This window comes from Panthera pardus, unplaced genomic scaffold (genome assembly GCF_024362965.1).
Source record: "Panthera pardus isolate Hobbes unplaced genomic scaffold, ASM2436296v1 HiC_scaffold_12, whole genome shotgun sequence".
Lineage (NCBI taxonomy): Eukaryota > Metazoa > Chordata > Mammalia > Carnivora > Felidae > Panthera > Panthera pardus.
In genome coordinates this window covers 7999744-8109728 of record NW_026526677.1, presented here as the reverse complement: position 1 = coordinate 8109728, position 109985 = coordinate 7999744, and the positions used below count along the sequence as shown (strand labels likewise).

The following is a 109985-nucleotide window of genomic DNA, read 5'->3' as shown; positions in this document are numbered from 1 at the left end:
CACGATGATCCTGTGTCTCTTATGCCGGTTACCCTTGCTGCATTAGGATTTCGGGAAACCCCGTTTCCCTGTCATCCTGCCCAATCTGGCATTCAGGGCCAGGGAAGGACCTGGCCTGGGACTGAGGAGCCGCCACCTCCCTATCAGGTGTGGAAGTGGCCAGATAGTTGGGCCGCCCCCACATAGTCTGCCTGGTGGCCCTGGGGGCTCCTTCTCTGGCTGCCCCTAATACCGCAGTCACTGCTTTCCGCTGCCACAGTCTTGGCCTATCTGTCATCTGCCCTATGGCTGGGACTCCTTTATCAGAGGGTCTCCCGTCCACGTACCTGGTCATCACACCTCCTCGTAGTTCCTGGGGGCCTAGTACTGCTCCTGTCTGGAAACTTCACTTGGGATTATCCTGGGCATCCGATCTTCAGGGCCTCCAGAGAGGGCATCTGAGACTCCCGGTCAGCTCGAAGCTGAACAGTCCCTTTTTGTTGAAAGGAAACTAACATTTGTAGGGCACTCTATTGTGTGTGCCAGCCTCTGTTTTGAGCATTTACAAATACCTCTTTAATGCTCAGAACAGCACTCCGAGGTGGTAATTAATCATCCCTTTTCCGTAAGTAGGGACTGGGAGGCTCTTGAGAACGTAGTAACCCGCTGCGCCCTCTCCTGGTAGGGGGTGGTCAGCCTTAGAGCCCAGGCTCAAAACCACCCACTGTGAGGGCTGAGGACCCCAGGCTAGAGGATTTGGGGAGAGAGAGATCGGGGTTTGCAAAGAAGTGGGTGAGAACCGAGAGGGGAGCAGTTCCAAGACCTGCCTGAGCCCTGGCTGTTCAGGCTGCGAGGGGCGGGGGAGGAAGGGGGGAGTCCTGGCACTAGCCACGGAGGTGAGGACCAAGGGATGAGGAGGGACAGGAGGTGCCCCGGCATGACTTTCCAGAACCGCGTCCCAGTCCTCCCTCAGCCAATTCCAGGTTGTTTCAGTGGATCGCCCACCCCTTTGTCCCGCGGGGCCGCCTCCCTCAGGAGCGCTGAGCCCAAGGGCCAGGCTGTCCCCAGGGGGCGGGGAGTTGAGGACCATAATGGGGCTGGGAGACGCTGGGAGGTTTGCGTGGTGCCTGTCCGGAGAGGTGAGCCGGCAGATGTCCAGGCTGGGGCCGTGCCGCTGGCCACACTGGATGGCCGGCGGGGCAGTACCGGGACTCCGGTCTGAGACTCCAGGTCGGACCCAGCGGCGGCCCCTCTCGGTCTCCTCGGCCCGTCACCTGCCGAGATCCGCCGGAATCGGGGGGCTGGGCGGCCGCAGGTAAGGTGCTGCAGGGCCCGGCGCCGGCGGCAAGGGCGCGGCACGGAGGGAGGCGCGGCGCCGGAGGGGTTAAACTTGGAAGGAGGGGGGCTTCTGGCGGCGGGGGGGGGGGGGGGGTCCCAGCCCCGGCGGCCGCCCGCTCCGCCCCTGCCGCCGCCGCCGCCTCCGCGGCCCAGCCGGCACCGGCGAGGCCGCGCGGGAGCCCGGGCCGCAGCCGCAGCCGCAGCCGCAGCCGCAGCGGGGCCGACAGTGAGTGCGGGGCTGGCGCGGGAGGGGGTGCGGGACGGGAGCGGGGGCGCGGACGGGACTCCCCGGCAGGGGTGCGCAGGGTGGGGGGAGGGCCGGGCCGGGCGGGGCGCGCACCTCCCGCGCGTGGGCGCCTCCGGGAGTCGTGCGGCCGCGCGTGCTGCCGCCCGCACGCTCCCAGGCGTCAGCGTGGAAGACTCGGGAGGCGGTGGGAGCGAACCGCGGGGGTGCAGCGTGTCTGGGTGGCGAGCGCTGCGCGGTGGCCCGACGGCCTGGGTGTGTGCACGGGAGTGTGTGCACACGTGCGCGTGGACCTCTGGGGTGCCTCGGCCTGGCGCGCACGCCCCTGGGGGTCCGGGTGTGCCCGTGAGTCTGGGGAGCGTGCCGGTGGAGCGTGTGCGTGCGGCCCGCGCAGCCGGGCGGGCGGGAGCCGCAGGGAGGAGCGTGGGCGCGCGGGTCTTTGTGCCCGCGTGTGTGCGCGTGGGCGCCGCCGCCCGCTGTCCCGGGGGCTGACAGCTGTCCCGGAGGATGCTGCCCGGGTTCGGCCCTTATCGCTCCCGCCCTGTTCCTTCCCGGAACCGAGCACCCTCCCCCCGCCCCCCCACCCCTCCGCCCTGCCTCTCCTCTGCGCAGCGACCGGGACCCGCCCCTGGGTTCCTCGAAAGCCCGGCGGGGCGCTGGGAGACCCTGGAGGCTACCCGTCCGGCCCAGCGGGTCGCCGCGGAGCGGGGAGAGGCGGGAGGGGGGAGAGAAGCGCGAAGATGCTGCCGCAGCCGCAGCGGAGGAGCCGGGACCCGCCATCCCCGTCCCCGCCCTGCGCGGTCCGGCCTCTCCAGCCTTCTCTTCGCGCGCCTCCGCGCCCCCTCAGCCTCCTGCGCTGAAGCCGCTGCCTCACGCCCCCTCCAGGCCCCCGGTGTTTTCTCGCTCGTCCAGCCTCTCGCTCAGCAGGCTCAGTCTCTCTTTCCCCCTTCCGCTCTCCTTCCTTTCCCTTCCCGGTGCCCTCTTCTCTTCCCATGTCCTGGAGTCCCTGGACAGGGGCTGAGGGCCGGGCAATGGAGGTAAGGGGGAGGACAGCGGTGGGGGGACTGGGTGTGCCCCGGTCCCAAGTGTCCCGGCAGAGGGATGTGAAGATAGGACACCTATGGGCAGTAGGACTGGGGACTCCGAGGACCTTTGGGTGTGTGGGGGTTGGAAGAGGAGGGTGTGGGGGTGGCAGCCCAGGTTATTGATCCCGGCCTCCCTGGTTCTACCCACAGTGACCACAGCTCCCCAGGAGCCCCCTGCCCGGCCTCCCCAGGCGGGCAGTGGAGTCAACCGGGCCCCCGGGCGGGCCATGCGCAGCACCACCCTACTGGCGTTGCTGGCCCTGGTCCTACTCTACTTGGTATCCGGTGCCCTGGTGTTCCAGGCCCTGGAGCAGCCCCACGAGCAGCAGGCCCAGAGGGAGCTGGGGGAGGTCCGAGAGAAGTTCCTGAGGGCCCATCCATGTGTGAGCGACCAGGACCTGGGGCTCTTCATCAAGGTGCGTGGGTGGGCAGGAACCCCTTCAGCAGTCACCTGTGACCCCCCCCCCCTCCCCGCCCCCGGAAACTAGCTGCATGCCAGTGGGGCCCCGTGCTGAGTTGCTGCTTCCAGACTGGCACCCCCTGACGGCAGGGTGCCGCTGAGGGGGGCAGGCCAGAGGCTGGGATCCGGCTCTCTGGGTTTTCAGTATCGCGGCCATGGGGGCGTTGATTTGCCTGGCCGTGCCTGGCATTGGACTGAGCCCCTGGACTGTCTTCTTCGGTGTGACTGATGGTGGTTGAGTGAAGGAACGAGTGAAGGAAGAAATGAATAAATGGCTGGAGCCCGTGAGCTATGTCACATTTTCACAGGCCTACCTCACCGGCTCAGGGGTTGCCAGGGCACCTGGATACTTGTGAATTTTAGCCTCTAAGCAGCGAATAGTTTTTAAAAATAAATACGCCCTGCGCGGTATTTTTGTCTCCTAAACCTGGCCACGCCGCACTGGTTTCGCTTTGGAGTCACCGATGCCTTGGAGACACCCAAGAACACTGAACACGCCCCCTAACCCCTGGAAAAATGCACATGTAAACACGTCCGGGTGATTTCAGAGGGTTCTGGGATCCCCTAAGCTTGCCGCCAGGGATGCCAGGTTAGGCACCCCTTCACTGCCAGCGCTCGGGCTTATGATGAGAAGGCTGGAGGAAGGGGCAAGGCAGGGGTGGGGTCAGCTTTGGGTTCAGTGACTAACAGCGCTGGGCTTCAGCCTGCTGGGGGTACCGTCAGGCAAGCACCTTGGTCGCTTCCTCTGATTTCTGAGCGACGTCCTGTAAAACCTCCACGGTTTCACGTTAATAAATTAATGTTTATTACTTTGCTGAAGAGTCCCCCTCTTTCTCCGCCTGTTCTTTCGGAGGGAGGAGCCATCCTCAAGGAGGCCTCCGTGTTCCAGCTGATTCCCAAGGTGGCAGGACCAGGAGCCCAGATGAGGGGCAGGGTGGGGCCGGGACACAGGCGGCCTGACGTCCTCTCTGACACTTCCAGAATGCAGAGGAAGGCTCAGAGAGGCCTGGGCAGGAGAATGTGTCTGGCCAGACCACAGGGCAGAGGAAGGGAGGGAGGGAATCTGACCTATTTTTTCTCCACAGTGGAAATGCTTTTTCCCTGGATAAAAAAAGAAGAAAGGGAAGGGCAGAAATTAGAAGTGTGGGCGACAGCTGCTTTCCCTTCCACAATTAGGGAGGCAGCAATTATGCACCTACTGGCTGCTAGGTGCTGTGCTCTACACCATAGGGTGACCAGGGAAATGCATAGGGGGCGGAACAGGTGGAGATACAGGCTATACCGGAGAGGATGTCACTTTGGGATGAGGGGACAGATCCAGGGACAGGTTACTGTAGGATTCAATGGAAAGGGAACTTTCCTTGCTCCCTTCTCTGTTAAACACCTGTTGGGTGCCGGGCCCTGGGCTAGGTGCTGGGGTCTTTGAGGGGGAAGCCAGGGGCCTTGGGGAGGAGCTGGTAATTGACGGGAGGCAGGTGAGAGGCGTAGGATTTAGAGATGTGCGATTGGGTTGCCAGAGACCTACCGGCAGAGGAACAGCATGGGCAAAGGCGGGGAAGCTGGAAAGCTCAGAGTGTTTTGCAGAGCTTGGGTTTAGCAGATGCCTCGTCACTGGAAGCAAAAATTAGAACACACAGGATGACAAAGGATTTTTTTCCCCCTAAGTAGTGAATTTATTGGAAAAGTCTTGCAAAATAAAAATCAAATCACTTTAATCATACATTTCACTTCTTGGCTTCATTTAACAATTATTATGACAGGAAATGGGATCATCTCAAAATCTGGGGGTAAAGTCACGGCAGCTTGGGTTCCCAATGGGAGCCCCAGGAGAGAAGCCTGGAAAAAAAGGAGGTTGGGAACAGGGACTTGAATGCTGGGCTGGGAGTTTGGATGCTATGCTAAGACAGCAGGGAGCTACGGAGGATTTGGGGCAGTCGCCTTAAGAAGATGAATTTGGAATGGGTCTTGCTAATGAGGATTGCAGTCAGAGAGAAAGAATGTGCTTTATGATCTCCTCCATGGCCCTGTGCGGTGGCTCTGTGCTCCTTCGGTAAGAGCGCCTCCGTCACTTACGGCAGATACTCTCAAAACACGGACTCTGCCTTGGAGGGACGCACAAGGTGGCAGGAGGGACAGACACATGGCCACTTCATTAATCTAATCATATCTATGGAGGACCAACTAGGTAGCACAGGGTTTGGCTTGGACTTCAGCAGGGTGGGCGGGGGCTTGTGTGTCCACGAACCTTCAAATATTGGATGCAAAATCTGATGGCATCCGAACCCTCCTGGGGGAAGGGCCCCTGACTTCCATCAGATTTTCTAAGGCAAGGAACTCAAACTCAGCTTCCATAGCGGAGATGGGAATGGGGGGCTATGTGGAAAGCTGGACATCACTGGGCATGATCACCACCGGGGACTGAGTTAACAAAGACACGGGGCTTAATTTGTTGCGAGTGCCTTAACTCTTCACAACCCTCTGAGGTAGGTGCTATTACCACCATCCCCACTTGACAGGGGCAGAAACAGGCACAGAGTGTTAACTTGCCTGAGGTCAAGATTTCAACCCAGGCTGACTGCGCCCGGGTCTGTGCTCCTGACCGCTGTAAATTTGCAATCGTTTGCGTGAAATTAAGGGACAGAAGACTAAAATGCTTCTAAAACAAGGTGGAGGCCAAACAAAATTGGGCCGCCCAATCTGCAGTGTCTCCTCTTAGGGACTGGCCTCAGGAAGACCAGGGGGGAAGGGGAGAGCTGGGAGGGGTAGGGAGGAAACCACTCTGGAGACTGGAGGGCCAGGGGGTTGGCCAGGACAGTAGGGAAGGACTGAGGTTCCTCCTTCTGCGCCTTGTCCTGCAGGAGGTGGCTGATGCCCTGGGAGGGGGTGCGGACCCTGACACCAACTCAACCAGTAACAGCAACCACTCAGCCTGGGACCTGGGCAGCGCCTTCTTTTTCTCAGGCACCATCATCACCACCATCGGTGGGGGAGGGGACTGAGCATGTGGAGTGGGGGGGTGGGAGGGTGGGGGTGGGGGGCAAGGGGGCCGCTGGGCTTTCTCAAGGGGGAAAATGCAGAGGGAGGAAGGTGGGTGCCAGGCAGCCCCGACCTCCTGCACGCTCCCTCTGCCCCAGGCTATGGCAACGCGGCCCTGCGCACAGATGCCGGGCGGCTCTTCTGCATCTTTTACGCGCTGGTGGGGATCCCGTTGTTCGGGATCCTGCTGGCAGGGGTCGGGGACCGGCTGGGCTCCTCTCTGCGCCGCGGCATCGGTCACATCGAAGCCATCTTCCTGGTGAGCTGCTCCTCGCCCTGCGCGCCCTTGCGTTACGCTGGGGTTACCCTGCCCTACGTCCCCAGCGGGGCACCGGGAGCGCGCGGGCCTCTGAGATCGCGAGAGCCTCGCGCACAGGCTCGAGGAGGAGCCGGTGTGGGGCGCGACAGCGGAGGTTTTGGCGACTTCTTGGCTCTGGGCCGTTGCTCCTCCCTGCAGAAGTGGCACGTGCCACCCGAGCTGGTGCGAATACTATCCGCGGTGCTCTTCCTGTTGATTGGCTGCCTGCTCTTTGTCCTCACGCCCACGTTCGTGTTCTGCTACGTGGAGGGCTGGAGCAAGCTGGAGGCCATCTACTTCGTCGTAGTGACGCTCACCACGGTGGGCTTCGGGGACTATGTGGCCGGTGAGGCCACCTTTCTTGCGCTGCACTTCCCTAGCCACTTAATTGATGCCCGGGGGGGGGGGGGGGGAGGGGGGGGACTGCAGTCTCGCTTCTCCCTCCAAATTCCACCTGGTGTACGTGAGCGCACAGGCGCTCGCTCCCATCCCCTACCCGCGCTCACGGAATGTACCTTCACATTTGTGCACGTATGCAACCCCTCATGTGCCCTTACATTCTTGCAGGCCCGCACCCCACGCATGCTCACACATAGGTTAAGCGCACCCCTCACACGCGTCACATTTATATTATATATGTGCACTCCTCACACACGTTTACACTCCTGCACGCGAGCACACTCCCTTGCATAATCTTACCTGGCACACCTCCAAGCCACGTGCACTCGACGTGCCTGCATTCACACGCTCTAGCACATACCCATGGCCCTGGGGAGGGCGGATCCTCTCCCTGAGCTGGGAAGAGGGGCAGTGAGCCAGCAGCTCACAGGCTTAAGGCTTGCCCCACAATCAACATCTTTCTGGCCTCCCCGGTGGTATCCCAGGCGCCAGCCCCAACCAGAACTCTGCAGCCTACCAGCCGCTGGTGTGGTTCTGGATCCTGCTCGGCCTGGCCTACTTCGCCTCAGTACTCACCACCATCGGGAACTGGCTTCGAGTAGTGTCCCGGCGCACTCGGGCAGAGGTAGGCGCGCCCCTGGGTCTGCGCTGCGCTTGCGCCGTGGCGCTGAAGCGCGGTACCTAGCAGCGGGCTGACCCCGTTGGCCTCCCTTCCAGAGCGTGGGCTTCTCAAGGCAGGGACTGAGTGCGCCCGGCCCAGGGACAGAGGGTTAAATTTGGGCCGGTTTGCTGGTGACTCCACCTCTGCTCTCTTGGATAGGGTTGCCTGATTTAGAAACAAACCAAAACAAAACAAAAAGCAGGAAGCCCAGTTAAATGTAAATTTCACATACATAACAAATACTAGTTCAGTGTAGGCGTGTCCCAAATATTGCATGGGAGGGATATACACATATCAACATTTAATTTGTCGTTGTCAAATTCACATTTAACTGGGCGACCGGTATTGTGTCACCTTACTGGCTGAGCCGGCGGAGGAGCCGGATAAGAGACGCAAAGGTCTCTGGGGGGCACCGGAAGGATGGCTGAAATAAAGCTGGGGCATTTCTAGAAAAGCTCCTGGAGAAGAGGGCTCTTAGGTTCCGATGGAGGAGAGGAGAGTGTGTAGCTGGGTTGATGAGCCTTTTCTCTCGCTCGGGAGGGCTGAGGCAGGAGGACCAGGAGGAAAAGAGGGGCAGTGCCTGACTGACGACGGGTCAGGTTCCCGGGTTGCGGAGGCGGTAGAGGACCCGTGGTCGAGGACTCCCTTTACTCCTCGCGCAGATGGGCGGCCTCACGGCGCAGGCCGCCAGCTGGACCGGCACCGTGACGGCGCGGGTGACCCAGAGAGTCGGGCCCACGGCACCACCCACCGCTGGAGAAGGAGCGGCCACTCCTGCCTCCACCGCCGTGCCCAGCGCAGCCCGCCGGCGGGCCCCTGTCCCCTGCGCTCCCAGCGAAGGCCGAGCCGCCAACCCCGCCGTCCCCGCCCACCCCGTCCCACCGCCTCCGCGCTGGATTACCCCAGCGAGAACCTGGCCTTCATCGACGAGTCCTCTGATACCCAGAGCGAGCGTGGCTGCGCGCTGCCCCGCGCGCCACGGGGTCGCCGTCGCCCCCCTAAACCCTCCCCGGAAGCCCGTGCGGCCGCGGGGCCCAGGGCGTCCCCGGGAAAAAGGCGTGCCGGTGTAGGGGCAGGACCCCCGGCCTGGGCCTCTCAAAGGGCTTCGTTCTAGCTCTCCCCTGGCATGCTCTGCTTGTTTGACCAAAGAGGCCTCTTTCGACCGGACTGAGGCCCGGGAGGAAGCTACGGGTTGTTTGTCTGCCACCCCTCCCCCCCGCCCGGCTCCTGGCCCTCTCCTCACTTCATTCATTTGCAGACCCCCCAAGGCTTTCTGTCTCGCTGTCCCGGCTGGGCCCGTCCCTCACAACACCTCACGACTGTGCCTCAAAGCCTGCATCAATAAACGAAACAGTTTGCACCGCTGCGGGCGTGCGCGCTCCGGGAACGCGAGTGGGTGTGGGAGAGCTTGCGTCGGGCCGCCTCCGGGGCAAGCCAGGCCTCCTGCGACCCCCAGGCCGGGCCTCCTCCCCCCCCACCCCCCCCCACCCCCGCCACGCGTGCACCCGAAAGGGCCACCCTTGGGCCCGTGTCTCTGCCGGGAGGCTACCGAGGAGGGTCCGGATTAGGAAGGTGCCAAGGCGGGGCTGTGCGTCTCCAAGCTCAGTACAGACGTGGGGGGCGCGGGGGTGTGGGTGGGTGGGGAGGGGATAATGGCGTCTAGTGTGGGGGTTGTAGATTGAACTCTCCCTCGCGAGACCCGCAGCGCCATTCCATTCGGAACGCGACCCTGCCCCTCCCCGCTCCTGGAGCGTGACGCCCTCCTCCTTGCCCCGAGGCCTGTGGCGACTGGGTCCGTTGGGGGCAGAACCATGGAGGAAAAGCCTTTCAGAGTAAAGAACGCTTCCCGGGCCCCCCACACCCTGCGAGCCCCCAGACTGAGTCCAGCTTGGGTCCCCGGCTCTCCTCTCCCTCAGCCTTGGCCCCGGGGCAACTCCCAAAGAGCCCAAAGCGGAGCCTTGAGCCGACTCCACGGAGTCGTGGCCCTGGCAGGGCTCAGGATCCCCGTCCCCCAGCCTGCTCTTCCTCTCCTTCCCCACTCCCCGCTGCCCTTGGCTTCCCTCGTTGTATGTGGCCCACAGGCGTCTTTGGGCAGCGGTGGCTCAGACACGTCCAGACCAGACAACGACATCCGGAATCTGTGGACCAGGGCCACGCTGTCGCAGTCGAAGCTGAATGTGCCTCTGCCCAATGTCTGCGAGGACTCCGACCTGGAGGACGGCAGCGCACACAGCAAGACTCGCCGGTGGTACAACGAGAAGGCCCGCCGTGACTCGGACGGTGGTTGGGATCACGGAGAGTACAAGGACAGTTTCAAGCAGGAGGAGCTGGAGGATCACTCCTTGTTGGAGCTGCAGCTCCGTCAGGAAAGCTCCCTGGGAAGCCATTTAGAGGAGGGGGACATCGATTCCAAGACCGAGATTGGTCAGTGTGGCCTCACCAGGCTGTGGGTATCCACAGGGCAGGGGGCTGGCCAGGACCTGTATCTGCTGATGTAAAGTGGAGGGGAGGCGGGTGGGAAGCTATGGGACCCAAGTTTCCAGGATTCCCTTCCTGGGCGGGGCGCCCTCTCTCATCTTTCACGCTTTAAATCAATCATGCTTGGAGCGCCCCCTACTGGGAAGGCGTCATACAAGGTCCTGTGGCCCAGGCGCGCCCGGCCCGAGACAACCACCCCCCCCCCCCCCCCCCCCCCGCCAAAAGGCGCAGAGGCAGCGCGGTAGGACTCCTGCTTTTAATGGAATCATTGGGATAGTTGAGAGGAGGAAGTTATTTTCTTGTGTATGGATTTGCTCTCGTTGAGGACGTGCCTATCTTTCATTCACTCAGTCATTGGTTACAATTTTTAAATACCTCCTTCTTCCTGGGCACTGTTTGGGGATTGCCCCCAACCCCCCGCCGCCCCCCTTCCTTCCCCCTCCCCCCCCCCCCCCCACCTCCCGGCCCCTTCATCAGGGGATTGGAACTGATAACAATATAGTAACTGCCATTTATTGAGTGCCAGGCACTGGACTTCCTTTGCACGATCGCCTTAAACTTCACCACCTCTGTAGAGGGGCCATTCTTATTACCCCATTTTACAGACAAAGAACTTGAGAGTCAGAAAGTTTCAGTCACTGCTCCTAAGCCTCACACAATGCGGTAGTCAGAACTGGAACCTTGGTGAGGGGGCCAATAAAGCCCAGGGTGGCAAATTACTGTCCCATACTGTTTTCCAATAAGGTGGCACCTGGGCCTGGTCTCTGAAGGCCACTCCCCGCCGCCCCCCCCCCCCCCCCCAATCACATGCCTGCCCATACATTTCCTCCGCTCCGGGGCAGACCCAGCAGTCCGGAGATGACTGATCTCTCTTTTCTCTTCCAGAAATGTCTTCCTCAGAGTCATCGCTCAATATCTTGAAGCACACACCCCATCGAGCCTACTGGGCGGAGCAGCAGAACAGGGTTAGCAGCACCCAGGGAGATGAGGGGTTTTAGTGGAGTGGGGGATGGGCGAGTGGGGGTGGCAGAGGTGAAGGGGGGAGGGTGTTTCGTAGAGTGGTGGGGCAGGCACGTTAGCTGGGGGTCTTGGGGCTAGAGGGAGCAAGCAGGTGGGGCACTTCAGCTCTGGGCAGGGCCGGGGTCCCTTGGACATCTGAACCTCTTGCTGCCTCTCCAGCTGCCACTGCCTCTGATGGAACTCATGGAGAATGAAGCTCTGGAAATCCTCACCAAAGCCCTCCGGAGTAAGCCCCTCCCTCAGACCCCACAAGAGACCCTGGGGGATTTTGCAGGGCTCAGGCCTCTGGGAGTGGGAGTTCAGGATGTGTCTACCCTGTCAGATTCCCTTACCACCCACCGATGTTCCAGGAGCCCCACCATAAGTAAAAAGTCGGGGGACTGGCCACAGGGACACCCAGTGGGGAGAGCATGAGGCCTGGGCTCCAGCCTTGGGGCAGCTCCCTTTTAGCTGATGTGGCTTTTCTAAAGCTGTTTCCATCCCCCTGCCGAATGGGGATGACAATCTTTGTGGGGTCTTGGCCCCCTCCCTTGGTGCTGCGAGGAACCTCTGAACAATGGATTCCTTGGGTGAAAGTTCCCTTGTTTGCCCTGCTTACGAAAAAATGGAGGGGTTGCTGGGTAATCACTTAGAGTGGGTGGCCCAGCAGGGGTTCACAAAGCTGCAGGCTACCACCGTCCTAGTTCAGGCCTGCAACATCGCTAACTTTGCCCTCATCCACCCTCCACCTCAACACTCTGATCCTCCTCCACACCCCCCCATCTGTTTGGAGTGCAGGTGTATGACTTGACCTTTTGAAAGAAAACCGTCAGGGCCCAGCACCTTGGAGATTCAAAGTTTCCCAGATTAACACACACCCGAGCGCCAAGCGCTCCTGCCACCCCAAATCACCCGCGGTTGCTCAATTCTCACATGCGGCACGCACTGCTGGGGAGGCCATGCCCCCTGCTCGCTGCCCTAAGCGGAGCTCTGCCCTCCAGGCTACCGGTCAGCCATAGGCCGGGACCACTTCCTGACCAAGCAGCTGCAGCGATCTATCGAAGGGCTCAAGAGGCGCCGGAGCAAGAGGCTGAACCTCTTGGCGTACTGAGAGCACCGCCTCGGGCTCGAGGGACAGCCGGACTCCGGCCCCGGGCCCTTGTCCTGTCCCCAGACCCAAACCTGACCCCGTCCACGTGGAATTTGAGTCCTAGAGAAATAAAAGACTCTAGTGCACAATCGGTGAGTCAGTGCGTGGCTGCCCGCGTGAGGCGGACGCACGTGGCCCCGCCTTTCCCCGTGACCTTCACTCGGTCACCGCAGTGACCTTGAGCGTTCTTCTGTCCAGGCCCTATTGGCTCCGCCTTCCCGGGACTTGAAATCCAGGAGTTCTTGCATGTTTAATGTCTGCTTCTCCCACCCCGGGTCCAGCGGCTTTGTGGGGATATTGGATCTGCGGTCCAAGTGCCCCGATGGAGTAATCTTGGGGGAAGGGGGAGAAGGGAAAGGGGCAGCGCCTCTCTAGTATGGGCACGCTAGGCTCCGCCCTTCATGCATATGCAGTTACACTAACCTCTCTGTTCCTCCCGCCTCATTTACATATGTAAGTCTCCCTGCCCCGCAACTGCGGCCCCTGAGCCACCTCGCCCACTCCTCTCGCGCACAGCGCGCTCCGCCTCCTTCGTTACGTAAGAGCGCTCATGGTTCCAACCCCCTCGCCGAGTCTCCTCTGGCCCCTCCCCCTTGGCGGCCGCCTTCCCGAGTGCGCCAATCTGGCTCGGCGGCGGTGGGCGGGACCTTCGTGAAGGCCCGCCCTCTGGCTTCGCCGGCTCCGCCTCGACCGGTCCGGGCACGCAGGCGCTGCCTGCCCCACTTGTCTGATTAGCATAGGGCGCCGAGCCCCGCCCCCTGCTTTGCATGCGCACGGCCGGCCCCACCCCCGCTGTCAGCTGGAGGAAGCAGAGTAGGAAGCGGCCGCGATGTCCTTTTGTGTCCTACAAGCCGCCGGCGGCGCCGCCGAGTGAGGGGACGCGGCGCGGCGGGGCGGTGCGGCCCGAGGAGGCGGCGGAGGAGGGGCCGCTCGCGGCCCCAGGCTCACCCCGGCGCTCCGGGCCGCTCGGCCCCCATGCCTGCCCGCCCGCCCTGCCGGAGCCCCAGGTCCGGGGGCGGAGGGGAGCGCCGCTGGGGGGGTGGACGGGCGGGGCGCGGGGGCCATGTGCGAGCGCGGTTGGGAGGCGGGCGGGGGGGCGGGCTCCGGGCGGGTCCGGCTCCAGGACCAGCCCGGGTCACGGTTGGGACCGGGTCGAGAGCCAGACGGGGTTAGGGTCTGGGCGGGATCCGGCGTTCAGGTCTTAGTGCGTCGGCCCGGGACAGGGGCCGGTTCTGGCTCGGGCTGCAGGTCCTGGCCAGGGTCAGGCTTGGGCCTCGGGTCCAGTCCCAGGGCAGGGTTCAATCCGGCACCTGGAGCAAGTCGAAGTCCCAGGGGCGGGCCGGGGTGGAAGATAGGGAGGGTTCCCTGTTGGAGAAGGGGCTTTGAAGACCACGTGGGGGCGCTCAAAGGGGCCTTGGGCCACCCTCCTCTCTGGGTCAAAGGTCATCGCACCGGCGGGGGAGAACTTCCTCCTCCTTGGCGCTCCCCATTTACTTCCTGATAACCTGATAGAGGTCCCCCGCGGGCGGAGGGGGAGGGGAGGCGAAGCAACTTTAGGCAACTTCCCGTAGGTGTGCGCAGGTTGGGGGGGGGGGGGGCGGGGCGCCCCAGAGGTGGAAGATTCTGCGGCAGCGGGAATGGAAGAGTGAATGTGCTTCCCGGGGGTTGGGGGGGTGGGGTGGGGTGTAAGGAGGTGGAGCCGCGTCCGCGGGTGGGCAGGGGATTGGCATGCTTGGGCAGGAGGGGCGGTGTGTCAGGTGTGGAAAGGCTCTGAGTGTGTTCCCAGAAGTCTATGCCAGTGTGTGTCGGTGTGGGGGGGCATGGTGAGTGGGAGTGAGTTTGTGTGTGGGGGGTGATTGTGAGCCTTGAGTGTGACTTTGTTTATGGGGTGTGAACTTTGGGGGGAGTGCGTGAAGATTAATGGGAGCACGAGTGAGAGGTGGGGTCTGGGGAAGGCCATGGGTGAGGCATGGGAAGTGCCCCGCAGAGAGTGAGCATGTGTGAGCATGTGAAGACACCTAGAACCCAGGTGAGTGGGAGTGTGTGAACCCACACTTGTGAGCACATCAACTGCCCTTGTGTGCCTGGTTTGCGCTTCTGAATGGAGGACACCCAGGTGAGGGGGAGGTCATGGAGGTCCCCAACATCTGGTGAAAATTGAGAGGTACCTTGCTACTGGCTGGGGATTCCAGAAGGGGTTGAAGATTGCCTGGGGACTAAGATTACCCCGCTTCCGGGCTCTGAGTGGGAGTAAGGAGTTTCCAGGCCTCCTCCGGGATCCCAAGTAGGAGACCTTGCCATCAGTTACAGGCCCTGGAGGCTTTGGAGACTCTGTTCCCATAGCAACAGCTGGGGGGGGGGGCGTCTTCATGGGCAGCCCTTCCTTGGACTCTGCCCCCCTTCCCTCCCCCTCAGTGAGTCTGGAAACCTGGCTCTAGGCCTGGGGTTGGGCAACCCGGGTGGCACGGTGTCTCCACCCCCCATCCCAGTGTCTCCCTGTGACCTGACAGGTCTCTCCCTGCAGGTGACCAGCGCCATGTCCAGCCAGGTGGTGGGCATTGAGCCTCTCTACATCAAGGCAGAGCCAGCCAGCCCCGACAGCCCAAAGGGTTCCTCGGAGACCGAGACCGAGCCCCCAGTGGCCCTGGCCCCTGGCCCAGCTCCCACCCGCTGCCTCCCAGGCCACAAGGAAGAGGAGGATGGGGAGGGGGCTGGGCCTGGCGAGCAGGGTGGTGGGAAGCTGGTGCTCAGCTCCCTGCCCAAACGCCTCTGCCTGGTCTGTGGGGATGTGGCCTCCGGCTACCACTATGGTGTGGCGTCCTGTGAGGCCTGCAAAGCCTTCTTCAAGAGGACCATCCAGGGTGAGCCCCCACCACACTCCTATGCCCTTTGCCCTCTGGGCCTAGAGTCCCCCAACGGGTGGCAGTAGGCCCCCAGACAGCTGCGGTACAACTTGGGGTTCCCGGGTTCCTCCTACCTCCTGGGAATGCCATTTTGCTACAAAGTGAAAGCTACCAGGATGTGTTGATGGATTGGAGGTGGAACGTGAGAGAGGCCTCGGGAAGCCTTCTTAGGCTTCTGGGTACCGTAGGCCTAGCACCTTCCACAGTGGCTCTGAAGAATTTGAGGCAGACTCTGCCCGCTCCAAAATGTTCTTCTAGCTTCTGGCAGCTGCTCACCTCTCAGCAGCATAGAACATTCCCCTTTGGTGGATTTCCCCAAAGCAGCAGCAGCAGCAGCAGCACAAGGCAGGTTTTTATGGGTAACTGAGAGCAGCTACGTCATATTTCAGCACCTAACTTTAAAAAGACTTTTTAGGTAAAACAGGCCTGCTGCCAGTTCTTGCTGAATTCTTCTCACTCAGGGAAAACCTAGCAAAACATGAGTGAGCAAGACGGAGACATAATAAGCATTACTTGAGATGTGCTCGTTCCTTCTGTTTTTATGGAAATCACTGGTTACTTCAGGGCTTAGATACCGTGTACTTTTGGGGAGCATTTCTTGAGGGCTTACCCTAAGCCAGGCACTGTGCCCTCTATACGTCTGATCTGTTACTCCCCCGGCAGCCCATAAGGTGCCAGCACTGGGACCATGGCGGAGGCCCAGGAAGCTTTTTAAAACCTTGTTCGAGTCCCACAGGTAGAAAATGGCAGAACCGGGATTTGAACTTGGGTCGATTTAGGTCCGCCGCTGACTGCTGCCTCTGCTTATGACTTATAACTGAACTTCGGACCGATGGCTCCCAGTGGGTTGTGACGTTCCAGTGGGTTTTGATCTGGCCAAGACCCACTGCTCTAAAACCACTTGTGCTCTCTTCTGGTTCTGAAGGTCAGTGAACTAACAGGTTCTACCCACCCTGGAACCTTTCACTCTCCGTTGACTCGGTTGACAAATCTTTACTGAGCGCTAGCCGTAAATAGCAAGTTTTTTTTTTTGGTTTTTTGTTTTGATTTTTAATGTTTTTATGTTTGCGAGACAGAGAGACAGAAAGAGCGTGCGCGTGAGGCGGGGAGGGGCAGAGAGGGAGGGAGACACAGAATCCGAAGCAGGCTCCGCGCTCTCAGCCGTCAGCACAGAGCCCGACGCGGGGCTCGAACTCACGGACCTGAGCCAAAGTCAGATGCTTGACTGACTGAGCTACCCAGGCGCCCCAATGGCAATCACTTGTTGAGCATTTGGGCGCTGTGAACCATGCTGCCTGTGTTAACTGCGATATTCCCTTGAGTTCTCACCGGCCATCTTTGTAGAAAGTCCTGTTTTTATCCTAGTTTTATCGCTGGGAAAACTGAGGGGTTGAGGGCTTAGGTACGGGACTTGCCCGAGGTCACACGGTCGGTAAGTGGTAGGGTCGGGATGGGCCTCCAGAGCCCTTGTTCCTCACAGACCTGCGCTTGGCTGTCCCGGCCACTGTTTCAGGCGTGGGGACCTAGCTGGGACGGTGGCAGAACCGCTCCCGTCCTGAAGCCACTTTCATTGTAGCAGAGGGGAGCGAGAAAATGGTGAGCTGCACAGAAGTGTCGTAGTACGGCCGTTGCACGTGCCGCAGGGGGACGAGGAGGATGTGTGCCAAGGAACCTGGCCGGGCTGGGGGCTCTCCTGGAGGTCTTCCCCGAGGAGGTGTCTTGAGCTGTGCACGCAGGCCTGGATATGGGGCATAGGAGAAGGCACACCGTGGGAAGGAATGCGCGGGCCAAGGGCGCGTTGGCTGGCTGCGTCACTCAGGCCTCGTGGTAGCCCCGTGGGGCCGGGAGGGCCACCACGCGTTCATTCAGCCAGTTGTTAGGACCTGCACTACAGCCAGGCCCTGTTCTCGCGCTCGGCGGTCTTGGCCATCATGAAGCAGACGCCGGAGCGGGAAGACAGAGAACGAAGATGCCTACGTGCGTAGCTGGTGCGGAGAGCTGCTGAGAAGCCGTCAGGCAGGGACAAGCAGCCGAAGCCCGCAGAAGGGCACCTGACACTCTCACAGCAAGGGGGGGGGGAGGCTGTAGGCCTCATCGGCCTCGCTCGGGCTTTAACCCGGAAGGGAAATCACTGGAGGGTTTTGAGCAAGGTTGGGGCGGGATCTGACTTGAGTTTAAGGGGTTGCCTCTGGCACCCGTGTCCACACTCGCTGAAGGAGAAAAGGACAGAGGAGGCGACCAGCACGAGGTGCGGTGAGGTGATGGTAAACTGGGGTCGAGGATAAGAAGCGGGTGCCCGGGCAGAACGGGTCAGCGTCTGGAACCTACGAGGAGGTCAAGCTGGCCCCGGCTTTGTTGACCGGTTCGGTTTGGGTGTGAGAGGAGATGTTCTTCTGGATTTCTGCCCGAGGACCTGGACGGATGGAGCTGCAGGTGTTGGGACTGGTGGGTCCGGGGCTCCTTTTAGGACAGGTTAAGTTTGCAACGCCTTCTAGACGTACAAGATGTCGAGGAGGCAGTAGAATAGAAGTCTAGCATTCACGCGGGTCTGGAGATAGAAATTGGAAGGCCCACGACTGGTGAGCTCACTATGGGATCTGAGTCAGGGGGGACAGGGTCCAAGGGCAGCCCTGGGGTTCTCCAACGGAAGAGAAACCAGGAATGTGGCGTTCTAAATTTTTTTTTTTTTTTTTTTACGTTTATTCATTTTTGAGAGACAGAGAGAGCACAAGTGGGGAGGGGCAGAGAGAGAAGGAGACAGAATCCGAAGCAGGCTCCAGGCTCTGAGCTGTCAGCACAGAGCCCCGACGCGGGGCTCGAACTCACAAACCGTGAGATCATGACCTGAGCCGAAGTCGGACGCTCAACCGACTGAGCCACCCAGGCACCCCAGGAATGTGGCATTCTAGAGGCAAAAGACAAAAAGCGTTCATGTTTGTAGGAGCAGGACACGATCCGCAGCATTAGATGCTCCTCTAGGCCGAGTAAGATGAGGAGAGCAGCTGAGGGCAGGAGGGCCCAGAGATGCAGCTTGACAAGAGGCTCGGGGTGGAGATCAGCCTCCTGGCTACCCCGGTCCCAGGCTTCCCTTGCCCAGGGAAGGGGCCCAGGGGGGGCCGTTCCCCTCACTGCCCCGCTCCCGGCACCCCTGCTCTCTCTAGACCTGCGCTTGCCCGGGGCGGGGGGAGGGGGCGGGAGTCGGGGCTTTCCTGTCTTCTGGGCCCTGGGAGGCCGCCACTGGAGCTCTGCCTCTTTCTGGCAGGGAGCATCGAGTACAGCTGTCCGGCCTCCAACGAGTGCGAGATCACCAAGCGGAGACGCAAGGCTTGCCAGGCCTGTCGCTTCACCAAGTGCCTGCGGGTGGGCATGCTCAAGGAGGGTGAGCGCTGGGCAGGGGCCCGGGTGCCTGGGGCTGGGGTGGGCAAGGCCTGGGAAGTTCTGGTGGACTCAACTGGGCAGGGGGGCTCTGTAGAGCAAGTACCCCCCCCGCCCAGTCCCGTGGACACAGCGCTGTCCTGCAATTCAAGGAGTGCGTCTGGACCGTGTGCGGGGAGGGCGGCAGAAGTACAAGCGGCGGCCAGAGGTGGACCCACTGCCCTTCCCGGGCTCCTTCCCTGCGGGACCGCTGGCGGGAGCTGGAGGCCCTCGGAAAACCGGTGAGAGCTGGAGGTCCTTGGAGCTCTAGGGTTGGGGTGGGGCCAGGACACGAGAGGCCCGTTAGGTGTCGGTGCCCCCAGAGCAGTGGTTATCTTGGGCACCAGGACCCCAATTTTCCCTTCGTCTGTTCCCATTTCCCTGAAGACGTGTGTTTGAAAATACCTTTTTGTCACCAGTCCCTGGGTCGCACAGCTGGGCACAGGGACCGGTTTTTCTCACACTCCGAACTTGGCCGTGGACTTGGCTTTCCCCTGGGAAGTAGTGAGAGCCCTTCCTGGAGACAGGTGTCCCAAGAGTGGCTGGCCAGCGGCTCCTCAGAAGGCCATCGGGGAAGGAATTCTGGGAAGATGCTGGACCCCGAAGGGGCCTGCAAGGTGATGCATTCGAGTGCCTTTTCCAACTGTCACTGCAGCCCCAGTAAATGCACTGGTGTCCCATCTGCTGGTGGTTGAGCCTGAGAAGCTGTATGCCATGCCTGACCCAGCGGGTCCTGACGGACACCTCCCGGCCGTGGCTACCCTCTGTGACCTCTTTGACCGGGAGATCGTGGTCACCATCAGCTGGGCCAAGAGCATCCCAGGTAAAGGGGCCAGGTGATGTGGGGCTTCCCTGTGTAGGCCAGGCCACGCCTGGCTCTGACGAACTTGCTCAGCCAGGTCTGCTTCCCACTGTCCTCCAGGCTTCTCGTCACTGTCCCTGTCTGACCAGATGTCAGTGCTGCAGAGCGTATGGATGGAGGTCTTGGTGTTGGGCGTGGCCCAGCGCTCGCTGCCACTGCAGGATGAGCTGGCCTTCGCCGAGGACCTGGTCCTGGATGAAGAGGGAGCGCGAGCAGCCGGCTTGGGGGAACTCGGGGCTGCCCTGCTGCAGCTGGTGAGGCGACTACAGGCCCTGAGGCTGGAGCGTGAGGAGTATGTCCTGCTGAAAGCCCTGGCCCTTGCCAATTCAGGTGAGTCCGGGGCAGGCAGGGACAGGGGTCTCCCTAAGGCCTTCCAGCTTGCAGCTCTGATGGTGGCCCGGTCTCATCTTGCCGACCGGGAAAACTGGGGCTTAGGGAAGAAGGGTGATTTGTTCAAAGTCACGAAGAAGGCGAGGGCAGGCCCAGGAACCGCATGTAGGGTTTTGAGCTCTAGTGTCGTCCTCACATGGAAAGGTGAACGATTTAGTGGAGGGGAAGGCGGGGAGGACAAGAGGTGGCCATAGTTGCGGGGGGCGGGGCGGGGGGGGGGGGGGGGACGTGTGGGTCCTGGCTCATGGGCAGGGGCAGGGAGTTGGTGCCCCAGCCAGCCCCTCGAACCTGTGCCTGGCTTCTCAGGCCCCATCCAAGGGTGCCCAAGCAGGTGTCGGCTGTGCCCTTTCTGGAGCTGGCCCACGTCAGCCTCGTTCTCCTCCCTCCTTGCAGACTCTGTGCACATCGAGGATGCCGAGGCCGTGGAGCAGCTGCGAGAAGCTCTACACGAGGCCCTGCTGGAGTACGAAGCAGGCCGGGCGGGCCCCGGAGGGGGTGCCGAGCGGCGGCGGGCAGGCAGGCTGCTGCTCACATTACCACTCCTTCGCCAGACAGCGGGCAAAGTGCTGGCCCATTTCTACGGGGTGAAGCTGGAGGGCAAGGTGCCCATGCACAAGCTCTTCTTGGAGATGCTCGAGGCCATGATGGACTGAGGCAAGGGGTGGGCATGGGTGGGGGTGCTGGCAGGACCCGCCCAGTATGGGGTCAGCCCCAAGGGGGCAGAGCTGGGGTCTGGGCAGAGCCACAGCCTGCTGGCAGGGCCAGGGCAATACCATCAGCCCCTGGGAGCAGGCCCTACGCCCTCCCCTCCCCCCTCCCAGGGGGTCTTAGAAGCTGGGAACGTGTGTGTCCAGGCTCTGGGCACAGTGCTGTCCCTTGCAAGCCATAACGTGCCCCCAGAGTGTTAAGGGGGCCTTGCGGAAGCCATAGGGGGCTGCAGGGGACGTATGTGGGGGGGGGGCAGAAGCCTGATCTCAGGGAGGGAAGGGAGTGGAGGCCACAGTCTCCCAGTGGGTGATGCTTTTGCTGCTGCTTAATCCAACCCCCTCTCCAGAGCAGAGGGGTTTTTGGAGAGCAAAGGCCCCTGCCCCCTTCGCTCCTCTCCTCATCATTTGCATTGGGCATTACTGCCCCCCCTTGAAGCAATAACTCCAAGCAGGCTCCAGCCCCTGGACCCCTGGGGTGGCCAGGGTCCCCCCCCCCCCCCCCCCCATCAGCTCCCACCCGGCCTCCTCAGGGGGTAGGGGGAGCACTGCCTCTATGCCCTGCAGAGCAATAACACTATATTTATTTTTGGGTTTGGCCAGGGAGGTGCAGGGACATAGGGCAAGCCAGGGCCCAGAGCCCTTGGCTGTACAGAGACTCTATTTTAATGTATATTTGCTGCAAAGAGAAACCGCTTTTGGTTTTGAACCTTTAATGAGAAAAAAAAAAATATATCGAGCTCAAGAACACTGTTTTGCGTATCACTGGCTCAAGGGTTGGGGATACACATGATCTTGAACTAAGATATACACAATTACAGAATGAAAAACTAGCGACTCGCACGATTAAGTCTCAGTTTCCTCATCGCTCAGCAGCATGTTGGGGATCCCACGACTGATGGGAAACAGACGTCCAGACTCTGGGCACTGCAGGGTGCCCTCCAACACATCCACCTGCGGGAAAGCGGGACACAGAGCTGAGCACTTGAAGCATCGGCCTGACTGGCCGGGGAAACGGGCGATGGGCAGGTTCTCACCTCCAGCAGCACGTGGTGCATCTTCCTCAGAAACTTCTCGTCATGCTCATACCCTTCAATCGGCTCTTTGGGTACCTCGACCAGGTGCAACTGTGGGCAAAGGCCTAAATCACCTCTGGGCATGCCGATCCCTTGCCAGGCTACCTGGCCTGCGGTGACACCGACCCCGTCCACCCCCCCCCCCCCCCCGACTCAGGGCGAGCACGGGCGTGGGGAAGGGTCCTCACGGTATCCGCCGCCTCCAGAAGCGCCGCCCACTCCACCTTGGGTATCATACGCGCCACGAAGTCGGGGTTGAACTCCACGGGGTTGATGCGGACCTCGGTGGCCTGCGGGGCGGAGGGGTTTTGTGAGGCCGGGGCCGGATCCTGGTCCCCCAGGACACGGGCGCGAGACTGCCCCCGGCCGATACCTGGAGGCGCAGAGGGAAGCCACGGGGCCCCACCCCCCGCACATGCGAGCTCAGCAGGTTGTGGGTGAGCAGCTTCATGTCGCCAAAACGGAATCTCCCCAGGCCGGAACCGGAAAAAGCTAGAAACTCCGTGTCATCACTTCCGGGGCCGCTCCAGTCTCTGTCCTATTGGACGGCTTGGAGGAGCGGAAGTGACGGAATGCTGGAGCTTCTCGTGCTAGCCGGAGAGGTATTTGAAAAAGCTTGGTCGAATCACGCGCTGCTACCGGAAGCGTCTCGGCAGGTGATGGCTACGGCGCAGGCCCAGTGGTTTCCATTCGCTACAAATCATGCATAGTGTAAATCACATGTAAAGCCGCCGCAATGCAGGGGTCTTCGTTGAATGCAAAATAAGCCATGTTTTTCTCCCACGCGGGCGCCTGACACCCTCGTCTCCCGCCCCTCAATTCCGGTTAAGGAAAAGAAACACTGCAGGAATCCGTAAATGAGGCACATCAAAACAGCGACACCCCCACCCTTGTATGCAAATAAGTTGCGCGGCCGCCGGAAACTCCGCCCCTTGGCTGCTGCCCCCGTGGTCCAGCCCCAAATGTAAATAAGCCGAGCGTAGCGTCCCGGGAGCACCGCCCCTGCACGGGCCCCTACGCCTGCGCGGTGGAGGAGGCTCGCCGGGGGCGGGCGAAGCCGAGGCTCCGCCTTTCGCGGGGTCCCGCGGGGGCGCTTAGCGCCAGGCCCCGCCTCCTGCCGAGGCTCGGGCCTGGGGGCGGAGCGATTGTGGCCTCTGGTATGGGCATGCAGTTGGCTGGGCTGCGTCTTCTAGGTGGCAGGGCGGGCTCAGCTCTCGTCCGGGCGACTGCCATCGGGTCGGCTGCATCGGCGGCGGCGGCGGCGAGAGCAGGAGGGTATCGGCGACGAGGAGGGGAGTGGACGCTCGGAGGGGCCTGCGGTTTCAGAAGCGCCGCCCCAGCTATGGCCCCAATCAAGGTGACCGCTGGCCGTGCTCTGCCTGACCTCCCCTCCCGCCCGTCTTCCCAGTGTTCTCCGTCCCGGTGATCGGGAGGAGAATCACCCTCTTTCCTGCCCTCCGGACCGCTGCCCGCCGCGCTGGACTCTTCCGTAGTTCTCCCTCATCCCCCTCAGCGAGACCCCGTGCATGCCCCATATCCACCCGTCCCCCTTTCACTTCCACCCTGCGACACCTTGTGACGGGTCTCCACCATTTTCAGGCGATTGAAAACCATGGCCTCCTGCGCCTTCTGGAACCATCTCCTTTGTCCAGGGCCCCCTTTCAACCCCCATACATGTCCCTCCCCCCCCAACCCCTTACCCTCTTGTACGTTTTTGTTCTACTGCAGGGCATCGTTCTTCACCCATCGTTTGAAACAAGTGTTTTTTGTGAAAGCCAATATTGTGCCTCCCCCCATTCCACTTCTCCCGTGGCTAATTCCCACTCTTCTCCGAGTCTTTCACCCCTCATCTGGAACCATCCCCTGCTCCTTGCAACCACCCCCTCCTTCCCCTTCCACACTCTTCTGAGACCTCCTCCTCCTCCTGCTTACTCCTCCTCCCAATCCCTGACACGCCCTTCTTTTGCTTGCCTCCTCTGGCTCCACGAAGCCCTCACACACTCCCAGGCAGACCGATCCATCCCTTTTGAGAGATTCCTTTTTAAAAAACGTTCATTTATTTGTTTTTGAGAAAGAGAGAGTGGGGGAGAGACAGAGAGAGAGAGAGAGAGAGAGAGAGAGAGAGAGAGAGCGAGCGAATCCCTAAGCAGGCTGCACGCTTTTAGCACGGTGCCCGAATCGGGGCTCAAACTCACAAACCGTGAGATCGTGACCTGAGCAGAAATCATCAGTCCCACGCTTAACCAACTGAGCCACCCAGGTGCCCCGAGAGATTCCTTTTATTTTATACTTCCCTCCCAACCCCGTCTCCTCCTCTCCCCCCCTTTCCCCTCCCTACAGGCAACTTTCTCACCTTCCTTTGCCCTCCGTTTTCTCTTCCTGGGGGCTGGATGCTCAGACCTGGCCGGGGTCCTCTCCCTCCTGTTGCCACGGTCTCCTCCTCACCCCCAAATGGAGCCCTTGCCCTTCCTCCCCTGCCCATCTATCCCACTTCATTATGGTCAGAAAAGTGGGTTGTTGACTCAATCCCTTGCAACACCCAGAGAGGCCTTCTCTCCTTTTTTCTGTTGTCACCAACAGGCTGGTAAAAGGAATAGGGCCACCTTGAAACCTGGGAGTAACTGGTGGGTGGGGGTGGGGAGGGGAGGGTCACAGGGAGGGACCTCTGGAAGCTTGGACAGGTTGGGACATTCCAACTCTATCAACTCCAATCCACCAGGAGCAATTGCCAGGTCTGGTTTCTCGCCCTACCCTTGGCCTCCCTTATGCACCCCCTCATTTCCCTCCTCATCTAGTCAATCTCCCCTGGTAACTTACCAGGTAACCAACTAACTCCTTACCAAATCCTTCCGTCTAGGTAGGAGAGGCCATCCCTTCGGTGGAGGTTTTCGAAGGGGAACCTGGGAACAAGGTGAACCTGGCAGAGCTGTTCAAGGGCAAGAAGGGAGTGCTGTTTGGAGTCCCTGGGGCCTTTACCCCTGGCTGTTCCAAGGTGAGACCTGCCTTCTGGGACTCCGCAGTTGGAGTCTTGTGCCCACGTCTGTGTTGTTCGTCTGTGTTGTTCGTAGGTCTTCCGCGTAGTCCTAGGGCAGTATGCAACAAGAGTATGCAGGTGAGGGGCCCCTGGGTGGCTCAGCCGGTTAAGCGTCCGACTTGGGCTCAGGTCATGATCTCGCAGTTTGTGAGTTCAAGCCCCGCATCAGGCTCTGTGCTGACAGCTTGCTCCGAGCGTGGAGCCTGCTTCAGATTCTGTCTCCCTTTCTCTCTGTCCCTCTCCCATTCTCTCTCTCTCTCTCTCTGTCTCTCTCTCTCTCTCTCTCTCTTTCTCTCTCAAAAATAAACATTAAAAAATTTTTTTTTTAAAAAGTAGGCAGGTGAAGGACACCAGAGCCTTCAGAAAATCTGGGGAGGCTGTGAAACAGTAGTGGTGCCAGGAATGTGGGAGAAAAGGGTTTTGTAATCAAATCCAACATCTCTTATTGATTTTGCCGGCGAGGGGCTCTACGGAAGACCTTTGGGACCGGGGTAAATAAACTATAGTCCTGTCCACAGGAAGTTCCTGGTGGCCACAGACCACTTAAGTTTGGATCCGAGCTTCCTTGTGGCCAAGGCAAGAAGGAAGTGTGGCTTACACGCTTCTCATTGTTGGATCAAAGGTGTCAGAGAGGGAAGTGAGGGTGGCCTGGAGATCAAGGGGAGGTTGAAGAGCCGAGGCAAGTATCCCCGGGCTGACCCTTCGTTTCCCCCTCCTAGACCCACCTGCCAGGATTTGTGGAGCAGGCTGAGGCTCTGAAGGCCAAAGGGGTCCAGGTGATAGCCTGCCTGAGCGTTAATGATGTCTTTGTCACTGAAGAGTGGGGACGAGCTTACAACTCTGGAGGCAAGGTGAGGTGTGGGTGCTGTGGGGGGGGGGGGGAGGGGGGTCAGGGGCCAGGTATGGGATTTTTCTTTTGACCTTTACTTCCTCCTTAGGTTAGGCTCTTGGCTGACCCCACAGGGGCCTTTGGGAAGGTGAGTGTACCCCTGCAACCCCCACCCTAGAGGGTGATCCCTCTGCCAGGCTTTGGATACAGGAACTTGGAGGCTAATACGGGGAGCAGCTGGGTGTGTGTGGGGTGGGGTGGGGGTGCTTGCTCTGTTCTGGAAGTTTCTAGGTCTTGTCTCTGCCTTTCCTTTTAGGAGACAGGTTTGTTACTAGATGATTCTCTGGTGTCTCTCTTTGGAAACCGACGGCTCAAGAGGTAAAAGTGGGAGGGTCCCCCTGTGGGGTTCCCCTGCCGCCCCTCCAAGCTCCATTCCCAGCCTCCAGGCCCAGGCCGCTGCAGTTGGCCCGGTCTCTCCTTCTGGCAGGTTCTCCATGGTGGTAGAGGATGGCGTAGTGAAGTCCTTGAATGTGGAACCGGATGGTACAGGCCTCACCTGCAGCCTGGCCTCCAACATCATCTCGCAGCTCTGAGACCCTGGGCCCAGACATACTCTTTCTCCCCTTCCCAGTCTCACCTGCGCAGCCCCGGACAGAGGGCTCCGGTCCAAACCCAAGAGGGGCCAGTTCCCGGATGGGAACTTGGACCAAAGTTCTGCAATAAACATTTCTGGTTCACCTTTACTCCTTGGTTGTGTATTGCTGGTTGGTGAGGGCCAGGCCTGACGACAGTGACGGCTGTGAGACTATGGGCAGGGGCTGAAGGGGTGCTAATGGGGGACCCTGATGTAATTGAGGAGACAGTCGGGGAGAGCCTTTGAGTGAAGTGTTAGGAAGCAGAGAAAGGGCCAGTGGTCTGAAAAACAAGGGAAAGAACGGTCTGTGCAGAGGGAGTATATCTGGAAGGGCTCTAGGCGGACAGAGCTTGGCTCGCAGCCACGGTTTGATCTCTGGGTGTTGGCTGATCTCACTTAAAATGTTTATCTATTTACTTTTGAGAGAGGAGAGAAAGAATCCGAAGCAGGCTCCAGGCTCCGAGCTGTCAGCACAGAGCCCGACGCGGGGCTCGAACGCACAAACCGCGAGATCGCAACCTGAGCCAAGTCGGGCGCCTAACCGACTGAGCCGCCCAGGCGACCCTTGGCTGATCTCATTCAGACCCTAAACCTCCGGGTGGGAGCTTTGGCTCGAGGCACCCACACCACCTGGGCCAAGCTTTAGCCCCACCGTTCTCGTAGATTCTGTTGAACCCCTCCCAGGAGCACCCTCAGCCCAAAAGGGCTCTTGGCGCCTTGAAACCACCTGACGGGGGTACAAAGGGCACCGTCTCTGGGGGCAGTACTGATTGAGTCCAGGAAAGCTTCCCGGGAGGGGAGTCTAGGTGAGCTGTGTGGGGAAGAAGATGCCGGTGAGGCCTGACCAGTGCTGGGTGTCCTGTGAGGGGCTGGGGGTCAGGGAGGCCATTGCTATCTCCGGGCCCTGCCTTCGGGGCTTCTGCCTTTTGTCCCTGGGCAGCCTTGCACTTGGCAGCGGGCGGGATTACTAGGCCCCTGCTGTGTTTAGGAGCATAGTCCTGAGGAGGGCAGATACTTAGAACTGCGTCTTCAGATGTAGTCATCCAGTGCGGAGTAAGCTGTTACTGCCCTGTTCCGGCTCAGAGACTTGAAGCAAATGGGCCCAGCTCTTTCAGCCACTTCAGAGCAGCTCGGATTTGAGCCAGTCACTTGGCCGCAGGGCAGGCATGGGTGTGGGCCTTACTCACCGTGCGGGGCTGCCTTGCCCTGTGCCTTCCCTGCAGCGGCGCAACCCCCAGAGCTGGTCAGGGCAGGCCACCCTTCCTGAGAGGCTGGGGAGAAGGTCGGGGAGGGGGAGGAGGGTACGACCTGGAGGCAGTGGCATCGAGGCCTTCTGGCAGAGGGAAGGAACAGTGTGGCCACAGGTATGGAGGGTAGAACAGTCCAGCCACCAGCAGCGCAGAGAGCAGCTCAGCGAGACGGGGGCAGGGAGGGCAGGGGAACCTTCTAGACCTTGGGCAGTAAGCTGCTTACCTTTCACCCTGTGGCCACCTCAGGCCAGTGAAGGATTTCTGTGCGGCAGCGACAGGTGAGTGTCATACCTGGGCTCCCGCGTGGGGTTGGGGGGAGGGGGGGAGCAGAGCCGGATTGGGGCTGGTGAGGGGGCGGGGCGAGGCGGCGAGTGGTAGGTAATACAGGGAGGGATGCCGATGATGGATGATGGCGGCAGGGAGGTGGGGGCTGGGACGTGGAAACCTGTTGGACGATGGGAGGGAGGGCGAGTCCGGGGGGCCACCGGCTGGAGGTCTGAGGGGGCCGGGTAGTAGAGGTGATGTTGTGTGAAGGGGGCACTCAGCAGGGGGACCACCTCCCTACCAGAGATGGCCCACCCACTGACCTTTGTCCCTTCAAATCCCACAACTTGCCGCCCCTTGGGGGTCGTGGGCTGGGGCAGGGCAAGGGACCTCCCTCCCTCCGGTTTCCCAATCCCTCATAATCTCCCTCTACCAAGCTCCCGCTTACAGCCCTGTCCTCGATGACACGACAGCAGAAAGGGCCTTGCTTGTCTGGACACCGTCTCCCTGAGTCTTTTCGTTATACAGGTGAGAGTTTCCCCCAGGGTCACCTGTGTGCACCCCAGTGAGTGGTCTCGAGCCTCCTGAGAGCCGCAGGCGGAGACAGCACCCAAGTCAGCGGTGGGTTCTCGGAGCCTCTTGCAAATGGCTGGCCAACGGCTCCCCCACGGGCTGCGGACCCTATTTCTCTTCCCCGCAGCCCCTTGCCATCAGGGCAAGCTGAGTCTCTGTCGCTACCCCTCAGTGGCCTCTGAGGGGGCTTCCAGGGCCTTGGTGGCCCTTCGGTCCGCAGGGATGAGAGTCAGGTGTGAGTGGAGGTGGCCATACATCTCAGCTTGCTCGGGCGGCTGGTGTCCTGGGAGAGGCCCTGGATACCGGAGGGCCTGAGATTAACGACCACATTGTAAGAATCTGGTAGAGAGCCCCATCTCCAGGGCAGACCGACTGTGTTTCAGGCCTGTAGACAAGGGCAGGGCAGGCCAGGGCCAGCAGGTTCTGGAGGCCCGGGGCTGGACCTGGCAGGGCAGTGGGCATGAGCCGCCTGGGCTGTTGGTGGCCATAGGGCCCATGTTAAAACAAACCCTGAGACACTCGCCCAGCACATCTCCGGATAAAGCTCACCCACCTGTCCTGACCTTCCCAAGGGCACAGCAACTCCGACCCGGAAGGCCAAGGGTTTTGCTCGAGTTCTTTCTTATTTTTTTATTTTTAATGTTTATTTATTTATTTGGGGGCAGAGGGGCAGAGAGAGAGGGAGGGAGAGAATCCTAAGCAGGCTCCGCGTGGTCAGTGCAGAGCCCAACGTGGGGCTCGATCCCACAAACCGTGAGATCACGGCCTGAGCCAAACTGACTGAGCCACCCAGGCAGCCCCAGGCGTTCCTTTGATGAGCTGCTGAGAGCTTTGCCCTTTTCCTTAGAAAATGCATGTTTGCACATGCGTGTGCACATATGGACACCTGCATGTTTTTTAAGCGTGTTGAGGACGTCCCCTGAAGTCCTTCCAGAAATTTCAGGTGAGCCCCCACCTCCACCTGAGAGGCATTATACAGAGTAGGGTCAGACCTCCTCAGGCAGGCTATTTAGTTTCCCTGACCCCACTTCCCTTATCTTTAAAGTAGGACTAATCGTAGGGGTGCCTGGGGGGCTCAGTCAATTAAGTGTCTGACTTCAGCTCGGGTCATGATCTCGTGGTCCATGGGTTCGAGCCCCAGCTCAGAGCCTGGAGCCTGCTAAGGATTCTGGGTCTCCCTCGCTCTCTCTGCCCCTCCCCCACTCACATACTGTCTCTCTCTCTCTCTCTCTCTCTCTCAGAAATAAATAAACCTCAAAAAAAAAAAAAAAGTAGGAATAATCCAACCCACCTCATAGAGTTGTTGTGGGGAACAGATGAGAGTTATGTAAAGCACTGGGCACAGTGCCTGGCATGCAGTCAGAACCCAAAACATGGTTAAAAGAGAAAAAGAACACAAAAAGAATTCTTTCTCTCCACCATGCAAGCCTGCATGTGGGTAGAGAAAGGGCTGGGAGTTAAGAGAGAGGTCAAACCTCAGTCCTGTCATTTGTGATTCCCGTGACTATGCCTCTCCGGGCCTCAGTTTTCTCATCAGTATAATGGGCTAGTGACCCTCTTATTATCCATATTACGTAGGTCCTCAGAATTCTCCATACATTGTCTGACGCCTGAAGCCTCACAGGTTAAGGAGGTAAGGGGTTGGGAAAGCATCCCCAGCGGTTGTCTTGGCCAGGCCCTGGAGTCAGGCGTGAGCTTCTGAGAGAAAGAGAGGGTTGGAGGGGTGCGGCATTCCTGGCCCAGACCAGGTTTGGGCTGTAGTTACGCAGGTACCATGATCGGGAGGGTGTTGACCCCAAGGGGGAACCCACCTTACTGGTCATGGTTGAGTTTTGGCCACATGGATGTTGAGACAGTAGAGACAGAAAATTGTGTGTGTGTGTGTGTGTGTGTGTGTGTGTGTGTTTATACAGCTGCAAAAGTTTGGATAACATCTGCGTGAATGCACAGATTTTTGGTGTTAATCAACATGCATATCAATCTGCCATCTTTGAAAACATTTTTTTAAACATTTATTTATTTTTGAGAGACAGACAGAGACAGAGCATGATCAGGGGAGGGGCAGAGAGAGGGAGACACAGAACCCGAAGCAGGCTCCAGGCTCTGAGCCGTCAGCGCAGAGCCCGACGCGGGGCTCCAACTCATGGACCGTGAGATCATCATCTGACCTGAAATCAAGAGTTGGACGCTTAACTGACCGAGCCACCCAGGCGCCCCGTAAAACCCACTCTTTAAAAGGGCACAGTTGAGGGGCGCCTGGGTGGCTCGGTCAGTTAAGCGGCCGACTTCGGCTCAGGTCATGATCTCGCGGTCCGTGAGTTCGAGCCCTGCGTCGGGCTCTGTGCTGACGGCTCAGAGCCTGGAGCCTGTTTCGGATTCTGTGTCTCCCTCTCTCTGACCCTCCCCTGTTCATGCTCTGTCTCTCCCTGTCTCAAAAATAAATAAAACGTTAAAAAAAAAATTTTAAAGGGCAAAGTTGAGTGGTTGGTTAGTCTATTGACCAAGTCGTATAACCGTCACCACTAGAGTGACAGATCTTGAATCTCGGTGGCTTCTGAGTGATGCCCGTGTGCACACCCTTATTTGGTTATGACAGGCATGTTCGGCCTTCTGGAGGTGCTGCTCGCCCCCACATGGCCCTACGGTCACATCGGGTGTCTTGCTTGACCCCCACCCTCCGGCCGAGGGTCATCTCGGGGCCAGGTGCTGTGCTGGGCTCCAGGGACAGGGCGCCGAGGGCTCTGGGCACGGGCCCTGCCGGCACCACGTCGAGGTGGGACTCCAGGCACTGAGCTCCTGTCCTAATGGGGCTGGCCCTGCCACCAAAGCTCCGTGCTCGCCTCGATGCGTTTGGGGTATGACAAGGACTCTGCCCGCTGGCCCGCCCCGCCACGGGGTAAGGGAGGGGAAAACGGCTTCTAGCTGTGGCTAAAAGATGGATAGACAATGCGAACAGAGGCAGGAAGGGTCTTCTAGGTGGCGGGAACAGCCTCGTTAAAGCCCAAAGGTGCGGGAGAGGAACGAGGTCTGGGCTGAGCAGACCAGGTGAGGGCAGGGATGGGATTTCATCCAGAGGCCACAGCTTAGCTGGCTTCCCTCGGTGGACACGGGGGTGTCTCCGGTATTTGGCGAGGGGAGGCTTCCGACACTTTCTATTTTCGTTTCTTCTTGGGCTCCTTCCTCGGGGAGCGTTCCCAAATGCTAGAGTGTCGGGTCCAAGGGCTCCGGAAACTCTGAGGCCGTTTTGACAGCCATCGGTGACGTGGGCTTCTCTCCTCACCGTGTGCCAACCCGAGCTTTACCTCCTGGGTTTATTTTTGCCAGCTTGATGGATAGCTCATGGTATCTTGGAGCTGCCTTTAATGTGCGTGTCTTTAATTACGAGTGAGGCTGGCACCCGTGGGGCTTGGTGCTGCTCCCCCTGTGCCTGCTAACTGGGTGCCGGCCTCCCGCCTTGCTCCCCCAGCATCCCCAAGGCAGTGGGGGAGCGAGGGGAGGGGATGCAGCTTTTGGAGTCCTCCAAGAAATGCTGGCTTTACCCTTAACTGTACCGGCTCCTACCCCCTCCCGCTGATCTCTGAATCAGCTGATCTCTCCTACCCCCTTCCTGATCTCTGAAATAGGAATTCGTTTGTTCAGAAGCATTCATGCGGCCGCCTTCTGCAGTTTGGCTCCTCCTCTTCCTGGCTGTGTGACCTTAGGCAAGTGACTTAACCTCTCTGTGTGTCAGTTTCTTCCTCACAAGAGGGGGGGTGATAATAACAGCCCCGGTATTTTACACACCTACGGAGGAGGGGACTGAGCGGTGAATCCACGTGAAGGACAGAGCACGGGGGAAGTGGTCGGTGCCCGTCGGGGCGCTCACGCGGGCACTGTGCACAAACAGAGAGGATGTAGAGTGGGATAGGCTATTAGGGAAAAGGACCGGGGTCTTTAGAAAAGGAAAATCTCTTCCGAGAAACAGTCCATCAAAGCAAGACCAGCAGGGTGAGAAGGAGCCAGACAGGGGGAGAGGGAGGGAGGGTGTGTGTGTGTGGCGGGGGGGGAGGGGGGGGGGGTTCGGGTTGCAGAAACAGCACATTCGAAGGTGTCCAGGGTGGGAGACTGAGGAAGCGGAGAGGGCCCTGCGCCAGAGGAGGTGGGGAGAAGCAAGGGATCAGGCTGTGGACAGCTGGGGCCACTCAGCAGGGCCTCGGAGGTCCTGGTGAGAGGGTGGAACTTGATTCACGGCACAGGGAGAAGCCATGGGAGGGTTTTAAGCAGGAAAAGGTCATGAGGCAGTAGTTCCAAGAGACTCCTTGGGCGCTGGGTGGAGACAGGCTGGAGGAGGACCGGAGCTCGCGTCTGCCTGGGTAAGAGTCTCAGGATGAGGCCGGGTGAGTGCTCCCCCCCCACCCCCAGGAGTGTGGGAGCACCCTGGGGAGAGCAAGCCAAGTGTCAGGTGGTCGCGGCTGGACTGTGGCATGCTCTCTTTGGCTGCTGGGGCCCAGGTGCTGCAGGTGGCTCCCCGAGTCCCCAGGGACCTGGCCCGGCACTTGGGTGCATGGCCCTGGGTCCCACCCTCCCTGGCTCTGGCTTCCCGCTGCCTCCTCCCTCCTTGGCGGCTGGTTCCGGCCGCCCCGCTGGGCATTTCTGCAATTGCCCAACTCTGGCTCAGCTACTTCCACCCCCAAGTGGCAGAGAGGAAAACCATCCCTTCTTAGAGACTTGGGGGAGGGGGAGGGAGTCCCTCAGATCCAACACCAGAGGGCCAGGTGCCCAGAAGGCCCTGGAGGCTGTGTTTTGTCTTTAATTCTTGAGCCCTGAATCTTCTGCTGAGGGAACTGGGCTCCCGGAGGGCCTCGGAGGCACCAGGTGGGGCTCTGGGCCTGCTGCAGGCAGGGGGCAAAAGTGGCTCTCTGACTCAGCCCTGGTGGGTCCCAGGCTCCGGCTGGACCTGGCCACCACTTGCCTGGCCTCCCTGGACTCTGCTTCCTCGAACGCCAGAGCCCTCCTGCCTCTGGCCTCTGGGGTTGGACCAGGGCTATCCAGAGAATTCAAAACCAGAAGGGAACTGGGAGATGGGAGATGCGATCCCTCCCACTCCTATCCTGTGCTGAGCCCTGGCGTGGGTGGGGGGGCGGGATTGCAGGTGACTACGTTGTCCATTTGTCTGTCTGTCATTCTCTGCTTCTCGGGCTGACTCCCATGGATCCCCATGCCGGCAGTCGTGGGTATTGGACTTGCTTAAAAACTTCCAGAAAAAGATATCTGAGAAGGGGAGCCGTTGTAGCACCGCAGATGTTTAGAATATCTGTCAACAAGACAGAGTTTATTTTTTTTAATTTTTTTTTTTTAACATTTATTCATTTTTGAGACAGAGAGAGACAGAGCATGAACGGGGGAGGGTCAGAGAGAGGGAGACACAGAATCTGAAACAGGCTCCAGGCTCTGAGCTATCGGCACAGAGCCCGACGCGGGGCTCGAACTCACGGACCGCGAGATCGTGACCTGAGCCGAAGTTGGCCGCTTAACTGACTGAGCCACTCAGGTGCCCCAATAAGACAGAGTTTAAATGATGATGGGATAGCAAGGCAGCAGAATACCGCGTCGCCATTAAAAAGGCCAAGGCCAGTGGCTCTGAAGAGAAATGGAGCAGATTGTAAAACATTTTGCGAAGCACGGAGGTGCACAGCCCTGCGTGTGTGGTTGTATCCACCTGTTACAGACAGACGTGAGCAGCCACATCTCAGAAATGACATAGAACATGCTAACGGGGGGGTCAGAGGGTAGGGGTTGGCAGTGATGAGGGCGAGATTTGGTTTCTTTTCTGTACCTTTACGCAGTCTTGGCGTTTTTGATCGCGGGTCTGAAAAAACTTTATTTTATTATTTTTATTTATTTATTTTTTTTCCATCTATTTATTTTTAAAGTTTTCTGTGTGGACACATTTTCTTTCCCCCCCTTTTTTTTTTTAAATTTTTGTTTTTTAAATTTATTTATATTTTAATTTATGTCCAGTTAGCACATAGGGCAACGATGATTTCGGGAGTAGATTCCTTAATGCCCCTGACCCATTTAGCCCCTCCCCCCCTCCCACAACCCCTCCAGAACCCTCCGTTTGGTCTCCATATTTAAGAGTCTCCTATGTTTTGTCCCCCTCCCTGTTTTTATACTATTTTTGCTTCCCTCCCCTCATGTTCATCTGCTTTGTCTCTTAAAGTCATCATATGAGTGAAGTCATATATTTGTTTTTCTCTGACTAATTTCACTTAGCGTAATACCCTCCAGTTCCATCCACGTAGTTGCAAATGGCAAGATATTCTTTTTGATTGCCGAGTAATCCTCCATTGTATCTATATCCCATATCTTCTTTACCCATGCATCCATCAGTGGACGTTTGGGCTCTTTCCATACTTTGGCTATTGTCGATTAGTGCTGCTATAAACATGGGACGCATGTGTCCCTTCGAAACAGCACACCCAGTATCCCTTGGATAAATGCCTAGTCGTGCAATTGCTGGGTCGTAGGGTAGTTCTATTTTTAATTTTTTGAGGAACCTCCATACTGTTTTCCAGAGTGGCTGCACCAGTTTACATTCCTTATTATTTTTATTTTTTAACGTTTATCTATTTTTGAGAGAGAGAGAGAGACAGAGCACGAGTGGGGGAGGGGCAGAGAGAGAGAGGGAGACACAGAATCCGAGGCAGGCTCCAGGCTCTGGGCTGTCAGCACAGAACCCGACGCGGGGCTCGAACTCGTGAACCTCGAGATCACGACCTGAGCCGAAGTTGGACGCTTAATCGACAGACCCACCCAAGTGCCCCTGAAAAAAATTTTACAGGAGAAATCCAGCCGAAGGGAAGGGACCCCTGCTGGACTCTGGTGAACATCCCTCAACAGCTAACTGAGCCTTGAGATCCCAGGATCTCTTTGTCATCTGATGAGGAAGCCCGTCCCCAGCTCCCACTCTCCCCAAAGCCTCCCTCTGCCTGACTCAGCCGAACCAAGTCAGAGAAACAGATTGAGATGCAGCCAGGCGTGTGTGGAGTGACAGATGTGAAAGCAATCGTTGACACGGTCCCTGCCTCCGAGGCTTGAGGAAGGGTGTGACTGGGAGATGTTGAGCAAGCCAGGGGCCCTCCGCCACCAGGGGATGAGGCCTAGTCACCCTAGTCTGGGTGCTTGGCTTACCCAGAGCAGGTGCTCCCGGAGGACTTCCCAGGCTGGAATCTTTAGGGAATGCAAACAGGCGTAAGATTCGCAGGGGGTCAAATCTGGACGAACCCTTGATATTATTAATACTAAACATAACAACCACACCAGGGACCATTTAATGAACGCTCCGGCTGGGCACCAGTTCATGGAATCCTCGTAACAACTCTCGGGGAGGATTATCTGCATTTCCCAACGCGTCTCAGGAGTGTCAAGCAAAGGGATGTGCTCCTCTGTTAACAACCCTGCACGGCTTCCCGTTGCCTGATGAGACCTGGGTCGCCTTGACCGTGAGCCCCTTGCTCCTTACACGCTGGCCCCACGGCCTTCTTTTGGTTGGTTCTACCACTCGATAGCTGTGTGGCTTTGGGCAAGTTATTAACCTCTCTGAATCTCAGTTTCCTCCTCTGTACATTGGAGATAACCCTTGGTCCTCATTTTTTTTTTAATGTTTATTTATTTTTGACAGAGAGAGAGAGAGACAGAGCATGAGCGGGCGAGGGGCAGAGAGAGAGGGAGACACAGAATCCGAAGCAGGCTCCGGGCTCCGAGCTGTCAGCACAGAGTCCGACACAGGGCTCGAACCCACAGACTGCGAGATCATGACCCGAGCCGGAAGTCGGACGCTCAACCGACTGAGCCACCCAGGCGCCCCGCCTTGGTCCTCATTTTTTTTTTTTTAATTTTTTTTTTTTTAACATTTATTTATTTTTGAGACAGAGACAGAGCATGAACGGGGGAGAGTCAGACAGAGAGGGAGACACAGAATCTGAAACAGGCTCCAGGCTCTGAGCAGTCAGCACAGAGCCCGACGCGGGGCTCGAACTCACATACCGCGAGATCGTGACCTGAGCCGAAGTCGGACGCTTAACCGACTGAGCCACCCAGGCGCCCCAAGTCCTCATTTTACATACGAGTTCAATACAGAGTAGTCAACGAGCGTAAAGTACTCGTACCCATGACTGGCTCGTGGCAAACCTGTGTTTGTCAAGGTTGTTTTTATCGCCCCATCTTTCATCAACTCTAAGATGTCATCAATTGTGAAAGATGCCACCGAGGGAAAAAAGAATGCTGCCAGTTTACTACGTCCCGAGTCTCTTTCATCACGAGAGCCTTTATTTTATGCTTCCCGAAGGAGCTCTTTTTGACTTAGACATAGGCTCTCATCATAAGTCTGAGGCACACACGTAAAACGGAAAATAGAAACAAGATAAATTGTTTATGGTTTGGAAAACTCCTTCACATTTAGAGTCCAATCAATAGAGGCGTGATGCCTGTATGTTTCGCTGCCACCTCCTCCAGGGAGCCATCGAGAATGCTGGCGAGAGAGCGGCAGCCCCCTCCACGATCCGTACGACAACCAGAAAAACCAACAGCCGTAGGAGGCGGCTCTCAGCCCAGCTCTGCAATGACTTCTGCTTTGGGAGTGTTAGTGACAAGCCTAATTCGCCTCCCTGGGGGCTCCCACCGTTTGAATCCTGGGGTTCCAGGAGTGCTCAGCTCCTGCCTCCGGGGATTTCTTCCAAGCTGCTGACTCCCTTTCTGCAGGGTGTGATGCTTCTGAAGTGTGGGCACAGGCAGGCAGTGACAGCTACGTGAGGACTGCCGCCAGCCAGAAAGCCACTCTACAAGGTAACCTGACTTCCGAGACTTAAACGTGAGCAATCAAGTGTCTTGGAATCAATGACACATGAATAATTCCTGAACTTGGCGCTGGCCGGGCTTCTAGCTGCCGCAGAGCCCTTGCACATTCTGTCTCTGCTCTCTCCCCGCCTCCCCACTTTGTCTACTTGACCCAGCCCCCCACCCCCACCCCATCTCAGCTTCCTCGAGGAGCCCCCTCTGGGATGCCTTCCCTGGCCCTCCCAGGAAATCCGTCTCTTTGCTGTCTACGCACATAGGATGGCTGCAATGCTACATTTTGAGCGCGTGTGTGATTTTGGGGGGGCGGCCGCCTCCCCAGTGTACTGGGAGGCCCACGGGTGCGGGGACTATGTGGCTTTTGCACCATGGCAGCACCGGGCACTGTCCGGCTCCGAACCGGTGAATGACAGAATGAATCTGGAGGGTCCGTAGTGAGCAGTGAGGGAGCTGGGGTGTCCTCCCGGGCAAATGTCTGTCTGAGACATTTGCTGCTGGCCTCGGCTGTACGCGTCTTCCCCCAGTCCCCCAGAGGCCGGAGTCCAAGCCATTTCTTTTACAGCCGGGAAACTGAGGCCCGTCGGGTCGCAGAGCCACCGCCCAGGGTCCTGGCTCAGTGCAGGGTGCACAGAGAATGGGGGAGGGTGGGGTCAGAGGAGGGGTTCTCACTTCTGGCTGGGGTGCAGAGGAGACTTACTGGGGCGGTAGCATCTGCCACCGGCTTCCCAGAGGCCCTGGGAGATGCAAGGCAGAGGTCCCCTTCTCTGGTTTCAAGTTTCCAGAGAGGCGGAGGGCTCACCGGCCATTGTTCCTTGGGCCGGGAGAGCTGGTGGCCTTACCCCTGCGCGGCCCTGACCCCACCTTCCCCTGCTAACCCCTGGGCTGGCCCTGCGGAGATGCTGGGAGGATGTGGGGTGGTGAGGTGGGGGCCGAGGCAGGACAGTGGGGGCGCACAGGCCTGCGTGCACCCGGAAGGAGGAAGCTGCACAGGGTGTCTGTGGCCGGGCCGGGATCCCCGACCGGGGGACTTCCTCTTCCTCTTGGGGCAGGTGTAGCTGCCACAGCGGGACCAACACCCTGACCCTGTCATGGATGGGGGCAAGGGGCCCAGACTCAGAGACTTCCTGAGTGGGAGCCTGGCCACCTGGGTGAGGGGGCAGGTGGGAGGGGTGTGGGGAGGGGAAGTGAGAGCGGGGGAGGGGCCAGTGCCGGGTTTGGGGGAGGGTCCGGTAGAGTCGGGGCCGGAGGGCAGGGGTGGGCTCAAATGTGGGGCTGGAGAAGTCCAGGTAGGCTTCGGGAAGGAAAAGGGGTCCGGAGGCCTTCAGGGCAAAGGAGAGGAGGAGGCTGCACGGGCTCAGGGGGCAGGTCAGAGGGGCTGGGGAGTCACTCTGCTGGTAGGGGAGTTCCTAACCGGGCCGGCCGACCCGTCTCCACTCCCCCACAGGCGCTGGGACTGGCCGGCCTAGTGGGAGAGGCGGAGGAGCCGGAGGAGGAAGAGGAGGAGGAAGGAGAGGGGCCCCTTGGCCCGGAGAAGAGGTTCCTGCATCTCATCGATGGGGCCCTGCTGCTCCGCGTGCTGGGCATCGTGTAAGAAGCAGCCCGCCAGCCCGGGGGTCTGAGGTGGCCCCTCCCTCCACAGGCTGCTGGGAGGAGCTTGAGGGCTGGTGGGTGGAGCTTGCTTGGGGCAGGTGGGTCCCTGATTGCCCCTCCCACCCGGCTCCCTGTGCCCAGAATTCCCAGTTCCCGAGGAGGACTTCAGAGGGTCAGCGGCCCTGATGGCCCCGCAGCCTGGCGAGTGCGGAACCTGAACCACCTGTGGGGCCGCCTGAGGGACTTCTACCAGGTGAGGGGCTGGGGAGGGGAGGCTGAGCCTCAGACCCGTGGGAAGGCCCGTCTCCCACCTCCTGTCCCCTCTGCCCCCAGGAGGAGCTGCAGCTGCTGGTCCTGTCGCCACCCCCAGACCTCCAGACGTTGGCTTTTGACCCCTTCTCAGGTGCTCTCTCCCACCACCCCTTCCTGCCTCTACCCCCTCCCTCCACCCCTAACTTTTTGTGGCTTGTGCCCAGCAGAGGAGGCAGTGGAGGAGTTGGAAGGCATCCTTCGGCTGTTGCTGGGGGCGTCAGTGCAGGTGAGCGGGGGAGGGGAGGGGATGGGAGGGTTCAGCTTTGGCGGCAGAGGTGGGAGAGACACCTGGTGCCAGCATTTCCACTCTGTCTGCCTGCAGTGCCAGCACCGGGAACTCTTCATCCGACACATCCAGGGCCTCAGCCTCGAGGTCCAGAGTGACTTGGCTGCTGCTATCCAGGAGGTACTAGGGCTGATCCACAGCCTGGGACTGGCCCTGCCACCGGGGGGCACTCTGCCCCTCCACTTCCTCGGCTGAACTGCTCTCTCTACCTGGTCCAGGTGACCCAGCCTGGGGCAGGCGTGGTGCTGGCACTGGCTGGGCGAGAGCCTGGGGAGCTGGAGCCTCAGGAGCTGGAGATGCTGTTCCGGAGCCTGATGGGGACCTTGTTAAGGCTGGCGCGGGAGCGCGACGTGGGGGCCCAGGTAGGGGGCATGGCACCGCCCAGGTGGAGGGCTGGGAGGACCCTGGGGACCCAGATGTGGGAGGAACTGGGGGTTGGGGCCAGATGCGGGGTTCGCATGGGGGGTCTTGGACCAGCAGAGCTGCAAGAGCCAGACTGGGGGGCGGGGGGTGGGGGTGGGGAGGGCGCATGGGGTGGGTTATTTCTGGCTCCCGACCCTTGACTTTGCACAGCGCCTGGCCGAACTGTTGCTGGAGAGACAGCCGGCCCCCTTGCTGCCGGAGGCTCCTGCTAGGACTCCTCCAGAGGGTCCCTCACACCACCTGGCCCTGCAGCTGGCCAACACCAAGGCCCAGCTGCGGCGCCTGCGGCAGGAGCTGTGAGTGCCCCAGGCTGGGAGGCGGACCTGGAGGGAGAGGGGCAGGTTAGGCGCGGATGCAGATGGGTGGGATCAGGCCTGGGGGTTCCGGGTTCCCCCGCCCCTCCAGCGTCCCTTCTCTCCTCTCCAGGGAGGAGAAGGCCGAGCTGCTGCTAGACTCCCAGGCGGAGGTGCAGGGCTTGGAGGCCGAAATCCGAAGGCTCCGCCAGGAGGTGCGCTCAGATGCTCCCCGCCGCTGCCGCATTCCCCAGCCCTCTCCCCACACCCCCTCTGCCCCGCTGCCTGCCGCCAGCCGGGGTCCTCCCCCTCCCTGATCCCTCTGGCCCGCGGCTGGCCGTCCCCAGCTCCGCACCGTCTGGCTCAGGCCCAGGCGCTGTCGGGACAGGCCAAGCGGGCCGAGCTGTACCGCGAGGAGGTAGAGGCGCTGCGGGAGCGCGCCGGCCGCCTGCCCCGCCTGCAGGAGGAGCTGCGACGCTGCCGCGAGCGGCTGCAGGCGGCCGAGGCCTGCAAAAGCCAGCTGGAGGTGAGGCGGGAGGCGGGGCCCGCAGGGGACGGGGTGGGCCGGGGGGGGGGGGCGGGGAGCGAATTGGGGGCTGGCCTGGAGAAGGGAGGGCTTGGTCTTGGGGACCGAGCAGTCACCGCCAGGAGAAACGGGTGAGGTGGTGTCTGGGGCAAAGCCCTCTGGAGGATGGGACAGAGGGAAGGGAGAGGTGGGGACGGTAGGCAGGGGTAGGTCCTGGAGAGGATGAGTGTAGGGGAAGAGCTGCCTGGAGTGAGCCCCTCGCTGTGGATCCTAGAAGGACGCCACCTTGGGAGGAGGGTCTGGGAGGGAAGGGGCGTGGCCTACACAGAAGGGGCGGGGCCAGGTGCTTGGGAAGTGGTCCCTGGAAAGACCTTGGAGAGGGAGGGGCAGATGGAAGGGAGAGGTGAGGCCTGAAGTGCTTGGGGGCAGCCTCACACCACAGGTCGTCTCTGCTCCCCCACCAGGAGGAACGGGTGCTCTCGGGGGCTCTGGAAGCCTCGAAGGCGCTCCTGGAGGAGCAGCTGGAGGCCGCTCAAGAGCGTTGCGCTCGGCTGCATGAGGCCCAGCGTGAGAACCTGTTGCTGCGGACTCGTTTGGGCGAGGCCCACGCGGTGAGACTGCCCCGGGGACCCCCAGTCACTCTGTCATCTGTGACCCCTGGTAACCCCAATGGCCCCCCAGCGTTCTCCAGTGCTCCCTGTGACCCCCTACTCCTTTTTTCCCCTGGTGATCTAGCCCACACTCTTGGCCCGGCCATGGTGAGGAGGGCTTGTCTGACCCCGTCCTTCCCCCAGGAGCTGGACTCTGTGCGGCATCAGGTGGACCAGCTGACCGAGGAGAATGTGGAGCTGGAGCTCGAGCTTCAGCGGAGCCTGGAGCCACCCCTGGGCTCTCCTGGGGAGGGTGAGTAGGGCCCCAGAAGAGGGGCTGGGGACCGCGGGGGTAGGGGGGCTGCCTGTGGTTTCCTGCAACTCTGGTGGGGCTGGCTGCTGACTTCATCCTTTCCCCAAGGTGTTGGGGGGGGGTGTAGGGGTGGATGTGAAGAGCCGGGGATCCCAGCAGAGGGTACAGAGGGGCCCTGACCGCATCGCCCATGTCCCAGCACCCCCGCCCGGAGCAGCTCCTTCACTTCATGATGAAGTGAGAGAGGCAGAGGCCCGGCGGCTGCGGACCCTGGAGAAGGAGAACCAGGAGCTTCGGGGCTTGCTACAGGTGCTACAGGGGCAGCCTGGAGGCCAGGTGAGTCCCCTCCCCCAACCGGCCAACAGGTCCTTCCTTGCCTCCTCCTCTGGGCTTGACCGGTCCTCTCATGTGCCCTCAGCACCCCCTGCTGGAAGAGCAGAGCGAGGACTCCTTGGTTCCAGAGCCGGATGTGGCTCCCCAGACTTGCCTGACCTCAGACCGTGGCCCCCAGGGTTTGGCTGGCCAGGTGGGGGATGGAGGCACCCAGGCCTTGGACCTGGCTTCCCCCGTGTCAGACTCGGCCCTTGCGAGATCACCTGTGCGTCCCCAGGCATCTGACTCAGGCCCACAGGTGATAGAGAGGCCCCTCCAGACGGCTGCCATGACCCCTCGGACCTCAGACTTGACCCTCCAGGAATCAGGTTCTGCTGTAGCAGCACAGGAGTCCCTGGAGAAGGCTGGCCATGGAGCCCTTCTCCAGACTCCCACCTCCGCGGTCCCATCTCAAGATCCAGAGACTGAAATTCAGGCTGAGCCGTCGGGAGGAGACACTGGAGAGTCAGGGCCCGAAGCCCAGGTGCGGAGACAGGAGGGCCCTGCGAGCAAGCCTGCAGCCTCGGAGCTTAGCCTCTGTGCTCAAATGGAGGGGCAGGAGACCCCAGGCCAAGGGCTGGACCTACTCAAGGGGCAGACAGAGGGCAGGGAACATGCACAGAAGCTGGAGGGGTTGGTTGGGGACCCAGCGCAGCAAAATCCACAGCAGAAGTCGGAAGGGGCTTCGGAGGCCCAGACCTGGGAGGGGCCGATCCCAGGGGAGATCCCGGCTGGTGGTGTCCCGGAGCAGGAGGCCCTGAGGGAGGAGGTGGCCCAGCTGAAGAGGGAGGCCGAGGCACTGGGAGCGGAGCTAGAGGCCCAGGCCCGGCGGCTGGAGGCCCGAGCCACGGAGGCCGCCCGGCTCTCCGAGGAGCTGGCTCAGGCGCGGAAGGCAGAGGCCGAGGCCCAGCGGGAAGTGGAGGCCCGGGCCAGGGAGCAGGCTCGGCTGCGGGAGGCAGTGGAGGCAGCCGGCCGGGAGCTGGAGGCTGCGGCGCGTGAACGGGAGGCGCTGGCAGAGGCCCTGGCGACATCGGGCCGAGAGCGGAGGCAGTGGGAGCGCGAGGGGCCCAGACTGAGGGCCCGGGCCGAGGCCGCCGAGGAGCGGCTTCAAGTGCTGGAGAGCGAGGGCCGTCAACGCCTGCAGGAGGCCGAGAGGGAGAGGCAGGCCCTCAAGGAGGTATGTTGGGGCTCGCGGCCTGGGATGGGAAACGGGGGCCTGAGTCACTTGCTGGGGTTTGGGTGATCAATCCCATCGGTAGCCACCGAGCGCCCCAGCACCTGGCCGGGGCTGGAGACCGAAAGGTAAAAGTCCACCTCTGCCTTCCAAAGGTGCCCTTGACCTGGGTCACAGGACGGATGTCCCCTCCCTCTGGAGGGGTGGGCTGTAGCAGGGGATGAGAGTGTGGGTACGGAGCCTGACCGCCTGGGTGCAAATCCCGGCTCTCTGACTGTGGCAGCTGAGTCCCCTCTACCCTATTCCTCCTCCGTCAAACGGGGGGGGGGGGCGGGCGGCTCTGCATAGCTGTCTCAGTGGGTCTTTTGAAGATCAAGGGAGATCACGGTGTGCCGAGCCTAGTTCCTGCTTGACAGAGGCTCAAGACATGGTCATTATCAAGAGCAAAGTGGGCAGGAGTCCGTGGGAGAGGGTGCCTGGGTGGGGGCAGGGAGGCTTTGGAGAAGGTTCTGAGGAGTGGTCAAGGTTCCACCAGGTGGGAAGGACATTTCATGTAGAGGGAACAGCATGTGCAGAGACCTGAAGGCATTAATGACGCTGAGGGGCCTGGGAGGTGGGGGAGCAGGGCCAGAGAGGCGTGCTGGGCCAGCCTTGTGGGCGTCAGTACTCTGGCCCCGGGCAGGGAAAGCCACCCAAGCGTGTGGACAAGCCTTTGTGAGGTTGGGTTTGGGGAGGGTCCCCTTGGTGTGTCCCTTTGGTGTTCCCTCGGGCCCTCAGGAGGTGGTGCCGGTGGTCCTGGTGGCAGGTGAGGCCGGCTGGGGCTGGGACGGGGCATGGAGGAGAGAGAAAACCTGGAAACGCCTTCCTTTGTGTGCTCAAGCGTGTTGAGGGGACCTTGCCGCCAGGTGCTGTACCAGGCAGCCAGTGTGCCCGTGCTCGTTGGGGGGGAGGGGCTTTCATAGTCTAGGGTGGTGATGGGACTGTGCAGGGAGCTGTGGGAGTCCAGGAAGCACACTGGACTTAGGCCGCGGCATGTCCCGGAAGGCTTCCTGGAGGAGGAGAGAGAATGGCAGTGAGCCAGGAGGAGGCGCAGGCGTGACCGTGTAGGGGTGGGGTGTGAGGTGCGAAGTGGAAGGAACCTAGGCAGAGAATTCACTAAGCCGGGTCCCTGCTGGGCAGGGCCTCTGTCTTCCTTTCAAGCTAAGGAACGAGTTGCGAGTTGCGGCTGTGCTTGTGAAGGAGATGACCTCCATGACCTTTACAAGAGGCCCATGACCTTGAAACCCGGTGGAGGGTTGAGGGCGAGCCGAGTAGTCGGGTACTCGTGTTGAGAGGCCCCTGGGGGGAAGCGGGGGAGGCTAGGAGGCAATTGAGAAGGGTGTTCGGGGCCAGCGGGGGGCCCGTGCCACGGGGGAGGGTGGGCTGCGGACGAGGAATCGAATCTTCCAGCCGAGCACAGTGTCCGGGTTCATCCCTGTTGTACAGAGGATGCTGGGATTCAGGGAGAAGGAGTGATTTGCTGGGAGACCCCTCTGAAGGAGAAGAGTGGGGAACACACTGTGGGGTGCGCCCAGGGCTAGGCGTTGCGCAGGGCAGGCCCGGGGGAATGTGAGAACGGGGGCGTGGGTGAGAAGGCAAGGCCGAGAAGCTGTCTGCGGGGTCCACTCTGCAGGACGTGACTGAGAGATGCTCTCAGGCCGACCTGGCTTAGAGCCCAGATCCCCCGCCTACCAGCTGTGTGGTTAGGGGCGAGTTACTTGCCCCGACTCTCGGCTTCCTCACCTATAAGACGGAGTAAAAATGTCACGCCTTACAGGATCCTGTTAGATAATGAACGTAGAGGGCTGGGGGCAGCTCTGGAGTGAATGTAGGCAGGTGGGCAGTGCAGGGGAGGGGAGGGCTGGCGGGGCTAGAAGGGCCTGAGGACACAGGGGAATGTTGTGAGATTTCCCGGGCAGAGAGGTTCCTGGTGCTAACTGGGTGTGGTGTAGGAGGAGGTGGCTAGCCAGGGAACCAGGGGCCAAAGGGCTTGTCCAGGCGGGCTGGGTAGAGAAATCGGGGCACTGAGGGCTGTGGCCGGGGCCTGGGAGGGGCCAGAGGTTCAAGCCTCTTTTAATCTGTGTCACTGTTATTCTCACCCTTAGCCCTTGGGCTGTAATGGTGGTGTTGGGGTGGGGAGGGGTGAGGCAACAGGCAGCAGGGCCTCATGGGACTTGTAGTTTTCCAGCCAACCCCGGGGGTGGGCGGGGGGAGACTGGGTGGGGCTGCAAAGCCTAGAAGATCAGAGCAAAGGCCGTAGACTTGGTTTCCAGAACAAGGATATGGTAGGCTGCTGGTCGGAGTTGGTTCTTCCTTGTGGTTTCATCCTGGCAGCCCCGCCCCCACCTCCCAGAATGGTTTGGCCCATCGCCCTCCGAGGCCCACAGGCCAGAGTGGGCCTCCTGCCCCCTTCCACGATGGTGCGGCCCAACCGCCACAGGATGCCTGGCCTGGCGGGCCTGCAGCGGCTCTCCCCACCCCGCCCCCCCCCAGCCCCCACTGTGGTTGGGCCTGACGTTGGCCACATCCCTATCCTTGCAGCCATCTCCGTGTGGCTGAGGGCGCTCTTCAGATCTGCCTCTTTCAAGCCCCTCTTGCCCTCACATGGCCAGCCTGGCCTCATCACGGAGGGCACATCTAGCTGCTCCTGGGCGCGTGAGGAGCCAGGGGCTCAGGGAGGTAAAGACGCTTGCCCGGCGAGTGTCTCTAACTCCCGGATCAGAGGCCTCCCTCACCCACTGCCAGGCTTACAGTCCCCAGCTCTTCCGTAGTCCCTCTGCAGGGCAGCCAGGCCTATGCTCCCATTTTACAGATGGGGGGGCGGGGGTAGAGGCCCAAAGGGTTAAAGATGTTTGCCCGGGGCGGGGCGCCTGGCCGGCTTCGTCGGTAGAGTAGGGACTCTTGATCTCAGAGCCTTGAGAGCCTAAAAACCAAAACCGACATTTGCGCAGGGTGACAGAGGAAGGTAGAAAGCTAGGTCTCCAGACCCTGAGGCCTTGGGATCGAGGCCTCCTCTGCACCCCCACCCCCCCCATCCGGGGCGGGGATGGTGGCCTGACCTTGGCTCTGCCGCACCCGCCCTCAGGAGCTAGAGAAGGCCTGGTTGAGGGGCCAGGAGCTGGGGGCCCGGCTGGAACACCTGCAGAGTGAGCTCGAACAGGCGGGTCTGGAGCGACAGGCGTTTCTGCGGGAACAGGAGATCCAGCAACAGAGGTGGGGTCATCGCCCAGGGGGCAGAGAGGGGCGGGCAGGACTCGGGGAAGGGTGGGTGCCAAGGCTTCTTCCCGGCAGGTACCAGGGCCTGGAGCAGCGGCTGGAGGCTGAGCTGCAGGCGGCGGCCACCAGCAAGGAGGAGGCGCTGAGGGAACTCAAGATGAGGGCCCTGCAGCTGGAACAGGAGCTGGTCCAGGTGAGGCTCCGCCCCGGGCTCCCGTCCCTGCCGCCCCTCTGGTCTCGCCCCTTGAGTCTTGGCCACTCCCTTGCCTTGAGGCCCAACTTGGGCCTACTGGGGAGAGCACTGTGCTGGGAGTCAGGCTGACGCTGCCCAGGCCACGTGGTCTTCTGGGGGGGGGGGGCCTCGATTCCCCCATTCCTCAAATGGACGGCACCCAGCAGCGGCTCTGCTCTGAGTCTCTCCCACTTACTAGTGAGCTCAGTCCCTGTCGTCGCTCTAGGTCGGCCGTTGTTTCTGAGGCCCCTGCTTGCATAGGCTTACGGCTCAGGGCTCAGCTCAGGGGTGTGGTGGGGTCCCCACGCCGGGCGAGGAAACAGGCCACCCTGACACAGGGTGCCGAGGGACGGTGGGCACCCGGCAGGCCACCTGGTGGGTACACAGAGGGTTGGTTGGGGCAAAGTGGCATTGACCCCGGGGCCCAGAGGAAGAGCAGGGGTGGGAAGGGTGTTCTGGGCAGGAGAAGCGGCCGGGCAGAGGCTGGGCTCTGCTGCAGAACGGAGCGACAAGGAGAGTGACCCATGCACCTGCGGGAGCCAGAAGCGTGGGACTGCGGGACCTGGTGGCGGCGGGCCAGGGGCCGTGTCAAGTGCTGCCGAGGGCGAGAGGGTCCCCTCCACGCCCCCCCGCCCCCCCCGCATGACCTCCCAGGGCCTGTCCTTCCAGCTCCGCCAGGGCTCCGTGGGACGGGGGCCGGAGGGGCACGATGAGCTGAGGATCCCGGGGGCCCAGAGTGGGCGGCTCATCGAGATGGAACGCAACGTGAGTGTTGACTGCTGTGCGGTGGGCATGCGGAGGGGCGGCCCCCGTGGCCTGGCCCCCGCTGACCCCCCCGACCCCCTTCCCGGCAGAATGCAACGCTGGTGGCCGAGAAGGTGGCTTTGCAGGGGCAGCTCCAGCACCTGGAGGGGCAGCTGGGCAACCTGCAGGGCCGCGCCCAGGAGCTCCTCCTGCAGAGTCAGCGGGCCCAGGAGCACAGCAGCCGCCTGCAGGTGGGTGACAGCCCCAGGGGCCTGTCCCCTGCCCTGCCTCGTGCCCACTTAGCCACGGCCGCCTGCCCCCTTCCTATTCGTTCCTGCCCTTTTCCCTGCCTGAGCTCCCCGCCGGCTCCTCCTGCCTGCTCTCTCGTCACAGCTATCTCTACCCTCCGACCCCAGCCGCCCCAGTCTGCACCCCTCTTCCCCCGTCCTTCTCCTTCCCTTTGACGCTTCTTCCCTGGCTCCTACCCCCTCCCGCCTGCCTCCGGCCCTCACATCCATGCCATTTGGCTCGGCTGCGTTCCTCTCAACAGCCAGCCATTAGTCCCTACTGCCCTCCCTGCCCCTGCCCCTGCCCCATGGGTCGCATCCCTGCCTTGTGCCTCTTGCCCCGCCCTCCACGGCCTGACGCCAGCACCCTCCCCTCTCCTTGCCCATTCACCTCTGCCTCTGCTCTCTGCTCCCCGCTGCCCCCACTCCAGCCCTCTGCCTTGTCCACAGTTCTCGCCGTATCCTCTGCCCTGCCCCTTGCCTTTTGGTCCCCGCCCCCACCCCCGTCTCTTACCCCCCTTTCTGGCCTGGGACCGCACCCCTGCGGTCCCTGCTGCCTCCTCTGTCCTAGGCTGAAAAGTCTATACTGGAGAGGCAGGGCCAGGAGCTGCATAGGAAGCTGGGGGTGCTGGAGGAGGAGGTGCGGGCGGCGCGGCAGTCCCACGAGGAGACCCGGGGGCAGCAGCAGGCTTTGCTTCGGGACCACGAGGCCCTGGCTCAGCTGCAGCGGCGACAGGAGGCCGAGCTAGAGGGACTGCTGGCCCGACACCGCGACCTCAAGGCTAACATGCGGGCGCTGGAGCTGGCCCACCGGGAGCTGCAGGGCCGGTGAGCCTCCCCCAGACACCCAGCTTGTCTCCCCAGCACCCCCTGCCCGCCCGGAGCAGACTCCCTCCGCCGGTCTGACCCCAGCGGGGAAGCACCGCCCGCCCCCCCAACGCCCTCACCTCTGCTGCCGTGCCCTGGCGCGTGGCTGAGCTCCGGGGCGAGCTCTCGCCCCGAGGCTCATTCATCGTCGGGAGTGGGGGGCACCTCGCGTGGCATTCTGCCCCAGGGCTTTGTTCAGAGGCCTGTGCTTAGGAGACGGCAGACCCGGGGGGTCCAGATAGTCCAGCCGCCCCCTCGCCCCGGCCCCAGGCCCCTGCAGCCCTCTTAGTCCCTGTGCATCCCAGGCACGAGCAGCTGCAGGCCCAGAGGGCCAACGTGGAGGCGCAGGAGGTGGCCCTGCTGGCAGAGCGAGAACGCCTGATGCAGGACGGGCATCGGCAGCGGGGCCTGGAGGAGGAGCTGCGGAGGCTGCAGAGTGAGCACGACAGGTACCGGCGCCCCGCCCAGCCAGGCCGGTTCTCGGCGCGCCCCTCCGGGAAGCGGGCCGCTGGCAAGTTCATCACCGTCCGCGTGGGGGCCTGCATTGCCTCCTGTCCCCAGCATGGCTTCTCTGGCCCTTAGGCGGGGCCTGGCAGGGGGTGGAGGGCCCCCTTGGAGAGCATCTCCTCCTGACTCGGCAGGGCTCAGATGCTGCTGGCGGAGGTGTCCCGGGAGCGAGGCGAGCTGCAGGGTGAACGCGGGGAGCTGCGGAGCCGGCTGGCGCGGCTGGAACTGGAGCGAGCGCAGCTAGAGGTGCAGAGTCAGCGACTGCGGGAGTCGAACCAGCAGCTGGACCTGAGCGCCTGCCGGCTGACCACGCAGTGCGAGGTGTGGGGAGGGATGGGCTGGGGGGGGGTGGGCGCTGGCTGGGGGGGCGGCTGGGGAGGGGGCGAGTGGAGGGGGCGGAAGGTAGCCACCCCGAGCCCCGTTAAATCCCCCGCCTGCCCCGCCGCCCCAGCTGTTGACCGAGCTTCGGAGCGCCCAGGAAGAGGAGAACCGGCAGCTGCTGGCCGAGGTGCAGGCGCTGAGCCGGGAGAACCGGGAGCTCCTGGAGCGCAGCCTGGAGAGCCGCGACCACCTACACCGAGAGCAGCGGGAGTACCTGTGAGCGGGGGGCCCCGGGGCGGTGGCAGGAGCTGGAGCGGGGCCCCGGAGACCCCTTGGGCTGCTCGTGGGGGAAGTGGTGGGGAAGGGGCTGGGGGCTGACCGCCTCGGGCTTGGCAGCGCAGCAGCTTATGAGCCCTGGAGCGTGTCCGCGTGTGAACAAGCAGCAGGGGGTGTGGCGGTGTGTAACCCGCCAGAGCGCGAGCCCTCCTCCTGCCGGGCCTCCCGCCCACCTCCTCCCCGCCTCATCCTCCCAGGGACCAGCTCAACGCCTTGCGCCGTGAGAAACAGAAGCTGGTGGAGAAGATCATGGACCAGTACCGGGTGCTGGAGCCTGGGCCCCTGCCCCGGATCAAGTGAGGGGCCCCTTCCCCCCCACCCCGCCGGAGCCGGGGATCCTCCTAACCCCTGCCCCTGCCCTGCTCTCTCCGGGCCTTTGCCATCCCCAACGTGGCCTTCTTGTCCCTCCTCGCTCCCTGGCCTTACCCCCTCTTGTGCCCTCTTGCCCCCAGGAAGGGCAGCTGGTTGGCAGACAAGGTGAAGAGGCTGATGCGGCCCCGGCGGGAGGGGGGCCTCCATGGGGGGCCACGCCTGGGGGCCGATGGGGCCGGCAGCACCGAGAGCCTGGGGGGCCCCCCAGAGACGGAGCTCCCCAAGGGCAGGGAGGCAGATGGGACAGGTGGGTCTGGGGGCCGGGTGACCGTGATGGTCCCTACCCCGTGTCTCCTATCCCCACCCTGGTGCCTGCCAACGCCTCAGCATCTCCCTTCATCTTGTGTGCACACCCACCCCCGCTGGTCTTCCCTGATGCAACCCGGCCCCGCCTAGATGTGGCTCTTTGCCCCCTGGCCCTGCCACAACCCTCTCAGCTGGCACCTCCTTCCTGCCTGCACTGCCACCCACCCAGTCCCCACCCATCCACAGCGGTGCCTAGAACCTCGGAGCAGCAGGGGACTTTAGTGAGAGGTCATTTATCCCAGTCAGCAGACGAGGAAGCTGAGGCCCAGGGAGGGGACGTGCCTTGCCCAAGGTCACACAGTGAGTCAGTGTCAGAGCCAGCACAGGGGCCGGCCTCCCGTCCCCACCCTCATTCACCCAGACCTAACCCCTCCCCCCCCCCGCTACCCCCCCCCACCTCTGCAGCCTCCTCTCCCTGCGCCTCGGCAGCTTCACCCCGCCAGCCCCTCCGCTCTGCCCAGCCCCTTCCCTCCCGGCTGGACACCCTCCCTGCCTCTCGCAGGGTCCCTTTCACCGGCGCCCATGCGCAGAGCCCAGAGCTCCCTCTGCCTGCGGGACGAGACCCTGGCAGGGGGGCAGCGGCGGAAACTCAGCTCACGGTTCCCCGTGGGGCGAAGCTCTGAATCATTCAGCCCCGGGGACATGCCCAGGCAACGTTTCCGACAGCGACAGCGCAGGCCAGGCCCCCTGGGGGCACCCAGCGCCCATGGCAAAGGTGACAGCCGAGGGTCCCTGCTCTTATTAGCTCCCCAGCTCCGTGGCTGAGGGGGCTTCCCTCCTGTCCCTTGGGTCTCCCCACAAGCCCTGCCCGCCTCTGCTCTGGTCCCCGTGGCCCACTGGCTTCCTTGTGCACCCCCAGGACCTGGCGTGGGATGGGATGGCTCCATTGAGACCCTGTCAGAACACGAAGCAGATGTCAACCGAGAGGGTGAGTGGGGGTATTTGCCCTGCCTGGGGCCCCTGGCAGACCCCGTTCATGCATCCGTCTACTTAACAGTGAGCCTTCGCTAAGTGCCGGGTGATGTGCTAGGGATACAGCAGGGGTACAGCTGGGGATAGAGCAGGGAACATTCTGGGATGGGAGACAGACAGACATAAACAGGTTGCATAAAAATAATAATTATCGGGGCGCCTGGGTGGCTCAGTCGGTTAAGCGTCCGACTTCAGCTCAGGTCACGATCTCGCGCTCCGTGAGTTCGAGCCCCGCGTCGGGCTCTGAGCTGATGGCTCGGAGCCTGGAGCCCGCTTCCGATTCTGTGTCTCCCTCTCTCTCTGCCCCTCACCTGTTCATGCTCTGTCTCTCTCTGTCTCAAAAATAAATAAACGTTAAAAAAAATTTTTTTTAAAATAATAATTATCTACAACAACCCTGTCCAGTAGAAATAGGATGCGAACTACATGTGTAATTTAGAATCTTCTAGAGCCCTCATCAGAAAAGGAGAAAGAAACAGGTAAAAGTAATTTTAACAGCATATTTTCGTCATCTCAGTACACCTGAACTGTGACCATTTCACCATGTGGTCAGTGTGGAAAGTCATTAATGAGCTGTTTTATTTAAAAAAAATGTATCGTCATTTATTTAAAAAATTTTTTGTAACGTTTAGTTTTGGGGGAGAGAGAGAGAGAGGAGAGGGAGCGTGAACGGGGGAGGGGCAGAGAGAGAGGGAGACCCAGAGTCTGAAGGAGGCTCCAGGCTCTGAGCTGTCAGCACGGAGCCCGACATGGGGCTCGAACCCACGCACCGCGAGACCGTGACCTGAGCCGAAGTCGGCCGCTCAACCGACTGAGCCACCCCGGCGCCCCCTTAATGAGACGTTTTATATGATTTTTTTCCTGCCACGTCTTTGAGCCCAGTGGATATTTTATACCCAAGCACATAGAAGTTCCGACCCGCCACATCTCAGGTGCTCGGTCCTGTACTGGGCAGCTCGGCCCCAGGATATTTAGGAGGTGATCATGCTCTGGGGAGAACGGAGAGCCGGGTGAGGGAGCTCAGGAACGGTTCCAACTAGGTGCTCGGCGTAGCCGAGGAGAGGAGGTGAGGGTTTGTCCTGTGGACATACCTGGGGAACAGCATTCCAGGCAGGAGTAACAGCTGAAACAAAGGCCTGGCGAGTTCAAGGACGGGCTACAGCCACAGTGAGGAGGGGGAGAGCAGAGAGGAGCCCAAGGGGCAGCGGGAGGGCACAAGGCGTGGGGCCCTGTGGGCCACCGTGGGTGCTGGGAGCTCCCGAGGGGTCTGGCCTGAGCTGAACCTTCCCTTTTTAGGCCTCAAGGTGCCGGAGCCGGAGAAACGCCCTCTCACACCCTCCCTCAGCCAGTGACACCGCAGGGACCGGGGGCCTGAGAGCGCAGCCTTCTTACCGCTGGAGTCCCCGTGGGGGCCCCAGGCAGCCCCAGAATGCAGGGATCCGGGCTACCTGGAGCCAGTCCTTAGGGGCCCCTGGCTCCTCCGAGGCCCGCACCGGGGCCCCGAGATGGGGCTGGGATAAGCCTGTGGACAGAGGGGACGGCTGGTCCCCACGAGCCGCTCCTTCCCGGGGCCCCGGCTCTGCCACGCGGCCCTCGCTGAGGAGGCCATCGCCGGGTGACCTCCCAGATGAAGGAGACAGGCGGGAGTGGCCGAGAGAGCCCCCTGCCAGGTCCAGGCGGGGAGCCAAGGACCATTCGCCGAGGACGGTGGCCTGGGCCGATCTCTGAGCTGTAGCTGGGCCACGGACATGACAATAAAGCTGGGATACGACCACCTGAGTTTGGGCTGTGTCCAGTCCCAAGGCACCAGCGCCACCGGGCCCAAGTCCTTCTGTGTGGCTGGGGATCTGTGTCCATTGGCTTCCTCACATGGCACAGGGCGGCTAGGGCTTTCTTCAGGGGATGGGCCAGTCGGGCTTGCTTGGATGTCCCGGGGGTGGGGGGGGTGGGGGGTAGGGCGGGGCTTGGCCTGAGTCCCAGCTAAGCCTTTGCCTAGGAGATGGGCTCTGGGCTCCCATGAAGCCCCAGAGGCTCCTTCCCTTCCTTCCCAAACTCCTCTCCTTTTCATCTCTTCCTCTCCTTCCTCTCCTCATCCTCTCCCCACCCCGTAGAATTGCTCTCCTCCCTAGTGGGTTCTCAGCCCAGCGGGATGTCACCTAGTGCCACGGGCTTTCACGGAGGGACACAAGGTGGGGGAAGGACGTGGGGTCTCTGACCAGCGCTTCCAGAATGACGCCCAGGAAAGGGGCAATTAGGCTAGATGGCAGGACGTGAGTCAAGGCACCTGGGGCCGCCCAGGGCAGGGTGGGGCTGCGGGCCCAAGGTGAGGCAGCCTGAATGTGGGGGTGGGCAAAGCCGGGAGGGGTGGCCAGTCTGGCTTCCCCGGGATGGTCTGCAGCAGTCTGACTCCTGGGGTTTCCACAGCCCCCTCTTGGGGGTAACTGATGGCCAGGCCCTCCACTCAGCCCAAGCTTCAGAGTCCGGTGGGGTGGGTGTGGACACCCTGGTCTCCAGCTGGGCAGAGGAGCTGAAAGCCCCCTCCCACAGGCCTCAGGATGGGAGCTCTGATGGCCATCCGTCCCACCCTGTTGGTGGCTCCTATCGGTTGTCAGGGGGGCTCTGGAGGAGAGGCCAGCCAGGGGCCCTGGCTGGGCTGCGAAGGGTGGCTGGGGACTGAGGTGCTTTCACAGGTCGGCTCTGAACGGATGGGGTCAAAATCAGTCACCCCGCTCCACTCCCCGCCCCCCTCCAGGGTCGGGCTTGACCCCAGCGGCCTTCCAGCGCCCCCTGCAGGCGCTCCCTGGGTAGCCGCTGCCCGGGGACAGGGCCCTCAGGGTGTCTGAGCCCCAGGCCCTCCCCTTGCAAAGGCAAGTCCACACTGTGCGAGAGGTGCTGGGCCGAGGCTGTGCGGGCAGCACCCGCGCGAGGGTAGCCAAGGAGTGAGCGGATGATGGTTTTTCGGCGACCCCTCCCTTTCGCTGGTGGCTAGGAAGCGGGCAGATGCCCGGTTGCCCTGGGGGGGCTGGCTCCCTGGAGGGGAGGGCTCAAAAGCACCTGTGTGCCCCCCTCCTTGGGGCACGGGGCTCCGGTGCCTCATCACCACCGGCTCCAGCAGGCACCCGGGCGGAGTGTCCACCTGGTAGAGGCTCCGGGTTCTCCCCAGGCCCCCGGTGCTCCCGGGTCCCCAGAGGGTCGCCCGGGGTCCCAGAGCGCACGGCACCGCCGCCCGCCCCGCGCGCCCGAGGGAGCCGGGCCGCCCCCGTCCGCCCGCCCTCCCGCAGCCCGGCGCTGTCACGTTCCAGCCGCCTGACTCAGGCCGCGCGGGGCGGGGAGCGGGAGGCGGCGCCGGCGCCCGCCTCGGCCCCGGAGGCGGCACCAGGAAGCGCCCGCCCCGGCCGGAGCCGCCATGTAACCGGCGCCGCCCGGAGCAGAGCCGCGCGCGGGCCCCGGCCACCCGCACGCCATGGGGGACGAGGACGAGGACGAGGGCTGCGCCGTGGAGCTGCGGATCACCGAAGGTGGGGCAGGGGTGGCCGCGGAGGGGCCGGTGGTGCGGGGCCCCGGGGGAGGGCCGCCGGGGCTGCGCCGGGGAGGGGTCATGCACCGGCCGCGCTCATTCGCCTGCTGCGCCCGCAGCCAACCTGACCGGGCACGAGGAGAAGGTGAGCGTCGAGAACTTCGAGCTGCTCAAGGTGCTGGGCACGGGAGGTGAGGACCCCCCACGGGGCAGGTGTCCCGGGCCTGGCGCCCTGAGCCTCGCGCGCGCGCGCACCCGCCCGGGCCTGGGCCCGGGCCAGGCCTCCGGCAGTGCCCCCCACCCTTTCCCGGCACAGCCCGCCTTGCCTGCCCCGCCCCGCCCTGCCAGGGTTTGCATGCCCACTCCCAGGGACGTGCCTGCTCCTGGGGCGCTCCACATCGACACTGCCCCTCCCTGCAAGGTCCTCCCGGGGTTCGCCGGCACCCTCCAGGACTTGCAGCCCTCCCAAGTGATTTGCACACCTCCTCCCCGCCCCAGGCGATGTGGCAGCCCGGTCTCCTGCTTTGCTCACTCCCAGCTTTGCACGCGCCCCGGCCTGGGTTTGCACATCCCCTCCCCTGTCCACTCTGCCTTGCACCCCCTGGCGTCTCTGTCTGATCTACGGGTTTGCACATGTCCTGCCCCCACTTTGCCCCGCAGGCCTCCTGGAGCTGCCTGCCTTCCGGCCTGGTTTGCACCTCTCCCTGGTTTTGTGGAGCACCCTCCCAGGCCGCGTACACCCTTTCCTCAGAAGGCTCTGTCAGCTTTTTGCACGCTGGCCTCTCACTCCGGCTCCTTCCCCCAGTTTGCACACCCTCCTGGGTTGGCGTCACCCCCCCCCCCCCCGCCCCCACCAGTCCGCACCACCCTTCTGCTCACGGTCTACCCTCCGCTCGCTCACTGCTCCCACAGCCTACGGGAAGGTGTTCCTGGTGCGCAAAGCCGTCGGGCACGACGCAGGCAAGCTGTATGCTATGAAGGTGCTGCGCAAGGCGGCGCTGGTGCAGCGCGCCAAGACCCAGGAGCACACGCGCACCGAGCGCTCGGTGCTGGAACTGGTGCGCCAGGCGCCCTTCCTGGTTACGCTGCACTACGCCTTCCAGACGGACGCCAAGCTGCACCTCATCCTGGGTAAGGGCGGGCACCCGCCCGCCTTGGCGGCCACCACCGAGGCGGGTTGGGCCGCGCGATCAGGGTTGCTTCCCGACGTCCATTCCACACCCCCCCTTCCCCCCAGACTACGTGAACGGAGGCGAGATGTTCACCCACCTGTACCAGCGCCAGCACTTTAAAGAGGCCGAGGTGCGCGTGTACGGGGGCGAGATCGTGCTGGCCCTAGAGCACCTGCACAAGGTGGGTGAGGGCCCGGCCGCCCGGCTGCTGCCGCACGTGGCACCCCCGTGGCAGGCTTGAATCGCTGTGTCTGGGGCTTCCTGGGGGGGGGGACTGGAGCGCCTGTCGCACAGGCCTCCTGGAAGGAAGGCCGTAGCGCTGCCTGGGGAGGGGGTCCCTTCCTCCGGCACCTCCTGGAAGGGGCTTTCCTCTGACGGGGAACTCGGGGCCACCTCCCGGGGCCACGCTTGCAGAACTTCCTCAAATGGGGACCTCAGGCCTTGGCTCCCAAGGCCTTCTTCTCGTAGGCTTTCCTCCCTCTGGGACCTGTTTCCGTGGGGCATCCCTGCGCCGTCCCCGTTCCTTGCTTTTGCGTCTTAAGTGGCCTTTCCCATCCCACGGCCCGGTCCCTGGGCTCACTCCTGCACCGGACATCCCTTCTCTAGGGGGTTGCCCTGATCCCCGAGCTGGGTCTTGGTGCTCGGCCCCGGACACGAGCCGTAGAAGCGGGGGGGTGGGGGGCGCGTCGGGGAGGAAGCCTCAGTGTGCCTCTTGTTCCCACCAGCTGGGTATCATCTACCGAGACCTGAAGCTGGAGAACGTGCTGCTTGACTCCGAGGGCCACATCGTCCTCACAGACTTTGGGCTCAGCAAGGAGTTCCTGACGGAGGAGGTGAGCGCAGGGCCGCGTCTCTGCCTACCGCACCCCCGCTCGAGCCTTCTCCTTCCTGTCTCCTCCTGCTCCGCACCCGGCTCTGCGTTTCTCGCGGCGCAGAGGCGAACAGATCCAGGTCCTGCCTTCAGGAGGCTCCCTCTGTTCCGACCCTCACAAGTCCAGCGAGTCCTACTCTGAGCCTTGGGGACTGCTGGGTGTCCAAACGGGTCCTCTTGCCCTCCCAGAAAGAACGAACCTTCTCCTTCTGTGGCACCATCGAGTACATGGCCCCCGAAATTATCCGCAGCAAGTCGGGGCACGGCAAGGTGGGTTGGCAGGGGAGCGGGTGGGGAGCGGGGGGCGGGGCGAGGCGGGGGTGGCCCTGACCCCGGCTCTGCCCTGGCCCTGGCAGGCTGTGGACTGGTGGAGCCTGGGTATCCTGCTCTTCGAGCTGCTGACGGGGGCCTCGCCCTTCACCCTGGAGGGTGAGAGGAACACGCAGGCGGAGGTGTCCCGGTGAGCGGGGCTGGGCGAGGAGGGTGGCTGAGGGGCCTGGGCAGGGTTGGGGAGGGGGCTCGCTGCCCCTGACGCCCCCCCAATCCTCCCAGACGGATCCTGAAGTGCTCCCCTCCCTTCCCCCCCCGGATCGGGCCCGTGGCACAGGACCTGCTGCAGCGGCTACTTTGCAAAGACCCCAAGAAGCGGCTGGGCGCGGGGCCCCAGGGGGCGCAGGAAGTCAAGAACCACCCCTTCTTCCAGGTGAGGCTCCTGACCCTCCCGCACACCTCCCTGCACACCCCAAGACCAGGCTGCTGCCCTGTGTTGGGGGATGGTCGGAGACTAGCTGATTTCACTTGATTTAGAAAAACCTCCGGGGGCCCCTGGGTGGCTCCGTGGGTTGAGCGTCTGACTTGATTTTGGCCTTGGTCGTGACCCCAGGGTCGTGGGATGGAGCCCCACGTCGGGCTCGGTGCTGAGCGTGGAGCCTGCTTAAGATCGTCTCTCTCTCTCTCTTTCTCTCTCTGCCCCTCTCCCCCACTCGCATGCTCTCTCTCTCTCTAAAAAAAAGAAGAAAAACCTCCAGAAAAAGAAAGTGGGTTTGTCGTCTCCATCTCTAGTGAAACGTGGAGGATGGGTCGGGTTCCTGGGGGAAGGAATGTTGGGCTCATTGACGGGCAGGGCTGGCAGGGGCTTGAGCATGGATTCGTCATCAGCCAGGTTCAGAGAAGGGAGGTGACCCGCTCCAGACCGCGCGGGAAATGGGGTCGCGCTGGGAACAGGTCGCGGGTCTCCTGTCGGCCCGAAGCAGAACTAAGAGTCACTCTTTGGGCTCTTAGCATCCTCCCAGGCATTCTGTTCTTTGCTCCTGTACAATCTGTGTGCCTGTAATTCAGAGGGACGGTCGGTCAGTCGCTTGGGTTTTGTTCACTCGGTAAGAGCACACACAGGTTAGAGTGCAGTGCAGAGTGAACCGTGTTTCCTTGTGAGACCTTGCTGGCTCGGGCGCCGTGCGTGGCCGGCATCGTTGCCCAGCAGGACCCCGAAGCGGCGATCACCGGCCGTGTGTTGGCTCTTTGCGTTATGTCATGGGACCTTCAGAACCATTCTGATCATCCCCATCTTCACAGATGAGGAAACCGAGGCTCAGAGAGGTTAAGTAATTTGCCCGAGATCACCCAGCCGGGGGGTGATGGAGCTCAGATCCAAACCCAGGTCTGGGTGATTGGAAGCCCATGCTCTTAACTGCTGTGTTCTGTTTACGGGCGGGGAATCAGATTAGCTACTTGTCTGACATTGCAACAGAAGTACCCATTTATGGGCACTTACCGTGGGCCAGGCACTCAGTTATCCTTGCTGTGAGTGCGATCCTCTTAAATCTTCTCACCAATTACCTGCCTGGAAGGTTCCTTGGAGACGCTTTCTTAGACAGGAATCCAAGTCTCCGTGGTGAAGATGTCCCTTCGCGGGGGAAGTGGCTGACGAGCGTCAGTTTCCTTAAGTGAATTCCTCAAGCCTGCCCTGAGTACGTGCCCCGGGTGCTGGGAGTGGGTTGACCAGTAATCATACTGGAGAGGCGCTAAGGTCTTCGAGGCCTGGGGCTCAGAAGGGGTGGTGGTCCCCCTAGACCCCCTTCTCTCAAGACAGCCTCTTTGGTGGGGCGCCTGGGTGGCTCGGTCGGTTGGGCGTCTTGACTTTGGCTCAGATCATGATCTCACGGTTCACGGGTTCGAGCCCCGTGTCGGGCTGTGTGGTGACAGCCCAGAGCCTGGAGCCTGCTTCCGATGCTGTGTCTCCCTCTCTCTCTGCCGGTCCCCCACTCGTGCTCTGTCTCTCAAAAATGAATAAACATTAAAAAAAAAAAAAAAAGATTCTTTGATGAGAGCAATGCTGAGATCCTGGTGCCAGCCCCGGGGCCTTCAAGCCCAAATCAGGCCTCTTGGCTGTGAGTGACAAAAAAGTCGAACCCAAAATGGGGATATCCCTGGAGTAGAGTTTGGCTGCTAACAACGAAGATTGGAGTGAACAATCTAGATGAGATAGACGTTAATTAATTAATTAATTTATAAAGGTTGGCTTTACCACAGGGCTGCTGTGGTGTTTTGTGAATACAAGCTCCTTTCCTTTTGTAATGCTCCTTCATTCTTAGCCTCCATCCCCAGGGCTGCCTCGTGGGCCAAAATGGCTGCCAGAGCTCTTGCCATCTAGCCTGTTATCTAGGCAGGAATCAGGAGGACAAAGGAGGAGAAGGGCAAAATGGCACGTGCCAACTAGTCACCCTCCTCTTGAGGTTCTTTCTCTGGATTCCTACCTCGCAATTACTGCTTACAAGTTGTGGGTCACCCCCGAGTGCCCCAAGGTTTTCTGCAATACGTTAGTTGTGCCCATTGCTTCCTGGAGTAAAGTTGGGGCTGTGGTACTAAGGAAGACCGGGACGATGGATGGTTGGGCAGGCAATGAGCGGGCTCTGCCACCCTAGCTTAAACATAAAAAGGTATGTTTTAGCTCCTGTAAGTGAAAAGTCCCAAGGAAAAGTGGTCTGACTTCAGGCAAGGCTGCATCCAGGTGCTGGATTTGTGTCATTAAGAATTTCTTTCTTTGTGTCTTGGCTTTTCTGTTCATCATTAGACCCTGAAGGGGTCCCCCGGCAGTTCCAGGCCCACACGCTCCCCATTCAAGCCCAGTTGGAGAAAGAGATTTGTTTTACATGTCAATGCCATTGAAAGTCCCAGAACTGACTCAGTGTGGTGGAGGGGCGATTCTGTGAGGGAAATCGGGATTCTGTTATCAGAGGGAGAGAAACACAAGCCGGGGAGGCAGGAAGAACAACTTTCCACCCAAATGCCAGATAGACCCTTGTCTCACTGAGGAGCTGCCCAGGGAAGGTGGCCTGGAGGGGACAGGGGTTTTCACTTCCTACCCTTGACCCCCCCGATCTCTTACTCCTTTTCTCCAGGGTCTGGATTGGGCTGCTTTGGCTGCCAGGAAAATCCCAGCCCCATTCCGGCCCCAGATCCGCTCGGAGCTGGATGTGGGCAACTTTGCAGAGGAATTTACGCGGCTGGAGCCTGTTTACTCACCCCCTGGCAGCCCCCCGCCTGGGGATCCTCGAATCTTCCAGGTAAGAGCTCACAGAACCCCGGGTGCCATGGAGACAGGACCTTGCTGCCAGCCTTGGCCCTGGCTGACTCATGGCCCTGCATAGGCCCTGTGTTCTGATCAGGACTCAGCGTCTCCCCCAGACCCTCTCCACTGGTGGGGCACCCGGGGTCGTCAGTCCTACAGACTGCCGTGGCGGGACACGTCTTTGAATCTCGTGGTGTATCTTGAAATTTCATGTTAACTTCCCTTCTACGCCACACATCTCTTTACTGTTCTCTAAAAGCATCGTTTTACCTATTCGGTTGCTTAAGTGGACGACTAGAAAGAGATTCCATGTTTATACTGTGGCTTTGCGTGTTCCTTTGGCAAACGGTATCACATTTGTGGAAGCACAGGCCCCCTCCACTCAAGTTTAGAAGCTGAGGCCTGTTGGACAAGTTCAGACTTCCTTGCTCGGCATTCCAGGCCCCGTATGATGTCATTCTTGCTCAGCGCTCTGGCCTCAGTGCTCACTGTGGTCCCACTCGGTGCTCCAGCACCTACGACGAACACACCTCTGTGCCTTTGCACACGCAGTTCCCTCCACCTGGAGTACCTTCCCCACCGTTGCCCACCTGGCAGGCTCCTAGTCGTCTTCCAAGCCTCCCACTCCTGTTTCAAGCCGTGCTGCTCCTGTGTGAATTCTTCCCCACTCCCCTAGTCCTGGGCTGCCCTTTCCTTGTGCATCGGTTCTCTGTAGCTGGCACCTCCTCTGAGCAGTGCGTCAGGTTGTATCCTAACTGCCTTCCTGAGACGGCTTCCCCTGGCCCGGAAACTCCCAGAAGGCAGGGACTGACTGTGTTTAATTTCTGTGTCCCTTTGCCCAGTGTGGGGGCCTGGCCTGTAGGACACGGTCCGTAACTATGAAGGAAGAATAGGCCAATGTGAACCGTAGGTGGATCAGTCCCCTCTGTGAGCCCTGTCCCAAGTGATGGCTTTGCTAGAACCATCCATCCGTTGTCTCACGGTTCTCATGAGACAGTTCTTTCTGGTGAATCAGCGGTTACTTTCATTCATCCATTTCACGATTCAAAAATATGTATCGAGTGCCTACAATGTGCCAGGCGCTGATCCGGGCACCCGGGGACTGATCAATGAACCAAACAGAAAAGCCTAGAGCCTGCATTCTTGTGCACAGTGGGGCTGTGTGTTTAGCAGAAAACAATACATCATCAAAATGACCCTTAAGAAACCCTTGAATTGCCTCTTTGTATTTCCTCAGTGGCCCCTCCCCTTGCAGGCGGGGGGGGGGGGGGGGGCAATGTTTGGTTTGAGATGAAGGAATAATGACTTTTTTGTATTCGGTGGGTAGGTTTGAATTCTCATAAGCTAAGTGTGTGTGATGCCAGGCCATGCCCCTTTTATGCATTGGGTCCGTCGTTGTCTGGGTCACTACATTGTGCCAGATGATGGCCTTGGAAGGGCGGAGTCTCAGATTCCTGCGGGATGCGGACCCACGTGATCATAGAACAAGCTGGAATAACATGTCAACACATCCTATGTGCACCAGGGATGCCTCTGCCTGCCCTGCCCCTCACCCAGGCTGGGTCTTCCTAGGACTCCATTTGTGCCTCCAGCCCCTATACCCACCAGCCTCTGACACAAACCCCACCCCTGCAGGGATACTCCTTCGTGGCGCCCTCCATCCTGTTTGACCATAACAACGCGGTGATGACAGATGTGCTGGAAGCATCTGGCGCTGGAGACCGGCCCGGCCGGGCAGCGGTGGCCAGGAGCGCCATGATGCAGGTGGGTTGGGCCGGGGGTGGGGGGGGGGATGTTGATTCTGGGGAGTCTGGGCTCAGGGACTCCAGACCTCGCTTCACCAGGTGTGCCCACGGTGAGGTTTGGAGCCTCTCCGAGGTGGCATGTGAACGTGGCCGCAAGGCTCCCGGGTGCGACCTCTGACGCGCCTCCTTCGCCGCCAGGACTCGCCCTTCTTCCAGCAGTACGAGCTGGACCTGCGGGAGCCCGCACTGGGCCAAGGCAGCTTCTCCGTGTGTCGCCGCTGCCGCCAGCGCCAGAGCGGCCAGGAGTTCGCGGTCAAGATCCTCAGCCGCAGGTGGGCGGGCCTGGGGTGGGCGGGCCTGGGGTGGGCGGGGCCTGCAAAGCCGGGGCCGGGAGGGCGGGGCCGGAGGTCGGCCGAACTGACCCCGCCTGCCTCGCCCCCAGGCTGGAGGCGAACACGCAGCGAGAAGTGGCGGCCCTGCGGCTTTGCCAGTCGCACCCCAATGTGGTGAAATTGCATGATGTGCATCACGACCAGGTGACGCTTTCTTGGGCTGGGGCGCAACGCAGGGACTCAGGAGACTGCCCTTGGAGGGCGGGAGACGGGGTGGGGGGGTGGCGGGCGGGGAGGGCAGGAGGAGGAGCCTGAGGCCTGGGTGCGGGGGCCTTGAGGGGTACGGCAGGCCAGGGAGGTGGTATCGGAGGGTAGTAGGGCCGGAGGATCGGAGGGTCGGAAGGCGGAGCTGAGGATGGCCAAGGGAACTGAATTTGAGGCCGACGTGGAGGGGGCTAGGATTTAAGGTGGCAAAGGGGCGGAGGCCCGGGAGGCTGACTTGGGGCCTACGGGTTGTTTTGGGGGTGATGGTAGTTCCTCGCTCGAATAGGGGCGGGGCCTGAGGCTAGGGGCGGGGCCCGGCCAGTGGGTGGGGCCTGGCCGGAGACCGAAGGTTCCCAGCGGGACCCGGATGGTGACCTAGGCCCGCCGCTCCGCCCCGCAGCTGCACACGTACCTGGTTCTGGAGCTGCTGCGGGGCGGGGAGCTGCTGGAGCACATTCGCAAGAAGAGGCACTTCAGCGAGTCCGAAGCGAGCCAGATCCTGCGCAGCCTCGTGTCGGCCGTGAGCTTCATGCACGAGGAGGCCGGCGTGGTGCACCGCGACCTCAAGCCGGAGGTGGGCGCGGGGCTGGGGGAGCCGGGGAGGGCCGAGGCGCCGAGGGCTAGTCCCTAACGGGCCGCCCCGCCGCCCTCACAGAACATCCTGTACGCCGACGACACGCCCGGAGCCCCGGTGAAGATCATCGACTTTGGGTTCGCGCGGCTGCGTCCGCAGAGCCCCGCGGGGCCCATGCAGACGCCCTGCTTCACGCTGCAGTACGCAGCCCCCGAGCTGTTGGCGCAGCAGGGTTACGATGAGTCCTGCGACCTCTGGAGCCTCGGCGTCATTCTGGTATGAGACGGCGTCCCCAGGAGGGTTCAGGGTGCCCCGAGCCTGGGGTCCGAGGGCTTCTCGAGGCGGGCGAACAGGGACGCCCCCGAGGCGGAGGACAGGGGTCGTCATGGTGGGGGTGGCAGCGTTTGCTCGGAGGCTGGGTTTAGAGGGCCTCCTCATACAGAGGCAGGGTTGCTCCGGTGCTGAGGTCAGGGCATCCCAAGGATTAGGGGTTGGAGGTCAGGGTTCATCCTCAGGCGTTACCCTCATGGAGAGGGTGAATGGTTCTGTGGGTGGGTGGGCTGAGTCGGCCTCCTGGCCTGTCTCGGCCCTGCAGCCCGGACCCGTCTCACTTTTCCCTCCACCTCCCCAGTACATGATGCTGTCGGGGCAGGTCCCCTTCCAGGGGGCTTCAGGCCAGGGCGGGCAGAGCCAGGCGGCAGAGATCATGTGCAAGATCCGCGAGGGGCGCTTCTCCCTTGACGGGGAGGCCTGGCAGGGCGTGTCTGAAGAAGCTAAGGAGCTGGTCCGAGGTGCGGAGCCGGTGGGGGTGGGGGCAGGGTCACAGATCATGGCTGGGGAGGCGGCGGCCGTGGGGTCTCGATGGGTTAAGTGTTTGGTCTGGGGAACTGGGCCGGGAGGAGAGTGGGGCTCTTGGGAGGTCTCTGGGGCGCAGCCTCCACACACACACACACACACACACACACACACACACACACACACACTCAGCCCCTCCTCAACACTGCCCTGCCTCCAGGGCTCCTGACGGTGGACCCCGCCAAGCGGTTGAAGCTCGAGGGGCTGCGGGGTAGCACGTGGCTGCAGGACGGCAGCGCGCGCTCCTCGCCCCCGCTCCGGACGCCCGACGTGCTGGAATCCTCGGGTCCGGCTGTGCGCTCCGGGCTCAACGCCACCTTCATGGTGAGGGGCGGGGCCTGTGGGCGGTGGGCGGGCGGGGCCTGGAGAGGCGGGGCCTCCGAGCCCGGAGAGGTGAGGCGCACCGAGTACTGACCTCCCTCCCCGGGTGGTCGGCGCCTTGACCTTTGGGAGAGGCTGCGGGCCGGCCACCTGATGGCCTTGATCCGGTGGGATGGGATGGGAGGGAGGGGCTGGGTTGGGGGCCGAGGGGCCCGGCAGGTGGTGGGGGATGGGGGACTCACCCACCTTTCTGCCAGGCCTTCAACCGGGGCAAACGCGAGGGCTTCTTCCTGAAGAGCGTGGAGAACGCGCCCCTGGCCAAGCGGCGGAAACAGAAGCTGCGGAGCGCCGCCACCTCCCGCCGCGTCTCCCCCGCGCCCGCCGCCCCGGGCAGGGCCCCCGCCGCCAAAGGAGCCCCCAGACGAGCCAACGGCCCCCTGCCCCCCTCCTAGCCCCACCCCCCACCCCGTAACCTCCCTTCCCCCACAGGGGCTGTGACCTGGGAGCCTCCGGTATCGGCTCCGCCCCATCCCCAGGGATTGCCTTTCCCTCCCCTTCCCCCCCCCCACCCCACTCCCAGACAGAGCAGAAGTATTTTTATAAGCAGAGAATTTTTTATGTCTTACCAGATAGAGTTCGAGATGCAGGGAGGGAGGGGCCTCTGCCAAGACAGCGCCTCATCTGGCTGAAGTCACTTCTCCCCCAGGGGGCTGTTCCTGCAGGGAAGGGCTCCTCCCGCATTTCTACGCACTGAGTTGCCTGCCGCAGGGAGAAACTGGGACCTCTCCCCTGCCCTCCCCTGAGGCCCTGCTCTTGGGAGGGGGCGCCCCTCTCGCTGTCACTTTATGGACTGTCTGTGCAATCATGTCCACCAAAGACCTGTGTTGGGGAGGGGGGTTCAAGGAGAGGTCCTGGGGGACCCCTGAAGCATTTCTGCCTCACTTTATGTCACCCGCTTCTCCCCTATTGGGGCTAAGTTAGGAGGTAGGCAACCCCTAGAAGGGGAGGCCCCTTCTCACCCCCCCCCACCCCCCTTGGCACAGCTGCCCTTGGCTGGGGGCAGGGCCTTGAGGGTCTGGGCTGGGCATCTGCAGTCACTGCCTCAGCCCATCCAGGCTGTGCCTTTGACTTTAAAATAAAAGTCCATCCAGTGCTGTGTGGGAGGTCTGTGTGTGCGTGGAGGGTGTGTGGGGCAAACATTTCCAGCCAGTGGGGCCTGGGGCCCCAGAGAGGAGGTACAGGGCAGACCCTTTGTCCATACCCTCTGTCCTTGACTTTTTTTTTTTTTTAACATTTATTTTTGAGACAGAGAGAGACAGCATGAATGGGGGAGGGTCAGAGAGAGGGAGACACAGAATCTGAAACAGGCTCCAGGCTCTGAGCTGTCAGCACAGAGCCCGACGCGGGGCTCGAACTCACGGACCGCGAGATCATGACCTGAGCCGAAGTCGGCCGCTTAACCGACTGAGCCACCCAGGCGCCCCTGTCCTTGACTTTTGAACCCAGCAGCAGGAGGGCCAAACAATCCTCTTGGCTGCATATTTGGACAGCTCTGCCATGGATCACTTAGGATTCTCTTGGGTGCAGTAGTAGAAAATCCAACTTGAACTTCAGAGTGGGATTTTTTTAGGCCCTTGTAACCACACGGTGCAGCGGCAGCTTCGGGCAAGGTCTGATCTGGACACAAACTCATGGCCAGGACCCAGTTTCCCAGACTCAGTTTTTTTATTCCGATTTCTTGGTGTTGCAGCCTGGAGCGTTTTCCTTTTGGCCCCAGGATGGGTGCCGGGTGCTCCAGGGGCAACAGACTGAAATGTGATAGAGTGTTTTAGCTTTCCCTGTGGAAATCCCAAGAAGAACTCCGATCGGATCCACTTAGGTCACGTGTCCGCCGTGGACCAGTCACTGTGGCCAGGGATACAGGGTGCTGCTTGCCTTAGATCTGGATCTTGGACTCCCCTCTGGCAGCTCATTGGGTGGAGAGCCAGAGAAGGGGTGGGTCCTTAGAGGTCCCACCGGAGCTTGGTGCCTGTCAGAGAGGGCGTCCTCGAGGCCATCAGTGTGGCACCTCCCTCTGGCAGAGCGGGAGACCCCCCCCCCCCAGCTGTGTGATCCCTGCTAGGTGGTTGTGGCCGTAGGGCAGTCGTGGCCCCAGCATCTTTGTGGGTGCCCCAGGTCAGGGCTACTCGTCTGCACAGTGCAGAGAGCCCTGCCCCAGGGTTGCCTGGACGTTACCACTCTAGATGCCTCCAGGCCATCTCCCCCTATTACCCTGTGGGGTCATCTCATGGGGGACCGTCCCTTCCCATTCTGAGGTTTGCCTCTTACAGGGGGAGGTACCCGGGAGATAGGAACCCGGAGATGCTGAAGTCAGGGCAAAGCCAGGTGGTCCCGGGGGCAGGTGGGGTCCCGTGAGTGTGGATCGAGGGCAGTTGGGTGGCGTGGGGACATCCGACTGTCCCATCCTGTAGGTCTGAGAGGAGGGAAGGGCCCAGGAGAAGGTCCCCAGGACCTGACCCAGTCACATGACTGTTAAGAGCAGCAAAGGAACAGATGTGACCTTGTGGTCACTTACGAACAGTTCACTGAGTTTTACGGACGTGTTCGACGTGCAGGGACGGTCCTGAACACTCTTCACGGGTTGTCTTCATTATGTCCTAGATCCCTCACAACTGGTTTATGAGAAAGGCATCACCTTCATTTAAGAGGTGACAAAAGCGAGCCTCAGTGAAGGTCAGCTCAAGGTCACTCAAGTAGATGTGCATTCCGTCCCGGTGGTCTGATTCCAGGATTCCTTCGACCCCAGGAGTTCCGCTGTGAACGCGGGCTTTAATTTTACCCCAGTGCTGGATGTTTCCGTTGTTGAAAGCTTTTTTTGTGATGTTTTATTGTTTATTTTTTGAGAGAGAGTACGAGTGGGGGAGGTGGAGAGAGAAAGGGGACAGAGGATCCGAAGCAGAGCCTCCGTGACGTCAGCACAGGGCCTTACGTGGGGCTCGAACCCATGAACCATGAGGATCCTGACCCGAGCAGAAGTCGGGAGCTCGACCCAGCTGGAGCCACCCAGGCGCCTCGAAAACTTTGTTTCCATCACAAATGATGTAGAGACGAACACGTCTGTGCACAAATCTGTGCATTTAAAAATAGCTTTATTGAGGTATAATTCAGATCGCGTATTATTCACCCATTGACGAGTACAATTCAGTGATTTTTAGCATACTCAGAGTTGTGCAGCCGTGACAGGAGTCTGATTTGAGAACACTTTTCACCCATAGGAAACTCTACCCATTGGCAGTCACGCCCCATTGTCCCTCAACCCTCCAGCCCAAGACAGCCCCGCGTCTAAGCCCTGTCTCTATAGGTTTGTGACATATTTTGATACACATTTTGAAACATACTTTCAAATAACCATAAATATTGTACTGGCACGTAGTCCCAGCAGCGGGACGTGGAAGTGTCCCAGTTCGTTCTACCCACTGAGCATTATTTAGAAACCTTTGCTAATTTGATGGCTGAGAATCATCTTCAGTGTCCTTCCCTTTTTATCCTCTGTAACTCACCCTAAGAAAGAGGTCTTCTTGGCCTCATTTCTTGGGTGAAGGAACCAGGGTTCAGAGGATGGGGGTAACCCCAAAGGGGGAAGCCTGGTGGGGGCTGGAAAGGGCTGGGGTTCAGAGGAATGAGCCGGCTTTGATCTGAATTCTGCCTCTGCCCGGTGTGGTCGGGCGGTCTGCAGGGGAGACAAATGTGACTTGAGTTGTCGCCTGGGCAGGGGGTGAACCAGCAGAGTGGGTGGGGGGGGCGGGGGGGGGTGGCGGCCACAAGCAGGGAGGTCGGGAGGCCAGAGGCAGGTTATCAGAACCTGCGGTCTGGCAGCCTGCTTTGACACCTTGACTTTGGCCTCTGACCAGGCCAGCCTTAACGTGGATGCTGAATCAGAAGAGCAGAGGGGCTCATCCTTCTGGGCCTCTATTCTCCTTTCTTCTTCTTCTTCTTCTTCTTCTTCTTCTTCTTTTTTTTTTGGTGAAGATTTTATTTCTTAAGTCACGTCTACACCCAACATGGGGCTCGAACCCACAACCCCGAGATCAAGAGTCACACATTACACGGACTGAGCCAGCCAGGCACCCCCTCTATTCCACTCTTTTTTTTTTTTTTTTTTTTTTTCAACGTTTTTTATTTATTTTTGGGACAGAGAGAGACAGAGCATGAACGGGGGAGGGGCAGAGAGAGAGGGAGACACAGAATCGGAAGCAGGCTCCAGGCTCCGAGCCATCAGCCCAGAGCCTGACGCGGGGCTCGAACTCACGGACTGCGAGATCGTGACCTGGCTGAAGTCGGACGCTTAACCGACTGCGCCACCCAGGCGCCCCTCTATTCCACTCTTAAAATGGCCTCCAGAGCAGACTCGGGCTCCTGGCTCTATTAATGTGCTCATATCTCTGAGAGCCCCATAAGCGTTCATTTCCCTGCACGTCACTATTAACGAACTGCTGTTTAAAAAAATATTTTTAATGTTTTATTTATATCTGAGAGAGAGAGAGAGAGCGAGAGATCGCAAGCTGGGGAGGGGCAGAGAGACAGGGAGACACAGAATCCGAAGCAGGCTCCAGGCTCGGAGCCGTCAGCACAGAGCCCGACGCGGGGCTCGAACCCACAAGCAGCGAGATCATGATCTGAGACGAAGTTGGACAGTTGGACGCTCAAACAACTGAGTCACCCAAGCGCCCTTCACGAACTACCGTGGAAACTGAAGTCAGGGTTCCAGTGTCTCATCAGTGCCCCGTGTTTGACTCTGGGCAAGTTGGCCCTCCTTAACGTTCCCCAGGGCTCTCAACAAGAATATTCCACAGTAATGGGAGGAGGGATTGCAAACCGACTGCCTGTGACTGTGCCTGTGCCTGTGCCTGTGCCTAGAGACTTGTTTTTTTTTAGGGGGCCAGCACATGTTTTAAAATGAGAAAATGCAGGGGCGCCTGGGTGGCTCAGTCGGTTAAGCATCCAACTCTTGGTTTCGGCTCAGGTCATAATCTCATGGTTGGTGGGATCGAGCCCCGCATCCGGCTCTGTGCTGGCAGCATGGAGCCTGCTTGGGATTCTGTCTCTCTGCCCTTCCTCCTCCTGCCCCACTCCCCGGGCGCTTGTACGCGTGCTCTCTCTGTCTCAAAATAAATAAACAGTAAAAAAGAACCTAAAGAAATAAAATGAGCAAATGCACACGCAAGTCTGGATGTTTGACTTTTATTGATAAACGTTGGAAGGGCCGGCAGCCAGGGGGAGGTTTTTCCTGCATGGTCCCATGGGCCATGCAGAGTCACGTGGTTCCCATAGAGACCGGCTCCCCAGTGTTCACACGAGCTTTGTCCCTCATTTCTCCCCCCCCCCCCCCCCCACCGCTGACTCCTGATCTCAGCTCAGGTCTTGATCTGAGGGTCGTGAGTTCGAGCCTCATGTTGGGCTCTGTGCTGGGCGCGGAGCCTCCTTTGAAAAAAAAAAAAATTCACCTTCATTGAATGTTAACTTTAGAAACAAAATCAGAAAATACTAAAAGGAAAACATGAAACACCATTGGTGGCATTAGTCACCAGATTGTCCTCAGATTTTCTTTCTTTTGTTATATTACTTTTTTTAAGATTTTATTTTATTTTATTTTGTAATGTTTATTCATTTTTGGGGGCAGAGAGAGAGATAGAGAGAGAGAAAGAGCGAGGGAGGGGCAAAGAGAGAGGGAGACACAGAATCCAAAGCAGGCTCTAGGCTCTGAGCTCTCAGCACAGAGCCGGATGCGGGGCTCGAACGCCCAAATCGTGAGATCATGACCCGAGCTGACGTTGGATGCTTAAGCGACTGGTCCACCCAGGCGCCCCTAAAGATTTTATTTTTAAATAATCTTTATACCCAGTATGGGGCTCTAACCCACAACCCTGAGATCAAGACTCTCAGGTTCCCCTGACTGAGCCACCTAAACACCAGTAGATTTTTCCTTATCGATAGAGATTTTTCAATGGATAGAGCATCAAAGTGGAAATCAGTTATTATAACCTGTTTCAAACTCAGAAATAGATTTGAATGTCTACACCAATAATTATATTAAACATTTTGGGGAGGTGTCTGGCTGGCTCCGTCGGTGGAGGCTGCAACTCTTAATCTCAGGGTTGCCAGTTCGAGCCCCACATTGGGTGTGGAGATTTAAAAAAAAAAGATTTTATTTTATTTATTTATTTTCTTTATTTTTATTTTTTAAATTTTTTTTAAACGTTGTATTTATTTTTGAGACAGTGAGAGGCAGAGCATGAACAAGGGAGGGTCAGAGAGAGGGAGACACAGAATCTGAAACAGGCTCCAGGCTCTGAGCTGTCAGCACAGAGCCCGACGTGGGGCTCGAACTCACGGACCGAGAGATCACGACCTGAGCCGAAGTCGGCCGCCCAACCGACTGAGCCACCCAGGCGCCCCAAAGATTTTATTTTTAAGTAAACTTCATGTATTTATTTCGAGGGAGAGAGAAAGAGAGAGAATGCATGCTTGCGCAGATGGGAGGGGCGGAGAGAGAGGGACAGAGAGAACCCCAAGCAGGCTCTGAGCCCTCAGCGCAGGGCCCAGCTCGGGGCTCGACCTCACAAACTGTGAGATCACGACCTGAGCCGAAGTCGAACCCTTAACCGACTGAGCCACCCAGGCGCCCCTTTTCCAATTATTATTTTTAAAAATGTGTTTATTTTTTTAGTTTTTTTTTTTTTTTTTTGAGAGAGAGAGAGAGAGGGTGCCTGTGCGCATGTGCGAGCAGGGGAGGGGCAGAGAGCGAGGAAGAGAGAGAACCTCAAGCGGGCTCCATGCCCGATGTCGAGGCTGACGCGGGGCTCGATCTTCTGGCCCTGAGATCATGACCTGAGCCGAATCAAGAGTTGGGTACGCTTCACCGCCTGAGCCACCCGGGGGCCCCTAATTTCTTGCCATTTTAAAAAGTGTTGCCGCGAACATCCTCTTGCCTCTATCTTTGCTCACCGGTCCAACTCTTTCCTTAGGGTACATTTCTCCTGGGTGAGTTCTCTGGCTAAAGGACGTGCTCATGCATGCACATTTTAAAGGCGTTCGGTGTCTATGATCATGCTGCCCTTCCAAAAGGTCCCATCATTTTATATGACTTACAGCAGCGTGGGGCGGGGGAGGGGGAGGGGAATCCAAGACGCGCTGTCCCCTTCAAAACACAACGATGCATCTCAGCAGCCCAGTGTGTCCTTGCCTGGGCAGCCACGTTTCTCTTGGCAGAGGTCCTGGAGGTGGCGAGGGGGCCCCTCTTTCTCCTGCCCCGGGGTCTGGCTGGGCTGTGATGCGGGGGTGGGGTGGGGCATGTGGCCCGTGAGCAGGTGATGGGAAACCGCTTCCTCTCTCCCCTCTATGCCAGGGTGGGTTGGGGGGGGGCGGGATCTGTGTGGAGAAGGTGGAAGGTGAGCCCCATGGAGTCCGCAGGGAGTTGGCCCGCAGCGAGGGCAGGTGAGGCACCCGTGGGAACACTTGGGAGCCAAGTGGCCTTGTCACCGTGACAATCCACCGGGGCCTGGGTCTGCAATCCTCGCGGGGGGAGTGGGGAGAGGGCGGTGCCCAGCCGGCAGAGCCGGAGGGTGCCGACAAGGTGCCCGGCACACCGTGAGCTCCCTGCAAATGCAGGGTCTCGGAGCTCAGCCTCTGGGAGCCTTCCTCCCCCACGTCTCGGCTGGGTCACCACCGGCAAATCACTGAGCCTCTCTGTGCCTCAGTAACCTTATCCACGAAACGGGGAGAATACTACTTGCGACCTCGTGGGGTCGGCTGAGGGCAGGATGGAGTGACGCATAGGGGGCACTAGGCACGCCTGCCAGGCGTCACTAAGTGCCGGTGACAGTGCAGAGTGGCGGTTGAGGAGGGGGGCAGAGGGTGGCGGGGCCTCTGAGGGGGAGGCAGGAGGCCGCTGCCGTTGAGATGGGCAGACCCTGGCTGGCTCCCTCGTGATGGCGCGTGCCCGCCCGCGGGCGCTGGTCTTGTACCACATCTTTGGGGAAAGGGGACCCTGGCTTCTTCCTTGCTTCGAGGGTGCACGGAGCCCAGACGACTCTTCCTTCCAGATTTCCGCAGAGCTCACAGGTACGGGCTTTTCCGCAGGCAGAGCGAGGAGACCGACCTCCGGAAGGCACGCCTACCCACGGTCACAGGGCTGCAGGATGGCAGGGCCGGGTCTCCCCACGCTCCCAGCTTGAGTTTTCCTCCCCGTGGGGCCACGCTTTCTGTAATCGGAATTTTCCACAGGGACCCAGATCCAATTGTTATGGTAGGAGCTTTCGGGAGCCAGAGATTCGGGACAGCGCCCCGTCTATGGAGGGGGGGAAGGGTATTTGTTGGAGGGAGGGGTGTCTACTGTGCTTCCTCCCCCCATACCCAGATCCCCCGCACGGTCCCTTCCGGCCCGGCAGGGGCCAACAGGTGCCTGGCAGGGCCTGCTTGCGGACAGACGTCTCCGTAAACCCGCGACAAGGCAGACTGCCGGGAGAACGCCGGACAGGACAGGACAGGAGCGGGGAGATCCCAAGCGGGCACTGACGGGTCAGCAGGGGGGAGACCTTTCTCCCTGGAGGGGCACTCCCAGGCAGGGCCTCCCCTGCCTGCCTCTCCCCTGGCTGAGGCTGGGAGGCTCACGAGGGAGGATTCTTGTCTGAGGGAGCCAGATCCGGAGGAAGTGTCTTTAGTCGCCTGTGGAAAGAGGAAGCCCTTTCTGGAGATTTCCCTCAACAGCAGCAAGAATGATAATGATGTTGGGGCGCCTGGGTGGCTCAGTCGGTGAAGCGTCCCACGTCGGCTGGGGTCGTGATCGCGCGGTCCGTGAGTTCAAGCCCCGCGTCGGGCTGTGTGCTGACAGAGCCCGGAGCCTGCTTCCGATTCTGCGTCTCCCTCTCTCTCCGCCCCTCCCCTGCTCACACTCCGTCTCTCTTTTTCTCTCTCAAAAATAAACGTGAAAAAAAAAATGATAAGGATGTTGAACCCGTTTATTTAGAAGCCATTTGTCACGCACCAGGCAGACCCATGTCAATGCCGTTATCGGAGCTGCTGTTGCTGGATGAAATCAGGGGTTGCTTAATGTTATTGGGCACCTGCCCTGCCTGGGCCAGGAGCCAGGCGCTGGGCCAAGCCCTGTCTAGGGATGATTTCACTTCATGAATAGCTTCTGCATTGTTATTGTCCGTTGTCGTTCCATTTTATGGATGAGGAAAATGAGGGTCAGCGATGTAAATTGTCCAGGGTCACACAGCGGCATCCAGGAATGCCAGCCTTAGGACCCAGGTCTCTGGGGTCTAGACCCCGGGCTCTCCATCACCACCACCTTATCTCCTACCTTTAAGACACCTCCCCCCAACGGAGGCGTGTTTTTGTTTTCTTCTTCTGTTAAGTGTTAGCTTTCTTGGCCTCGACCTACGGAGGAGCCCGAAGCACCAGAAATGCCACCTCTGGGCTTCCTTTACGGGAGGCGGACAGACGTGCCAGCGGCCTTTTTATGAAATCGAGCCTGTCAGTCCTCACGTGGTCTTGGGGTGTCGTCCCGCCTCTTAGCTCGGCTCTCCATTCGGACCCCGGGCGGGAAGATTCTGATCCCGAAAGACAAACCACAGGGTTACAGAGTGAATTGTCCCAAGGAGAAAAGCAAACCGAAAGATGGATGAGGAGGAATAAGCCCTGAAACTCGGGAGACAAAGACCCGGAGGTCCCAGGAGACCACCAGCTGAGCATTAGTCAACGGGGCTGCTGTTTTAAATACCACTTGGCAGTGGAATCTGATAGCGGGCTCGTTACGGTGAATATCGCATCTCAGATGGAGAAAGGGCTGAGAACACCTGACACTCTGCCTCTCCCCCACCGGCCCGCCATGATCATTGTTTATATGCTTGTGTCATTTGTGTCCCCTCCCTCCCCCCGCCAAGAAACATTCCTTAGCTTTCAGAAAGGGCTCAAAACGATGCAAGCAAAAGCCATGCGGGGAGGAGGCGGGGTGGGGGTGGGATGGTTTCTGGGAAAGCTCTTCAAAGGAGGCTGACTCCGCGGGGAGGCATGTCCTTTTACCCTTGCCCCCTTTGCACGCTCTGCTGCCTGGAATGCGGATGCGATGTCTGGAGCTAAAGTAACCGTTTTGGCGTCATGAGCTGACTTCAAGGACGGAGGCCTCATGTTAATGGTGGCGGAGAGCAGGCTAGAGGAGCCTGGGTCGTCGGTGGCGGTGGAGCTGCCGTGTTCACCCTGGACTGGACTTCTTTGCACGTGAGAGGAAAATTTAACCTCGATCTTATTCTAGCCACTGTTCTTTTGGTTCTCTGGGACTCGTAATCAGGCGCAGTTCTTAACTGACGCCCAAGGCGTTGAGCACGGCTGGCGCAGCCTTCCCGCCTCTGTTCCCGAGTAAAGAAGAGCTTGATGTGGATGTCGGAGGGTGTCCCTAGGTGTCCGTGAAGGGAGGCAGAGTCTGCTGTTTGCAGGCTGAGGGCCTCGTGTTGGCCTGGTCCTTTTTGCAGGGCTGGACACACACGGTGGTTTCCTGTCTTAGGACTGGAGGCCGAGGGTAAAGATGCTTGGCGCAGAGGTGCCAAGGGAGAGGAAGGGCGGAGGGGAGAGAGCGCCGTGAGGCTGAGGCTTGTGACCTGCTTCCGTGAGAGGTAGTGAGCCTCCCGGGTGACACAGGACAGCACAGTCACGGGGTGGGCACAACACCTTGCATTTCTGCCCCAACCCCAACCTGATCCTGATTGGGTAGGACCGGCAGGCGGGGAGCACCAGGGGTGGCCCTGATGGCTAGGGCGGGCGGGTGGGGGGTGCGCTCTGGGGTGTGGGGGGGGAGATGGGGTGTAGGATAAGGGGTGGGAGTGGGGGGCTGCTTTCCTGGAGGGCCGGCCGGCAGAGGCAGGGGACACAGATGAGACAAGACCGGGGCGGAAGACAGGTCTGGGCTTGTACCGGAGCGCGCGTGAAACACCCAGGGGTGCTGCGGTGGCCCCCGAGGCCCTGTGGGTGCGCAGCTGGGCTCTAAGAAGCCTGGCAATTTAAACATGGATGTGGAGAGACCTCATCTGTAGCCCCAGGCAGCTGAGCGACCTTTTTTTAAAGAACAGAAACTTCTACCTCTGTCTAAACACCTCTTTCTGCAGCTATCCACCCCAAGACTTCGTTCTCGGAAACATCCCTTTGCCAATCGATGCCTGTAATAAAGATCAGAAACGTGAAACAAGGGTTGGAAGCGTTACAACGGCCAACATCTCTGCAGTTTGTTATTTTATTAAAAAATTTTTTTTTCGACGTTTATTTATTATTGAAGGACAGAGAGAGACAGAGTGTGAGCAGGGGAGGGGCAGAGAGAGAGAGGGAGACACAGAACCCGAAGCAGGCTCCAGGCTCCGAGCTGTCAGCACAGAGCCCCATGCGGGGCTCAAACTCATGGACCGCGAGATCGTGACCTGAGCCGAAGTCGGATGCTCAACCGACAGAGCCACCCAGGCACCCCTCCGACTCACGTTGGGATGTTGGAGGGGGCTGGTGCTTTTCATTTTCCAGTCTTCAGTGGGTGCTGCTGGAGGGTCTTTCCCAGGGGGCAGGGCTCAGATGGGAAGGTGGGCTTCCCTGGAGAAGGAGAAGGAATATTGGTGGGTGGCCATGAAGCCTGGGGCTCTGTGCCTCACGGGCCTTGCTGGAGCGAGGGGGTGAAGGAAAGGGGTGGGTGGGGGGGAGGAGACGGAGGCTTGGCTACTTCACAAAGCAGGTCTGGGTTTTGGCTCAGAGGCCTCAGAAATTCCGTGCCACTGCCGAGAGCCCAGGTTTGCGGGAACAGGCTAGCTCCCTGTGGCTCCCAGCAGGAGGTGGGAACCTGTGTCCCTAAATGAGCATTTTGTAAACTGCATTCCTTGGAGCTCAAGGTATTTACAAGTCATAATAGCTCAAGGTATTTACAAGGCATAATAGATGCTTTGTAGCTTCTCTGCTGCCTCTCGGAAGGTCAGAAGGCCCATTTGTATGTTAAAGGCTCTGAGAAGTCCTGCAGCACAATGCCTGTTTGGCTCAGCGTTTCCCACCGCACGCCCTCGAGCACCTGTGGGGGTAACCAGGATTCCCTGGAACGTGGTCTGGGAAACGCTACTGGATGCTGCGTACTCTGAGCCAGGCCATTCTCTGGGAGACGGGCCAGACTTGTTACGGGAGATGATTTATGAGCTGGAGAGCCAATTCATTAATCTGCAGGGAAGCCATATCTGCCTGCCTGATCGATCCATGATCCGGCGGTGGCAGGAATTTGCCAGAGGCGGTCCCTCCCAGCGGGGAATTAAATGTGGAGGCCAGCAGTGGCTTAGAAGTTGACTGACGAAGCCCAAGGAGGAGAAAGGGACGGATATTCTCTAGAAAGTCTGTTTTTTCCCAGCCAGGCAGTAGCTACACAGACGCCTCGTGGCAAGGTTTTCTTACAACTCTTTCTTCTTGTGGCCATGTGTCACCGGGGACCTCGATGACGACCTGCTGGCGAAAAGCAGTGAGCGCACCTCCTGCGTGTTAAGTACCTCACAGGTGTCATCCCCAAGCCTGTGATGGGCCTCCTGAGACCACATTCACAGAGGAGAAAACTGAGGCCGGGAGGTTTCTTCTCTTGCCGCAGGGGGCGGGGCTGGGGCTCAAAGCCAGGTCTGTTGGACCCCAGCGCCCGTGGGCACCACCATCCGGGGCCACTCAGGCCCCGGCTAGCCCCCCTGCTAAAGCCTGGGAGACCCATCTTTCCTTTTAATGTTTATTGATTTTTGAGAGAGAGAGAGACAGAGTGTGAGCGGGGGAAGGGGCAGAGAGAGGGAGACACAGAATCCAAAGCCAGCTCCAGGCTCTGAGCTGTCAGCACAGAGACCGACACTTATGTTTTCTTTCTTTCTTTCCTCCTTTCCTTTCCTTTCCTTTCCTTTCCTTTCCTTTCCTTCTTTCGTTCTTTCAATTATTTTAAAAGTTTATTTACTTTGAGAGAACGTGTGCACACAAGCAGGGGAGGGGCAGAGAGAGAAGGAGAGACAGAGTCCCAAGCCGGCTCTGCACCCCGCCCCCCAGCGCGGAGCCCGATACGGGGCCCGAACTCAGCAACTGGGAGATCATGACCTGGGCCGAGGTCAAGAGTGGGACGCTTACCCGAACTGCGCCACCCAGGCGCCCCCGAGGTTGCCTTTCTTAAATCTGGAGGCCACGGACTCTACATTTGAGTGGGTTGAGCCACGGTCCGCTTACCGAGTAGCCTGGAAGGTGCCCGTTTTGAGTCGGGGCCAGGTCGGGTCCAGCAAGCCCAGGCCTTAAGACTCAGCCGACCAGTGACGCCCAGGGGTGTGTGTGTGTGTGTGTGTGTGCGCGCGCGTGGATCGGATGGGCGTGGAGCAACCCCGGGCTGGTTGTGGGCCCCGTGGAGACCGAAGCCTGGGCACCCAGGGTCGGGTGGCCCTGAAACAAGGCTCTGGGCTGGGGATGTGTGGGCAGGAGGTTTCTGGGGGGAGTGCCGTGGGACATCGCTCCAGTGAGGGAGTGCAGGGGACAGAACCTGGCAGAGGGAGCCGAAGAAATGCGGCCTCAGCCCCTCCCCGGGCAGCTCCGGATCTGGGCTAGGCCCTTGGCGAGCTCCCAGGTAGAGACAGGGGATCTGGGCTGCTGTAGCCCCACAGCTCCCTGCCATTGTGTGAGATCACGACCTGGGACAAAGTCGGACGCTTAACCGACCGAGCCACTCAGGTGCCCCAACGTCGCTTCTGATGGAGGAATTCACTCCACAGCCAAAGAAGTGTGACCGTGGCTTTTGCTCATGGGATTCTCTGGTCTTACTAATAAATACACTCTCCAGAAGCAGCTGGTCCAATAGAAGGTAGAACGGTCCACAGAAGACTTACCTAGGATTCCAGTTGGGAGGCAACACGTCGAAAAGGTGGAGTTCTCTCTTACAGGATGCAGCGTAGGCTTCGAACCCACGACCCATTTATGGCGTCGCTTCTCCGTGGCCGGAACGCACAGGTCCGGGAGTCACGGAACAAGAGAAGAGTGGCTTCTCTCATTACACCTGATAATTCCACTCACAGGTTTTTCTGCTTCTCTTCCCGGCAGCTTTGAACTCCACTGATTTGGAGGTTTCGGTTCCCAAGGAGGGAACACTTCCCCAGGGGACACGATTATTTTACCGAATGGAGCTCGCCACCCGGCCAGGTTGGACTCCTTAGCCGCTGAGCCAACAGGCAAAGAAAGGAGGGGGTTACTCACCGCTGGAGTTACAATCCCAGTACCAAGGGAGACAGAATTCCTGCTCTGTAATGCGTATTTTCTTCTTTCTTCTCTCCCTCTTTCCATGATTTTAGCATCATATTATGTTACGCAAGCTGCGTAGGCAAGGGCTGGACCGTTCTCAAATTATTGTCTTTCGGGGCGCCTGGGTGGCTCAGTCGGTTGAGCGTCCGGCTTCGGCTCAGGTCACGATCTCACGGTTTGTGGGTTCGAGCCCCGCATCGGGCCCTGTGCTGCCAGCTCAGAGCCCGGAGCCTGCTTCCCATTGTGTGTGTGTCTCTCTCTCTGCCCCTCCCCGACTCGCACTCTGACTCTCTCTCTCAAAAATAAGTAAACCTTGAAAAAAAAAAAAAGGAAAAAGATGATTGTCTTTGGGCTTCCGATCCCTTCCTGGACAGTTTACCTTGTGACATTGGCGCTGGCTGGCGTATTTCTGCTTTAACCGCGGTCTTCCTGCTGGGATCTGACAACAGGGGATGTGGGAGGGAGCCACTCCGAGGCTGGAGGAGCAGGAGGGGTCTCGCCCCTTCCTGTCCCTGTAAGCATCGTGCCCACGAAATCCCACCGGCCCGGAGGGGGCCACTGGGCGCGGGTGCGAAGTGGGGGGTCGGGGTTCTGGCGGCAGAACCAGCGCCGTCGTGCCCCTGGGAGGTCTGCTTTCCAGGCCCCCAGGCCCCTCCGCCAAGCTTCTGGGTTTGATCCAGCCAGCCTAGGGCTCACTTCCGGACCCGCTGACGCCTTGACCCCTTAGAGTTCTTTCTACCTTTTCAGTTCTTCCATGCCTAGTTAACAATTCTTTTTCTTTTTTTTTTTTAAGTGTTTATTTATTTTTGAGAGAGAGAGAGAGCCTGATGCGGGGCTCGAACTCACGAATCTGCAGATTGTGACCTGAACCGAAAACAGAGGGACACTCAACCGACTGAGCCACCCAGCAGATGCCCCCTTTTGTCTTTTTTTTTTTTTAATTTTTACTTTTTAAAAGATGTTTATTTATGTACTTTTAAGTTTTTCAAGACTTATTTTTTTGAGACAGAGAGAGAGAGAGAGAGAGAGAGAGAGAGAGAACGTGAGTGGGGGAGGGGTAGAGAGAGGGGGAGACACAGACCCCAAAGCGGGCTCCAGGCTCCGGGCTGTCAGCGCAGAGCCCGACGCGGGGCTCGAACTCACGAACCGTGAGATCACGACCTGAGCCGAAGTCAGATGCTTCACCGATTGAGCCACCCAGGCGCCCCTGGTTTTTTATTTTTAATTTTTAAATGTTTTGATTATATATTTTTTTTTTTTTGAGAGAGAGAGAGAGAGAGAGCATGAGCAGGGAGGCGCAGAGGATCGCGGACAGCAAGGAGCCCGATGCGGGGCTCGAACCCACCAACCCCGAGACCAGGACCCGAGCCAAAGTCAGATGCTCGACCGACTGAGCCACCCAGGCGCCCCTCCTTCTTCCCCTTTCGCACGGGCCTTCCACTTGCCTCCTGAGGACACCCCTTCTTCCTCGGGCTCAGCTGGGACACCTTTCTTTGTCCTCCCGTCCCTTTCTTCCAGCCCTGTTCTGGCTGGAAGACTTGTTTCCGAGCCCTTACCCTTCCTCCTTGAGTGTCTACGCACAGCTCGTAGCCAGCCACACAATTGTGGGGCCTTCTTCGCTTTCGGGTGTCCAGCGATTCCCTTAATTTTTCTCGTGAGAGGCGGCGGGAGGTAGTGGCAGACGTGGACGGGACAGCCCGAGGTGACAGCCACGCCCCTTCCGACCTTGGGCACCTTATGGAAGTTTTCTGGGTCTCCGTGTCCCCCTCTGTAAATGCAGGCGATCTCTTACTCAGGCTCCGAGGCGCATTGTCAGAATCAAACGGGCTGATGCGAGGAAAGCAAAGAACCGTGCCCGGCCCGAAGTAAGTGCCCTTCAAGCGTCAACTGTTATCGATGGGCACGAGCCCTGGGTGGGCATGAGAGCCTCCCCCCCTCCCCAGGGGATGCAGCTTCCCAGGGCTGGGGACACGCCAGCTGAGGGCCAGTCTAGGGCGGCAGACCCGAATTTCCACACGGTGTAGCCTCAGTGTAAGCCGGCCACAGCCCTGGAGGGAAGCCTGGCTGTGCTGAGCTCCCCGAGATCAGGGCTCCGAAATAGCATCTTCCAGAAGGATTTCCAAGGGTAACCAACTGCACGTGGTTTTGATTCACGCTTTGGAACGTGGCTGCGTGTAACCACAGGGGCCCCGTGCCGTAGGGGTTAACTCAGCAGCAGAGGGGTAACTGGGCTGCTCCAATCCTGTGCAGGCCTTGAACCGGCTCCCAGGAGCTAACCTCTGGGCCCTGGGGCCATCCTGCCTGATAGAGAGTTCTAGGTACACCCGGGTCAGGGGCCACACCAGCTAGCCCCGCGTGCTGTTGTGAACATATAGGTACAAGTCTTTGGACATCGGTTTTCAGTTCCTTTTTTTTTTTTTTCCCTTAAACGTTTATTTATTTTTGACGGGGAGAGAGTGCGTGCAAGTGAGCGCAGAACAGGGGAGGGACAGAGACAGAGGGAGACAGAGGATCCGAAGCAGGCTCTGCCCTGAGAGTGGGGAGCCCGATGCGAGCTCTGAACCCCTTGCACTGTGAGATCATAACCTGAACCGAAGTCAGACGCTTGGCAGACCGAGCCACCCAGGCGCCCCTGTTTTCAGTTCCTTTGGGTACACAGGCAGGAGTGGAATCGCGGTCACGTGCTCGTGCTGTGTTCAACTTTTTGAGGACTCGCCAGAAAGTTTTTCCACAGCGGCTGCCCCGTTTCACGTCCCCACCAGCGACGCGGGAGGGTTCCACTTTCTCCACATCCTCGTCAGCGCTCGTGAGGTCTGTTTTTTGTTTTTTTTTATTTTTTATCGATTTAATTTTTAAGGTTTATTTATTTTTGAGAGAGAGAGCGTTGAGTGGGGGAGGCGGGGCGGGGGGCAGAGCGAGAGGGAGAGACAGAGAGAGCCTAAGCAGTCTCCGTGCTGCCCAGTGCTGGGCTCGATCTCACAGACCGTGAGATCATGACTTGAGCGGAAATCGAGAGCCCGACACTTAACCGACCGAGCCTCCCAGGCGCCTCAGACACATTTGTCTTACGCAAGCATAATCTGCAGACACGCATCTCTGCTCACTGTAAAGTCGATTGTTTACGCTTGCAAACGGAACCCTCTAATTCCTTAGAAAAACCCCTGTTAACCCGTCTATTCTAGGCTTTTGTGCTACATCCACCAAACTCAGGGTTTCTTTTTTTTTTTCTTTAAGTTTTAACTTATTTATTTTGAGACACACAGAGAGAGAGAGAGAGAGAGAGAGAGAGAGAGAGAACACTAGTGCAAGTGGGAGAGGGGGAGAAAAAGAGAGAATCACAATCTGTGCACTGTCAGCGTAGAGCCTGACTAGGGGCTCGAACTCATGAACCGTGAGATCGTGACCTGAGCCAAGATGGAGCGTTGGATGCTTAACTCACGGAGCCTCCCAGGCGCCCCCCCCCCTTTTTTTAAATGTTTGTTTATTTATTTTGAAAGAGTGAGTGTGCATAGGGGCAAGTGGGGGCAGGGCAGAGGGAAAGAGATAATCCCGAGAAGCCTCCTGCAGGGGCTCGATATCGGGGACCCTGAGACCATGACCCGAGCCGAAATCAAGAGTCAGACACTCAACCAACCGAGTCACCCAGGCGCCCCCAAGAGTCTGTTTCTTGACTTGTCTTTCTCTTTTTTTCCCTTTGCTTGTTTGTTTTGTTTCTTAAATTCCGCGCAGGCGTGAAATCGTACGGTATTTGTCTTTTTCTGACTTATTTCACTTAGCATTATACTCTCTGGCTCCATCCACGTTGTTGCAAAACTCAGGGTTTCTGACTCGGCGTCCGTGATTCCCTGGAGTCCTCAGACATATTTTCAAGATGCACGAGTTCTTTACAAGAATTCTTAAATTTGGGGTCTTCATGTTGGTAATGACCTAAACACAGTCCATCCTGGCCCACCTGGATGACCACACGTGAATGCGCATTGCCGTGTGGTTTCACACTCACCGTGTGTGTGTGTGTGTGTGTGTGTGTGTGTGTGTGTGACAGACGTATCCAGGCAGTGGTTCCAACGTAGAACAGCATTGACACAACCCCATGGAAACGGATTTGAAATCGCTGGGCAGCCCGTGGTTTAGTTTTAACAAAATAACATCATCTTGTATGTTAATTTAGTGCCGTTTGACTTTTACTGGTCGTTTATTTGGTTCGTGTTTGATTTATAGAATTCATTTTGGCTTACAGTTCTGTAAGAACTGGGAACATAGCTTTTGCATTCGTCCATGCAAAAAATTATTTGTTCAACAAGTGGTGGTGGGAAAACTGGATCTCCACATGCCAAAGAATGAAGTTTGACCCTTACCTCACGCCGTATACCAGATTAACTCCGAATGGATCCAAGACCTAAAGGTACAAACTGAAACTATGTAATCCTTAGGATGAAACGTAGGGGGAAATGTTCACCTCATGGAATTTGGCAGTGATTTCTCCGATGCGACACGAAAAGCACAGACAATAAGAGAAAAAATAGATTAGATCTTCATCAAAATTAAAGACTTTTGTGGTCAAAGGACGCTCTCTATGGAGTAAAAAGGGAACTCGTTGGATGGGAGAAAACATTTGCAAACCATACATCTGATAAGGGGTTAACACTCAGAATGTATAAACAATCCCTACATCTCAGCAACAAAAAAACCAAACAACTCAATTTAAAAAAAATGGGCAAAGGACTCGGCCAGACGTTTCTCTGAAGAAGATATACAAACAGCTAATAAGCACATGAACAGATGCTCAGTATCACTGATCATGAGGAAAATGCAAATCAAAACCACAATCAGTGGGGGCGCCTGGGGGCAGGGGGGCTCAGTCCGTTAAGCCTCTGACTTCAGCTCAGGTCATGATCTCACAGTTCGTGGGTTCGAGCCCCGCATCGGGCTCTGTGCTGACAGCTCGGAGTCTGGAGCCTGCTTCGGATTCTGGGTCTCCCTCTGTCTCTCCCCCTCCCCTGCTCACGTTCTGTGTCTTCCTCTCTCTCAAAAATAAATAATAAAAACACGAAAAAACATTGAATGGGTATGGGGTTTCAATCTGGGAAGATGAAAAAGGTCTGGAGATGAGTGGTGGTGACGTGTGGGTGTACTTAACGCGAGGGAGTTCATCAAGGCTGCTAAAACTCTGGTTCTGGTCTCAGCCCGCGTCCCCTGACCGAGCCTGCTGCGTGACCCCAGCCTCCTCCTCTGGGCTCTGTTGGTGCCCACCCGCTGGTCCACGCGTCACTTCTCCCGAGGGGGGAGATGTGAATCCCACTGCGCCTCCCTGGCAGGGACGGGGGTGAGGGAACGCTTGGGGCGTTTCTCCGCCCCTCCTCAGGTCACGATCAGCACCAGGAGCTACTGTTCATGCAGACCCGCTGTGTGCCTGCTCGAATCCTTACCGACGAGCTTGCGGCTTGGCAATTTCCTATCCTATCTGAGCCTCGGTTCCCTCTCCTGTAAACTGGGCACCTCAGTACCGACCCTGCAGAGTGCTTGTGAGTTGGGGCGGGCATCCAGCCTTCCATCCTTTCTTTCCTTGATTCTGCCTCCTTACCTAGCATGTCGACTTACTTCTAATTTGCCCCTTCGACTCTGCTGGGGGGCTTGGCAATCGTATCACTAAGCTTGTCAGGCTGTAATAGGCCCCGAGGAGGTTGGAAGGCTGTCGTAGGGGTCAAGTTCTCAAGCCTCAGCATGTGGACTCGTGACGTCTTTTTGGTCTCCGGAGACATTCTTCTGGGGCTAGGTGGGAGGTCTCTGTGCTCCAGACTGTGAGGTTGCCAGGTAGCTGTGGAGTGATCGGTGACCCTGTTCTGGTGGGGGGTGGGGGTGGGGGGACAGGGCCACCAGGCCCTGGGCTGCTCAGACTCCGTTGTGTTGAGCCCTGGGAGGAGTCGTGGTGAGCCAGGAAGGATTCCGAGGAGGAGACCCAAGGATAAGAGGTCTTGGAAAACAGCGTCGCGCAAGGTGTTGACGACTTGTATCAGTCAGCTTTTGCTGGGCTGTGCTGAGTAACAACCACCGAAACTTGGTGGCCGTCGTAACAAAGGTTTGTCCCCGGTTAACGGTACCGGGTGCCCGCGATGCTCGGCCCCACACCCTCTTCATTCCAGGATCCAGGCCGAAGGATCCGTGAAGGAAGGGCTGTGTTTGAGGCGGGGGGGAAACGTGTGGCGGCAGGCGGCAGCACGAAACGGCTCTGACGCCCCGGCTTAGAGGGGACACATCCTCACTTGTGTTCGAGCTTCATTGGCCAACGCGAGTCACGTGACCGCGCCCCGCACTAGTGAGGGCGAGGGTGGGGAGATACGGGTGCATTAATTATCTCCCACTGCAGAATAAGTTGCTCACATGCTCAGCGGCTCAATGCAACGATAAATATTTATTATCTCGCGTAGTTTCTGTGGGTCGAGAATTCGGGCGTGACTTGGCTGAGTGAGGTTTCTTACTATGTTGTAGCCAAGATGTTGGTCGGGGTTGCGGTCGTCTCTACGTTGGACTGGCCAGAGGCTCTTCTTCCAAGATGGGTGACTAATGTCGCTGGTGGACTGGGGCTGGCTGTTGGCAGGAGGCCTCCGTGCCTGGCCGAGTGGACTGCCCCAGAGGGGCCCTTGCATGTCCTTACGTGGTGGCTGGATTCCTCCAGGGTGAGCAATCCAAGAGAGAGGACGGCAGAAGCTGCGACGTCTCCGATGACCTGGTCTCAGAAGTCAGACACTGTCACCTCTACGATATTCTACTGGTTACACAGGACTCCCTATTCAGCGTGGGAGGAAGTGTGGACACCGGGGGAGGGGATCGTATGGGGCCATCCACTGTAATCTGTCCCCTGGTCCCCAGTCGGTCCTGTCCCTCTTACATGTGAATATTCTTACCTCCTCCCAGGGTCTCCCAAAGTCTCGTATTACAGCTCATAATTTAGAATTGCATCATCCAAATCGGGAACAGATGAGTCTCCTTGGGTGAGATTCCTCAAGTATTGCTCTTTGAGTACAGTTCCCCTTGGTCTGAAGGCTCGTCAACTGAAGAGACAGTGATGTGTCCCCCACCCACCCGCCCATACAACCTGCAATTGTGTGAGAGGTGTAACCAGAGGAGACACTCCCCACTCAAAAAAGGAGGCAGACAGGAATCACTGGCCAATAGCGATGGGGGCATGTATCAGAACCCTCAGTGTTGGGAGTTCTCTCATCGGAACTCAACGGCTAGGAATGATTCTCCGTGGCTCTTGGCTCTGCCCTATGGGATCTTGGTTTTGCCTTCAGAGTCATCTTTCCTTTTCCATGAAAGGCAGCTTATGTTGGCCACTGATTGATTTTCCCAGCCTTCTTCCTGCCTGTAGAAGTTTGGAAGTCAGGGGCGCCTGGGTGGCTCAGTCGGTCAAGCGTCCCCGACTCTTGGTTTCAGCCCAGGTCACGATCTCACGGTTCATGGGGTTGAGCTCTGTGTCGGGCTCTGTGCTGTCAGCACAGCTTGGGATATTCTCTCTCTTCTCTGTCCCTCTCCCGCTAGTGTGTGAGCACATGCTCTCTCCCTCTCTCTCTCTCAAAATAGATAAATAAACATTAAAAAAAAGTTTGGAAGCCCAAAGACTTCCTTTCCCTTTGAACTTCTCTGTCTCTATCCATTCGAGGGGGAGGGGGGAGGGTTTCTGCCAATACCGTTCTCCTAAACCCTTTTTGGATGTCCTATGAATCTTACTGGGGTTTGTTTCATCAGACAAATCTCTTCGCAATAAACACTTCTCCACCTTGGGACCCTGCCGAGGCTGCTAAGGAGTGACCCCTTTAAACTCATTTAGAAGCCTTATTAAGTGGGCGGTCTTCCCAAGCACCCCCTTGCGTTTTCTGATATCAGTGACAGATTTGACAGTCCTGCCCTCAACTTCGTCTTTAGATCACATTTTCCTGATGTATCTCCGGACTGGCTCTTTCCCCGGAAACCAGGTCTTCCTTTCACCCATCCTTTGCCCTCTAGAGAGAAGTCAGGAATTTTCAGAACCAGAAAGAGAGGGAGACACAGAATCGGAAGCAGGCTCAGGGCTCCGAGCTGTCAGCACAGAGCACGACGCGGGGCGCGAACTCACGAACCTCGAGATCACGACCTGAGCCGAAGTCGGACGCTCAACCGACAGAGCCACCCAGGCGCCCCCTTAGTCACCTTCTCACTTTCCTCTAACTACTTCCTCGCAGCGTCCTCCAAGGCCATCAGGCTTCAACCAACTGCTGACACTCCTCACTAAGTACCAGGATTGCTAGGGGTCGTGACTCCTTTGTGCCCCAATTTCCCCACCTTGCTTCATGCCAGCCCATCTCCTACTCAGGGCATTTGCATTTGTTTTTCTCCTGTCTCCACTGCTCTCCTTCCAGATACCCTCATGGAGCCCTCTCTTGCTGAATTCAGATCGCCACTCAAGTGTCCTCCCCCTTTAGAGAGGCTGTCTGTGCTGCTGTCTCTAGAATAGCATCCTGATTCTCTCTTGAGACCCTTGCCCTGCTTTATGTTTCTTCACAGCCCCTTCTCACCACCTGGTGTTATCTTATACGGCTATTTGTTTATTATCTATCACCCTCATTAGCATACAAGCTCCAGTGGAAAGGGACCTTGTCTGTGTTTAAATTTTTTTTTTAGTGTTTATTTATTTTTGAGAGAGAGAGAGATTGGACCTTGTCTGTTTTATTCACTATTAAAACCCTGGTGCCTGAGAATGCAAGCTGGTGCAGCCATTCTGGAAAACAGTATGGAGGTTCCTCAAAAAACTAAGAAAAGAACTACCCTACGACCCAGCAATGGCACTGCTAGGTATTTATCCAAGGGCTACAGGTGTGCTGTTTCGAAGGGACACACGCACCCCCATGTTCATAGCAGGACTATCGACAACAGCCAAAGTGTGGAAAGAGCCCACATGTCCACCGATAGATGCATGGATAAAGAAGAGATGGGATATAGATGCAATGGAGTATTACTCGGCCGTCAAAAAGAATGAAATCTTGCCATTTGCAACGACGTGGATGGAACTGGAGGGTATTGTGCTAAGCGAAATGAGTCAGAGAAAGACAAATATCATACGACTTCACTCATATGAGGACTTTAAGAGACAAAACAGTTGAACATCAGGGAAGGGAAACAAAAAGAATATAAAAACAGGGAGGGGACAAGACAGAAGAGACTCATAAATATGGAGAACAAACTGAGGGTCGCTGGAGGGGTGGTGGGAGGGGGGAGGGGCTAAACGGGTCAGGGGCACTAAGGGATCGACTCCTGAAATCATTGTTGCCCTAGATGCTAATTAATTTGGATGTAAATTTAAAACAATAAAACTTAAAAAAAAATGTTAAAACAACCCCGACTGCTTGGCTCAGTGCCTGGCAGTGTTTGTTGAATGAATGAATGACACAGTAGGTTCTGGAACAAGGATGTTGATGGCAGGTCTCAGACTCAAAACAGGGCCTACTCTGCCAAATCTGAGGCCTTGGTTTTCCCAGAAGAGGTGAGACCTGGCGCGGGTCTGGGCGTCTGAGACTCTTTCCGGAAGTCGGGGGCAAGAGGGTGTTTCCTTTTTCAGCGGGTGACACTGGCGCCTACCTGGTCCGCGACTCAGCCTATGAAGGGTTTGTCTGGGGCAGCGGTTTGTCAGAGGTCTAGAATGGACCCCCAAGCACCGAACTAGGGCTGGGCACGTAGGTTGGGGGCCACAGGTCACGGCGAGAACAGGCTTTCCTGCGGAAAGAGGGAAGAGGAAAATCAACGCGGGAGAAGTTTCCAGAGCAGGTGTAGTCGAAGGCAGGAGGATTCAGAGCAGACGGAGCCACTGAGAGACTCCACTCCGCAAACCGTCCTGAGCTGATGAAAAGCTATTTATAGTTAGTATTTGCTTCACTCAGTGTGAATATTCATAGGCCTCACCGTGGAAATATTAGTGTTTGATTACAGGGTGCTGTCCTAGGCCTAAGTGGGGGTGTCACACAATACACGGTTGGATGCATCAGACTGCCGTTCTCAAATCTGAGGAGGTCTCATCTCTGCATTACATCTGGCCTCAGGGCTTTTGGAGGAAGCTCTGCGGATCCATGAAAGCGCTAACCTCCCAGGGTTCGAGTAGGAGCACAGGAAGTGCGATCAGACGCTCAGGGACAGTCCGTAAGGTGACTGGCTCAGAAGCAAATTCTAGCTCCAAGAACGGACGTTCTCCTGAGACCCTTCCCCATCTTTCAATTGGGTTACTTGTCTTTTTATTATAGGTTTAAGTTTCTGCAGTCTGGATACCAGCCCTTTATCAGATATGTGATCTACAGACGTTTCCTCCCGTTATGTGGATTGTCTTTTTACTTGCTTGTCGGTGCCCTTTGAAGCCCGAACGTTTTTAATTTAATGGTGTCTAATGTAACTCTTTTTTTTTTCTTTAATTGCTTGTACTTTTGTGGCGGATCTAAGAAATCCTTGCCTGATCCAAGATCGTGCGGATTTATGTGTCTGTTTTCTTTTAAGCATTTAAAAACTAGCTCTTATGTGTAGGTCTTTGATCCTCTTTGAGTAAAATTGGGTATATGGTGTGAGGTAGGAGTCCAACCTAATTCTTTTGCCTGTGGACATTCAGTTGTCCCAGCACCCTTTGCTGAAAAGGCTATTTTTCTCCCACCGAATGATATTGGCACCCTTGTTGAAAATCACTCAACCGGAGCGCCTGGGTGGCTTAGTCGGTTAAGCGTCCGACTTCAGCTCAGGTCACGATCTCACAGTCCGTGAGTTCGAGCCCCGAGTTGGGCTCTGGGCTGATGGCTCAGAGCCTGGAGCCTGCTTCCGATTCTGTGTCTCCCTCTCTCTCTGCCCCTCCCCCGTTCATGCTCTGTCTCTCTCTGTCTTAAAAATAAATAAACGTTAAAAAAAATTAAAAAAAAAAAAGAAAATCACTCGACCATAATTGTGGGAATTTATTTCTGGACTGTCAATTCTATTCCATTGCTCTATATGTCTATCCTTATGCCAGCATCACACCCACCGTCTTGACCACGGTTGCTTCGTAGCAAGTTTTGAAATTGCGAAGTGCAAATCCAGCTTTTTTCTTCTCTGTAAAGATCATTTTGGCTATTCTGGGTCCCTTGATTTTCCATAGGAATTTTAGAATCATCTTATCAATTTTTTTGCAAATATGCCAGCTGGGATTTTGGTAGCGATGGCATTAAATCTATGGGTCAGTTTGGGAAGTACTACGGTCTTAACAACGTTGAGTCTTCCGATTCACAAACGTGGATGTCTTTCCGTTCATTTGCTTCTTCTTGTAATTTCTTTCAACAATATTTTGTAGTTTTCCGAGTATATGTTTTGCACTTCCATTGCTAAATTTATGATGAAGTATTTTATTCTTTTAGATGCTATTGGAAAGGGAATTGTTTTTAAATTCCTTTTTTGGGGGGGGTATTCATTGCAAATATACAGAAACACTATTGATGTTTATATATGATCATATATCCCACAACCCTGCTGAACTCATTTATTAGTTCTAATAGTTATTGGTGGATTTCATAGGATTCTTTATATACAAGATTATGTCATCCTCAAATAGAAATAGTTTTCTTTTGGGGCGCCTGGGTGGCTCAGTCGGTTAAGCACCGACTTCGGCTCAGGTCGTGATCTCGCGATTCTTGGGTTCCAGCCCCTCGTCGGGCTCCATGCTGACAGCTCGGAGCCTGGAACCTGCTTTAGATTCTGCATCTCCCTCTCTCTCTCTCTCTCTGCCCTTCCTCTGCTTGTGCTCAGTCTCTCTCTCTCTCCAGAATAAATAAACATTAAAAAAAAAAAAAAGAAATAGTTCTCTTTTTAATATAGGTGCCTTTTATTTCATTGTCTTGCCTAATCACGTTGGCTAGAACTCCAGTGCAATGTTCAACAGATGATGAATGTTTTCATCACGAGGGGGTGAATTTTTTTCATTAATTATTTATTTATTTTTAAAATTTACATCCAAGTTAGTGAGCATATAGTGCAACGATGATTTCAGGAGTAGATTCCTTAATGCCCCTTTACCCATTTAGCTCCTCCCCCTTCCCACACCCCGTCCAGTAACCCTCTGGTTGTTCTCTATATTTAAGAGTCTCTTCTGTTTTGTCCCCCTCCCTGTTTTTATATTATTTTTGTTTCCCTTCCCTTATGTTCACCTGTTTTGTATCCTAAAGTCCTCATGTGAGTGAAGTCATAGGATATTTGCCTTTCTGACTGACTGACTAATTTCCCTGAGCATAATACCCTCCAGTTCCATCCACGTAGTTGCAAATGGCAAGAGTTCATTCTTTTTGACTGCCGAGTAATACTCCATTGTATTTAGATACCCATCACGAGGGGGTGAATTTTGTCAGTGGCTCTTTCTGCATGTAAAAACCCCAGGTAAATGATCATGTCTGTGTTACCATTATTTTACTGATGAGGTGCATTGCGTTACCGGATTTTCAGGTGTTTAAACAACCTTGCATTCCTGGGCTGAATCTCACGTGGTCATGGTGTATGATCCCTTCCATATGTTGCTGGATTCAGTTTGCTAGCATTTTGTCAAGGATTTTTGCATTTGTATTTACAGGAGACATTGGTACGTAGTTTTCTTGTGATGGTTTTGCAGTTTTATTTTATTTTATTTTATCTATTCTATTCTGGTTTATTTTTTATTAAGTAAGCTCCTACACCCAACATGGGGCTTGAACCCACAACCCTGAGATCAAGAGTCACATGTTCCACAACTGAGCCAACCAGGCACCCCCACTAATACGTCTTCTCCTTATTCTTTCCTGGTCTTCCTTCAGTTTTTTGACCACCCGCTCTCAGTCTTAGCAGGTATAATTTAGAACAATAATTCTCAGCGGGGGGTGATTTTGCCCACCAGGGGACACTTGGCAATGTCAAGGGACATTTTTGATTGTCGTAACTGGGGGGATGTTCGTGGCAGCTAGTGGGGGAGAGAGCAGCAAAGAGCTATCTGGCCTCAAGTAATGCCAATGGTGTTGAGGTTTCTACGGAAACAGCTCTACAGGATTGTTGTGAAAAGAGTTGAAAATACAGATAAACCAAAAACCAAAACCCAAACCCAAACAAACAAACAAACAAAAACCCCAACCCACCAAAACTCAAAAGGAACGATTCCCTGTAATTCTGTCACATTGAAAGAACTTCAGTTCGGAAAGACTATATATACATATTTTTTAATGTTTATTTATTTTTGAGAGAAAGAGAGCGAGCGAGCACGCGCCTGTGAGTGGGGGAGGGGCAGAGAGAGAGGGAGACACAGAATCCGAAACAGCTCCAGGCTCCGAGCTAAGAGCACCGAGCCCAACGCGAGGCTCGAACCCACGAACCAACCGTGAGATCATGACCTGAGCAGAAGCTGGACGCCTGACCGACTGAGCCACCCAGACGCCGCATGGAAAGAATAGTTTTTAAAACATAGGAAGGTGTGTAGAGTAAACGTATCCTGATTCTTTTGAATTTTCCCCGGTTATACTGCCGACTCGCTTATGTGACATAATGTGTTTAGGGCCATTTCGGTGCCCAGCAGTTCTTGGGCAGCCCGTGGATGTGCCTTTCCTTCTTCCTGAGGAGAGGGACAGGGAAATGCCCAGTGTCCACGGGACGGTCCTTGGCAGGTGAGGACAGCCAGGGCAGGGCACCTGGTTTGTCTGCAGGTGGGACCTATGAAAACTTCTCTGGGTGGCTTGATGCCTTTCAGTTGAACTCCGTGTTGCTTGAGTGCGTGTCCCAGTGTGTTCCCACCCGCGTGCTGGCACGTCGTCATCCAGCTAGAAGGTAGACAGGTAGACGAAAGACCCCCTTGCGGTTGCTACGCGTTACTGCACGTCAAACAAGCCATCAGCCTTGACCCGGTGCACAGGTGGACAAGTGCTCTGTAATTTATTCCTCCCCCTTTTGCACTTGGCAGAATCTCAGAGGTCGGCGTCCAGCATCGGGCCCCCACTCCGGCTTACAGATGCGGCCCAGAGAAGCAGAGACGTCCAGCGGTGCCTGTCTGGGGCTGAGCCTTCTGACCTTCAGGCCAGCAAGCTTCTCTCCACACTCGGTTCCCTCCCGGGAGGGCTGAGTCAGCCTACCTAAGCCCCACGGGGCCATACGTTCAGGCCCTGGAGCTCCCAAATGATCATCTGAGGACCATGACCTTGAAATTAGCAGGGAATTTCAAAAACAGGCAGGTTCCAAACCTACGTCTCTTGTCGGGGGCGGGGGGGATTCCTGATTTAGCCCCTCTTTTTACAGAGACGCATCCTATCATCCAGCCTGAAGAAGGACTGGCTATGGCCAGTGAGTCCCCATTAAGTCTCTCTCTCTCTCTCTCTCTCTGTCTCTCTCTTACGTGCTGCGGGAGATGTGCACACGTGGGCTTGTCCATGCCATGTGTTTGACCTTCTCTTTGTCTGCTTCAAACCTTCTCTGACACAGTGAGTGGTCTGCCGGAGTCACCCCCTACCAAAGGGGCCAGGATGCTGGGGACAGGCGATCCTGAGGTGGGGAGGGAACCTGCCGTCTCGCTGAGCAGAGCCCCCACTTGACGACAGGAGGGGTGGGAGGCAGCGGCATAGAAACGCAGCCTCTGGCTCCGTGAAAGGTGACTTTGAACGGCCGCATTTGTTCTTGATGAGGTGTGGGCAGCGACGCTCTGCTGTGACGGATGATTCTGGAGGGAGGCTGCCAGGAGCAGTGAGGGGGAGGGAGGCTCCTTTTCAACGCCTCTCCCCCCACATTTTTCTTTTTATTATGACCTCTTTCCAACATACGCACGAGAGGAAAGAAGAGTATATTAAGGCCCCAAATGCCCATCACCCTCCTAGATTTGATAATTAGCAAGATTTCTGTCACATTTTTCTTCATCTCCTCCCTTCGCTGTCTTTCTTTCTTTCTGTTCAAGTATTTAAAATAAAATCAAATGTCAATCATAAGGCGACTTCGCTTCTATGGGTTTCTCTGAACATACACACACACACACACACACACTCACACACTCACACATAAGCACGGAGCCACGGTCATACCTAACAAAATAAACAATAACCCCTTAGGATCACCTAACATCCAGTCCATGATCACATTTCCCTGTTTGCCTCAGAGGTATCTTATTTATTTATTTAAGTTTATTTTATTTATTATTTATTTTGAAAGAGAGAGAGAGACAGAGAGAGAGAATCCCAAGCAGGCTGCCAGCGCAGAGCCCGACACGGGACTCGAACTCACGAACCGTGAGATCGTGACCTGAGCCGAAATCAAGAGTCGGCCGCTCAACCGGCTGAGCCACCCAAGCGCCCCCTTCTCTTTTTTTAATTCAACGCCATTGATTTATTGTAGAAACCGAGTCATTTCTCCTGAGGCTTGCTCCACATTCTGGACCCTTCCATTGGTTTCCTCATACTATTGCTTACCTCTTTCCCGTATGTTTCCCAGAAAGGGAGGTTCACGTTAGAGGCTCAATTAGAGTGAGGTTCCATTTTTTAATTTTTTTTAAACAACAACACTCCGTGGGTGGCGCTGGGCCTGCGATTGCACCAGATCAGCTTGCCGATCTTTTAGTGGCATTAAAAAGGATCTGCGGGCTCCGGTGGTGACGGACTGCCCCCTCCCTGGTAGGATTCCTCATTTGGTAGGTCGTCTCTGTAGACGTCCTTCCAAGCAACCATGCTTCCTGATATTTGCACCCTCATGCCGTCAAGGACCCTTGAACCTCGCTGGCTCTAAGACTCACTTTCTGCCCTACAATATGGCGACAGGGAGTCTGAGTTCCAAGGCTGAGTCACGGGAAGCCCGTAGCTTCCCCCTTAGTCTTTCAGGACACTCACTCTGGGGGAAGCCAGCTGCCATGCTGTGAGGAACCCCACGGCAGCCGTGTGGAGAGGCCACACAGCCAGAGCGATCCCCTCCCAGTCCCCACTCTTCTGGTCATCTCCACTGAGGCATGGAACCCAAGAATGAGGGAGGAGGTAAGGATTGGTGTCTCCAGCCCCGGCCTCCATCCAAACCCAGCTGTCTGATAGGCCCTCGTGGGATCAGCCCACTGACTAAGGGACATCCTACGAAATTGTTGGCCATTATGCTTTGGCGTGGCTTGCGGTTGACCCAACAGCCATCGGCTTTCCCTCTAAACGTTTCAAGCGACGGTGATTGCTGCCTGGACCACTTAACCTGATTAGAAGCTAGAGTGGTGCTGATCTAACCCTATCGCTCTTCCCACGTTTATCTGCCAGAATTCTTTTCATCGGCAGCTAGGCATCCCTGGTGATCCTGAAGTATGGACCCTACACGAAAGACAGGGAGACGGTGGGGTTCTCTCCTGTTCATGGTGGCCGCCTTCGGCAGCGGTGACCTGGCCCTTCTTGGATTTGTGGCCCAGATCAAGGCAGGAGAGAGAAGAAGCCTGAGGAAGGTGAGCTGGGGACTTGGTTTCCAAGGAAACCACAAGGTAATCATCAGAGCCTCTGAGGATCATTATTTCTTTGTCCTGCTAAAAGCCAGATGCTGTCGCCTTCTAAGCCAGCTCAGATGCTTGAGCAGGCACTGAAATGGGTCCCCAGGGGAGGAGATGAGCAGCTTGGAGAGCTTATGGGGGTGGCTGCTCCCGTCCCCGGGGCCCGGGGAGGCCTCAGGAGGCCTTCCCCTCCTCTCAGACACGTACCCCTACCCTCAGATCTCCGCAGGCGGTGAGTAGAGCCTAGTTGTGGGTGAGGGACCCACAGAAAGTGGCCTTTCCTGGAGCCCCGAGGGGCAGGATGTCTTTGCTCAGAGACCACCCTGGGCTTTATCTGTGCGGATTTGAGACTGAGAACTCTGCCTGGCCCTGGGGAGGGAGGCAGGCCTGAGCTCTGAACCCTCCAGAGAGAAAACGAGCAATGAGCCTGCGTCCAGTGCTCAGACGCAGTGATCGGAGGTGGCCGCGATGTGAGAGTTGCCCCGGCGTCTTCCTCGGGCCGTCTATGCTGCCTTCTTGGGAGCCTGCTGTGTCTACAGCCTTGCCAGCCCCCGCCCCCATTACAAATAGGAGACGGATGTCTTCTGGGGTCCAGAAATCTGCCCCTTCATCGATTTTCCTCTTCTGGGGAAGCGTGGCCCCGAGCGTGGCCTGGCGGTGTGGGCAGGGGGCGCTTTGGAGCCGGTTCGATGTGTCTTCACGTCTCTGCAAATGAGCCCTCCTCGGGAGGGGTTGGGGGCCTGGCAGCTCCCCGGGCGGGCCCTGGCGGGCGAGGGGTCTTCCGAGGCGTGAAGCAGCCTTCTTGAGGCCTTCTTGAGGCTGGAGACAGCACGGCCTGGGGGCTATGCGCTCAGGCCAGGGCCCGCTCGGTGCATGACCTTGGGCGACCGGCCTCTGTGAGTCTCACTTTGTCACCTGTGAAATGGGCACAGTGATTCCTCCCCAGAGGATGGGGTGCGTGCGGTAATGGGGGAGAATCGTGTACCACAAACTGAAGTTGGTGGCAATCCGGACAGCGTTTTACCCACATTTAGTCGAGGCTGACTCCGGGATGAGTAGTGGACGCGGCCCCAGCTGAAATGGGTCCCCAGGGTCCCGTCTCCAAACCCGCCACAGAGACCTTGTACAGTTCACAGCTTTGGGGACCAGTCTCCGGTCTGCACGGTTAGCGTGGTGATGTCCTCTGCCATGCCCTGTGGTCTCCTGGAGTCCTGTGGTTTCTGTGGCCCCTTGGGACCCGGGTCCACCCTCGCGAGGACACCATGGCCATCTTCTTCTTTGGGTTCTATGAGTCAGCGGCTCTGGGAGCTCACTCCCCAGAAGACGTGGGGGCCCTGCCCTTCCCTGGCTTCCCTCTCCCTGCCCCTCCCGGACTTCCGGCATAATCTGCCCCCCTCGTTTGGGTTTTTACAGAAAGAGACCATGTGGGGGGCACTTCGGCTTTTGACTCTGTCCCAGCGGCCTCCCAAGAAGAGCTTCTGACTGGCTTCCCTCCAGGACTTGGGAGCAGACACAGAGGGGAACAAACCCCAGCTGACCTCCATCCAGCAGCCCTGCCCTCGTGGGGTGGGGTGGCAGTTGCCTTCTTCTTCCTGGGCTCTTCCTGTCCCCAGCTACCTGCTATTCACACCACCCCCGGGGGCAGGGAGCTTGCTGATCCCCTCCCGAACCGGAACAGCTCTGGGGGCTTCTGTCTGGAATATTTCAACTCGTGCCCTCAATAAACTTGAGAGAGGGGGACCATTCTCACACCCACTTCCCAGGCGAGGAAGCTGAAGCTCAGGGAACCTCGCCCGTTCAAGGTCACACAGGTTATTTGTTAAACTGAGCCAGGATCTACATTCCGGAGGGATGCAGGGGAAAAAAAAAAACATGAAGTCACTGTCCCCAAATCCAGTCATAAAATAAGTACAGTTGACCTTTGAACAATCCAGGGGTTGGGGGAACCCCCCCCCCATGCAGTCAAAAATCCGCGTATTCGGGACACCTGGGTGGCTCAGTCGGTTGAGCGTCCGACTTGATGATCTCATGGTTCGTGAGTTCGAGTCCCGCGTCAGGCTCTGTGCTGACAGCTCGGAGCCCGGAACCTGCTTCGGATTCTGTGTCTCCCTCTCTCTCTGCCTCCTCCCCCCACTCGCACACAGTCTCTCTCAAATACAAATAAACATTAAAAAAAAAATTTTTTTTTAAATCCGCGTATAACTTCCAGCTCCCCCCAAACCGAGCTACTAACGGTCTGCCGTTGACGGGTAGCCTTCCTGACAACATAGCCGATCAGCGCATATTTTAGGTAAGTACTGTATTTTTACAATAAAGTAAGCTGGAGAAGAGAAAATGTGATTCAGAAAATCACAAGCAAGAGAAGACGCATCTTCAGTATCGTGCTGTATTTATCGAAAAAAAAAGTCAGCGTAAGTGGACCCGCGCTGCTCAAGTCCGTGTTGTTCGAGGATCCTCTGTGTAGTCTTAGGCCAAGTGAGTCTCAAATGTTAAAAGCAGAGACCTCCTGGTCGACCCCAGGGTGTTTGATCCAGTAGATGGGAGGCTGGGGACAGGGGCAGGAATTTCCATTTCTAATGAGTTCCCAGGTGACACGGGTGTTACTCATCACAGGACCCCACTGTGGGACGCTGCCCCAGAGCACGGTCTTTTGACCTCCACGCTACTGACATTTAGGGTGATAATTCTCTGTTGTGGGGTCTGTCCTGGGCGCTGTAGGATGGCTAACAGCGTCTCTGAGCTCTTCCCGCTAGATGTCCATAGAACCTTCCGCGAGTAGGACAGCCAACAATGTCTCCAGACATTGCCAAATGTCCCCTGGGGGCAGAGTTGCCCCCAGTGAGGGCCCCTGCTTCATTCTTGTTTCCTGTGTCTATTTACATTAGCACAGAGAGGCACCCTCTAACACATTTACACACACACACACACACACACACACACCCTATTTCCTTGTCCTCAAGAATAAATGCTATAAATTTAAAACTATAAAAACTATACACTCACTGGCCGCAAGGAGAAGCAGGTTTCTGCGCAGATGATTCGGGAAGCGTCGCTCTGAGCCCACCCCCCGTGGCTCTGGGCTGGGTGGTGGAGGGAGGGCTTCCAGATCCTCGGTCTCAGCCTGGAGCAGGTGCGGAAACTTTCAACTCTGGGGACCGTGTCAACGTCTTTACAAAGCTGTCTCTCTGGCCTCCCGAAGCCCCCGGGCATAGCTTGTAAGAAAAACGAGGCCACCTGACCACACGGTTGGTCGTGAGCCACAACAGAGAGGGTCGGGGCTGTCGGCCTTGCGCCTTCTGCCACCCCCAGTGGGGTTTCAGAGATGGAGTATGAGGCCCAGAGCTTGCAGGCTGGGAGTGAGGGATCCCGGCTGCCCCCTTTGGCCTGGAAGTGTCCCGCATCAGGCCACGGCTGCTGCTACTGTCCCACGGCAGTCTGGCTGCTTGGCGTGATGAAGTCCCACGAAGTGGTCCCTGGGACCCTGTAGGGGATGTTGGCTTTTGCTGCTTCTAGTTCTCCCTGAGGTCCTCCTCTCTGCCGGTCTCACAGCTTCATTGTCTCCAAATCAGCCACTGCCCATCCCCCCTCTCCTTCCCAACCCCTCCCCCCCCTCCCCCCCACCCTGGGGCCTGCAGCTGCCAGCGGGGCAGAATGTTGGGGGAGAGAACACTGGCAGGATGGGCAGGACGGGAGCTGTCTACTATGGCTGTCTCTCCCAGCTCCCCGGGTTTGGGTGGAGGTGACCTGGGCAGGGGGAGGCAGCGGGGAGGGAGCGGGGGAGCCCTGACAGGTCTAAACCAATCCATGTAATCCCATCCTCTGTTCCATGGAGATTTCACTTGCTCAGGAGAAGGGTGTTTCTCTATCCCCAGTAGCGCGCTGGAGCTGGTTAGAACTGGCTTCCGAGAATCTTCCATGTTCATTTCTTTCCAACTGTGTCGTCAAGTTGCTCAGTTGAAATCAGCCCCGTGGGAGCACTTACCGGCACAGAAATTGGCCAAGGCTATAAATAAGGGTCCTCCCTCCCGACCCCCCCCCCCAAGCTAGCTTACCAGCCCACCAGCCATTGCCGCTGCTGGCGGCCACCGTATGGTGCCATTTCGCTCACGACACCCGATGTTTATTACACCTCAAGGTTTTAATCCAGTCATTCGATGATAAAGAAGATGCATCTAAAACGAAGCGCGAAGAAATGCTGAAAAGAAAGGAAATGGCTCGAGGGGAAAAAAGGAATTCTAAAGAAATACACTTCAAGGGGCGCCTGGGTGGCTCAGGCTGTTCAGTGTCCGACTCTTGGTTTCCACTCAGGGCATGATCTCGCAGTTCGAGAGTTCGAGCCCCGTGTCGGGCTCTGTGCTGACAGCGTGGAGCCTGCTTGAGATGCTCGCTCGCTCTCTCTCTCTCTCTCTCTCTGCCCCTCCCCTGATTGCACCCTCTCTTTCTCTCTCTCTCTCAAAATAAATAAATAAACGTGAAAAAAAAATATATAAAACAAAAGAAATACATTTCAAGACCAAATATAGACTCGCTTTGTTGCCCGTCCCTTTGGACAGCGCTTCTGCACCCTGGAGGGGAATCCGCAAGTCCTCAAGAAGGGATGTCAAAGCCCCCCAGGTCCCCTGCCATCCGTTCTGGTTTCCTTCCTGCCTCGACCCAAGGAAAATCTAATTCCTCCCTCCTGGACAGAAGACAGACACCTAAGCCCCCTCACTAATCACCAAGAAGCCACCTGCTGCATGCCCCGTGCCCCCCAGGAATGTCCTCCTCTCCCCTGCCCTCTCCTCTGCACAGAAAAGCTGGACCTAAGCATTTGCTGATACGTTTCACTTGGGCTCCTTGGACCCCCTCCTTCAGCGATGGCTCCCAGTGGGGTCCAGGGGCCACTCAGGAAACGTCCTGCCCCAATGAGTCAGCCACGTGAAAAGCACTGACCAGAAACAGACGGTGCCCCCTCCACGTGGTAGACTGAAATGTTGGCCCCGATTCTACCTCCTGAGTGTCCCCACCCCTGCTAAGTCCTGGCCACGAGTGGGGGACACTTTCCTGCTCTCTGACTTTGAGATTGTTCGTGTGGTTTGCTTCGGCCAATGGCCTAGGGGCAGAAGGGACAGTTGGCCAGGTCCCAAGTGGCCTAGTACGTTCTGCTCACCCTTTTGTGCTTCTGTCACGAGACACGCGTCCCAGCTGGTCCACTAGCCTCAGGGGGGTAAGGGACACGTGAGCTGAGCTGCCCGAGCGGCCACGGCCCAGCCAGATCAGCTAAGCCCCAACCAATCCGAGAAGTCCCGTGAACAAATCATTGTCATTTTAAGCCACCTGCTTTGGGGATGATGTGTTACACGACACTGTGGTGGCAGTAGCTAGCATCCTGTCACTCAGGAACTATGCGACCAGGATCACACGAGGGGCAGGGCAGCTCTTCAACCATTAAGAGGGGGGGCGAGATCCTCAAAAATAAATAAATAAAAAAAATTTAAAAAAAGGGTGGGGGGCACCTGGGTGGCTCAGTTTGTTGGGCTTCCGACTTCAGCTCCGGTCATGATCTCGCAGTTTGTGAGTTCGAGCCCCGCGTCGGGCTCTGTGCTGACAGCTCGGAGCCTGGAGCCCGCTTCGGATTCTGTCTCCCTCTCTCTCAGTCCCTCCCTGGCTTGTGCTCTGTCTCATTCTCTCTCAAAAATAAGTAAATTAAAAAAAAAAAAAACACATTAAAGAAAAGAGGAGGGCGAGATCGACGCGGAAGAAGAATCAAGAAGCTTCCCGGAGAGGGCAGCTCCGCATACTATCAGTCTGTTGCATCTCAAGTCCTGTGTATAGCTCTTCATTCGCCGGTGACAAGTGTCGGCCAGGGCTGAGCTGTCCCATGCCCTCCCCACGGGGCACCCAGTTCACCACACGCCCCGCCCACTCTCTGCGGCCTCAGGCCTGGCCCAGGCCACTCATCGACATCACCTGCCTGGCTTCTTTCGGACGCTGGAGTTTGAGACCCCCAGGAGAGAGACAGAAATGTCCTCGAGGTCACGAGAAGCCTCGTCTCCTGAGGGAGGGACACCAACAGAGGCTGCCGGCGAAAGAGGGGAGCCAAAAAAAAGCTGCAAAGGTGTTTTGGTTTTTGTTTTGTTTTTTTTTTTTTTAAAAGCCCAGAAAGAGCTCCTGAGGGCTCAGACCCAGGGGCCTGAGGGCTGTCTGGATGAACTTCCAGCTTTGCCCAGCGTGCTGACTCGTGCCATACGGTACCCAACACGGTTCTCCATTCCTTCCAGAAATGTCCCTAACCTGGGTTGTTTCCACCGTTTTTCTCCAGGCTACTACATCCCGCTTCGCTCCACACTTTTTGGTACAAAAAGGTAACTGAAGTACATGAATAGGGTTGGGAGATTTCCCAGAAAGAAAGAAGAAGAAGGAAAACAAACTACTTTGGTTTCCATAGCTGTGGAATCATTGTTCCCTACAGACCTGGTCCGTCATGTCTTTTCTGGGCACATCCCAGGAGAATAAGCCAGAATGCTGCCCAGATGCGTCCGATCCCACCTCCGCCTCGGATATCTCAGCTCCTTGGGAAGCAGGGATGTCAGTGGAGGTTAGACAAGACGAGCCCTCCGGTCCAGCCTCTGTGCGGGGCCAGACTCGCGTTCCAGAAGGTGTTAAAATATCTTCCACCAGTAGTTCCCAGAAACGACAAAGGAACCCCGATCGTACCGTGTGAAATCTCTCCTCCTATTTTCTCATGGTCTGTCGGGTCCCAGGCACCCCCCCCCCCCTCCCCCCGCCCCAGCTCTCTCTCCCCTCCCTGGACTCTCCAGTCCAGCTCACTCAGAAGTCCCCCAAACCCGCTCTCTCCTTGGCCCTCGTTCCCATGCTCCCAACTTCGCATCGGGGAACCCCGGGACCGACCTGGCAAAAACAAAGCTCATCTCAAAGGCCGGGGCGGGGAAGGTGGCCCAGCCAGGACAGAAGTCCCCTCAGAAGGAAGGAGGAGGGGGGGAATGACCAGTCAACAGTATCCACCCTGGGAGGGAGAATTTTGCCCTTGACAATGAGCCTCCGCTGCTCCACAGAGGCCTGGGGGGCTGAGGGTCCTGACCTGGGAATGGCCCACACCAGCTACCAAGAGGTATCATTTGGGATGCTCTCAAGAAAACGGGAAAATGTCAGCCAAGAGTCTGGAGACGATGCAGGGTCAGACGACGTCATCGAGAACTATGTTCTTCCTGTGTGGCCACCCCGTCGGCCGAAGCATAGCTTCATCCTGCCATCAGTCCCGCTTCGTGCACACTTTAGGCGGATGTATCCCCATGCAGGCAGCAACCGGATCGGATGGAGGCAGGACATTTCTTGTCCCCACCCCCCGCGCCCCCAGGCTCTCTCGTTCCCCTCCCAGAGGTAACCACTATTCTGACTTCTATTGCTGGCGTGTGTTCTATTGCCTGTTCCTGAACCTCACACACATCGAATTCTACAGTATGTGCTCTTTTCTGTCTGGCCTTTTTCCTCCTAATGTTACGTTTGCAAGATTCAGCCATATTATTGGGGGGGGGGGGGCGGGCAACGCACCCAATGCTCCTTTGCTTTGGGGCAGCCCACTGCATGAATATACCATTCTTTACGCACTCTGTTGTTGATGGACATCTGGGTTATTGCTAGTTTGGGGACCGTTATGAGTAACCCTGTGATATACACTTTTGTACACGCCTTTTGGCGGAAATATGCATTCATTTCCCTTGGGAATTTACCTAGGAGAGGAATTGCTGGACCACAGGGTAGACAGCCATAGGTTTAGCTTTATAAAGGGGGCCAAATGGTTTTCCAAAGGGGTTGTGTGTGTGTGTGTGTGTGTGTGTGTGTGTGTATGTGTTTTTAATATTTATTTATTTTCGAGAGAGCGTGCAAGCAGGGGAGGTGCAGAGAGAGGGGGGATAGACGATCCGAAGCGGGTTCTGCGCTGACTGCAAAGAGCCCCACGTAGGGCTTGAACTCACAAACCGTGAGATCATGACCTGAGCCGATGCTTGATGCTTAACCGAATGAACCACTCAGGCGCCCCCCAAAGTGGTTGTGTTTAATGGGATTTTCTCTATTCCTTTCTTCTGGCTTCCCTCCCCCTTCCTCCTTCCTTCCCTCTCCCTTCCCCCTTTCCACCCTCTTCCTCCCCCTCCCTTCCTCCCTCCTTCTCCTCCTCCCCCTCCCTCCTCCTCCTCCCCCTTCCCTCCTTCTCTCCCTCCTCCTCTCCCTTCCTCCCTTCTCCTCCTCCCTTTCCCTCTCCCTCGCTTCCCCCTTCCACCCTTCTTTCCCTCCCTGTCTCCTCCATCCATCCTCCTCCTCCTTCCTCTTTCTCTCTCTTTCCTTCTTTCTTCCCCAGTCCAAACCTCAAATAGGAGGATTTAGCCCATTCACATTTATTGTGACAATTGATGTATTTCTTTTTTGTCCTTTCCATCTTATTTCATGCTTCTCTTCGTATCAGTCACAGTTCATTTGCAAGTAACAGAAATCATCAGGCTTAAGCGGAGAGGGGTTTATACAAGGAATCAGGTGCTTACAAAATGGTTAGAAATCACGGGAGGAGCAGGTTTGGGGCTGAGCTTTCAGGAGTGACTGCCTGAGAGGTGCCACAGAACTGGGCAGAAAGGGAGCCCCTGTTTCCAGCACAACCCAGAAACTGGGGACCGAGCTCGAGGCTGGCCCAGGGCCACACTGTCTCTACTGGACACAGGGGTCGGGACATGGCTGCCACGACTCTGGGCTCCAAGCATGACCTGGCCATGATTCGCCCTAGCAGAGGCTGCTCTATGCTGCCTCTGCCCCGGGGACCCCAGCATCCCCCCCACACACCCCGTTTGCCTGAAAGCAGAAGCCAGGCCTGGCCCCGCCTTTGTCCTCAGACGTCCCTCAGGTGCGGCTGCTGGGGGGAAGCAAGGTCACAGGCAGAACGGGGCTGTGTCTGGGAAACGTATTTTGTGTTTTCCACCTTCCAGAAAGCAGCAAGGCGCTCTGCAGAGGGGGGGTGGAATGCTACGGCTTTTCCAATGACTTTACTTTGTTGTGTTTTTTCCTTTCTTCACTTTCACTGGCTTGAACGACTTCATTTTTATTTCCGGCCTCCCCCACCCTGTTTGCTCCAGGTTTAGAAGTTCCACTGGGTTCCTGGATTCTACTCGTGGTTAACTTTTAGCCCTAAATAACCTTATTTAAATCTCTAATTCCAGGGTCGCCTGGGTGGCTCAGTCCGTTAAGTGTCTGACTTCGGCTCAGGTCATGATCTCACAGTCCGTGAGTTTGAGCCCCGCGTCGGGCTCTGTGCTGACAGCTCAGAGCCTGGAGCCTGCTTTGGATTCTGTGTCTCCCCTGCTCGTGCTCTCCCTCTCTCTCTCTCTCAAAGAATAAACATTAAGATTTAAAAAAAATCTCTAATACCCTCTTACCATATTCAAGTTAAAGGTTACAAATACCCAACCCCCTGATGTCTTACTTGCCCACTTGGCCCCCACCCTCCTCAGAAAGAGAACTCTGGAACACTTCACTTCCCCTCTCCTGCTGCCCTTGCTGCTGCCCCTAACTCAATTCCTGGGTTTTGTTGATGTCATTTAGAAATTTTAGTTCCATTTTTAGGCTGTTTATTATTATTATTTATTAAACGTTTATTCATTTTTTAAAAGTTTATTTTCATTTATTTATTTTTTGATGTTTATTTATTTTTGAGAGAGAGAGCGAAACAGAGCACAAGCAGGGAAGGGGCAGAGAGAGAAGGAGACACAGAATCCGAAACAGGCTCCAGGCTCTGAGCTGTCAGCACAGAGCCCGATGCGGGGCTCGAACTCCCCAAACGTGAGATCATGACCTGAGCCGAAGTCAGAGGCCTAGCCAACTGAGCCACCCAGGCACTCCTAAAACGCTTGTTCATTTTTGAGAGAGAGAGAGAGAACGCGAGGGTGAGCGGGAGAGGGGCAGGGCAGCGGCAGCACAGAGCCCGACATGGGGCTCGAACCCACGAATCATGAGATCATGACCTGAGCTGAAATCCGACACTCAACCAACGGAACACCCTGGGTGCCCCATTAGGCTATTTATTATTAACTTGTCTCTTACAGTCTGTTTCCTGGCTTTCGAGAATCCTTTCCAAATGATCCCATCCTATCCTCAGTCACCTTATCATCTGCCGAAATGTAACTAACCAGGCCGGCAGGCTCACCCTGTTTCTCGCACTCTGTCTTCTCCTCTGGTAAGACTTCCATCTGATTTGATTTTCAGGGCTCCGGTCTGTTTTCTCTGTTTTCCTGGTTACTCTGAAGGAGCCTTCCTTTTCCCCGGGGCTGCCTTCCCTCATGGGTTTGTAAATGGGTTCCCTCCGCTCTCACTTGTAGGGATGCAGAATGGAAGAGGGGCCTGTCAAGGGCCCTTTCGATCTGGAAGGTTCCAAAGAACTTGTCTCTAATCTGAGGAGCTCAGACGTCTCACTGGGCTGCATCGCGGTGTGTAATTCTTTATTTATCACTTCTGCCCACGTCCCTTTCAGATCTCAAGGTTCTTCTCTCCCTTCTACACTCCTTCAGTTACAACGTCTCCTTTTGTTCATTTTCCTCCTTTAGAAACCCTGTGACCCAACGATCTGGGGTCCTGAATCCGATTTCGCGGCCAATTGTCTTTAGTCGTGCTCTCATCTCTCTGCATTTTGGCTTTACGTGGTGCGTGAGCCCCTCCATCGATCTTCTGGAATGCTGCTTTTGTTCTCAGAGGACCCTTCCCGTTTTCACTTCCTCTCTTAAATTTTCATTGTGGAAGTCCCGCGCACGTCTGTGTTTTTGACTTCGCAGAAGCCTTCCTTCTGTGTGCTGTGTGCACCCCATCGGCCGTTCTCGTCAAATGGCTGAGGCCTCGTCCCTTCGTGCTGAGAGCAGACGAAGCCCCTGCTCCCTCTGGGTTGGGGGTTGGCGCTTTTCTTTGCTGGCCCGAAAGAGCAGCTCGCTAGATCTGTGCAGCCAAAGTAGCGGATCGTGTGGGTTGAAACAGGGCCAAACTGGGGCCGTCACTGCGACGTGCCGCGGGAGGGCACTGTGCACACCCAGGTCTTATGGGGGGGATTGGAGAGCCAGGGGTAAAAGCCCTACAGACCCTAAGGAGGTCTGGACCCGCAGTACCCTCTTCAGAGGTCGGCAAGGAGGTTAATGCAAAAGGACCCTCAGGACATAGACAGCAAGCGAAGGGGGCTTTGCTAAGAGAGGCAGATGAGAGCCAGATGGACGTGCGGTGACCCGGGGGGGCAATTGTGGCCGAGGACAGCGCTTGGTGTTGGCTCCTCTTGGCCCATTGTCTCCCGGGCACTAAACTACAGTTCCCAGCTTTCCCTGCATATGACCATGTGATCTACTCTGGCCAATGGAATGTGAGCAGAAGGCACCCAGCGTGGTGAATGGGGGCGGGGGTCCTATCCTGAGACCCAACAACACAGTGGGTTGTCCAAGGCCCTTGGGTGTCTGAGTCATTGCCTGGAGAATTGGGAGGGGTTCCCGGTCAGGAATGCCCGTGGGAGACCTTGCTTGAGCAAGAGGGACATTTTTGTTGTGTTAGCTGTGGAGATGTGGAGCATGTTTCTTACACAGCTAGCAGCTGATGACTGATACAGTAAGCTTTCCTGGAAGCTCCGGCAGACCTGTCTGCACAGCCCCTTGACCAGAGCTGGACTGCATGCTGTCCCCTCTGTCCCCTGCCTTGTCTGCAGGTGGACTTGATACCCAAATAGTATCAGGGTTTTGCCAGCAAGGAAGAAGTTGGGAATTGACTCCCGGCGGCTGCCATAGTGATGAGGCCAAACAGCCTTTTTATTTATTTATTTATCTTTGAGAAAGAGAGAGAGCGTGAGCCAGGGAGGGGGAGAGAGAGAAGGGGGGACAGAGAATCTGAAGGAGGCTCCGCCCTGTCAGCGTCAAGCCCGACGTGGGGCTCGAACCCACGAACTGTGAGATCATGACCTGAGCCAAAGTCAGACGCTCAACGGACTGAGCCACCCTGGAACCCACGCCCCCCGCCCTCCTTTTTTTTTTTTTTTTTTAAATTTTTTTTTTCAACATTTTTTATTTATTTTTGGGACAGAGAGAGACAGAGCATGAACGGGGGAGGGGCAGAGAGAGAGGGAGACACAGAATCGGAAACAGGCTCCAGGCTCCGAGCCATCAGCCCAGAGCCTGACGCGGGGCTCGAACTCACGGACCGCGAGATCGTGACCTGGCTGAAGTCGGACGCTTAACCGACTGCGACACCCAGGCGCCCCCCCGCCCCTCCTTTTTTAAACGGAAACAGCTTTTTATATATTTGTTGGCTGATTTCACTTGTCTTGTCAATTGCCCCTTGATGTCCTATCAAGTTTTTTTTTTAATCTTCTATTAATGAATGATAAGGTGTTTTGATGGATTAGGGATTGTAATGCACATCTGTCATTATTTTTGTCCACCCAGGATCTGCATTCCCTTCCTCCCTTCGAGGTGTCCCCTGATCTCTGCTACAGAAGCCTTTAAGACTCCTTCTCCAGCCCTCCTGCAGCCTGTGCAGAGCTCAGTGTCCATCCCTTTGTGGCTTAAATCAACTAAGGTCAGTTTCTGTTTCTTGGAACAACAACAAAACTATAATAGTAACCTTTCGTCTATATTGTCTGTTTCAGATCACTTGCCCAGGTGTTATTTGTCTTGTAATTTTTTTTTTCTTGAGAGGCAGAGAGGGGGTGGGGGAGAGGCAAAGGGAGAGAGAGAATCTTTATTTTGGAGGGGGGCAGGGGCAGAGAGAGAGGGAGACACAGAATCCGAAGCAGGCTCCAGGCTCCGAGCCGGCAGCACAGAGCCTGACGCGGGGCTGGAACTCACGGCCGTGAGATCATGACCTGAGCTGAAATCAAGAGTCAGGTAGATGCTTAACCGACCGGGCCACTCAGGCTCCCTGTCTTGCAATCTTACGTGCACAGTAGCTTTTCCTGTAAACAAATTTCGCATTCTTATGCTGCCGGATAGATCAGCCATGTCTTTAGTTGTTTCTGATTTTCAGGTCATGTTATAAAGGCCTTCCATAATCCGAGATTATAAAAAGATTCACCCACGTATTAAATTTTTAAAATTTTCAGTTATTTCACTCAAATATTTCTATTTAAATATTTTATGTTTAAACACCTACAGGGTTTAAAAAGCCAAACGTTACCACTAGGTTTAAAAAAATTAGTACTCTACTCCATTTCCTTGATTCTTGAAACCCCCTATCCAGACGCAACCACATTCAGCTTTTAATAGATGTTTCCTCTTTTTAAAGATTTCCATGTCTAAATGAAACTGTTTATACCCTAATTCTCGGTTTTCAGTTTTAGATATATCTCTTCACTTGCTACCATGGAAAATGAGCTTATTTAAAAAATATCTTTTGCTTCCAAGTTTTTATTTTGAGGTATTCTTTTCTTACCATCCACATTTTTTTTTTAATGTTTACTTATTTTTGAGAGAGAGAGAAAGCGTGGGGGAGGGACAGAGAGAGAAGGGGACAGAGGATCCGAAGTGGGCTCCACACTGACAGCAGAGAGCCCCATCCGGGGCTCGAACTCACGAACCGTGAGATCATGACCTGATTTGAAGTCACTCACTTAACCAACTGAGCCACCCAGGCGCCCCCACCATCCACACTTCTAGTATCTAGAATCTAGCCCAGCCCTTTAAAAATCTTTAGGTTCCTTCCTTTGTCGTTGTTGTTTGTAAATGTCCTGCAGTCTAGACTTCGCTGGCCGCGTGGCCTTGGTGTCATGGGACATGTTCCTCTGTTCCGCGTTATTTCTTGTCATTTGGTGGTTGGATCTAGGGCAGGTGTTGGCAATGTTTTTCTGTCAAAAGCCAGATAGTAAACTCTGCTGTTGTAAAAAGTAGCGTGGAAGCAGTTGTAGGAAACACGTGAACAAACGGAGCCCAGATGCCTTTCAGTGAAACTTGATTTGGGGTCATGGTTTGCAGACCACCTGCCCCCCGCCCCCCACCGGCCCCAGATCTAAGGCTTTGTCAGATTCAGCTTTGATTTCGAGCCGCACTGGCTGTGCTGAGTTCTTGGGGGCAACTCCTGTCCCATCGTTGCCAATTTCCTGTGTGTGTGTGTGTGTGTGTGTGTGTGTGTGTGTGTGTGGTGGTGGTGGTAAAATACACATAACAAAATTTGCCATTTTAACCCCCTTTCAGTGTCCAGTTCAGTGTATTAAATCCATTCACATGCTGTGCCACCGGCCCCACCGCGCATCCCTATGACTCTTTTCAGCTTGTAAAACGGAAACTCTGTCCCCGTTAAACACCAGGCCCCCGTCCTGCCCCCGCCCCCAGCCCCTGGCAGCCAGCACTCTTTCCGTCTTTGTGATACGCACGCTATTTAACTTGAAAACTACAAAACGAGGTCAAAACTGGAAGTGAAATCCACCCAAGATTCCCACCACATTTTTGGGGAAGCATATAAATTCAGAAGCGAAAGCTCTGTCTTCTGCGCCCTCAACACCACTCCCCTCCCCCTGAGAGTTTCTACCAACAATTGGGTATAGTTTTTTTTCCAGACCCTTTAACGTACTTCTAAAGGCCTATATCTATACACAGCCAGATGCATATAACCCTTGTGGAGACGCCTCCTTTCTGCCCCACAGCGGGTGGCTGGAGAGGGAAAGGTTGGAGTGTGGACCTTCCACGTCCCCTTCTGGCTTACCCTTTTGGCTACATGAGAGACCACGCTGAGGGAGTGAGTGGGTCCCCACCCCACCCCCCCTCCCCCCCGGCCACTACGGAAAGAGGACACCCTCGCCCCTTTCTGAATTTTTTCTTACCCCTTCTCTCGGGATAAAGCGAACCCCAGACCCATATGCATTTTTAAGTGACCCTTTCTGGAATGTTCAGGAATTTCTCCCAAGAGTCAGGGGAGGGGAGGGGCGGAGACTGGACATTGTGTCCTGGTTGGGCCAACGTGCTCCCTTATGGTGGGCTCGTGGCACCCCCACTTTTCCGTCTC

At 57.8% G+C, this 109985-nt stretch overlaps 7 protein-coding genes across 17 annotated transcripts; 6 read left to right on the top strand and 1 right to left on the bottom strand.

The window, feature by feature from the left end:
* The first annotated feature begins 1622 nt into the window (after positions 1–1622).
* Positions 1623–8716, top strand: KCNK4 (potassium two pore domain channel subfamily K member 4). The gene is given in 9 exon segments (XM_019414830.2): positions 1623–3062; positions 5965–6088; positions 6241–6401; positions 6600–6786; positions 7325–7464; positions 8163–8255; positions 8257–8376; positions 8378–8500; positions 8502–8716. Coding segments are annotated over 9 exon segments (1398 nt in total). The 5' UTR covers positions 1623–2681; the 3' UTR covers positions 8571–8716.
* Positions 8717–9136: 420 nt separating this feature from the next.
* CATSPERZ (catsper channel auxiliary subunit zeta) lies at positions 9137–12216 on the top strand. Its single transcript, XM_019414836.2, has 5 exons — positions 9137–9332; positions 9582–9924; positions 10864–10943; positions 11158–11224; positions 11979–12216. Exons 1-5 carry the CDS (start codon positions 9312–9314, stop codon positions 12086–12088), a joined length of 621 nt encoding a protein of 206 aa, XP_019270381.2. The 5' UTR covers positions 9137–9311; the 3' UTR covers positions 12089–12216.
* A 697-nt stretch (positions 12217–12913) lies between these two features.
* ESRRA (estrogen related receptor alpha) lies at positions 12914–21150 on the top strand. 3 transcript variants are annotated; one of them, XM_019414827.2, is made up of 7 exons: positions 12914–13134; positions 14652–14988; positions 18293–18409; positions 18558–18686; positions 19100–19267; positions 19367–19636; positions 20090–21150. In XM_019414827.2, exons 2-7 carry the CDS (start codon positions 14664–14666, stop codon positions 20347–20349), a joined length of 1269 nt encoding a protein of 422 aa, XP_019270372.1. In that variant the 5' UTR covers positions 12914–13134; positions 14652–14663; the 3' UTR covers positions 20350–21150. The 3 variants fall into 3 exon arrangements, with proteins under 3 accessions (XP_019270372.1, XP_019270373.1, XP_019270374.1); XM_019414828.2 differs by lacking the exon at positions 12914–13134 and adding an exon at positions 13815–14156; XM_019414829.2 differs by lacking the exon at positions 12914–13134 and adding an exon at positions 14173–14291.
* Positions 21097–22033, bottom strand: TRMT112 (tRNA methyltransferase activator subunit 11-2). Its single transcript, XM_019414837.2, has 4 exons — positions 21850–22033; positions 21665–21766; positions 21438–21527; positions 21097–21354 (listed from the first exon to the last, which is right to left on the bottom strand). The coding sequence occupies exons 1-4, from the start codon at positions 21925–21927 to the stop codon at positions 21247–21249; spliced, it is 378 nt and encodes a 125-aa protein (XP_019270382.1). The 5' UTR covers positions 21928–22033; the 3' UTR covers positions 21097–21246.
* A 519-nt stretch (positions 22034–22552) lies between these two features.
* Positions 22553–26082, top strand: PRDX5 (peroxiredoxin 5). The gene is made up of 6 exons (XM_053899549.1): positions 22553–22833; positions 24334–24468; positions 25230–25361; positions 25449–25487; positions 25656–25717; positions 25827–26082. Exons 1-6 carry the CDS (start codon positions 22636–22638, stop codon positions 25930–25932), a joined length of 672 nt encoding a protein of 223 aa, XP_053755524.1. The 5' UTR covers positions 22553–22635; the 3' UTR covers positions 25933–26082.
* A 10098-nt stretch (positions 26083–36180) lies between these two features.
* Positions 36181–52425, top strand: CCDC88B (coiled-coil domain containing 88B). Of its 7 annotated transcripts, XM_053899544.1 has the most exons (30): positions 36181–36682; positions 36803–36886; positions 37945–38043; positions 38340–38482; positions 38627–38738; positions 38819–38888; positions 38965–39023; positions 39120–39203; positions 39302–39445; positions 39657–39802; positions 39933–40014; positions 40167–40325; positions 40790–40936; positions 41120–41228; positions 41428–41564; positions 41647–42777; positions 45899–46026; positions 46105–46222; positions 46931–47026; positions 47116–47256; positions 47864–48120; positions 48465–48608; positions 48801–48987; positions 49118–49263; positions 49521–49619; positions 49776–49942; positions 50188–50301; positions 50504–50716; positions 50861–50929; positions 52270–52425. In XM_053899544.1, the coding sequence occupies exons 3-30, from the start codon at positions 37984–37986 to the stop codon at positions 52323–52325; spliced, it is 4518 nt and encodes a 1505-aa protein (XP_053755519.1). In that variant the 5' UTR covers positions 36181–36682; positions 36803–36886; positions 37945–37983; the 3' UTR covers positions 52326–52425. The 7 variants fall into 7 exon arrangements, 6 of the variants coding, with proteins under 6 accessions (XP_053755519.1, XP_053755520.1, XP_053755518.1 ...); XM_053899545.1 differs by lacking the exon at positions 36181–36682 and having other exon boundaries at positions 36716–36886; XM_053899543.1 differs by lacking the exons at positions 36181–36682; positions 36803–36886 and having other exon boundaries at positions 37909–38043.
* Positions 52426–54341: 1916 nt separating this feature from the next.
* RPS6KA4 (ribosomal protein S6 kinase A4) lies at positions 54342–65350 on the top strand. 3 transcript variants are annotated; one of them, XM_053899540.1, is made up of 17 exons: positions 54342–54491; positions 54610–54681; positions 55403–55621; positions 55728–55843; positions 56388–56495; positions 56723–56803; positions 56890–56993; positions 57086–57236; positions 59932–60096; positions 61737–61865; positions 62045–62178; positions 62289–62382; positions 62843–63016; positions 63098–63292; positions 63648–63807; positions 64032–64195; positions 64450–65350. In XM_053899540.1, the coding sequence occupies exons 1-17, from the start codon at positions 54437–54439 to the stop codon at positions 64642–64644; spliced, it is 2316 nt and encodes a 771-aa protein (XP_053755515.1). In that variant the 5' UTR covers positions 54342–54436; the 3' UTR covers positions 64645–65350. The 3 variants fall into 3 exon arrangements, with proteins under 3 accessions (XP_053755515.1, XP_053755516.1, XP_053755517.1); XM_053899542.1 differs by having other exon boundaries at positions 54400–54491; positions 54610–54635; XM_053899541.1 differs by lacking the exon at positions 54610–54681.
* Positions 65351–109985: the final 44635 nt, after the last annotated feature.

Bases quoted from the DNA above. Each gene is read 5' to 3' on its own strand.
- TRMT112 (XM_019414837.2), bottom strand. From the start codon at position 21,927: ATGAAGCTGCTCACCCACAACCTGCTGAGCTCGCATGTGCGGGGGGTG. The intron at 21,767-21,849 runs GTATCGGCCGGG...TCCGCCCCGCAG, and splicing joins GCTTCCCTCTGCGCCTCCAG to GCCACCGAGGTCCGCATCAA. The intron at 21,355-21,437 runs GTGAGAACCTGC...GCTTTCCCGCAG, and splicing joins TGCACCACGTGCTGCTGGAG to GTGGATGTGTTGGAGGGCAC.
- ESRRA (XM_019414828.2), top strand. From the start codon at position 14,097: ATGGGAAGTGCCCCGCAGAGAGTGAGCATGTGTGAGCATGTGAAGACA. The intron at 14,989-18,292 runs GTGAGCCCCCAC...TCTTTCTGGCAG, and splicing joins CTTCAAGAGGACCATCCAGG to GGAGCATCGAGTACAGCTGT. The intron at 19,637-20,089 runs GTGAGTCCGGGG...CCCTCCTTGCAG, and splicing joins CCTGGCCCTTGCCAATTCAG to ACTCTGTGCACATCGAGGAT.
- CATSPERZ (XM_019414836.2), top strand. From the start codon at position 9,312: ATGGAGGAAAAGCCTTTCAGA. The intron at 9,333-9,581 runs GTAAAGAACGCT...TGTGGCCCACAG, and splicing joins TGGAGGAAAAGCCTTTCAGA to GCGTCTTTGGGCAGCGGTGG. The intron at 9,925-10,863 runs GTCAGTGTGGCC...TTTCTCTTCCAG, and splicing joins CGATTCCAAGACCGAGATTG to AAATGTCTTCCTCAGAGTCA.
- PRDX5 (XM_053899549.1), top strand. From the start codon at position 22,636: ATGGGCATGCAGTTGGCTGGGCTGCGTCTTCTAGGTGGCAGGGCGGGC. The intron at 22,834-24,333 runs GTGACCGCTGGC...CCTTCCGTCTAG, and splicing joins CAGCTATGGCCCCAATCAAG to GTAGGAGAGGCCATCCCTTC. The intron at 25,362-25,448 runs GTGAGGTGTGGG...CTTCCTCCTTAG, and splicing joins CTTACAACTCTGGAGGCAAG to GTTAGGCTCTTGGCTGACCC.
- CCDC88B (XM_053899544.1), top strand. From the start codon at position 37,984: ATGGATGGGGGCAAGGGGCCCAGACTCAGAGACTTCCTGAGTGGGAGC. The intron at 40,326-40,789 runs GTGAGGCGGGAG...CTCCCCCACCAG, and splicing joins CCTGCAAAAGCCAGCTGGAG to GAGGAACGGGTGCTCTCGGG. The intron at 50,717-50,860 runs GTGACAGCCGAG...GTGCACCCCCAG, and splicing joins ACCCAGCGCCCATGGCAAAG to GACCTGGCGTGGGATGGGAT.
- RPS6KA4 (XM_053899540.1), top strand. From the start codon at position 54,437: ATGGGGGACGAGGACGAGGACGAGGGCTGCGCCGTGGAGCTGCGGATC. The intron at 62,179-62,288 runs GTGGGCGGGCCT...CCTCGCCCCCAG, and splicing joins GTCAAGATCCTCAGCCGCAG to GCTGGAGGCGAACACGCAGC. The intron at 63,293-63,647 runs GTATGAGACGGC...CCACCTCCCCAG, and splicing joins GGAGCCTCGGCGTCATTCTG to TACATGATGCTGTCGGGGCA.